Below are 130,196 nucleotides of genomic sequence, written 5' to 3'. Positions count from 1 at the left end.
ATAGGTCTTTTTGGATATTTTTGCACTTGGTGAATACTTGGATTTCATTTTCTTAATTGAATCTGTAATTTGAAGGAGTTATCAATTGATTTTAGTAATTCTTTAATTCATTATGATTTTTTCAAAAGTTTCCTTACTCACTCCATATAACTATCATGAATGGGAACAAGCAATTTATAATCAGTTGATGAGTATTGGATTTCTTAGAATGATTCTTGGATAGGATCTAGAACCAGCTACAGGTGTTGTGGAAAGAAGTAAATGGTTTGATGGAAGGGATAAATAGCTTGGCTCTCTTAGATCTACCATCTCTAATGATTTTCTATATCATATTGCATCCTACACACATCCTCGTAATGCATGGACTACATTGGAAGGAACCTTTTGTAAACATGATAGAATAAGAAAATTCAAATTGGAGATGAGCTTATAGGTCTAAGTCCATGTGATTTTGACAATAATCAACACATTTTATCTAAGTTCAATTCTATTAGATTGGAGCATTCTAATGGTGGCATTACTAAAAATGATGAGAAATTGATATTATCTATTCTTTCCAAGCTAGGTCCTAAATATTCAATCTTTGTTTCCACATTCTATTCTACTGTGGATGCTCTTGGTAGTGCATACAAAATACCTTCTCTTGATGAATTTGCAACCTAGCTCACAAGTAAAAAAGCAAACTTAGCACACATGGGTCAATTGAAGCCTTCAAAGCATCAAGAATTGGTTGCAAATGACCCCTCTCCAAAGGCTCCCAAAGGAAAGGGAAATAAACAACATAAGGATCCTAAGCAACATGAAAAAGGTGATGATTCTTCTTCACAACATAATAATGAATCCAAGTTCTCTTCAAGAGAGGAAACATCTAGAAGATAGAGAGATAAACGTGCTTATTGCAAAAAGCTAGGACATGATGAGCATAAATGTTTCGATAAGAAGATTGATGAGCTCACTCACATTCTTCAAAAGAACAATATCCAGTTGCCCTCATCACTATCTTCTCCTTCTTCTACATATTAGGTAGCTTCTACATCTACATCTACATCATCATCCAAAGGAAAAGGACAAGCACTCATTGCTTCCACACATCTTGAGCAAGGTAAATGGCTTCTTGTTTCAGGTGCATCACATCATATGACATCATCTATGCATATGTTTTCTTCTATTGAGCCTTTTACTTCTCCACCTACATTGATGGGTAATAATACATACATGAAGGTTTGTGGGAAAGGTTCTATTCCTATTGGAGAGGGTACATTTAATGATATTCTTTGTGTACCATCTTTGACCACTAATATTCTTTCCATTTACTAAATTACTCATGGGGCACAAGGTAAAATTGTTGAGTTCACTCTTGATTATGTCTATATTAGGGACATGGAGACTAGAGATGTCATAGCTATGGAAGTTATTGATCATACATCGTGCTTGTATTCTTTTGCACATTTTTTTGATAATGATTATGATATTCATGATGTACCTAACCCTTTACCAAGGGTGAATAATTGATGTGAGGAGAACATTGGACACGTGAATCATTTTGTTCTTTAGACAAGTGTTGAACTTCCTACTCCTCCACTTCCTGCTTCTTTAGACATGAGTCCTACTATTCAACATGATGATCATTATGCTTTAGATTTATAGTGTGGGATGAATTCTTAGATGCTCTTTCAGATGAGTCTCATAATGTAGATTTGGTTAATACATCTGAGGAGGTTTCTCTTCAAGATACTTCTTCACCTTCTTTGGAGATTGGATTTCCCAACTCTTCATGTTCTCTTGATTTTTCACATCTTATAGATCAGCTTGATGGTATGATAGAATCTTTGAGCTTGGAGGCACCTATTTAATCTTCAGAGATGCATACATGGAGGCCTTCTTTATCCTTCCTCAATTTTTACATGGAGTGGCTTCTTCATCATTTGATGTATTTATGTCTTCCTAAGGAGAGACATGTTTCTTGTAGGCATTGGATTATATTTTTCTTGTAGGTGCACTTCATCTTCATTGGAGCTTCTTCATTATAGGGAGATATCATGTCTCCTTATTTCTTTCTTATGGGGGGGATCATTCTTTGTATATACATGATGTATGCAATTTTTGGGGGGTCTTGAGTACTCCATCCATCCATTCATCTTGTTTTGATCTCTCTTTCTGGAGGATGGTTTTTCCCATGAGGTTTTCTCTCTTTCTCCACTTTATGAGAGATTACATTTCATGTATTGCATTGCATATTGTCCATGGGTACCTAAAATGACCTAGTAGCTGGAACCCATCTTACATTATGAGTTTAAGTCCATTACCCTAAGTTTCACTTAAGGGTGGGGGGTGGGGGGGTGTTGGTTTAATTAAATGTTCACTAATTACACTTACTTAAGCTTACCTAGGATAATGCATTTGATTATAGTTTGTGATTGAGACACTTAGGAGTTTGCACCTCAATTAAAAAGATGGTGTAAAAGAATTCCATTCTAGGTGGTCATAGTTGTTATCTCAATTCACCTTTAGTGTAATTATCATATTATCATCCTCATCATTGCACATACTTTATTGCATAATGGAGGATGATCCACCTTTGGTGGAAATGTGATTCCACCTTATTTGGGTAATAGATTATCTTCTCCTTATCATTGTGTTTTATTGCCTCTCCTATATAAGGAGGCCTATGATGTACATTTCAAATCATACATTGGATGTCAATCAAGTTCATTATCAATAATAGCATTCTTTCATCTTCATGCAATTGTCTTGCCGATAACTTGTGGAAGTTATCTTGGTCTTTCATTTGATCCTCGGGGTGTTGTAGAGTCACCTAAAAATCTAATAGTTTTCATCTCCCACCACATTTTTCAAAAAAAATCTATTCTAACCAAGAGAAAAATTATACATTCTAAAGGAGGACACTCTCGTCTAGAATGTCATATATTTTAAAGATTTTTTTGATATGATTTTTATTTTTTTCCTTCTCAAAACTAATGTCTTTCCAAGTGTTAAAATACGTGCTTGTAAATTTTTTTAATTATAATATATGATATCTAATTAAAATACTATAAACCCTATATGAAAATATTATTGACTTTGAGCTCTATAAAATGGTGTTTATATGTTTAAAAAAAAAAGTCATAAAAAATAGTAAGAGTTATTAACATGCCACTTTTCTGAAATAATTTATTTCTTTAGTAATTGGATTCAAACTAGTATAAAACATGCATTTAATCACCATTTCTAATTGGAAAAGTGTGAGGACATATATAACTTAGCTAGAATAAATTTATCTAGATCATATGTTTTAACAAAATTGATTTTTAGATAGAAAGACTCAAATTTAGTCATTCTGATAAGTCAGCCTAAAAGGTGACACAACTTTGTACTTTTACCTGAGAGGAATAACAATATAAAAAGGAGAAGTATGTTCAATAACATCCCAAAATTGTTGGGGAATGAGGAAAATGATAAGATAAAGGAGAAATTCTTGGAGGAGGAAGTGAAGAATGCAATGCTCTATATCAAAGCCTTCAAGGCTTGAAGCCTTGATGGCTTCTCACTAGCCTTCTTCAAGCACTTCTGGGAAGTGATTAGAAATGAACTAGTTTGGGCCACTAGGGACATGATTAGAATGGGGAAAATTCTAAGAAGGATCAATAAAACCTTTATTGTTCTCATGCTTAAGATCTAGACTCCCAGAATAGTAAGGGATTTTAGATTGATCAGCCTTTGCAATACCATATATAAAGTTTTCTCCAAGGTGCTAGTCAACAGGATTAAACCCTTTTTGGATATGGTTATTAGGAGCCCTTAGAAGGGGTTTTTCATGTGTTAAAAAATGCTAGACGATGTGATTACCACCCATGTAATCATTCACTCTATGTAGAGATGTGAAAAATAGGGTATGGCCCTTGAACTTGATATATCAAAGGCCTATGATAGAGTCAATTAGACCATCCTTTATGAGGTGCTAGAATAGGTAGTGTTTAGAAAGGATATTGTGAATTTCATAAAAAATATGGTGGAAACAACTTAATATGAGGTTCTTCTCAATGGGATCCCCTAGATTAACTTTGAAGCTGACAGAGGCTTGAGACAAGGTGACCCTATATCTCCTTACCTTTTCATTATGGTGGTTGAAGTGTTGGATAGGTCAGTTTGCAAGATAGTTGAGTTAGGTGACTTAAAAGGAATCCAACTAGCTACTACATTGACACTTGAGGTTATACAAAAATTTATGGATGAAACTTTCCTATTTGGCAAGTCCTCTATTGAAAAAGCTAGAGCTTGGAGGAAACTTCTCACCAATTATGAAAATTATCTAGGTCAACAAATTAACTTGGTTAAAAGTAAGGTCTATTTTTTTTAACAACCATGAGGTATTTCAGGTTAAGATCAAAATACCCTAGGATGTCATTTTGAGATCCTCTCGAATGCCTACCTTGGTCTTCCACTGACAATCAAGGATGTCTCTACCAACTATTGGAACACTATTCTAGAAAGCACGCAAAAAAAGCTCACTAGGTTGAAGGGTAAATCACTTAGCAATGTGGAGAAACTACAACTCCTAGTGGTATCTTTGTAGGGAATAGGTATCTACTTTCTTTTCATATTCAAGATTAATCAAAGTATAGTAGAAAAACTTGAAAATTTGTAAAGAAACTTCCTATGATCTGGCATAGAGGAAAGAAACAAGTGGAACCTCGTCAATTGGAAGACTATTTGTAAACCCAAAGGTAAAGGGATGGTGGGAATAAGAAGATATATCCTTTGGGGAGGAATCTTGAGGGCTAAGTACCTAGCCAACACCCACTTCATGTACAATCTCCTCAATAATGATCTCCATAGTGGCTCTAATTTCTAGAATAGAATCCTCAAGAACAAGTCCCTTTTGAGGAAAAGAGTGAGATGACTGGTGGGAAATGGTAAAAAAAAAGGATTCTAGGATGAAAACTAGCTAGGGGGGAAATAATTGATCTACAACAAATTTAGTAACCTTCAGGAATCTTTAAAAGGAATGGTTGGGGTGAAGGTGGTGGACTATATTAATGACAAAAGGAAATGGAAATGCTTATCTACTACTAAAATCCCTAATAGAGAGGATCCTCTAGTTAGAGAACTGGAGAAAATGACCAATCACCACATACTTCCCTTGTATACTCAACCTGATGAGGTGGTTTGGGATAGGAGGACTAATGGCTAGTTCTTGGTTAACTTTTCCTGCTAGCTTATATTTTAAAAAGATTAGAGCTCTATCAGATGGTGAAAGATCTTGAATAGTCATTGGCTACCAAAAGTTAATTTCTTTGGTTAACAATCAAGAACAACAAGACCCTAATTACTGACAACCTAAGAAGGATTATGTTAATCGTAAGCTTAACCCTAATCATGATGTTAATATGAACCTTAAAATCTTACTCTAATTATTATCCTAACCTTAACACTATTTGCAATGCCCAAATAAAAACACTAAACATACAAATAATCCTAAATATAACCTTAATGATATGTTATAAACTTGAAAGACATCATGTTTGTCATTGTGCTAAAAGATCAACTTGTTAATGCAAGATACAACCACATGACTGATTTAACACAGGAGGTGGTTAAACCATGTCACAAATCTCGCGAAAGATGCTAGCCCACTATAAATAAACCCCCTCCCAGTGTCGCTCACCATGGCCCACAGGATTTAAATCTATGACCACGCTTTGATACCAATTGTTACAAGATAGAGTTTTCATTACACCAAAAGATCAACCTATTAACACACTATATAACCAAATGACTTATTTAACATAAGAGGTGGTTAAACCATATCATAAATCCTGTAAGGGAAGCTAACCTACTGCCAATTACATGATATTGATGGTGTAAATCCTAACCTTGAATCTAACCTAAATCCTAACTTAAACCCTAAGCTCATTTATATATAGCCTTTGAACAATAGAATCATAATAAATATCCTAAACCTAAACATTAATCTAACTATAACTATAACCCTAGGTAAATCCTAGTCATAGAGGTAGGATAATGATAAGATCTTTATCAACCTCCAAAATTATAAGGATTTTAAACTAAGATAGGGTTCTTGAATAAATCTAAATTGAATTATCTTTTTTTTGATCTATTAAATCAAATTAGTTTGAATTTTAGTGCCTACGCCAACTTCTATATCATATAATGACCCTATGCCCATTTCAATATCCATCCTTAATCTACCCCAATTTCTACCACTAAACCTACCTCTAGTTCTAACCTTACTTTCAAACCTCACCCTAACCTTAACATTAATTACAATCATAATCTACTTTTCAAATTTTATTACAACATAGAAGAAGAGTACAAGAACATATAATTATACATTAATCCTTACAAAATTAACCCTGGTGATGATATAAGATAATACCCTAAGCATAACTCTAACCTAAATCCTAAAACCTGACACTAACCATAAACTTTCCCAAAACTTAACCTCGATCCTAAATATAATATATTGCTAGTCAAAATCTTAACCCTAACCTTGATCTTATTCCTCGACCTAATAGTAACACTATAATTATCCTTAAAAATGATATAAATAGAAATATAACCAAAACCATTACCTTAATTGTAAGCTTACACCTACTCATGATGTTAATCCCTCATGATGTTAATCCCAATCCTAATATGTTACTCTAATAATAATACTAACCTTAACCCTAAACCTAAAGTTAAAGTCAAAATTTTAATCCTACAAATAATGTTAACTCTAACCCTAGTGATTTTCATAGTATAAATCCTAACCTTAAACATAATCTAAACCCTAACCCTAACCCCATCTATTATATAGCCTTTAAACAATATAACTATAATAAATATCCTAAACCTTAATATAATTCCAACCATAATCACAACCCTAGGTAAACCCTAATCATAATCATGTTCGTAAAATTGATCATTATCATAATAATAATTGACCTAAGCTTAACCATAATAAAAACCCTAAAACTTACAAAATTCTAAACCATAACACTACTATAATATTTATTATAACCCTCTTTTGCATTTATATGAAAAACCATAAAACTAACCATTATGTAAACCTTGACTATAGCCATATACTAAATCCTAACACTTACCCTTAACCATAATCCTAAGTGTAATTATTATTCCAATACAAACCTTGACTTTCACTCTAATCTAAACATTAATCCTAAACATTTACCCTAACCAAAACTTAATCCTAACCTTAATCATACTTGTGATAGTAATCCTAACCTTAGAGGATATTTATAGGACCATGGTGGTGTCAAAAAGTGGCAACCTAAAAAATATGTAGTTATGAAATGCCTCAAAGAATTTCAAAATAATCTCAAACTTTTTTCCCACCTATTCTGATACCAAACCAAAAAAGGTAATACCTTGATAAGGCATAGTATTTCTTTGGATAGCAACTCTACATGGTCAATGCAAAAAATGTCCTAGAAATATGTTTTTGGCATGTTCTTGTGTGTTTCTAAATTCAAGCATGTATCTATTGACATTTTTTTCACTCATATTTGATGAAACAAAAAGGATTTCTTAAGAATATTCTTATCTTTTGATCAATCTAGTGTGCATCAAATTATGAGTTCAACATGTAATTACTTATTTTCTACTAGAGTTATGTATAAAGTGTTGATTGAAAAATTGATCGGAAAACAACTATAACTTTGAAATGGCATAATATTTTTTAAAATTTAAAAGATGCATCACATTATATGCTTCTTCAACCATAGGGAAAATTAAAGAAAGTTCAATTTTTGTAAAGTTTCGAATTAGTTAAGGTTAGACATGGGAGTTTTTTATTCCAAAAATATTATAGTAGAAAATTCATAATTAATTATTTATTTAGAATAAAAATACTCAAAAATATGTTTTACATCTAGGTATGGGTCTACTTCTTTTATCTAGAATATTTTAAAAAAATATTATCACTAATTTTTTATTAAGGTGGTCAAACATATGGCCACCTCTTATTTTTTCTTGTTGACCAATCAATTTTTTAATTTTTAATTTTTATTTATTTTTAGATAAGGCCTAGTAGTTAAGAAAATAAATTAAATTTCATACAAACTTTTAATGGAAATTTTATTACAAGTTTAAAATTACAAATCAAATTGACATAGCCTTGATTTTCTAAGTTTTTACTGTCACTTAAAGGCATAGTTCAGTTGACCATGATCCTCCACATACTGTAAACCATAACCTAAATGTAAATATTAAACTTAACCATAGTTTAAATCCCAATAGAAATCTAAACTATATTCCTACAATATAGCCATGCCCATTATAATCACCATAAACATGGCCATAGTCATAAACATCTTCCTAGTTGTATTCAAAACCATGGACCCAATCTAATGCAGTGTAAGGTAGGAGAATCCCCAAAGGAGATGTTCTAGCCCTGAGAAAATAACCACATAGTGGAGGAAAAAATAAAAAACATGGATATTTAGATCCAAAATAATATCAATTCTTATAATATAATCATAAGATTTACATCCAACATGCTCGACTATAAGGCTTTCTGGGTTATGGCCAATTACATAAGCAATTAAAATAGTAATTCTATAAGATCCCTCAAGATCCAACCCAAACACTAGCTAGTCCAAATCCACACTCTGGTAGAAACCTTCAAGGAAGATCTAAACTTGTTCTCGCAAACCCACCAATCGATCTCCTTGTTTTCCAAGCCATAACTACTAGCTCTTGTAAAACTTTATCCAAGATCCAAGTATAAACTGTCTCACATTTAGTGCTCTATCCACACACTCTGGAAAAATTTTCTCACTCAGCTAATCCATCTTCCGTGCTTTTCTCCAAGTTGGATCTCACACTCTCTATGACTCACTCCACTAAATGAATATGAATTAGGACTCCACATGACCCCTATATTTATACCCAACTAAGCCACAAGTTTATTTTTATTTTTTTATTTTTCTTTGATCAATGAACGACCAATGCCTTGACAAATTTTATTAAACTTTAAAAAGGAATACAATAGCAACACTTAGTTCAAACAGACACTAGTAGGAAAGAATAGAGAAGAAAACCTCTAGTCTAGCCTAGAACAGATGTCCTATATTATTACAGATTAAAAGGGGCATACAATAGTGGAAATATTAAGGATTTACAAAATATGAGGTAATGAAACCCTTATGTACATTTACATCATATCTGCCATTCATAAAATCAGTTACACTCTAGCTGATTTGAGAACTAGCATTACCCTTTCACAGATAATCTTCCTCACTGATCAAACCTATCTCTAAAATAACTTCTTAAAAGAACGCTAGTCTTCAATATAAACCAAATTAGAGAAAATCCAACATATTGGCTTTTCCAAAGTAATGATTTCCAAGCCTTAGAAATTACTCTTAATTGGTAAAAAATTTATAACTATACTAATCCTAAGTAATTGGAATGAGAACCAGAGTACTCAACCCTAACCAAAGTAGAAACACCATATTACAAAAATCATATAGACAAAATCTTAAGATCACCGAACTAATTTACATAAGTACCTTAAAGATATATATATATAAATTCAAGTAGCAAATAAACATATAGGGTGCATAAATGAAATTAGCATAAAACCAGAAACTAACACTATCGAAGCTAAATTCAAATTGACTATCATCCATAATATTAAGGGGTAGTATCGAGGATTCTCCCAAACCAAACTTCCCAATCTCCTTTTACTATGATGAAACAATAGGGGTTTCTTATTACCAAAATATGATAACTGCTAAGTAGTATATGAAGAACATAATCAACTCTTTTAAAAAGTAAATCTCAACCTTTACAAGAAGTATAGGCTCTGTAATATACTGCGAGGAATCTCTGAGAACTCATGCTTTCAAAAATGATTGAAAGTAATATATCTCCTAGGTCAAATTAAAGGAATGACTGATAGAGACAATGTCAAGAATGCATCTAATCTAATCAAAATGAATAATAGAGAGCCATCCTAGTCATAATGATTAAAGCCACACCATCATCTTGAAAATCAAATATCATTATCTATGAGTCCTATGATAACTGAATCAAATTCATGTAGAATTCTTGAAAAGATGAAGATAAATTGGTGAAGAATACCTCCAAATCACATAGAACCATTCACAATCATAGGAATTTAAAAAATAAACAAATCTAAATTAAAGGCATAGTAACATAGAAATTAAGCTAACCTTGTCATTAAAACTAAACAGCAAGTCAATTTCTGCATAATGAATCAACAACATAAGCTAAGCATAGAACATGGAAACCAATATAACAAATGCAAAAAAACCATGTCATCAAGACAAGAATCTCTAATCCATTATATATTAATATCAAGTGTACATTATATATGAAATCATTACAATACTATATACATTTAAAAACATGACATACGAAACACAGTACTATGGAAAAAAAGGGAAACACAAAGCCAAGGCTAATATTTACAAACCAAAACAATAGAGACTTAGAAACCAAAAGCTGACAACAAGACTAAAGCATTTACATAAAACCCTCCCTAAGGAAAACCATGATCACCACTAATATATCATTAGGGTTTTCAACCTAGAAGTTGGGGGGAGTTCAAAATTTGCCTTGAACCTGTTGGTCTTGTCAACATTAGGAGTGCAGAATATCAGAGCCTCTAGATTCTTGAATGAAATCCTTGGATGAATGTACGAATTGAATACTTTGAGGTAATATGTGAGCCAATCTCTATTGGCTTCTATCACAATGCTCCTCTAGTGCAAGAGAAACCTAATGGTTGCCTCCATTTTTGGCCATTGAGTGTAGAATACAAGATTCTCCCAAATAATAAGGGAAGGAAAATGATAGGCCATGTCTAAATTAGGGGAGCTAGGGGGATGCACCATGTATTTCTTAGGAAGGGGATGCCTAGCCACTACAATTCTCAACATGTCATCTAAGGGATTCAAAATTCTATTTCATTGCTCTGGAGTTACACTACCCTGAAAGGCCATTTTTTTATCTTCTTTAGCATGAAACACCAAAATATTGGTTTCCATCTCCACAGATAATGACAAAAACCAAACTTCTAATTATGACACCTCTAGAAAAGGATAGAGCTCTAGAATTATCTAGATGAGGATAAATGAATCCTAAATTATGACACTGTCATTTGACCCGAACATAGGAATAACAATAGAAAGAAGAATGAAAAACCTAGACTCTCATCATGACATGAACGAATTAAAACCTATCATTCAAGATAGACTCCAACTCCGAGATAATTAAAGGGGAACAAATATATGCCTAGAAGGAAATCAAACTAATACCTTCATAGAAAACATTATGTTCCATACTTAGCCACACACAATAATAACACTCTATAATAATGAATATAAATAAAGGGACACAATATTGAGGAAAATAAAAATAATTCCTAGATTAGCTAAACATTGGATATAACCAAATCTCTAACTAGATGTATGTTATCACCATCCATGCCTTTATTTGCAAGATGATCCACTTTATAATTGCCTTCATGATAAATATGTGAAATTAGATTATCCTCGAAAACATTGAGAAGAGCTAGGACTTCACCAAGTCTGGAATTGAGGATCTAGTTGGGAGTGGAGTGTTTCTTAATTACATTCAAATGATATGAGAACCACCCTCTATAACTATTTTTGACACCTCGACCTCAAAGCATAGTAGCAACCTGATTTTCAATCCTTCTAATTTAACCAAATTGTTAGAAGTAGGCCTAATGGTCATAGCCTTTTTTTCTATCCATTGACTCGAGTTGTTATTGATAATGTAGCCTATATGTGCTATGCCAAGATTACCTTAGAAAGCCCCATCAAAATTGAGTTTGAACCAACCCTTTAGAGGTGGGGACCAAATGCAATTGGCTCTATCTACTTTTCTTTTTTTTAAATATACAAGAGAGGGGTTAATTAAATTAGCCTTATTTTTTTTCATGATACCATCCCAGTGAGAGAAGGAACCTTCTTCTTTTGAGCACTTTCTAAGATGCGAATTAGTAACCTCCATGATGCTACCCTCAATTTTAAGGATCAACTCCTTTTCCCATAATACAATTGATGGAAAAATATTCCAAATCTACAATAAACTCCCCTACCTAGATTAGAAGGCCAACCTCTCAGGATGTCCCAAAAAGATTGAGGAAAAAACAAATGCCACTCTAACTTAGATCTAAGCCACTACCAACAGTTTTGTGAGACAGGACAATTATATAATAAATGGTCCATATCTTCAGAGTTTTGTTTGCATAAGATGCATCTAGAAGGACCTTGAATCTCAAATTTGACAAGCCTATCAACTATTAGAATCTTGTTTTGGAATGCTAACCATAGGAATAAGCCTACCTTAGGAAGGCATGCCATATCCTGGTAAAGCTTGAGTGGGATATCAACCCTGTCCCAACTTTGGGAATGTAATAAAGCTTTGTATCCATCTTTAACTCTATACTTTCCATCATTAGCTATAGCCCAGATAAGTTCATCTTTCATCTTTGATTGTTTGATAGGCCTATCAGCTAGTATCTTATTAAAAGCTTCTACTTCTTTTGGGTCTACACTCAACCCTTCCACTGATTTCCATTCACAATAATCAGTCCCATTTAGTGTAGTTTTAGTTCTATAGTTAGTAACTTTGTTCCCCCAAAGAGATGTTAATAAATCCTTTAATTTTTTTGGGAATGCATTAGATACTATAGGAGGATGGCCATCTGAGGAATCTTCCCAGAATAAGGCATAATCTCCTAAACCAACATCCCAAGTGAGAAACTTGTTAATGAGATCATGAAATTTCAGCATAAAATTCCTGCTTTTCGAACCCCTGGGAGGATTGGTCATTCTAAAGATTGAAATAGGATCCTTAGCATTAAGATATTTTTTATACAAAATTTTAGCCCATTTTTTATCTCTTTCATTGTACAGATGCCATATCAATTTTGCTCCTAAGGCTTCATTTTTCCATTCAAGATTCTTGATACCAAGACCTCCTAGTTCCTTAGGTTTGCAAATGCTTTCCCATTTTATGAGTGCTAATTTTTTGTCCTCTTCATATTCCTTCCATAAAAAATTCCTAAGTTTGGCTTTGAATTTGAGATGACTCTTAGAAAAAGGAAGGAAAGAAAGAGGATATATAGGAATGGCTGATAAAATGGAGTTGATTTTAGTTACCTTTCTTACTTTAGAGAGTCATTTATCTTTCTAACTTCCAATCCTAGTGTCCAATTTTTCCATAGTGTTGTGCCACACCTTACAAGATTTGGACGCCTTCTCCAGCACAATTCCCAAGTATTTACATGGGAATTGACCTCTTTTATACCCCATGAACTCTCAAATATTGTCTTCTATTTGTTTCTTTGTATTCATAAAGAAAATCTCAGATTTGGCCTCATTTACTTTTTTCATTGAGGTCCTCATGTACAATTTTATGATTGATTTAAAGCCCGAGGTTTTAGATACATTACTTTTTCCAGGAAGAATCGTATCATCTGCATATTGTTGATGCATGATATTAGGTAAGTTCCTAGTAATAGTAATACCCAAAATTGCCTGATTATGATAAGCATTGGTAATGCTCTCCCAAAGGCTTCAACCATAATGATGAAGAGTGAAGGTGATAAAGGATCACCTTGCCAAATTGAAAGAAACATTCGAGTGTTCCGTTGATCAAAATAGATATCTTGGGAGTAGAAATAAATTTAAAAATAAGGTTAATCCATTGATACAAGAATCCAAAACCTTTGAGAACCTTACATAAAAATCTCCAATCGACCATATCATACATTTTTTGGATGTCTAATTTTATAAACATACACAGATCTTTACTTTTTCCAACTGAATGAATCATTTCTCGAAAAGGTGATAATACCATCAAGAATAGATCTACTAGGAACAAATCTAGTTTGTTCCTTAGAGATCAGTTTTGGTAAAAATCCCTTAAGCCTATTTGCCATGATTTTGGAGAAAATTTTATAAATCGAGCCTGAAATCCCCAACACATTCAGGGTCATTTTTTTGGGAATCAAAGTAAGGTAAAATTAATGTTAGCTAACAAAGCTCCTTTATTTCTTGAAGCTTTGATGGCCTTCCATAAATTGATCCCAATTATGTCCCAGCACTTCTGAAAGAAGAAAGCTTGAAAATCATCAGGTCTCAGAGATTTATCAAGATTCATATTGAAAACAATTGACTTTACTTCTTACAAGGTTATAGGTTTATTTGAAAACTTATTATCCTCATCTAAAATTAATTTGGGTATAAATTTAAGCAACTGATCTTGTGCTACTTTATTTGACCCTTCGTAGTTGTTTAGGATTTCTTTAAAACGAGTTACGAAAGTTTTAGCAATTTCACTTGGATTCTCAACCTCAGAACACGAATGGTTTTTAATGTTGGTAATCTTATTTTTAGATTTATTAAATAAAGTGGAATTATGAAAGAATTTAGTGTTTTGATCCCCTTCATCCATCCATCTTTCCCTAGATTTCTAGCGCCAAAAAATTTCCTCCTTGGATAGAATATATTCTTGTTTAGCCAAAAGATCTTTTTCTAGAAAATAACTTTCTCTATTCATTCCATTCTTAATAATTTCTAGATTAAGGTTTCTTAATTGTTTTTCTATATCATATTTTTCTTTGAAAATATTATTAAAATGTGATCTTTTAACATTTTAAGTTTGGAAACAAAAACAAACATCTTAGAGCCTTCAGTAGAGTCTTGTGCCCACCATATTTTAATATTTTCAATAAATTTAGGGTCTAAGAACAACATTTTTTTGCATTTAAAGGGATTCCTAATAGGCTTAGAAGGTTCTAAAAGCTCTAGACACACCAAGAAATGGTCTGACTCAGTGATAGGCAAAATAAAAGATTGAAAGTTAATGTTATTTTTATCTAAATTCCCTATGATGAAAAACCTATCCAATTTTTCGGTGATATATGTAGAATCTTTCCTTCTATTATTCCAAGTAAAAGTCCCATTATTAATGGGAACATTGATCATATCATGATTTTCAATCCACACTTTAAAGATCAAGGATGATTGAGGAAGGTGCTGAATACCACCAATTTTTTTGCCAAGATCTACAATGGTATTGAAATCTCCTCCTAACAAAAAGGGTTGGTCCTTGAAGTTAGAAATAAAATGACTAATTTCATCCCAAATTTTTTTTTTATCGATATAGCTAATAGAACCATATACATTAATAAGAATAAACTACAAATTAGAGTTAAGACTTTTGATGTTGGTACTAATCCAATTGGAACTACAATGCAGAAAACTTAGTGAAACCTTCCTAGGATTCCAAAGAACTCCTACTCCCCAGATGCACCTAGAGATTCTTGAAAAATAGAATTCCAAATTCCTAACATTTTAACTAATTTTTTACACTCAGCCTTACTTAATTTAGTTTCTTGAAAAATTATAATTTTTGAATCAAAATTTTTAAGAAATTGCTTTACTAACCTTTTCTTGCTAGGGGCATTTAGTCCCCTGGCATTCCATGTAGTTATCTTCATAGGTCTTTGGGAAGGCTCTTTCCCTTCCCTATGTTAAGTAGTTGATCAATTTTTTGTTGTTCTCTATTGAGTCCTTTCACTTCCCTCAGATCCTTAAGTGATCTTCTACCTCTTTTACCCTTTACTCTGTCAAAGTTGGGAGAACTTAGATGTACCTAATTCTTCTAGATTCCAAGGTTCTCTAATAATTTTTTTGAATTCAAATGGTTGATCTTCTTCTTATCATCTATCCCCTTTTTGTCTTCATGTTCCAATTCCTTAATAATTTGGTTAATTATGCAAGGCTGAAAATCCACTTTAGTCTCGTTACTTTTCATATTTTCCAAGTTGTTCCCATTATCTATATCCTTAGGGCTCGAGCCTCTCGTCTGACTCTATTTCTTAGCATTTTCCTTTGACTCTATACACTTCAGATCTCTTCTTAGATATTCACACGAATAATTGTCAGCACCTAATTTGATGATTCTCTGTATCAATGCTACCTTCTTTTCCTCTATACAATTATCAATTTCTTCAAAATAGAATACCTGAACTAATTCATCTATTAACTAATCAAGATCTTCATCTTTTGTATTCAATTCATATAAGTCTTCCTCCATATTACCTTCTTTATTTATAAAATCATGCACCTCTCTTGATAAGGAGAATTTTGCATTATAATACTCAACCTTATTAGTATACACTACTAGAGTAAATGGAGAACTTTTGATATTTGATGGGGTTTGCTAAAATTTGGAAGACTTAGTGCAACCTTCTTTACTTGGGGTAGTTTCCAGGGGTTTTGGCATCTAAGATTGTTTCACTGTGGGTGATTCCTTTGATGGTATATAGGACCCCTTTAAGTCTAATTTTGCTCTAAATAACATAAGATTTTCTATATCCACAATATTGATATCTTGAGAAACTTCTGAATCCTTGTTTTGTTGACTGATGTGCAACAAACTAACTATATCTACATTTTTTGTAGAGTCATTTTTCATGTATTTGGATGCCATGATAGCCAAATCATTCACTGACTACTGTCCACACTGATCCCTTCCAGTTTTCTCTGAATGTTCCTAGTCCTTCACAGGCATCTCACCACTTGTCAATATTTTATTGCTATCATCTAATAGAATACCTTGTTCTCTGATGATCTTGGTAGATTCTTGTTTGTGTATCTTATCCTTTTTAGCTACAATATCCTTATTCGGAGGTGGTCCCTATTCTGTGAAGATCTTGGTATAATCTTGTTTATATTTCTTTTTCATTTTAGCTACACTATCCTTGCCATTTGAGGAATCTGACTTTGTGTCTTGTTCAACCACAATAATAGATTTGAGTCTCTTCTTGGGTTTTGAGTTTCCTTCAATTATAGCCTTTCTTCGACTTTGGAGATCTGTTTGAGTCTTGCAATGATCATACTCCATATTAGAGGGGTCCAAAATACATGCATGAACCCTTGATTTCACTCTCTATTCTTTGAACTTGTGAAGAACCTCCTTATAGCAATATCGTGAGAATGCTCGAAATAACAGAATACAAAGTGATAGCAGAACTCAGAATGAATCTACTGATCGCAGGCCACTTCGAGGGGGTAACCTCCTTTGAGCAAGCTCAATACAATAAATTCGTCCGTGCCCATCAAGGGCCTCAACCTATTCTTATATACTGGGTACGATCTAGAAAAGTAATACTACCTATGCATGTGGGATAATAAAATATACTCACGGGACGACTTACAAAGCATATGCGTCCAACAACACTACTCTAACAAAATAAACAGAAGGAACACACAGGTTCCTAACATCCCCTCTCCCTTAGAAAAAAGCTTTGTCCTCAAAGCTTAAGGTGTGGAAATTGTTGTTGAATCTGAAGAAGGGGTTCCCAGGTAGCATCCTCTGGTTGCATGCCATGCCACTAAATCAAGACCTCAGAGATGGAGCGAGAGCGAAGCTGGCGAGTGCGCTGGCCAATGATTGCCACCGGCTCCAGGATAATGGATCCTTCCGTATCCATTTCAGGGAGAGTAGTTTGTGCTCTGACAGTGGTACCCAGAACTTTCTTTAGACAAGAAACATGAAAGACTGGATGAATGCGGGAAGAAGGAGGAAGTTCCAGTTTATAAGCAACTGAACCAATCTTCTGCAGAACCTTATAAGGCCCATAAAATTTTGGGGCCAGCTTATGACGCCCTTTCAGCTTTAGGGAGGATTGTTTGTATGGCTGTAGATGAAGAAAAACCATATCCCCAACTTGAAATGAGCGCTCAGAACGGTGTTGATCTGCTTGCTGTTTCATCCGATTACGGGCCATGTGAAGATTATCCTGTAAGGTACAAAGAATCTGATCCCTGCTGCGGAGAACTATGTCAACTGCCTGGACTGGTGAGCTATTGGGAGTGTAGGGAAGGAGCACTGGAGGTTCCTGACCATAGACTGCTTCATATGGAGTCATTTTAGAGGCAGTGTGGTAAGAGGTATTGTACCACCATTCAGCTAAAGGGAGCCACTTGGCCCACTGATGTTGCTGTTCGGAAGTGAAGCAACGAAGATAAGTTTCCAAGCATTTATTGACAATTTCAGTTTGACCATCAGTTTGTGGGTGATAGCCCGAACTCATCTTCAGTTTGGTGCCAGTTTTCTGAAACAGTTCAGTCCAAAAATGACTGGTAAAAGTTGCATCACGATCAGAGACAATGGAAGAAGGGAGTCCATGAAGACGAAATATCTGGTCCATGAAGATTTGTGCAACAGAGGAGGCAGTATAGGGGTGGCTAAGGGCACAAAAATGACTATATTTCGAGAGACGATCAACCACAACCAAGATCACTGTCTTGCCACCGGATTTAGGAAGCCCTTCAATGAAATCCATAGAAATATCAGTCCAAATCCGTGTAGGGATGGGCAATGGTTCGAGCAAGCCAGGAAGGAGGGTTGTTTCACCCTTGTGGCATTGGCAAGTATCACATTCAGCCACCATCTATTGAATCGTCTGTTTCATCCCTTTCCAAAAGAAGTTTCTCCTTGCTCGCTCATAAGTTTTGAGGAAGCCTGAGTGCCCTGCTGAAGGAGAAGCATGGAGTTCATAAAAAATAGCCTGATGTAGAGCTGGGTTCTGAGGAAGCACTAGCTGACCCTTGTATTGAAGAGAAGCACCATCCCAAGAGTAATGTGGTATAGCAGAAGGATTATTGGCTAGCTGGTGAATGATTTGAGATAAAGAAGAGTCACTGTCATAGCCCTGCTGAACAGACACTAACCAATTGGGAATGGGCATAGAAATAGCGGAAAGGGAAGCTTGATTATCAAATGTGCGAGAAAGAGCATCTGCCACAATATTCTCCTTACCCTTCTTGTAGGTGATCTCATAATCATACCCCATGAGTTTGCTGACCCATTTCTGTTGTGTAGGAGAGGATACCCGTTGTTCCAGGAAGTATTTCAGACTTTGGTGATCGGTTCTGATGCAAAAATGACTCCCTAAGAGGTATGGCCGCCACTTCTGTACAGCATGCAAAATAGCCATCATTTCTTTTTCATAAGTAGAGAGGGCTAGATTCTTACCAGAGAGGGCTTTGCTAGTGAACGCAATAGGATGGTCATCTTGCAGGAGAATAGCACCCAATCCATTGCCGCAAGCATCACTCTCAATAGTGAAGGGTTTGGAAAAATCTGGCATCGCGAGAACAGGTGTACTGCACATAGCCTGTTTCAGTTGTTCAAATGCAGTCTCAGCAACAGGGGTCCAGGAGAAGGCATCCTTTTTTAACAGAGCTGTCAATGGTGCTGCAATTTTCCCGTAATCTTTGACAAACTTGCGGTAGTAGCCAGTCAACCCCAAAAAACCCCGAAGGCTCTTGAGAGTTTTAGGATGCGGCCAAGTTTTCATGGCATCTATTTTTGTAGGATCCACCCGCACTCCATGGTGTGCAACAATATGCCCGAGATACTCCACTTCCTCCTGGCCAAACACACATTTAGATAGTTTTGGACAGAGTTGATGATCAGAGAGAAGTTGCAAGACAAGCTCCAGATGATGGAGATGCTCAGCCCAAGTTTTGCTATATATGAGGATATCATCAAAGAAGACCAGAATGAATTTCCGGAGGTATGGTCGAAATATGTTATTCATCACTGCCTGAAATGTTGAAGGAGCATTCGTGAGGCCAAAGGGCATGACTAAAAATTCATAGTGACCATCATGTGTGCGGAAGGCAGTTTTAGGTATATCCTCCTCATTAACCCGAATTTGATGATACCCAGAACGAAGATCTAACTTGGAGAAAAAATGAGCCCCATGAAGTTCATCAAGAAGTTCATCAACAACTGGAATGGGAAACTTGTCCTTTATAGTGAGATGATTAAGTGCTCGGAAATCAATGCAGAGTCGCCATGACCCATCTTTTTTGCGAACAAGCAGAACTGGAGAAGAAAAGGAACTGGTACTAGGGCGAATAATACCTTGCTTCAGTAAGTCACGGACAAGTATCTCGATTTCGGTCTTCTGATGAAATGGGTAGCGGTAGGGCCTGATGTTGGGCGAAACACTGCCAGGAAGGAGCTGAATACGGTGGTCCTCTGGACAAGAAGGAGGTAATCCCACCGGTTTAGCAAATATACCAGAATACTTCTCCAAAATGTGTTGGAGATCGGCAGGAGTGCTAGAGACTGCTGATGGCTGCATCTGAATGGAATGGAGCTGAGCGATGACACCATGTGAATTCTTCTTAAGAAGTTTTTCCATACGGTGTGAACTGATGATGCTGAGAGACCCTGGTTGTAAGCCTTTCAAAGTGTGTTGGTGCCCCTCGGCTGAAAACTGCATCCAAAGTTCAGCAAAATCCCAGAGAATGGGGCCAAGAGTGCATAACCATTGGGCACCCAAAACCACATCACAGCCACCTAAGGGTAAGGCAAACATGTCAGAGTGCATGTTATAATCTCCAATAGAGAGATGCACATTGCGACATTTCCCTTTACAAGGTAAAGTGCCCCCATTGGCAATCATGACTTCAAAGCTAGAGCAGGGATGGATAAAGCAATCAGCCTGTTTGGCTATTCATGGATCAATGAAGTTATGAGTGCTACCAGAATCAATGAGTATAGTAAGAGGGATCTTCTTGAAGAAACCCTGGACCCGCATGGTTTGTGGAGTAGTGACTCCTGCCAAAGCATGGACAGATATCTCTGGTGGAGCTTCTGGTGAAGGAGGTTCAGGCTGGTGAGGCTCAACCTCATCATTCACTGTTTCCTGAGCATCTACATATTCTTCCAGTTCCGGTGGAGAATCCACATCCAAGAGATAGAGCTTTTGCTAAACACATCTATGGCCCTGAGACCATTTCTCATCACAATTATAACAAAGCCCTTTGTCTCGCCTGACTCGCATCTCTGTTTCAGACAAGTGCTTGATCGGAGTAGTTCTGGGAGCTGGTATGACTGGAGGGTTGTGAGAACCTGTATTTCTGAATGGAACAAAATTAGATCTGGAGCGTTGTAGAGCACTAATCTTGTCTTCCGCTAACTTAGCCAACCCAAGGGCTTCCATCATTGTAGTAGGTTGAAACATTTTGACTTTTGAGCGAAGTGCATCCTTCAGACCACTGACAAAACAACTACGAAAGAATTCATCAGACAAGCCCTCTGTGTGATTAGCTAATTTTTCAAACTCTGTCTGGTATTCTCTTACAGTGCCTATTTGACGCAGTTTAGTGAGTGCTCCTGTGAAATCATCAAAGGAACTAGGGCCAAAGCGCTCCAAAATGAGGGTGCACAATTCTCTCCACGTTGGGCCTACATTAGCCTTGATGTACCAACAGAACCATTGAAGAGCTTCATGTTCCAAATGAAAAGATGCAAGGGGGACTTTGTGGTTATCCAAAGTATTATGCAAGCTAAAATACTGCTCTGCCCTATAGATCCATCCAGTCGGATCAGAACCATCGAAGCGTGGAAAATCAAGCTTTGGTCCACGGAAATTGCCAGAAGAGGACCCAGTATCTCCTGAATGGTTTCGGCTCATGGCTGACTGCTGAAAGTTAAGACCCAGAATTTTGTCATCCAGATCTTGAAGTTTGGTTTTGAGGGATGCAATTTCCTCTTCCATGATTTTTGCTCCTGTACGCGTAACAACCATAAAACAAGGTTTTTTTTTTTTTTTTTTTTTTTTTTTTTGGAATGGGTAGAAGATGAGAAACAAAAACTTTTTTAGTTACGGCAAACTTGGATTTGGGTAAAACTCATATAGGAAATGGGTGTTCGACGGGTGGTGGGAGACTATCTGGGGACAAGGGAAAAAGAAAAATGAGGGTTTCAAGGGTAGGGAGGCGAAATGAGGCGAACAGTCCAAGAGGGATAAGGGAGCAAAATGAGGAATTGAATCTTGTGGCTCAGTTTGGTGGCGATTGGATGAGCGGTGAAAAAGATAGGGCAAACCCTAAAATTAGATAAATGAGGGATTTAGGGCTTTGATATGTAAAATTTGGGGTTGGGTCGCCAAGGAAGGAAGTATGCAAAATGATATTGCAGACGTTCTGCGGAAGTATGAGCAGAAACAGAAAGCAAACAAGGAAGCTACAACTAAAAAACAGAAAAAATTTTACTCTTTTTTTTTTTTTTTTTTTTTTTTTTGAACAGTCGACTTAGAAAAATTCCCTCATAGACAGAACAACTGAAAAGAGTTATTGCAATAACAAGAGATATTAGAAGTGAGAGGAACCTGAAGGCCACGACAGAAAAAAAAAAATTTGATGTAATTTCCACCCAGCGAGCCCAAGAGAGTGCTCTGATACCAGATGTGGAGAACCTCCTTATAGCAATATCGTGAGAATGCTCGAAATAACAGAATACAAAGTGATAGCAGAACTCAGAATGAATCTACTGATCGCAGGCCACTTCGAGGGGGTAACCTCCTTTGAGCAAGCTCAATACAATAAATTCGTCCGTGCCCATCAAGGGCCTCAACCTATTCTTATATACTGGGTACGATCTAGAAAAGTAATACTACCTATGCATGTGGGATAATAAAATATACTCACGGGACGACTTACAAAGCATATGCGTCCAACAACACTACTCTAACAAAATAAACAGAAGGAACACACAGGTTCCTAACAGAACTTTGGAAATAAATCTTGTAGATTAGAGGTGAGTGGAATGGTTTCGAATTTTATTTCTTTGTCCTTCTAAATTTAATAATTCCTAAAATCTCTCCTTCAAATTGATTAATATAGTAATCATATGAGGCTCTTTTGGTTACAACTTTCCTTAACCCCTGAATTAGTTGATTGTATTTTGTCTTTATGAGAAATTTAACATTATTTTCAAACTAATATGAAGTGTTTATGCCTAGTAGCTCTCCTAGACCAAACCCTAGATATTTAAGAATCTCTATGTGATTCAGCTCCAAAGGCATAGATTGAATATTAAACCAGATTGGACATAGGAAATCTAGACTATCTAACTTGAGATTAGGATGCCAATTAATAAATTTAATAGTATGCTCATTAAAGAAAAATTTGATACATTAATAAATTGGTTTTTGAAATTTTCATTGCTACATTGTAAATAAAGAACATTACTTGAGTAATAGGATATACTTTCTCGAGATCCACAATTTTCATCTAACCAATTGGCAAGGCATATCAGATCTTCCTTAGATCCACACCAAATTGCATAGGTTCCAATTTTTTTGCATTGATTCCAAGCATCTTCAATTTCATCCCCAAGAAGGGAGATTGAAGGTGCCACGTCTTTGGGAGCATTTTGTGGATTAAGTGAGCCCTTATGATTTGTGGAAGCCCTTAGAAGTGAACACTCATGACAATAGTGCAAAGGGACATATGAGTCATGTCAATCAGAACCATCATGGGAAACAATGCCATTCCTGGGAGGGGAGACCAATGAAGATGATTATGCCCTAGCAGGTTTTACGAGATGGAGAATTGACTTCCCAAAATTAAGTTAAGCATACTTCATGAGGTGGAAAACCCTAATTTTCTCCTCTAGACTATCTAAGGTGAAGAACAACTTTGGGTGATGATGGAATGGCAAATCTACAACATGGTGTGAAGAATCTTCCTGTACCAATTTGGTAGACCTTGTTTTCTGATTTGGATCTTTCTATTGATGAGAAAAATGATGTTTATGTTTGTTACTACCTTCCACTATATCTAGAATAGAGAATTTATTAGAGAGTATAACCTCGAAGTTAGATTTAGGATACTTCTGATCTCTCTACAATGTTGCTCTGTGCCTCATTTTTGACATATATTTGGAGTTTTTACCTACTTTAACCCAAGAAAGATTGGTATTCTTCTCTACATTTTTCATATGTTCAGTGGAATTTTCCATTAGAGCATTTTTTGAAGGATACCCTCAAGCCACAAGTTACATTTAATAATGCCACCTATTAGATACCCTTTTCCCTCTTTTCTCAAATTTTTATTTATTTTTAATTTATTTTTGTAATTTTTGTCACTTTGCCTCTCCTCCACAATTTTTTTTTTCTATAAATATTTTTTATTTTATCTTCTTTTGTTTTACATTTTTTGAAAAAAGATGAAAACAAAATTATTTCCCCCTTTATTTTATGACGCATGATGTTCTTGCATTAGACTCCCCAAGTAGATAGAAAGGTGTGTCCCACACTTTGATGTCAAAATAAATATCTACAACCGTATTCATCTTCACTAAAGGCTTCCACTCCAATAGAGGCAATAATACTAACATGCAAATTATCCATATCTGTATCCATCTATAAAAAAACTAGAATCTCAATCATCTAATCAACATCCTCACTCCCAGGAACAAACTAAACATAATTCTTCATCAGAAAAACCTCATTCACATTAGCAACTAATGAATCCACACCAAGAACAAAAAACCCTACATCAATAGTAATATGTAGATCCTCATCAACACATTCTAAAATCACAACACTAGCGGTCTCATTTCTTACAACAAGATGCTTAACAACATACAAGTCACCACCAATAGCAACCAAATCATCCATGATCAAGTGCTCTACAATCTCCATGTCAGACTCAACCAACTAGTCATGAAAAAAAATCTCCATCCCAACATGAACAAGGTTAGGAATATCCTCAATAATCGCCTCTAGTTTCTATACAAGTTCTATAATAAACTCCACAAACTGATCAACAAAACTGACCTCTTCCACCTCGATCTTGTAGGCCATCTTTTGTCTCAAACAAGTCTCTTAATTGCCCAGAAAACTCTCTTCTAGATCAATAAACTCTAGCTCAACAAACATCCATGGAATTCCTTCCTTACCTCATCCTTAAATTGATTAGCCAAATGAGCTTCAAACTAAAAAAACATCTCAACAAACCTCCTCTCCACCACATCATAGAGATTTGCGATCATCCTAGGGTCCAATCCTCTCAGAGCTATCTCCAAGATCTTTACAAACCCTATATCCACATGCATGTCCTCCCAAGGTCCTTATGTAAGCTATCTCAACTTTAGTGATCTGTCTACACACTAAGGAACAAATGTGATCTAATATCACTTGGCATAGTGCAAGGTAGGAGAATCCCCAAAGGAGATGTCCTAGCCCCCAGTAAATAATCACATAGTAGAAGAATTAATAAAGACATAGATAATTAGATCCAAAATAATGGAAATTCTTATAATATAATCATAAGAATTACATCCAACATCCTCAACTATAAGGCCTTCCGATTTATGACCAAATGCATAAGAAATTACAATAGTAATTTTGCAAGATCCCTCAAGATCAAACCCAACCACTAGCTAGTCTAGATCCACACTCCTATAGAAACCTCTAAGGAAGATCTAAACTTGTTCTTGCAAGCCCACCAATCAATCTCCTTGTTTCCATAGCTGCATCTACTAGCTCTTCTCAAACTTTATCCAAGATGCAAGTGTAAATTGCCTAATATTTGATGCTTTGTGCATACACTCTAGAAAAATTCACTCACTTAGGTACTCAATCTTCCATGCTCTTCTCCAAGCTAGATCCTACACTCTCTATCACTCACTTTGCTGAATAAATATGAATTAAGACTCCACAACACTCTATATTTATACCCAACTAAGCCACAAGTTGGCCTAGCAATTACAAATTAAATAAGTTACCCCTACATTAAAAAAACCCTTAAGCCACAAGTTACATTTAACAATGCCAACTATTAAATACATTTTCCCCTCTTTTCTCAATTTTTCTAATTTTTGTTACTTTCTCTCTCCTCCAAGTTTTTATTTTATTTTTATAATAAATTTTTATTTCTATTCCTTTTTTTCTCTTTTTTTGAAAACCAAACAATTTTTTTAAATTTATTTCCCCCTTTATTTTCTAATGCAAGATGCCCCTACATCACAATCATTATGTAAACCCTAAATGTGAATATAATCTTAATCCTAATATTCAAGGTCTTAACTATAATCCTAACTATAACCATTACTTGGTAACCCCATGTAAGCCCTAAAACTAACCATTATTTTAACCATATCTCTCAATCACAACCCTAAATATAATCCTAAATTTATCCCCCATTACTATCTATTTCTCTACATTCAAAATGACCACAAACATAAATATATTATTGAATCATAACCTAACCCTTACCCTAAAACCTTATTATATGAATTACCCTTACCCCTACACTAAAAATAACCATAACAAAATCCTCTTATAAACCCCAACTAAACCCTAATTGGACCAATAACCTTGAATGCTAATCCTCTAACTACAACCCTAACCATATTGCAAGTCTTAATCTTACTTGGAACTCGAACCATAACCCTAATTGCCATCCTAACCACAATCTTAATGCTAAAACCTTCACCTTAAAGTTTAAACCTATTGAAAACACTAAACCCTACATCTAATCATAATTATAAAGTGGACAAGATCACTAACCAAATATGGAAACCAAATCCTAACACTAGCCACATTGTTAAGTGTAACACTTTATCCTAAACTTGATCAAAACCCTTGCTAGAGTAATAAGATATTCTTATTAACTCTACTTTTCTTAAGCTAAACTTTAGGAATATGATAATTAATTCTTTTATTAATTATTATCATGCAATCTAGGTTTTACCTTTTAGGGTTTTACATTGTTTTTATAAGGAATGATCTCTCTTGTAAACTCATTCACTCAATATATTTGTGTTTGATTCAACTGCAATGCCTCCTTTGTGGATCTATTAATTCCAACCTCCATAGTTGCATTCATGTCTTTTGTGATAGGTTTTTCAATGTAGGTGATTCTTATGAGCTATAGGGTTGATATTTCATTGAATTCAACATGGTATCAGAGCCCCAGATCTTCATGCCCCTATTCTATTTGTGATAGGTTTGGCTTGGTTATTAGATCTATGTTTTCTCTTTCATGCCCATATGTGTTTGGGTGTTTCAGATGTGAACATTTTTTCGAAGTGCATGAAGTAGAGTTCTTTTTGGACTACATACTTTTTAAATTGCATTTACTTGGACTCATAGCTTCCATCAATGGTTGCTACTTTTTGGCCTTTTTACATCAGAGGTTTCACCATTTTGTGAGTGGTTTCACTATTCACATGGAGCATTTATCAAACATCTTAGTAGATTTATTACCATTGATTGGTAGAATTTTTGATAAATGGGAGTCATTTTTTTCTTGCATAGTAGAGAAATTCATTGTGGTTTCCCTGTTACAAGTAGATTTTCCAAATCAAGGGTGGCTTTGTGAGGCATATGATAGTTTTTGGGGCTATTATTTTTCAAAACATACAAGTGCAATTTTTTGTGGGGTTTGTTCTCTATAAAATTTGGTAACCACACACAATCAAAAATTGCTTTGGGATCTTCTTTTCCAAGATGTTTCTATCTTGGAGTTGTGGATCCCATTTGACCTTACTTTGAAACACACTTCTACACACACTATACTTTGACATGCAATCCACTATGTAGTCATCCATGCCTCTACCCTTTTTTGGGGGTTGCACACAATGGTTTCAAATTTTTTACATGGACACGTGTTACTTGGACCCTATGTCACATATGTTTTGGGCCCATTTGTGTGCTCTTGAAGATAGGGCCCCACCTAAAGGCCAGTGGAATTCTTTCCTCTTCTTGATGATTTGACTGCATTAGTAGTACTTGTTTTCCCTCCTAGCTTAGTTTGGACCTATCTTAAATTTTTTGCTCATATCTCAAGCATATAGACTTTTTTTTTATAACAAATTAGATACTGTTAGAATGTTAGTTCTGAGTTCATCATAGTGGTATAGGTAATTTTCAGTTTTGATACATTTTTATTGTTGTTTTTACTATCAAAGTTAGGGATATTATTTTACACTTCAAGAGACAATTCTTGAGCATCCAATTTCTAATTTAGGAATTATTTATATCATTTTAAATGTATTTTATAGCTCTCTCGGGTGATGCTAGTTTCTTTTCTAGATTCTACTCCAGGCACATTTTATTAATTTTTTTGCATTTTAACATTTTTCTAGATATCTTGGTTGTTTTAGGTCTAGGGTTTGATTTCATTCCTTTAGACAATTCATCATGGGTTGTACTATTTATTGTGCCAACCTTATGTCCCTTTTAGTCTATTTAGACATCATTTGTATGCATTCTTGGAAACACACTAAGATAAAGTTCCATCTTCCATCTATATTTTTGTTTCAATTAATTTTCATTTTTTTACCTTCTAATTTGAGCAGTGTCACATGAGGACACTCATGTAGATATATGCATTCTTGGGATTTATTATATCTTGTGCCTTATTGTGCATGCCCTACTTTGATTAAGTGCCATGGGGGGTTAATTTTTTTCCTTTGTTTGTCATCTTCCTTTGTCTAGTGAGTGTACCTTCTGTGACATTAGCCTCATGATGTGTTTGAGATTGATCACCTTAGTAAACACACATGTATTATCTTGTACATCTTGATCATGGTTTCTTGACATACAATTCTATTGGCCAACTTTTCCATTTTCCTATCACCTCACCCTTGCCTACATTAGGGTTTACATTGGGGGGGGGGGGGGGGGGGTTGTTCTTCTATTGGTTCTTATACTTTTTTGGTTTGATGGAGTGAGCTACTTATTTATTATTTTTTCCTATGTACTTGGTGGATATAGTGGCTAGGTACTTATGCATTTCACTAAGATGGATCATTTACCATATAGACACTTTTTTATCTTCATTCCTACTTTGGTTGTAGCCTTCCATTTTTGATTGGTTAGCTCTTCAAGTTTTGGTGTTTCATGCCATCTATATCTTTGAATTCAGTTATTTGCCTTTGTATGCATCCTTATTTGAGTAATGCCTTCTGAGAGCACTCATGTAGATTATTGTCTTCTCTACCTAGTCATGTTGTATTTCAGTGGAGGTTATTTGTATCAATAGTTACTTTTGATAGAGCTTTGAAGCTTCTACATACTTTAGTGGTGTTCTTCATAATAATCTATTTGTTAATATCTTGTAGGACATAATCAAGTTTGGAGGCTTCTTTAGTTCTTCACTAGTTATTTCAGCATTATTTTAACTTACATTTGATGGATGTGACACACAATTGGATTTATTTATGCATTTGATTTTTCAAGTTATACATAGTCTAGACATGAGATGGTTAATGTGGTGAATGCAATAAACTTATTTTGAAGGATAAATTTTTTATAGATCTTTATTCACTTGTCACCCTCTTAGTATCTTAGTTTTCTAATTAAACTTCCTACAAAACTACTAGTTGGGTTAAGCACACAAGAATTGGAGCACTAGTGAATTTTTGTTTAAGGCATTGAAATGTTACATCCCATTTTTCTAACCAAATAAATTTCTTCTCTTTTCTTTGGAGGGATGTGATTGGATAAACAATTTTATAAAAACCTATTAAAAACTGAGGGTTCTGAGATTTCTTTTTTTTATGAGTAGGTTTGATTTGACTTTCGTTGGTAGCTTGCTACATACTAACCTTGTTGACCAAAAGAGAAACACCCTATATTCCTACCATAATAGTGGGATGGAGTAGTGCTAGATTGTTGAACACTTCCCCTTTTAACATCTTGAAGGTTCTACCATGAGTTGAATTTTCTCTTTGCACTCTCACTAAAATATTTTCCTGTGCGATTTTGGAACTTCTTCTTTTCTAAAATTGTGTACCCACTTTAAAGGATGAATTTGTTTAATAACTTCTGGTGTGGGAGCACCCAAATCAAATGAAGAATCTAACAATTCCTAAGAACTTATGGAATAGGTTAGTTTTAACATCTAAGCATTTGGACCTAATTGTAATGCCTAGTTCCAAGATTGGCATAATTATAAGCCCTAGGTCAATTATGGTCAAAGATGGTAAAATGGATTAACATATTAGGATGTTTTTTTTTTCATGCTTTTGGTATTTTTTGATTCTAGTTGGATCATTTAAATCAGGTTTGAACATACTTTGTTCAAAAATTGCTCAAAAGTTGTCAAGCAGCTTTTTAAGCAAAAATTGCAAAAACATGTAAATTGATCCCCAAAGGCAAAAAATGGTTTAAATTCTGTTATGATAGTTAGGGAATCCTACATAAGCCCTTTTTGATGGGTGGTAGGTACAATCATGTACTTTTGCATTTAAATCAATAAAAATACTTAGATTTCATACCAAATTGATGTTGTAATGATGTGTACAGACTTGTATTGGTGCATTAGGGTGTCTAACCTACATTTTCAAAAAGGAGGATGAATCATATTTCCAATGAAATTGATTTGAGGTCTTGACCAATCTCCTAACTCAAGATATCTGCATTTTTGTAGAAGTTGTTTAGAAATCTTATCATACCTAGGGTTTCAATAATAATCTACCATATCTCACGATTTCACCATGGGCATTTGATGACCTATAGTGAAATTAAAGTGTAGATAATTTAATTTAATATGTATTTGGTTTCAAGCTTATATGTGCAAGTGGCTAGTAGAAATCTGATACCTTAGGCATGCAAGATACATGTGCATGCTCATAACATTGATCAACATATCCCATAACTTGTTCCAGAAATTACATTAGGTCTTGAAATCAAGTTTAGTATTTGTATAGGAGACCTAATTAGGTTAATTGCCTAGGGAAGAAATTGAGTTAAAATATAATTAGTTTTTATCTTTCCATCCTGGTGTTAGGCTATGTTTAGTAAACCCCAAAAGGGTACTTAAATATGTGATTTATTCATAGGGTTATGTGGATACTATTGAAGTTAGGTCATATTTTCATGAAAAAGTGCTACAAGCCTAATATGGTGAATTGTTGAAGCAACCATATGAAAAATGTTACATAGTTTAGTTTTAACCATCATTCCACCTTATGTTAGACCTAAATAGATTGCAAGTCCATCCCTTAGTCTCCCCTAGCCTTATTTTGCAGTTTAGGGTCTTGTGTCAAAAAGTTGTCAATATGTGCATTTTTTTGGACAATTTGGGATAAGTTGTCTAAATAAAAGGATCTTCCTTGTGATTAGGATATCATTATATAGGGGGTTTGTTTTAATAACCTAACATCCTATTTGAGCACTTTTGATCGGTGCTTAAGAATATTTTGGAAAGATAAAGGACACTTTTGTTTGGCATATCTTTAATTAAGGTGATCTAAGGACTAGTTACTCACCAAAGGAATATTCCACTAGGCTCCATTGCATTAAGTGGTATCATATCCATGCCTCTTACTAAATAAGAAGAAATAGCTACAAGGGTAAACACTTTTGAACTTGCAAAGATCATGAGAGAACAAAAGGCAACTAATGTTGCTATAGAAAAGAGGTTGAAGGAACATGAAAGCAAGCTAGATAAGTTTGAAGGGGCACAATCTAAACAAGACTAGAATACTGAGGCTAAAGACCTTGAGGAAGATGGTGAAGTGCCTATAGAAAAAATACCTATATTTAATACTCTCAAGTCCTTAGAGAAGAGAACCATGGAGGGGAAGTTGGAACTGCCAACATTTAATGACAAGATAAATGTTGATGTGGCCTTGGATTGGATTCAGGCCTTAACTAGTTTCTTTGAATGTGTAGACATTCTAGAGAAAAGAAGAGTAAACATGGAAAATTCCATGTTGAAGGGAGCAGCCCTAACTTGGTGGAACTTCATCTAGACTAAAAGGGTGAAGAAAGGAAGAAACATGATTTCTTCATGAAATTGAATGGTGGCACTAGTCAGAGAAACCTATGTACCTGAAGATTATGGGGCACAATTGCATAAGAGGAAGAAAACTTTGAAAAAAAAGGATCTAGATTTCAGTTCCTATATAAATTAGGTATTATATCAGCCTTTACTAATTCCTACGAGACCTTGGGAATCCATTTTAATGGACTTTGTAATGGGTCTACCTATAACTAAAAAAGGGTTTGACAGTGGCTTTATCATAGTGGATAGATTCATCAAGATGGTCCACTTTGTACCCTATAAAAGTACTAATGATGCATCTCAAATTATACATCTTTTCTGTAAATAACTAGTTAGAATCCATGGCATACCCCAAAACATTGTATTAGATAGATATGTAGAGTTTCAAGGGTATTTTTGGAGAAATCTTCTCAAAAAGTTGGGAACTAATATGACTTGTAGCCCTGCCTATCACCCATGAACTAATGTGCATACTAAAGTGGTGAATAGGTCACTAGGCAACCTCTTAAGATGCCTAACTAAGAAACATGCTCAAAGTTGGGATTTTCTAGTACCCCAAGAAAAATTTACCTTTAATGACTCCATGAATAGGTCTATTGGTAAAAATCCTTTCCAAGTAGTCGATGGCCTTCATCCCAAAGGTCCTTTGGATTTGGTTGAGTTACCACCTGATTTGAAGGTTAATGCACAAGGAGAGGAGCTTGTAGAACTTATCACTAAGGTGCAACATGAAGTGAAAGAAGAATTGTGGAAATCTACCATGACTTACAAGGAACGAGAAGACGAGAACTTAAAGGGAAGTCCATTTCAAAATTGGAGACAATGTATGGGCATTCATGTGGAAAGAGAGACTATCTAAGAGTAGGTATAAAAAAGTCCACATGAAGAAGGTGGGACCATGGTCCATACTCAACAAAATGGGTGAGAATTCCTATGAGATCTTTCTTCCTCTTACCTTATAGATCTCCCTAATTTTCAATTTTGCACACCTCACTTCTTATAAAGGTTTGATAGGTTCAACAAGTAAATAGGGTCAAGAGATTGAAATGGATGAAGATTATGTCACTAACCTCCCTCAAAGAAAACCAATTGAGTTGGAGGCAATATTGGATACCAAGTTATTGAAACAAACAAGGCATAACAAATCCATGCAATATCTAGTGAAATATAAAGGACTCGCTTACATTGATGCAACTTCGATGATAGAGGATCAAATCAAATAACATGATACTATTGGACTTACAATAGGAAAAGTAAACTTTTGGGGGGGGCAAGGGGTGAATCAGTATTTTAAACTTGGACCTATAAAACTTTCACCACATATCCATCACATGCATTCAATAAGTAAACTTAAATAACATGTAAAGCATATACATCTAAATCATATAACCATGTAAGCATTCACACACATAACACTAGATATAATTACCCAGGAACCCTCCAAGTGAGAAGGTAAACCTGGGGTAGGTATGACACACACAAATCTTCACTACTACAGTAATAAAGTGTATCCAATGAAAGTTACAATGTTTTGACCTTGAAATATGATCTACCTTGTGAAAGGTTTTCCCTATTAAAAGCTTACAAAGACTGTTAGGTCTCACCTTGTTAGAGGATTTCAACAACTTGCTAGAATTATTCCTTGTTAGAGAACTTTAAATTACAACTAAGTAAGCACCCTTTAAAGGATTTCATACAGCCTGTTGGAATACTTTGCTTAAGAGATTTAACCAAAATCACTTGTTATAATGTCTCAAAATAGATCCTATAGTTGGCACTTGCTTGCTTGATAACTGGTCACCTCTAAATAATTTCTTCTTGATCCTTCATGATTAGATGTCTCAATGTTGTATCCTTTTATCTATCCTTTGTTCTGCTTTAACTAATTTTGAAATTCTCTCCTTCTTCATAGCTTCTAAGTCACCTTGAATGCTTTGCATGAAAACTATTTTGTTCACTCCTTCAATTCCTTATACACACCATAAAGAGTTTAGGACTTCAACCTCCTTAAGAAGACTTTGGTGGCTTAGGGTTAGGTATGAATCTATGGCTAAGATTCATCCATTTTTCCACTTAATCCTTTCCATTTTTTGATTGGTTGCATGTAATTTAATAGGGAATCCAAATAGAGATTCATCCTTATCTCAAAATATAAAAATTTAATCTTAAGTTAGCTCAAAAATGTTTTACATAGTTATTTGTGCCATTATAAACAAATATGTCAAAACTGTGTCACTTGGCATATGAAGTCTCTAATGTTCGGTATGCACTATTATGTATACTATGACATAGCACCTACATTACTTCACATCCACTATTTACTCAGCCCCTACATCACTCAACATGGTCTATCTTCTGAGCACTTGAGTGACTCGACACTCATTGCAACTTGGCATGGTCTAATATCTACATGTTGTGCTCGACATATATAGTTTGGTATGAACTAAGAAAATGGCTTAAGTGTGTTGACACTCACTTGTCAAAACCTATCCGAGATAAAAAAATCTCCCCCTTTGACATGAGTGTGAAAAACACTTGAATATACATTATCATCCTTAATCTCTCAAGCATAACATATCCATGACTCAACTTATATACAAAACTTCAAATTTTCAAAATTTTGCAATGACTTAGATACCTCAAAATTTGATAACTCCCCTTGAGTTAATATGTCTATTTTGTATTCAAAAGTTGTGCTCCTTTCTAAGTAAAATGAGTCTTTACTAATACACTTTGACTTCAATGCATTGTATTACTGATACTCTTTCATTTGCTATGCTCTCTATTAGTTGATATTTGTCCCCTTTTGTTGCCTTCTCCTCCAAAAAAAAAATCTATCCCTCCCTTTGATCTTATTCTCTGATGTTTTATTCTCTTTGTTGCCATGCTCCCCATTCCTTATTTCTCTCCTGTAGTATTTTTCTCTCCCTCTTCTTGACACTTATGTCAAATGGGCTATATACCTATGGTGTGTTTGTTTAGAAAAGATTTATGGATGTCCATTATTATCTTTAGGGCTACATTCAATTATCACATACAACATTCAGTGACTTAATTTGGATTACAAGATTGGTAGCAAGGTGGACTAGACCATCTAAAGTAGAAATATTGCTATCTTTCTTTAGTAGAGTTTCAACATAGCCTAGCTCCTTGTTCAATATCCTCATGTGTGGGGTGAGTGTAGCTTGTATGCTTGTTAGTTTGGCTCTAATGTTAGTCTCATCTACTATTAAGATAGCTAATTGACTCTGTGTCTGAAGCAATTTCCTTAAATGCTTCTCACTCTGAGCTATATTTGATGGTAATCTTGCACATGATGTAGATATTTGTCTTTCTAGACTCAAAATGTGACTTCTAGTCTCTTGGGTGAAGAGTGTAGGATTGCATAGTTTTGTGTACAATGAGAGTATATTCTCATACACCTTCTTCACATCCACAAACTTAGTTTCCAATGAAACTTGAACAAGTGTTATATCACTAGATATTTTCTCATTTACTTTGTTTTGGAACTTCTTTCTTGACCATTCTAATAGTTTTGCATTTGTATCAAGGTCTTCATTACTGACTTTCTCCACTATATCTTTCAGTTGTTTTATTAGTGTCTTGATCTCTTTAGGAGTTGACTAAATGCATCTAGAAAGATGTCCCTAATATCTTGAAGTGCTTTCTTCTACCTATGTTCTCTCTTAAGAATTTTTTGATGCTTTTTTCTTTCTAAGGATTGTTGTAAAATGCCTGTTTGTTCCAATGTCATAGTATCATAATCATACTTTGGAATAAAAATTTCTTCATCAAGGCTTATATCTCCATAATGTATTACCTTATCAATCTTTGATGAGCTTGGGCTTGGCACTAAGATCTACAATGGAGTAGCATCTGTTCTTAGCTTCTAAAGAGTTTGTGTAGAAGGAGTGCTAAATGCTGGCCTTAAGGCTACTAGTGTTTGGATGGCCACTTGTTCCTTCACCTTTGGTTCTGTCTCTTCAATCTTTCCCTAGTCTATCACTATGACTTGGATTGCATCTTGTTCTTGTGTAGTAGGTATAGATGGATCTATGTATCTTGTTTCCTTTTGTCATCCTTAGTGGTGTCTTTTTCTTCTACTTTCTTCTCAATTGTACCAACCTTGACAATTGTATCGACCTTGGTAGATGTATCTACTATCATTTGGATCAAAGGTTTTACATTAGTAACTAAAGGGATGATGGAAGGTGGTTCTTTTGGATTCACCTTTTTCCTTGTGACATCAGTTACTACCTTTTGTAGTTCTTCTACACTAACCAAAACTGGATTACCACATAGTTTGGCTTGTAATGTAGATTGATGTAATATCTTCTTTAAATCTTTATCACTAAGAGGATTGATGTTCTAAATTGATACATTAGAGAAATTCTTGACAGTTAAAGTTTTAGTAGTCTTGGTTGTGTCACGGGGAGGACTAACACTTGATAATTGTGTGTCATGCACACTCTATTCTTCTTACTACTCAGGTTCAGTTGTTGTTGTGTCATCTTCTTTTGTTTCTATCTCTCCTCCAATTGTGTTATCTTTTTCATCATCTTCCTTATCATCATATTTTACCTTTGAAGGGTCAGTTTCTCCTTTCTTCATAGTGGTTAACCAATAAATAAGCTTCCATATTTATGTTGATTTCTTAAGAATAACTTCAATATTATTTAGGAGAATGCTAAAGGTTCTATCTTTAGGTGTGAACCTAACTACATATTTCTTTACTACCTTAGCAATTTTTCCCTTAGTCAACTTAGGAATTACTCGGGCTAGTGTTGTCTCCCTAATTTTTCTTTCCAAATTTAGACAATAATGTGATTTTTGCTCAACAATGTCATAAAGACTTCTAGGTACTAAGTTGGAAAATTCTAGTGGTGTGGTCTTGAACTTTGACATCATGGCATATAATGCCTCTTCCACTTGACTTTACTCCACTTTACCCAATTTATCAAAATCAACATGACTAAAACCTAAAACATCTATGTTGTTCTTAACATTTTCACATAGATTCTCAAGGTCTAAGAGAGGATTGTGACTCACCACCTTGAGTTGACTGTTATCATTTGATTTTGTCTTCACTTCACCAGAATCTAGTTGAGACACATACTTCCTTCTATGTCTTTTCTACTCCTATCCACCTTGCTCTATTTTCTTTTTCTTTTCCTTAGCCTTTTGTGTTGTAGCACATGAATTCGCTCTAGTTGTAGATGCAGTGGGCTTTGGTTGACTTGGTTTAACAAGTTTCTTTGTCCTTTCTACTAGTTGTTCCTTTGCCTTTCTTTTCTTTTGCTTGGTAGGAATAGGTGCTTCCTTGACTTCTTCTCCCTCAACAACTTTAGTCTCCTCCTCTTCTTTTTCTTCTCACATGCCTTGTGTTAATGCTAGAAGTTCTTGAGCTTGAGTTTGATTTTCCTTTTCGTCCTTCAATATCTTTTCCTTCTTCTTCATGGCTTAGGAAGTCTTCAAATCCATGGTAATCTTAGATTTTACCATTTCATAGTTTCCAAAAACTTTTGTAGTCTTATCTACATCTTCTACAAGTAGAGTTGTTATGGCTCCAGAGGCTTCATCTACATTTACCTCATACCCTAAAGGTCTCAACCATCTTACCCTAGTTATGGAAGCTTGCACAAATGTGTAATCAACATCAACAAGAAAACATACATCATTATAATGCTTCTCAACTAAGGAAACTGATATTCTAATTATTTTCTTCATTGACTTCTTAAAGTCTTCAAAATAACTAGTCATTAAGGATTAAAAAATTTATCCTAGTTACTCAATATTGAACCAAACTTACATTGTGGACTCTTGGTTTTCCTTATTGCTCCAAGGTTCTCCATCAGTTGTTGAAATTGAGGCTCTACTAGATCATATGTATGATCTTTCTTGACAATCTTATAACCACCATCCATAGATATACATGGTACACTATTCAATCTACTAGATTGATATAATTTATGTGATATTACCCTTATAAAAAAGTCTAACAATGGATCAGTGATTATATCGATCTAGTCATACCTCTTTTGTTCTAGACTACTCTAGTAATCTTCTTAATCATTTCCTTGGAATCACTCCTAAGTTTCTTGGGCCAATCTAGGATTGGGTAGCTAGTAACCCTATGAATTATTCTCTTAGTAATCTTGATTGGTCCACCTTCTATCCACAAGGAACCATCATGAATTCAACTCAACACAATTCTTATCCACTCTACTTTGAATACATTAGAAAAATCTATGGCTTGTGTCAAACCCTTTTTCTCAACAATATTGTATTCCTCTTTCAGAACACTATTTTCACATAATTTTTGATGTGCATCCCTTACCTCCATGTCACCAATGCTTCCTATCTTGTAATTGTAGCATTTCCTCACATCTTGTACCATTATCACATTTGGCAAGATCATTGACAATGCACTAGAAGGGTCTTGTTGATAAATGATGTAAGGAATGGCTTTACATACAAGTTGCTTAACTTCATTACTAACTAGCGAAATATTTAAGACTTATTTCCCTTTAACATTTTTTGAACTTGATGCCATTGTGTCAAGCTAGGGTTTATGAAAATTTAAACTACATAGCTTCACTCTTGATAAATACCTTATGAGATTAGATGAAATGATGATGAATCACTGCACAAATATTTTGCAATCACCTTTGAAGAATTTCCAGATTGCCTCTTGCTTTTCTCACTCTTTCTTAATTTTTAAATGATGAAAAATAAGCTAAAATCAATCATATACCCTTTGAAAACCTTGCATTTAATGTTGACTACTTACATAGCTATGTGCTTGGCATTAACCAATTTTGGGTTCACTCAACATCTATTAATATTTCCATTACTCAACAGCTACTACAAGCTTAGCATCAACTACCTAGTTTGATAGCTTGTCATCATCTAACATTCCACTCAACACATATAGGAAACTTTTCATACTTGGCAACATCATGAAAAACTTAAAGATTTGTCTTGAATTTCTAACATCTTTCATCTTTATTCATCCTAATATAGTCTTTTAAGTACTATCTCCTTTTGGAACTGATGCATGATATATTCTTTAAATATTAGTCCCACATACCTCTTGTTTTCTTAGTTTGATGAGGTGTGATCACCTACTCATTGAGTGAAGTGATCCCTTCTCCATTTGATGTGCTACAAACATCTTTCTTTTTCCATGTCGTTTTCATCTCATCTCTGATGTGTTCAACATCTTCCTTGCCTTTACCTTTATCAAATTGACAACTTGGTTTCTTTGACCTAGTTGGACAATATTTACTAATGTGATCAGTCTCCAAATAACTAAAACATGTAATTTGACTTAACCATCTTTGGTAGTTACTTCTGAAGTGTGTTCTAATACAATTCTCATGAACATGTCCATATTCTCGACGATAATGATAGCTATATCTTGTATTGTAATCCTAATTATAAGAGTTTCCATTTTTCCTTTCCATTGTTTTCCTATTTGATGACCACATGGATTTGAATCTACATTCAAAAGCTCTATTTCCATACTTTTGAAAATTGTAGCAATATCCTTCAAATCATTGTTTATGCATGGTCTTGGTTCTACATTCATGTGCCTGATGACCTTTCTTGTTGCACTTATGAAAATGAATCATGTTCTTAGGCTTGACATTCTGATTTGTAATTTTGCTACTACATACATTAGCAGTATGTCTTTTCTTACCACAATTATGAAAAGTAGGTTTGGAGTTCTTAACTTTGGTGTTTCTTTCCTATACACTTTTGGATGATTCTCCTTCTTCAATGCTTGTGTATCCCAGTCTTGGTGTATCATTCTTGGATTTAGGAGATCTCAAAAGTATTTGATGGCTTCATTTGGCTTGTTGAAACTTTCAACAAATTCTTTTTCTCTTGTTAGGTCACTTTGCAATTGTTCATTCTGTAACTTCAATGTAGTTTTCTCAATGTCCTTGATATTCAATTCATAGTTGGCATTTATCATTTGACTTAGAGTATCCAATTACATGTTGGAAATCTTGGTTAGCTCTATTGAATTCTCTTCCATTCTGTTGGCCATAATAATTTTGTCTTCTTCAATCATGGCTTTGTCTTCCATAGCTTTCTTCATTTGTTCAGTCACCTCACATAGTAGTATAGCTTGTGATTCTTTCTCTAACTTGAGACTTCTAATTTCCTCAACTCGAACTCTATTCATTTCCATTAGATCTGCAACTTTTGCATCAAATTCAATTGAGTCTCCATGTGCAAATAGCTTAGTAGTGTCTATCTCTTTGTATTGTGTGTCATTCTCTGCAATAGCAATTTCTTTCCTTCTCTTCAAGGATTTCTTTAGTTCCTCTCTTGTCTCATTCAGTTTATGTAGTATGAGATGTATTTCAATCTCTTGGTTCTCAATAGTCTTTCCTAACTTGTAGACTTGCATTTCAACACTTTTTCTCAAAGCTACAAAGCTTATCTTTTAGAGAACAAGGCTCTAATACCAAATTTTGGACTTGCAATAGGAAAGGTAAACTTCTGATGTGGGGGGGGTGGGGGGGGGGGAGTGTGGGTGGGTGGGGTGAATCAATAGTTTAAATTTGGACCCATAAAACTTTCACCACATATCCATCACATGCATTCAATAAGTAAACTAAAATAACATGTAAAGCATATACATTTAAATCATATAACCATGTAAGCATTCACACACATAACACTAGATATGACTACCCAAAAATTCTCCAAGTGAGAAGTTAAAACTATAGTACGGATGACACCCACAAATCTTTATGGTTGCAGTAATAAAGTGTATCCAATGATGGTTACAATGTTTTGACCATGAAACATGATATACCCTATGAAAGGTCTACCCTATTATAGGCTTACAAAGACTGTTAGGTCTCACCTTGTTAAAGGATTTCAACACCCTATTAGAAGTGTTCCTTTTCAAAGGATTTCAACTTACAAATAAGTAAGAACCCTATTAAAGGATTTCATATAGCCTATTAGAACTACTCTACCTAAGAGATTTAACTGAAATCACCTATTAAAATGTATCAACACAGATCCTACAGTTGGCACTTTCTTGCCTGATAACAAATCACCTCTAAACAATGTCTTCTTGATCCTTCATGATTAGATATATCAATGTTGTATCCTTTTCTCTATCCTTTGTTCTTCTCTAACTAATTCTACAATTCACTCTTTCTTCATAGCTTCTAAATCACCTTGAATGCTCTGGATGCAAACTATCTTGTTCACTCCTTCAATTCATTACACACTCAACAAAGAGTTTAGGGCTTCATCCCCCTTAAGAAGTCTTTAGTGGCTTAGGGTTAGCTATGAATCTATGGCTGAGATTCATCCATTTTTCCACGTAATCCTTCCCTTTTTATGATTAGCTGCATGAAATTGTATAGGAAATCTAAATAGAGATTTGTCCTTACCTCAAAAATATAAATTTTTTAACTTTAGTTGGCTCAAAAATGGTTTACATAGTTTTTTGTGCCATTACAAACAAATATGTCAAAACTCTGTCACTTGACATATGAAGTCTCTAATGCTCGGCATGCATTGTTCAGTATACTATGACTTGGTACCTACATTGCTTGGCATCCATTATTTACTCAGCTCTTGAATCACTTGGCATGGTCTATTTGCTCAGCACTTGAGTGACTCAGCACATAAGTGACTTGGCATGGTCTAATATTTACATGTTGTCCTTGGCATTTATTACTAGCTCAGCACAAACTAAGCAAATGGCTTAAATCTCTTGACAATCACTTGTCAAAACCAATCTATGATCAACCGACACCTCTATGGAATAGTTAACCTCAAGTAATAACTTGAATTCAAAAATTCAATGGGAGTATGGTGCAGGAGCATCCACATCAAATGAAGAATCTTAGAAGTCCTAAGAACCTACATGATAGGTCAATTTTAATATCTAAGCATTCGGACCTAATTGTAAGGCCTAGTTCCAAGATTGGCATAATTATAAGCTCTTGGTAAATTATGGTCAAAGATCTATCCATTATATTTTCTTATTATTATTTGTATTATTATTCTAAGTCAGTTGGTGACCTATATGGCTACCCATTCCTATTGTCACATTTCTTTTAATTAAGAACGCTACCCATTCTAAGTCAGTTGGTGACCTATATGGCTACCCATTCCCTTAGTGTCTTTGAATCAAGGATTGCTACTCCTCCTAATATCTTCTCCTTGAGGCCTCTTATGAAATGTTTTACTAACATAGGGCCATCCTCATTATAAACTGAGAGGGGTTTGAGTTCATAAAAATTCCTTTCATAGTCTTCTATAGTCACATTCCTTTGTTTAAGCTAATGAAATTCTTTTGCTTTACCGTCCCTCCATTCATCGGAGAGATATTTGTGTCTAAAAGTTTCTAGAAATAATTCCCAAGATACATTATCTACATTCACTTGTAACCTTTCTTCTTCCAAAAGCCTCTAGTTTAATGCATTCTTTTTTTAATGAATAACATCACACCTTTCCTTCACATTACTATTGAATGAGTGTATAGTAAATATATTACTAGGTCATAGAGCTAGGTTTATGAAACTTACTCTCTTTCATTCCCATAAAACTTAGGTATTTATAACCTAAGAAGTTCTTTCATTTGTGTGGCAACAAGTATCTGATGGTCTTCTAGATTTTTTCTCATAGGACTTCTTTCATGTTCCCCATGATTACATATGTGGGAATGATTAGCTTCTTCCCTATTAATCCTATTTTCTATTTGGTCTAATCTTTCCATATGTCCAACATCAATATCCTAAGTTGTACTACTTCATTCTCGTCCCCATGGCTTTTACTTCCTATGTTCTTATCTAACTCCCTTCACTCTCTTCATGATCTCTCATGCTCAGATCTTGGGGGTGATTTTTTTACTCTACCTCTTCCATCCCTTCATGATTTGGGAGGTATCCTAAAGTTCAAAATTTCATAGGTTAGGTTATAGATGTTCACTTTAGGGCACATTTGTCTTATATAGTAAGCCTTGGAGATCCTAGTGTAGCAATGTAGGGCTCTGATACCAAATGTAATTCCCCTAACAGGGAGCCTAAAGAAATTAAGAAAAGAACTTCCTATGTCCTATTATATTTTTTTTAACAATATGTTCCCTTATATTTCAACTTCAAGAAAACATAAACTTTTAAAGAAGCATATTATATATAGTATCAATAAATTTTAAGAGCAAGAGACCATATAATTATGAGATCATTGAACTTAGAGCAAAAAATAACATTCATTTAATTTCCACAAGATTCTTAATGTACAAAGTCCAATCTCCACCTAATGAACCCTTATACACACCAATTTACATCAATATACAATACATCTAGTACATCAAATTTTATATTTAAAGCAAGTAACAAATACATGAAAAACTTTCTTTAGCATTTTCTAAGCATCCTTCCTTGTAAGAGATCCAATGCTAATCCATGAGCGAGCCTTAAGTTTTTCCACCCAGCCATGTGATCCCTAAGGAATCAACCCCCAAGATAGGAGACAAAACCATGATCCAATAGGTCTAAGTTATTATAAACCTTATACCCCAAAAATAAAATAAATTTTAATACAAAGTCACACAAGGCATAATTCCCAAAAGATATCCACAATGCAAAGTGGAAAACCAAGAGAAAAATGAGAGTGGTGAGTTCAACCACATATAGGTGAGTGTAATCCTACCTTCCCATGTGTTGGGATCAATCTCCTAGGCATGAGGACATCCTGCCATAAATAACATCTTTCCATAAGTACTCCTACAATGTAATAGGCACAACCTAGTAATGCTAGGGAAAACATCTTGGGTAAAAGACCTAGAGTTTTGACACATCCCCTCTATGAGTACTTTAGAAATACTACTTTACTTATCTTTATAATTAATGTGTGAAAACTGAAACCATCCCATAGATGTTTATTAAGTTATCACTTGTTATACTAATTGACTTATAGATCCTACCTACACAGGGCACTGGCCTCTAGGCATAAGTGTTTACCTTATGGTTAAATCATTTGTTAGTTAGTCACTAAACACTTAATTGGTTTGATTGGTTATAGAATCTATTGAGCTTTATAGATAGAAATTAGTGTAAGTTGAGCTCCACAGAGCCTACCAAGCTTTAAAGATAGAATGTAGTATAATCCAAGATTCACAAAGTCTACTGAGCTTCATACATAGAAAGAAGTGTAAGAAAAGCTTTATAGAGTCTACCAAGCTTCATAGACAAAAGACATGTTAGCTGACTTCATAGAGTCTACTAAGCTTCATAGTATGAATCAAGCAGGAATTAGTGTTAATTAAGCTAATAGTGTCTATCAAGCTAGTCGTGTTAACCAAGTAGAAGGAAAGTAGTGTTGATTGAGTAGTGTCAATTGAGCCCTTCAATTTCTACTAAGTTCTCTAGTGTTTTTTTGATTCATCAATGCTAACTATGCTCACACTACTCCTAAGTGATTAATTGAGACCATGCATTAGTTTCAACTAAATTCCAAATCTTTCCAAGTTGAAAATATTGCTAAGTGTTAGAATATCACATGAGTAGTCTTCAAAACACGAGTTCTAGTAGCAAGCAAACTTAGTGAAGATTTTTTGAATTTTGAGTTGTAGCCAACTCTAGAAGGTAATTAATTGGATTGGTATATATACATAATATATCTTGTGTGATCCAATGAAAGTAAGGCATAACAAATATGAGTGTGAATTAGAAGAAAAAGGGTACAATTAGTATAAGGAAAAGAAAAGTCTTATCTATCATGGGAAGGTGATAAGTTTACCTCAAAGGAATCTCATTAAACAAACTAAGTTATAGATCAGATATCTACTACTAGTTCATTTTAATAGGTGCATCAGTAAAATCCTCTAGCAAGGTGAACTTAACAATCTTATACAAAATCTCCTAACTAAGTTCATACTTAATTGTATTTTATAAATCCTTTGACAAGATAGACCTAACAGTCCTTATTGCTTCTAATACGGTAGATCACCAAAAGTGATCAATTGTAAGCTTTAACATACTAACTTTATTAACAGTCTTATACAAAACCTCCTAACTGAGTGCATACTTAACTGTATTTATAAATCCTTTCACAAGGTAGACCTAACAATCCTTCTTGCTTCTAATAGTGCAAATAACTATAAGTGATCAATTTTAAGCTTTAGCATGCTAATTTTATACTATAGTACTAAATCTTGTAGTTATCATCCCCACCCCATGTTTACTTTCTATTTGGAATGTTTTTGGGTTACCAAATATTGTGTCAAGTGTTATGAATGTTTTATTTATTTGAGTCTCTCATGCATGTAATTAGATTAGATTACATTGTAAAGATTAATTGGTAAATCAAATTAAAAGTTTTATTGGTTCTTGATTCACCCAACCCCTCTCTTAGTCACCCAATCTATTCCACATTTCCAACAATTAGAATTAGAGCATTGGTTCTAAAAAAAAGTTTACCAGCTTGAGAAAATATCAAGGAAATGGAAGTGTATAGACTGGAGAAAGCTATTGAAAATGTAAAGTTGGATGTATAGTTGGCCATGGATCAATTCAAGAAAATAAAGGAGCAACTCTTTCAATATTTGCATAGAAAAAAAAAATAGTAGTACAAGCGAATGACAATATTTACATAGAAGAAATAATTGAATACATTTTCCAAGATAGAAGTTCAGATGAAGTTGATCCAATAATCAAAGATCTACTTGAGAAGAATCTCAAGTTCTACATGAAGAAGTTATAAAATTGAAAAGGAGAGAAACAAATTTAGTGCATCAAAATGTGTAAAAATATGGAACAAAAGAACATGGTAGAAGAAGAGAAAAGATTGCTAACTAAAAAGGATAGAAGAAAAGGATAATGAAATTTAGCATCTATCTCTTCAACAAGTAGATTTGATTGATCAACTCAATTGTGCAAATTAAGAGCTTATCAATTTGAGAATAGACAATGCAAGATTGAAGAATGATCTTAGCATAGAAATGAAAACTAATGGAAGGATGATGAAATATCACATGAATCAATTAATTGAGAAAAATCAATTCAAAAACAAACACAAAGAAAAATTAGGCTATACAAATGAAGGCGAATCATCCTAGCTAGAACCTGAGAAGACAAAAGACCTACTTGTAATCATTGTGGAAAAATAGGGCATACATAAAACAAGTATTGGAGCAATGGTAAATCAAAGTTTAGTGGAAAATGTTATAGCTGTAACAAACATGGACATAGAGAAAGTGAATACACAAAGAAAACCAAGCTTGAAGGAAAGTGTTTCAATTGCAATAAACAAGGGCACAAATCTTTAGAATGCAAGACCAAGAAATGGAACCAAACATACAAAAATTGTCAAAGCTATTTTTGGTTGGGATTATAATAAATGGTGCAAATGTCACTTTTGTGGTGAGTGTGGACACATTGGAGAAAATTGCATAAGAAATTTGACATCTAGCTAGAAACTATATGAATAGAGGTAAAGTTAAAGATGAAAAGAAAACAAAGACTGACAATATCAAAAGTCAAATGAGGTAGCAATTGATAAAAAAATCTCTAGTGAATGCAATTCAAATTCTTGAAAGTGTTGACACCCAAGTCAATGAGTTACATGACTTAACCATTTCAAACTAGTTAGCCATGGAGATTATTAGAACTATGATTCAAAAGTATACATCCTATACTAGTTCTAGTCAGCAAGCAAGAAGATCCAAATCAACATTTTAGAAGCATTGGGATCACCAAGTTAGATAACAGTTGAAGCAATCTCTTAAACCTTATTGAGATAGGCCAGGTTTCAAAACCTTACCAAGAAAGGTCAAGTTGTAAGACCATACCAAGAAAGGTCAAGTTTCATGACCTAACCAAGATTGGATATAGTTGGTGAGTTTGGAGTTCCAACTGAGTGTTGAATGTGTATACCGAGTTCAAAGACCTGACTGAGCATATCATTAGAAGGCTAGAGATCAAAGGCACCTGGTGAGTTGTGTTAGATACAATTGATTAATTGTGTGTTGTCTTTGATGTTACACAAATTCCATATCATCATCAGTCAGTATATGTTGAGATCACTCGAGCAATAAAGACAATTTTCTAGTGTCTACCAAACATTCTTGTGTTTGCCTAGTCCAGAAGGTAGTTTCTACCAAGCTCACTCAAGCATTAAAGGAAAATATGCAAAAGATGAGTGTTAATCAAACTCACTTGATTAATGAAGGAAAGTTGGATGGAACTAGTGCTAACTAATTTCACTTGGTTGCCAAAGGATTTTTGCGAGTTTGTAATGTTAACTGAGCTTCTGTTGGTTAACAAAGCAAATCATTTTGGAGTTAGTTTCTACCAAGTTGGGTTGGCTAATGAAGGATTTTCTTATTTTGGCATATTAAGCCTAATTGATTCATCTATTGATTCCAGCTGACTAAGGTGATGAATATTAATTATTCTAAGTTGTATTTGAGATGACTTGATGAAGTTGAAGATATAAGTATAAGGTCAAGTTGTGATTTCAAAATGTGTGTGTGGAAAGCATGAAGTTGTTATTGAAGATCTAATGATGAGAAGAGGAAGAAAATTTGAAGGATAACCAGAGTATCCTTGTGAAGAAAAAAAAACCATATTCAATAAGGAAGGATCAAGTACAAGCTAGAATAGAGATCTATAGTTAAAAAATTGGTTGCATTCAAATTAGGTCATCTCATTGTTACTCTCTAACCATTGTAGCAGTGATCTAAATCTCTTAATAGAGTTTTCTTAACAACTATTTACAAATTCTCTAACAAGGTGGAAGTTTTATTGAATTGTCTAAAGACCTCTAACAAGGCCACTCCTAATAGGGTGATTAAATCCCTCAAAAGGGTCATACCTAATAGTGTGTTTTCTAATCTTTAACAGGGTTGGATCCTAATAGGGCTCACTTCAGAAAAGTGGAAAATAGTAACTAGTTGCAATTGGTGGTTTTTTCCAAATTGGGTTTCCACATTAAATCTTAGTGTCAAATGTGTTTGAGCTATTTTATCTTATGTGTTTGTAGCTAAGTTAAAGTAGTGATAAACATCGATAACATCTAAAGTTTATATGGTAAGCATTTATCAAGTTACAAAATTTTGTATGTGTTCACCAAGTTTCAACAATATTCAATTTTCAATTTGCCTTTTTACTGACATCTAAGGGATCTAAGATTTATTATAATAGTAACTAATTCACCCCTCCCCTCTTAGTTAATGCTCTTATATTTCCAACAATTGGTATCAAATCTTTTTGTTCTTATAGAGAAAGTTTCATGGACCTAAGCTAAAGATTAGGATGTCTTACAAAAGAAAAATCCCTAAGATAAATAGAGACAATTTTGTAGCATGACAAGGACTTATGAAGTTACACCTAGCTACTATCAGTGATTCAGGTTACAAATATCTTGATGCTAAATACAACAAAAACACTAGAACATTATCTATTGAAAATATTACTGAAAAGAAGAATCATAATATCATGATGATTGATATTGCATCTTCTCTTAGTTATGCTAAATTTGATGAGGTAAAGGATTGCCAAACTACTCATGCAATGTGGACCAAATTGAAATATATCTATGGAGGAGATGACAATGTAAGAAGAACCAAAGGAGAAATCCTCAGAGGACAATTTGACAAAATGAGAAGTAGAGAAGATGAAAACATTGCAAAATATGTGGAAAGGATCAAGGCCAGTGTAAGTGCAATCAAGGCATCTGAAGGAGACATTGAAGAGAAAACTATTGTAAGAAAAGTACTTAGAACTTTTCTTCCTATTTATGCAATTAGAGTATCTTCTATTCGAGAAATGAGATATGATCCAAATAATAAAATATCTTTGGATGCTTTGGTTGGAAGATTGATAGCTTTTGAGTTAGATAACTCTGATAAGTATGTCCCTAGTTCAAAAGTTATTAAATTTTCCTTTAAAAATAAACTTTCACTCAAAGAAAAGGGTAAGAAATCAAAGTCTAGTCAATCAAGAAGTCAAGAAGAAGGAACATCAGAAGAAAGTTTAGATAGTGATGTTCAAGTTATTGAAGCACTACTTGCTAGAAAGTATTCCAAAGGCAAAGTAAAGTATAAAGGAAAAGTTCCTGTGATATACTTTTCTTGTAAAGAAGTTGTTCACATTGCTGCTAGGTGTCTAAATAAGGAAATCAAGGATGAAAAGAAAAACAATAACAAAAAGGTAAGAAGGACTCCAATAACTACAAGGACAAAGGTAAGAAATCTTGTTTTATAGCTAAAGATTCTAATAACAATAAAGATGAAATGGTATATATTGTTGTGAAAGATGAATTTGATGATGAAGGAGATAAGATGGCACTTATCTCTCATGTTAGAAAAAATGATATATGGATTATTGATAGTGGTTGCACACATCATATGATTGGTGATAAAACAAAATTTAAGCACATAGAATATTATGATGGAGGTAGCGTGAGATATGGAAACAATGAACCTTGTAACATAAAAGGAAAAGGATGTATTTCATTGACTAAAGAACTTATGTGTGACAATGCTTATTGGGTTGAAAGACTAAAGCATAATCTTCTGAGCATGGAACAATTGAATAACATTGGATTCAAGGTTGAATTCATGAATGGATAGGCCAAACTACTAGATGGAAAAGGAAATCTGGTTGGATCTAGCAAGCAAACAAAATGTAATCTATTTTATCTTGATCTTAGTGATTGTTCATGTTTTACTACTCCAGTAGAGGAAATCTAGCTATGGCACAAAACACTATGTCATGTAAACTTTGATAATTTGGTTAAGATAAGAAAACATAAAAGGCTAAGAGGCATTCCTAGTTTAAAGAAACCTGACATTGGTCTATGCAAGAATTGCCAAATTGGTAAGATGGGAAAGACTAGTTTCAAAAGAAAAAAACTACTAGTCAAAGGAAGTTTTGAAAATTCTTCATACAAATTTATGTAGACCTATTGGAATAGAAAGCTATAGTAGAGAAAAGTTTTTCATTCTTTTTGTTGATGGCTATTCTAGAATGATGAGAGTAATGTATCTAAAAGAAAAATTAGAAGCCTTTCAAAAATTCAAGTGGTATTTGCCAAGAGTAGAAAAGGAAACTGGAAAGAGGTTGAAATGCTTAAGATCAAATAGAGGTGATGAATTCATCTCCAATGAATTCAATAATTTTTGCATTGAAAGAGGAATCAAAAGACAAGTATCAACCCCTGGTACACCTCAATAGAATGGTATAGCCAAAAGAAGAAATAGATCTATCATGGATTGTGCAAGAACCTTGATGATTGAAAAGAAGGTTGAACTCAAATATTGGAAAGAAGCTATCAACACTGTCATTCATACCTCGAATAGAGTATAGTTAAGATAAGATTCAAACAAAACTCCTTATCAACTATGGTATGGCTACAAACCTAATGTAAGTCACTTGAAAGTATTTGGTAGCAAATGTTATATCTTAAAAGAATCTAGAAAAGGAAAATTTGATGTAAAAGGTGATGAAGACATATTTCTAGGATATTTCTATAGAAGTAAAGCATACAAATGTTTGAATTTGTCTACCTATAAGATTATAGAAAGTGCACATGTTAGAATAGATAAGTTTGTAGAAAAGAGTGAAGAAGAAAGCATCAAGGAACCAGAAGATTACAAAAGATTTGTTTGCTATGAACCTAATACCCTACCAAGTCTATTTGAAAGAAAGGAAGCTTCATCTCCCAAGTCCCTAGAATCCTCAATAGTTACTAATTTGTAGATAGTGCAACTCGAGCTACAGGAAGGACCTGAGTCACAATTATAGGCTACTGGGCTAGTCCAAACCAAGCCTGATGGACCTGAGTCATAGATAGAGGGACTTGAGCTTGAAATTAAAATTCAAGATAAAGATAGTGGAACTCATTCAAAGCCCAAAGAGCCTATGTTAGCAAGATATGTTAGAAGGCATCATGCACCTGATTAGATCATTGGAGACAAATCTGATGGAATGATGACAAAAAGAAAATTAAAAGGTACATGTTTACTAGCTAAATTTGAACCTAGAAATGATAAAGATGCTCTAGAAAATGAAAGCCAAATTGAAGAAATGAATAAAGAGATAGAACAGATAGAAAAGAATGAAATGTGGAGTCTTGTTCCTAGACCCAAGGATAAAAATGTAATTGGTACAAAATGGGTATTTAAAAATAAGCTAAATGAAGACATAAAAGTTTCAAGAAACAAAGCAAGATTGGTGTACAAAGGTTATTCTCAAGAAGAAGGTATTGACTATGGTGAGAATTTTTCTCCCGTGGCAAGACTAGAAGGTGTTAGAACCTTACTAGAATATGCAACACAAAGAGAATTTGAAGCATATCAAATGGATGTCAAATCTACATTTTTGAATGAAATTCTTGAGGAAGAAGTCTACATTGAACAATTAGGAGCTTTTGTAGATCCTAAGGACATACTTTGAAAGTTACACAAAGCATTATATGGTCACAAGCAAGCTCCTAGAGCTTGGTATGAAAGACTTCATAATTACTTGGTACAGACTGGCTTTCAAAGGATAAATGATAATAGTAGTTTGTATATCAAGGAAGAACCAGACAAGAAGATTGTGTTGGCAGAAATGTTTGTTGATGATACTCTATTTATAGGAAATGATGACTTGTGCAAAGCATTTTTAGAAGAAATAAGTAAAGAATTTGAGATGTCCATGTTTGGTGAGATAAAATTCTTTGTTGGATTATAGATATAGTAGAGCAAAAATGATATCTACATCACTCAATCTAAGTATATGAAGTAGATACTGAAGAAATTTGAAATGGAAGATTCAAGACCAATTGGAACCCCTATGTCTACTAGACATAAGCTCTCAAAAAATGATGATTCCAAAAAAGTAGATCAGACCACATACAAACCAGTGATTGGAAAATTGCAGTATGTAGTATACATAAGGGCTAATTTTGCTCTAGTAGTTGGAATAGTGGCAAGATTCTTAGAAAATCCTAAGGAGAATCACATGATGGAAATCAAAAGAATCATGAGATATCTAAAAGGTACTGAAGACTATGGTTTATGGTATAAACTTGGAGGAAATTTAGACTTGAAAGTATTTATAGATACTGATTAGGCAGGAAGTATTAATGATAGAAAAAAAACTAGTGGTGGAGCTTTCTATCTTGGTAAAAGACTAGTGTATTTGACAAGCAAGAAGAAAAATTATACATCTCAATCCACAACAAAGGTAGAATATGTGTCAGCAATATTTAATTGTTCTAACATTGTTTGGTTCAAAAAATTGTTGGAAGCAATGAAGATAGAGATCAAGGATCCAATAGCCATATACTATGATAACATTAGTGCAATTAACATACCAAAGAATGTAGTGATGCATACTAAAACAAAGAACATTGCAATGAAATATCACTGCTTAAGAGAATTGGTGCAAGAAAAAGAAGTTAGAATGGAATATGTTAATACAAAGGAACATAGTGTAGACATATACACCAAGCCATTACCTAAGGATGCATTTCTATATTTAAGAGGTAAGCTAAGGGTCATTCTCCTATCTGAAATTCGCTAAATAAAGTTTAGTGAATGCATCAACTAGAACATATTGAAGATCAATTAGTTGGTGCAGAATTAGCAAGGGCATATTGTAGATGAATCAATATTTAAGGTACATTGGTATTAATAGAATTTCTATCTTTGGCATGTTTTTTCAAAGAGGGAGAAATTTACTATCATATCTTCTAAATGAGGCATTGTGTGTGGATGGTAAATTGAAACATGAGCATAAGCACCTAGAAGCAAAGTGTTTGACCCACATTCTACACATGCTAAGGGATTTCTAGGTAAAATGGATTAGGTTTATCCTATGTCAAGTCCATGACATGCAATTATGGCTTGGAAAACCTATTTAGATAAATAAGAAGATGATTTATAGGAGTACTGAGTTACCTATGACTAGCAAGGCAAGAAAAACCGAAACCCCAAGTTAGGACAAACTCACGAAGAACACTCTTGCCAAGTGGGATGGAAGAGGTATGAAAATTAATGGTGTCATAGAAATGGAAATTAAGTTAGGGATTCATGTGATTTCTCACAATATCTATAGCTCCAATTAACTTAATAGTATTCCATGTTAAGCTATCAACCTAACATTTAAGGTGGTAAAAAATAATGTCTTTCAATCTTGTCAAGTTGCAGCTGAACCAACTAAGAAAGAATATGGAGAGAATCCACGCATCAAATGAAAAGAAGGTTAAGAATACCTGGACAACTAGTTGATGATTATAAAAAGGAAATATATTTCCTTGTGGGCTGTGACAAGGTACACATTCAAGTAGTCATGCCAAGAGTACCATGGGCAAAAACCTCTTGATTATAAGGTAAACATTGATGACACAAGAGATATTATTGAAGCTCTTGTAAATGATCCTATGGATCCTAAGGCATCATATCTTGGCACATATGAAGATGCATAGACAAGGGTTTCTTTGGAAATCAAGATACCTTAGATCTTGAAGAGAGGAAGAAAGAAGATTGAGAAGATCCTAAAGGAAAGAAAGAAATGTCGTTCCCCTCTTCTCCTTACAAAAGGAAAAGGAGATGAAATTGAAGAAGAAGAATAATAAGAAGAAGGTGTAGAGGAGCAGGAAGAAGATGATGAGGAAGAAATAAAAGAGGAACCTCCAAAGAAACCTACATGGTCCTCTCCGACATTCTTCACCAGAAGGCCTGCTAAATCAAGGAAGAAGCTTAGGATTCAAAATTAAGATGACAAAGAAGAAGGGAAAAAAGTAACTTTTCAACGTTTTACTCCTACCTTTGAAGAAAGGTTAAGAAGACTTATAGAAGGAGGAGGTATGTCATACTTCAAATCCCTTAAGTATGAAATTAGGAGAAAGGAAGAGAAAAAATAGATTCAAGAAGGCTTAGTAAAAAAACAATGGCTAAATGGAAGTACACTTTGAGTGAATTTAAGAGTCAAGTTTTAGATATCATACTAAAGGTAGTGGCACCTCAATGGGGCAATGTTGTAGCAGTTTACGAGGATATTAGGGAACAAACCTTGAGGAAGATTATGCTAGATCTTTTAGACAAGGAAGTGAAGGAAGCATTGACCAAGCATGAAAAAAAGCTAACTTCTAAGTTCAATGCATTCCTAATCCTATCAAAAGATACTAAATTTTTTGTGCAATCAACTACAATTGCATAGAAGAACATCTATGGATTGCATGTTGTAAATCCCATTAAAGAAGTTGTACAAGTGAATGATGTTGATGACGAAGAAGATGATAATGAGAAAGATGATTAAGAGGTTGAGGATGATCTAATAGAAAGTGGTGATATTCCTAAGATTCAAAACATTCAAGATTCTAATCTGGATATGATTTCAATAGAAGTAATGGCCTCCCTCCCTAACTCTTCGAGAAAAGCCTTAGTTTCATCTAGCTTAGAGAAGGCTACAACTAAGTCATAGAAAATTGAGCTAAATATTATTCCACTGAGTACTCAATTGACTATTGGAGCTATTATATTGAGTACAATGATGAGTGTTTAACCACCACTTCATCTACTGAGCAACAGGTTCCACTCTTTGTAGTAGCACCCCAGGTTGAGTCTCAACAAGGCATTGCAAATATTTGTTCTATTATTGCTATTTCTCCTATGAGTGATATTATTTATACTTCTATAATTTCAATAATAAGTTTAATGATAGTTGAGTTAAGCCTCAACTGAGCACAAAAGATTTGAGTACAGGAAAATAAATTTTTCCTTCTACTATTCAAAAAGAAAAGGGTAAAGAGGTAGAAGCCTCCAATGATGAGATTGATCTAAAGGAAGACATAGTTATTCCAAATTGGGATCTTTACAATATTACTCCTAATCTAATGGACACCCTTTGAGAGTTGTGAAAGAAAAGGGAAAAACAACAGAAGTTGAGAGCTGAAAAGAAGAAGAAGAATCAATTTCTTGAAGATATTAAAGGTATATTTTTTGTTGCACTTAAGTATAGACATTGATAAAAATAAACCTATTTTGGATCAACTTGTTGAAATAGTTCACAAGTTTAATAAAGAATTGAGTGGATAAGAGAAACTATTGCAGAGGCCAAAAAGAAAAATTGACAAGAAAGTCTTGGAGGAGGTGGCACAAAAGATTGCCATTGATCAAGTGGATTTTTCCACTATTCTAGTTACTTTTGGGAATTCTATAAATAATATTGTTTCTTTATTTTTGAAATTAAGAATTACATCCAAGTTTACCAAGGAAATAAAGGAATTTTTTTCTACGGAAAATAATAATATGAAGGCAATTGCACACTAGTTGTCACTTGATCCTAGCACTAGCTCTACACATTTTGTAAAAATCAGATATTTGATAGACTTGCAAGCATAATTGTTTAGGGAAGAAGATAGAATCTAGGTTAGTCTTCTAGATATTTAGAATATGATAATTCCCAAAATGGGTGTAATGCAAAAACATATTGTACATACAACAACATTAATCCATGACAATAACTTTTCAATTGTTGATCATATGGTGGAGTTATTAGCTTAAGTGTAGATAGCTTTACATACTTCCAAAGTTTTGCAAGAGAATTGGGAAAAAACCATGTCCATAATTTTGAAGGTACATAGTGATTTCCTTTCACATTTTGGTGTTACCTTGTAAATATGCATTTTTGGCAATTGCATCAAAATCAAGGGGGAAATGTATATCATAAGAAATAAAACTAAAGGGGAATTCATTATATCATATGAAAGACACACACACACACACACACACACACACACACACACACACACACACACACACACACACACACACACACACACACCCACACACACAAAAGGGAAATATATCTATAAGGAGGAAGAAGAAATATATGTACAAAAAAGCTACGAAGACAAAGTCTACTAAGTTGTCAACACAATAGAAAAAAATGAGTTGTAGACCCAAGCATATTGATTTGGGGCATTTTGAATTATATTTTTGAATATTTAGAATTTTGATATGATAAGCGTTTTTTTCACTAATGCAAAAGGGTGGCTTTTTGACCTTATGGTCAAATGATTTTTTAGTTAGTGACTAAACAGTTAATAAATTCTATTGGTTTCAAAGTCTACTAAGCTTCATGGACATAAAAAAGTTTAATTCAAGTTTCATAGAGTCTACCAAGCTTTATAGAGAGAAAGTAGTCTAAGCCAAGCTTCACAGAGTCTACTAAGCTTCATAGATAGAAAGTAGTGTAAGTTGAGCTTTACAGATTCTACCAAGCTTTTTAGATAGAAGGAAATGTAAGCTATGCTTCATAGAGTCTATCGAGCTTTACAATATAAACCAAGTGGGAACTAGTGTTAACTAAGCTATCAAGGTCTATCGAGCCAGTCATGTTAACCAAGAAAAAGGAAGATAGTGTTAACTGACTTGTAGTGTCAACCAAGCCCTTCAGTATTTACTAAGTTCTCTAGTGTTCATCGAGTCTTCAATGCTAATTGAGTTCATGCTACTCTCGAGTGATTCATGTGGACCATGTATTAGTGTCAACTATATGCTAGAGCTTGCCAATTTGATAATGTTGTCAAGTATTAGAATATCACCCAAGTGGTCTTTAGAACCCAAGTTCTAGTAATGAGATGACTTAGTGAAGATTGTTTGAATTTGGTGTTGTAGTCGACTCCAGAAAGTAATTAATTGGATTGGTATATCTGTAATATATCTTGTGTGATCCAATAAAAGTAAGTCATAACAAGTATGAGTGTGAATTAGAAGGAAAAGGATACAAGAAGTATAAGGAAAAATAAAGTCTTATCTATCATGACAAGTTGATCAGTTTACATCAAAGGAATCTCATTCAACAAAATAAGTTGTAGACTAGAGCTCCACTACTAGTTCATCCTAATAGGTGCATTAGTAAAATACTCTAACAAGGTGGACTTAAAAGTCTTATATAGAATCTCCTACCCAAGTGCATACTTAATTTTATTGTATAAATCCTTTTACAAGGTGGACCTAACAATCCTTATTTCTCCTAATAGGGTAGATCACTAGAAGTGATCAATTGTAAGCTTTAATAGGCTAAATTTATACTAGATCACTAAAGCTTGTGGGTATCATCCCCACCCTAGTTTTGTGTTCTATTTGTTAGATTAGATTGTGACGATTAATTGGTCAATTAAAATAAAAAATTTATTGGTTCCTAATTCATTCCCAACCCCCCTCCTTAGTCACCTAGTCTATTCCACATTTCCAAGAATAGGACCTTTTAGTAGCCACTTTTGGGTGTCAACACCTATGATGAGCCACTCACATAGGATTTCCTACTATACTCTAGATCCAATACATAAACCATGTATAGTTACACAAGTCATGTAGAGTTACACAAGTTAGGGAATCTTAGAGAAGTCGCATAATAGAAATAAGCCTAATTAGGATCATCCAATAGAGAAAAATAACTATAGGATATCACTTAGTGAATCCAAAACTAAGAAAATAGTAAAACTTTGTATATGTTTCTTATAACCACACATGTATTGAATGTTGACATGAATTTTTTCAATGATGACATGTATTTGTTCAATGCTAACACACATCTATTCAATATAACTATGTATTTGTTTAATACTGATGCACATTCATCAAGCAAAATTGTACATTTGTTTAATATAATTGTGCCCATGTCAAATTGAGCCGCATATATGTTTAATATAATTTCACATTTATCAAGCAAAACTATGCATATATTTAATATAAATGCACATTCATCATGAAAAAGTAATGCATCATTACTAACTAGATAGAAGGGGTAAATTATAGGGCTATGCATATGCTTATTATAACTGTGCATATGTATATCCTTCCTATGCATTTATTCTAGAGAACTCAAAAACTTACAAAAAAGGTTATGAACTGAACTGCAATACTATTTAAGATGGACAAGTGTTTTTGACTACCATTTGGGTTGAGATCCTAGACAAACCCCCACAACACTTTGGATCAACAAATTTAACTCCTAGCATTCTTGTGATATGACTTTCATACTCAAGACTCAATCATAGATAACCAAAATAATACCAACACATTCAATTTAGACACAAAAATAGATGCATGAATATCTATATAATTGCACTATCTAAGGTAGAAATTTTTTTCTTAATTTCTTATCCTAAGTTACATCATGTTCAATAAAATGGGATATCCAGGGCTACTTATTTTCCTAGTCTAGTATGAGATTAGGCCTGAGTTTGTGAATGATGAAAGCTTGACTCCCTCTAATCAAGTCTTTGCATTTTTTTCCTTCCCTAGCTTAGTTTGGATATCTTCTAGTTTTGTGGAGGCAATAATTTTTAATATTTCATTTTGACTATAGTTTTTTTTCCAATAATATTTCCTATCTTTTCTTTTGTTGGGAAGTCCCTTATTTATAGGGATCCATTTAGTTTTACAGATGGTTGCACCCATTACACTAACTCATTAAGGTTGAATCTAATAACAATTATTATTTTTAAAGTACTTTATTAAATGGACTACCTAGGCTTGTCATTTATCAAGGTATTTTAGGGAGATAATTCTAAAAAACATGGATGATTAGTTGGTTTTATAGATGTGTCTCTACTCCTTAGGTCAAGGTTTCCAATCTCAAAGGTTCTTATTTCACTCCATATTTTTTTAAATTTCAATATTTGAATCTCTAGACATCTTTTATTACTTAATGTTATTTTTTGAAAGGATCTAATTGTAATTTATAATTTGCAAGAGTCGTCAAACCTTATTAAATAAAGAAAAGAAAACTTACACTTTTACTTGAGCCTATATGTGTGTACCCATATTTACTCAAGTAATTTTTCATATAGCTACAATAAAGATAAGATGAAATCCAAAGTAAAACATTAAACATTAATGAATCAAATGTACAATTTCCCAAAATCTCAAATAAGATGATTGACTCATTTAAGGAACTCTAGGTTTTTGGTTCCTATGAACCATGGTTTTATCTCCAAATCAAGAAATATCATAGAGACTCTTGTACCTATTCCTACATACCCCTGCATTACCAACAAATATATACATAGATACATAACACTTAAATATTATATGGGGTAGTAGGGTAAGATGTTATACTCATATCCATGAAATTATATGAAACATGCTATAAAAAAATCATCTTACCCACCTTAACACAATATTTTGTACCCCAATATACACTACTACATTTGACCTTATTTTTCTACCAAAATTTTTGACCATCAACTGAAAAAGTTTAGGTTGGTCAGAATGTAGAAGGCAAAATTTTCTTCTTTAAAATCTAACCCCTGTGTTGGTCAAAATTTTGACCAACAGTGTAGGTCAAAATGGGTTGGTCAGAATTTTGACCAACACGGGGAGATGTTAAAAACAAAAGCATTTCATGTTTCTTTTTTTTCTATGTGCAGGATCATTTGTATTTTGTTCATGATTCTACCCTAGTTCTGTCCTAGCTTGCTAGCTTGTTGATACATTTGGTGAATTTGGTCGCTCATCAAAAATGGTTACAAAAAAAGAAGGAAAATGAACCACCAAATAATAGTTGAGAAAGATGAGTTTGAATCCATGGGTCTAGCCCTACATAAGCATAGAGAATTTTTTAGTAAAATGTTTGAAGTACTTGCTATGCATTGAGTTTTACATATATTGTCTAGAAAAGTTTTTAATAAAATGTTCTATATACCTTCTATGCATAGTGTTTTACAAATATTTTATGTGCTTGTATGGAGATGCGAATAGATGGAGTTTCAGTCATTGTTATGAATTTTTTGTCATTGATTTTGTATTGTTAAAAATATTGAGAGCTTGTTTGCCTTGCAAATAAAAGAATCCATTGAGAAGCTTTTGAATCTTGTGTGTGACAGGTGATTGTGTATCTAATTCTTTATTTTCTGGTTGTATCACTTTAAAGTAACATTTTTGTATCATCCTTATTAGGGTTTGTGTGAACCACTCCAAGGTTTAAAATGGTTTTCTGGATACACTATGGCAAGGCCTTTTTAGGGATTGTCTGGACTAATTGGGAAGCTCCCTTATTGGCATCTCTCTAGCCCGTTCTAATGTTTGGCTCAAAGGACATACTAGGATTTAAAAAGCCATCTCGATCTTCAAGATATTTCTCTTCATTTGAATCATTAGCAGCAGCATGAGGCTTTTTGGGCACCGTAGAATGTAAAATTCCATCCATGCTTGACATCCTTGGGGTTAAGCTATAGGTTTGGGATGTTTTAGTTTCAGATAAATTGCCCTCCTCCAAGCTTGGCATTTCAGTTTCAAGAATAAGTTTTGAGTGCATAAATTGATTACAAAGACTATGATACATTGAAGAATTAATGTCAGATATCATACCATCATTAATATCAATACCATTTATTATAGAGCTTATGAATTACAAGTTTCCTTGAGCTAAAAGGTCAAGATCTCAGGTGTACTCATTGTCCCCAACCTCATCCCTTTGAATGCAGTACATTCTTCGCTTCATCCTAAGTGGGCTCTTTATGAGCCATCCAACTTCACCATGGAAGCTTACTGGGTTTCAAGTATGGATTATTGTAAATTATATATATTTTTTAAATTCACTCCACACATTCTCATTTTGAACTTTTAATCTTTGGTTGTGTTTTCTTTGTTTTGGATTTTCCTGAAGCTAACATTCGTTAGTTCCCATTTCTTATATTCTTCCAAATTTCCTTGTTTTGCACAGAGCATTGCTTCTCCAATGCTGAAAACATACACATTGAAAACATACATCACATACATATATCAAACTATGTCCAACAATTTATAATGTTACTCTTAGGGTAGGAGTAATAAGAAAAGAAAAATTATCAATATGAAAAAAGAGTAATATAAATCTTTGTAGTACAAGTAGGTCTATCGCCATGTATGAACATTGAATATATAACCTCTAAAAGAGTGTACTGCAACTTGAGTGAACCTAATGGTGAAGATGTGTATGGAAGTTTCATCCTCTAATAATAAGGTTTCATCCACCAATTAATGTTACAATTGCAGGTGACTTAAATGTTGTTTCTTAAATCTAACTTGAAAACAAGATGGATATAACTAATATCTTAGTTCTAGCCCTCTTTTCAGAATATAAATATAACATTTAAACATGAGCAACTAGACAATGCTAAAAATAAACATTTACCTCTCAACATATTGGGAAAATATCTCATTAATTTTGGCAAAAGAGAAATTTTGATTTAATTATTAAATTGCATATGCTACAATGCTATCTAACTGAAACTTGTAAAACTAATGCAAAAACAATAAGGAAACAAAATACTAACAAGATTTTAATTCACGCATAGCTAGTTCCATATAATTAGGGGGGCACAAATGACTATCTTGCCTGACATATCTAATTTTACAATATCTTGTTGTTCACATTACTAACTCAACCGAATTCAATCCCAAATTATCTCAGCCAATTGGTTTATCCATTATTTTAGAAAGCAGATCTTTTGTGGAGTGGCAAGTGAAGTAGAAAGTGAAATATCATTCCTTGAGACACAAAATTTCACAAAGATTTTAAGGATCATTTCCACAATTACCTTTAGGGCTAAATTTGTCAAAGAATTACCTTTGGGGTCTAAATTCATCAAAGAATAAAAGGTAGGCATCATTATACTTGAATCTTCACATTATGGGTAAAATTGTGATCTCTATTTTTGAGTATAATAGTAACAATTTATGCAAAGATTCTAAAACCTTAAACTTTTAACAACAAAACCTCAATAATACCTAGAGTATATTGCGAGAATCTATAGTTTTTAAAAGGATGGTATACTAACTATAGTCTATTGCATGCTTTGTACTTTGGATAGCTGTCCTACAAAACCATAGGCAAAATAATAGTTAGGGCATGATTGGGGCTTTAAAATATATTTAGTTCATAAAATAGTCATTTTGAACGGTTGAGCATGCATGGATGTAAGTAGAAATGCATGAATGTGCTCTCAGTTTCATCTCTTCACCTTTTAATTACCTATGTTAAAAATACTTCCCTCTTTCACTAACTAGTGTGGAATTAGGGTCTGCAATAGATGAGCAGACAATTTGTTCTTTTATGGCAATGGATGCCCAGAAAAAGATATATAGATAGAAGGGTGTAGGGATGGTGATATCACATAGATTTAGGGTACATAAATACATGAATATGATTTTAAGTACACAATATTTAATATAGTTGTTAGAAAATTAGATGTGGAGAAGGTTATGTAATCCCAAAGATCTGGGGTATGCGGTCTGGTATGGAGATATTATGTGTAAATATTGTTACCACAAGAAAGTGGGTATAGTGGTAGAGTCCTCCTCCCTATACATGAGTCTTCTTGTGTCTATGGCTCCAAATTTATTACATCTTAGCATTTTGTGGGACTTAGAGGATTTGAGTTGGCCTATAAGTTTCCCTATCTAGAATTAGAATTTTTAGGGTTTTGTGCATGAACCACAACTTGTGGATTTTATAACTTTTCATAAAATTTGATGCTATACTGTGGTTTACTTAACACTATTGTTTACTCAAAAAATCTGAATTGTTTCTCTAAATTATGGATTAGATTGCTAGATTGTTGTTTGGCATTATTTTACTACTTTTTAAAAATGCATTTTCAATTCTTTTGTTGTATTGCTCTTATCGTGTTCTTTTCTTGTCTTTCATGGTTATTTTCTGTCCAAGTTTTGAGGACTTTTACTAAAATAGAGGATTTCTGTCACAATTTCTTAAGATAACAGATTTTAGTGTAAGTTATTGTATTGTTCTCTACTGGTAATGGCCTCAATTTCTCTTTGCTCACAATGATTAATAACATGTATTGTGCTTTGTAGACTTATGATATTAATAAAGATGCAAAGCATGGATGTAATAGCCTTGTAGATTAGGCTTTGGTCATTATTGAAGAAATTATTTTTTCAAATAGATATAAGTAACCATCGTAGCTCATAGTTTGAGATCACCACACATAACTTAATGTTGATATCAATATATTTTAATAGTTGGAGCAGCCTTATGTTAACTAGATATTGCATTAATAATGGTACCAAGTAGTACTAAGACTTTCTTGTATTGAAATGATAAGCTAATTATAATCCAGATTCTTAGTCAAGACAAAGGATGGATATGATCTCTAGGACTTAATATTCAGGATTGTTGATATTGTGAAAGTAGAATTGCACTGATGATCATAGTATATCTTAAGGTTGAATTGAGGGCTAGAATTAGGTTGTCTTTTATTGATTATTGACTCCTATTACATCTATTAATTGAGGCTCCCAAACAAGAACATGAAACAACCACTATGCTTCCAATCAATGCTTCAAATCTGCTAGACAAGAATTGTTGATTGGGTTTCTCAAATTTTTGACTATATTGGTGATTTTTTTACGCTGCTTAGAAGCTAGCAGATGAAGTTATGTTATTTCCATCCTCAGATGGGCCATTCTACTCTAGCAAGTGGAGAGTTATCGCTTACTAGCCTTATTTAATAATGTTCTATGCTTTGATTATGTTTACTATTGATTGTCAATCTGTGCTGATCGTATATGATTTTGATCTCGAATGATGATATGTACTGAATGCTGAATGTCTATGCTGAGTGCTCCAAAACCATCCATTTCATGTCTTAATCTATACATAATGTCTTTCTAGTTTCTTTCTACTCACACACCCATTTCATTTCATATGGTCATCTAAAAATTGTGTCACTCTAAGCTCTCAACTGTTTCCTCTTGATGGATCAATCACCCAGTACAATTCTGAAAGTTCTCTGCTCATTACAAATGGCATACCTTATTATTGATAACATTTAACTTTTAAGTCTTGCCAAAGGTTTTTTGAAAGACTATGTTTCACTCCAATTTAATGCATTGTCTCAAGGAGATATCAATCAACATCAAATAATGCATGGTAATTATGAATTACACTAGTCTATATGGGATTGATGCTTAATTAGGAAGGGCATACCTTAGTGCTGATCACATTTTATTTTTGTTGAGGTTTTATAGCAGATTGTTTGATTCACATTTAATGCATTGCCTTATGGAGATCTGAATCAAGGTGAAATTATGCATGGCAACAATGAATTACACTAGTCGATAGGGGATTGATGCATAATTCATCTCTTGTAGGCCCAATATGAGTTATAGATTTGCATGAGAATTAAAGTTGTTCCAACATTTTGAGGTGTTGGGACTCAGTATAATACATCAATTTCATCTTGAGAACAATGTTGTCCAAGTTTCAAAAATGTTCTTAATAAGGTTTCTAGGATTCTAAGATAGGTTGAGGATGAGTCTAGTAGGGATTTTAGGAAACTAGGTGAAAGACTTTAATAATGAGAAGAGGGCTTTAATGTTTAATAAGCTTATTTATGTTTTAAGTTCAAATTTTCAAACATATAATGGTCATTTAGATTTTGGAGGGAAGTATTAGTTTTAGACATGAACTTTTCAACCCAATGAAAGTTGGTTGAATTGGTTATATTGTGAAGTCTTAGATATGTAAGAGGGAGCTGTTGTTATACATATAGAAGAGGAAGTCAGGTGTACGGACCAGTCTAATACCACAAGCAATAAAACTTCAATTTCTGCAAGATTTCCTTGATCCTTTGGAGTCTTAAATCAATTTAATTTTCTTAATTAATGCATTGATAGGAGTTATTAACCATCCACATTTCTAATTTATTTTTTCCACATTGTGTTAAACTTGTTGTCACACCAGTTGCAGAACCGGTGACTTCTTTTAACTATTTACTTGCTGCAATAGAATTTAAGAATAATGGAAATCATTCCATGAGTATGGGGGCTCAATATTCATGGAATGATGAGAATTGAAATTCATTAGAAGTTACTAACCAGGCACATGCAGGATTAAACAAGATAGGAGTGATCTCAGTTAAACAATAACATGATAGTGCATTAAAAATGCATGATCGGGTATAGAAGTAGACATTCTACCCGAACAAGGGGTATATTTGATGATTGGACACATTGAACAATGTTCATGTGAAGGTGAATCCATTTTTAAATGGGATTGGAAGTGTGTGTAATTGGGGGATTGAGGAAGCCCTAGTTCAAGGTTTGGGAGTGCTAGTTTAGGGGGTTTTATGTTGCAGGGTATTGGAGAGTAATTCCTTTTGGGATTAAGTAATTGAAGAGGCAATAAGTTACTATCCAAGAGTTGGGGTTGATTGGATGTTATTTGATGATACTTCCTATTGGAGTTTGAAAATGTTACCCATTTCCAATTACCCTGATGAGAATATGACACATCTAGGGGTAGCTAACTCCCATTATCAACACATCCATTCAGACACCAGGCCAACTATAAGGAATGACCCTTCTTCTTCTTCAGGCTCTGTAAAACCTAGGCGGGTGGACCTACAGATTCTTTATATGGTACTAGTTGTCAAAGCATACACTGAATCTAATATGAAGCAGATAAAACCCTTATTTCTCCTGATAACTCATGAAATGACATCCATCTACAGTAGCTAAATGCAGATCTAGGAATCTCATGAGCTGAGTGAGGGCATTCTATTATAGCTCTTCAACATGAAAGGGGAAAAGCGTTTGATTATTGATGTTGATCTCAGCAAAACCTCAAATATGCAGTAGTATAACAGGTGATCCTATAAGTGATCAGTGCCTTATCTATTGGGCAATTCATACAAAAACCTAACACACATCCCTGAAAATCATTGATATGTGCCATACATCAGGACTTCCTGATCTATCTAACCACTTTGTGAACTAGACATCTGCATCCTTCTGAACCTCATACTTGACTTATCCCTTCATGAAATCTGCAATCCTATGATGAGGAATCAAGCATTTACATAACTCTTTGAGTCATAAGCAAAATAAATCAACATATACAACCAATAAGTTGCAACTGAGTTTCATATTCTTTGTTTACAAAACACAAAAGATCACAAACAGCATGAATGAGAGACAAGATATCAGAATGAAGATTGACTTGTTGTTGCCTTATCATTCATTTCCTTGAAACAAATTACAATAAGATGCATGAAATTTAAATGCAAAGCTACCTAATAGATAAGACTATCTGTATTCTTATTTCTACTGCTGTTCACATGAGAGAAATTGCTGAAGAAATATGTGGTATCACAGTATGGGAACATATCAAAACTAGATCCAAAATTCGGTATCTCAATAGTGACTGGTTTTTTTCCAAAAACTGGAACCCCTCAAACAATGAAAGATAGAAAGATATAGGAAAGGAAAGAATCTCGGATCTGATCTTCACATGACAACTGTCCATTTGAAAAGCAATCCTCTGTAACTGAAAAACTTCTTTCTTCCATCTCTCATTCTAATTTGATCTTGTTTCATCATTTTTGTTACTGACTTGCACAATATCTCTGTTGAAATGATGCAACATTGCTGAGTCACCACAATATCTGATTTACCCATTGAAATGCTTGGCAAAAATTGGGTTAAATTGCGTGAATGTGAGAGACGTGAACTCCAACCGCATTCTTACCAAGTTTTACTGATCCCCTAATTGGATTTTTAATTTTTTACCCGTTCCATTGAGAAAAACCCCAAAATTTACATTTTTGGCTATAACTCAAGCCAAGAGGCACCTGTGCAAGAACCAACCTCAAAATCAGAAAATTCAGCTCTTCCCGATTTTGATGGTATATTGGAGCATCTATTTTGGGCAAAATTTGACCCAGATATAGCCCTCTGAAGTTCAAGCCTCTGCTCATGTCTCTATGACAATATTTCACAAATATATGAACTTTCAAAAGTTAAAACTATATCAGAAGTTCAAAATTTTAAAATCATTTTATTTTTCCTAGCCTCTTTAATTTTGGGTCAACTCCAGGTTTGACCAATGCCACGTGTCACTTTCTGATTGGCTGTTGACTCTTGCCGGATTCCTGAGTTTTTCGACGACCTCGCTATGTCACTAGTCAGATTTTTCAAGATTTTTCAGCAAGCGACATAGCAACCTGCCGAATTTTTGACTTTTCCAGCCGCATATAAGCTGCTAACGTCATCATTTGGGAATGCATTTTCTTTCAAAATTTACTTCATTCCTTCTAGCCGACTAGGACCCACGTGCACTTGCCTTGCCTTTTCAAAATGCTTTGTCTTGTTGACACTATATGTTTGAGTGCAAAAGCATATAAAGACTAAAAATAGTTCCCACTTGCTCAATGTGGGATAATGTTCCTCAATGGTTCTTGCTCTTTGTGTTTGCTGCGATTGCTAAATGCATGAGTTTTCTTTTGCTGCATATGTGTGAATTGTTCCAGCTCCTTTGGCATGAGTTTCTTATTCTAAACATGAAGCTCCATCTTGCTGGTTGTTTTTGCTATGAATCTACAGACTTTTCATTGTAATGGTCATTTCTTATGCACATGGTCATTTAAAATGCTGCTGCTCCCTTCAAAAATGTGGATGCACCTTTAGAGAAGCCATGGGCTTGAAAAATGGGGGTTCTTTGCTTCTTTTTTTATGCACATATGGTCTTTTATTGATTGCTTGCTACAAAAATGTGAATCAAATGCTGCCTTGAGCTTTGTTTCACCAACAAATTTGTTCATTTCTCTAAAAAACATGGATGCTTCTTCCTCTGTGGATGTTTGACTCTTTTCTTGGTGATGCCTCTGTTATGGCATGAAAGCCCTCTATTTTTCTCAATGCATCTACACATTTTCTTAGTTTTCTTCTTGTGTTAAAACATTATATTGTCAAAACAAATAGCCCCTCATATTTATTTGATTCTTTTATCATTGAGAAAAAGTCCAATCTCATACATTTAGTGAACTAAGATAATGGCAATGACTACAGTGAAGCATTGTAATGATTGTATGTAAAACAATCAATTTAAAATTTCATTTTAAATCATTTCCGCACTAGTGTGAAATTTGTGTCTGAAGGCACGCTAGGTGGTCGTAAAAACTAACTCAATCAGGTAACCAGGCCATGAAAATCGGCATGAGTGTTCAATCCTACATACTCTATCACACTGCAAATTTTCAACCCATGATGGATTCCCAGTCAAAAGATTTTAATTTCCGAACATCCATACTTCAATTACTTTGCAGGCAAACAATGTTAAAAAACATAAACTGGGCTCGGGTTCGGCATTATAAACTGGGTTATTGATCACTTGGGGTTTTGAAAAATAGGATATAAGTTCTTTGCCATGAAGAGGATATAATTCCATGTTTTGGGCTCATGAAGAATCACAGGGCACATTTGGCAAATTTCTGAAAATAAGCACTTGGAAATTTTAACTGGCAAATGTGTCAAAAAGTGATTTTTGGCAAATGTACGGACATAAGAAAGTATGCAAATGGATTCATCATGACTTAAGAACTGGCATACTTCAAGAATTTCTAGGACACAACACAATGGTACCATCCATTTAGGCTAACCAATCACAGGATCAAAGTTATAACATGCCGAACAAGGGTACGGATCAATCTGGATACCTTAGCCGTAACAAAACAATGCAAACTGGGTTTTTGATCATGTTAGAAAACTGATCAAATGGATTCGACATGATCTCAAAATTGGAACATATGAAGTGTCTTACCCCTAGAACATAATGCAAAAATAATTTTTTCATTTGGGTCAACTGGGTCAAAGATATGATTGGTCGAATAGGGCTTCCCAGAATTGTGAACAACTAGTCAAATGCACAAAACAGTAAATGACTAACTTTGGTGGGTGCAAAACCTAGTCAAACGGATTTGAAATGACTTGAAAATTTAAACATAGGTTCTTTGTTATACATACTAAACATCCCCAAAGTGGCTAGTCATGACACATTCCTAGGTAAAAATATTCAGTTGCAAACTGGACCTCTGATCGCTATTTGACACTTGGGCAGAATTGCAAATTTTGACACTAGCTCAAAATGGGACTTCGCAGAATGGTTTGAAATGTTATTTTAACTTCATAGAACACATAGATGCACTAAATGAAAGGTGTTAGAAACCTTAAAAACCTCTTAGGCCTCAGACTGACAACCAGGTACAATCTCATTTAAAAGCATTTAAGGCCTTGATTTTTTCAATGGTTCTCAAAATTGACCATGCAATTTTTAGTCCCAACACTTCCTTCGAAAAAATAGTCATTTTTATGCATAGAAATAGGGTAGTAGTCAACGGTAGTTGTGCTAAGCCAAAACAAACATAAGGAAATCCATGATATGTTGTAATACACCAAATAGGGCATTAGTGAGCATCATTACGTTGTCACATATCCTGGGAAAAGCCAAAGTCATACCCATTTCAAGTATGTAGCAGGCCTAAAGGGTAGAGAATTAGACTATTGGAACAATTTGAGAGAGTGTTGTATTGGGGTATTGAAATTGTGTTGGAGCCTTATAATCCTTGTGTTCAAATGTTTTAAAGTTTATGAAGCCAAATCCTTCATTTAGGGATCCTTGAAGATAGTATTAACAAACTAGATCCTTGAAGTATTGACATGGTATCTCCTAAATGATTTCCTTTGAGTGAGGAGTACCATTGTATGGGACATGTCTCGTGTCCCTTCATTTCCCTTGCTAATCACAACTTTCCATTACAAGTCTTCTAACAATAAGATCAATTAGTATAACATTTTTTAATAATGAAGATTGCATCCCTTCATGATCATTTCTAGATGCACCTTTTCCTTGTTAGATTTGCATCCTTTCATTCAATAATTAATCAGCCTTTAGTTATTGATTATAATATTCTCCTTATTGGATGCCAATAGTAATAATCTCACTATTTAGTCTGTGTGAGCTAGTATAATAATATGGTTCATTGGTTCAATAGATCTCAAAGTTTATCATTTTTTCACTTAATCATTATCATAAAATAATTACTATTCCTCCATATTGGTATTGGTTATGAGTGTTGTATGCTTATTATTGCTTAGTCATATGTTGATTGATGTCCTCTTGATTATTTATATTTATTGATACAACTTCTCCTAATTTGTGTATCATCCTGTTACATAGTAATCATGGACCGTCATTGGATATACATATGATCATTGATCAATTATCACTTGGTTTTTGGTCTTCATAGTTGTTATCATACTTATCAACACTTGGGAACCAGAATACCCATTATAGATTCCTCATTTGCTATTCTATATCACTCCATATTGATTTAGTAATTAGTTCATTAACCAAATCACTTCTTCTCATGATGTTGATGTGCATTGACTACTCTTCAACTTCTTCCATGTATGATGCAGATTGATATCTTAGTTACTAGTGAAAATAGTTCTAAATAAAAATTTATCCATAGTTGTGATTCTTTAATATGAGTACTTTCCCTCATCTAGGAATGATTTCTCAATACTAGATATCATGCTGAGGATCCTTCGCCATTTGATCATGGATAATCTTGTGATGGTTATTGCTTTACAATTTACATGATGACTAGTTTGAAGATGTCATGCTGATTGTCCTTTTTAATGGTTTACCCATACAACATAGAGTGTCTGATTGCTTTTGCTCCAATTGTATTCCTAATTATGTATTTCATTCTATCCTCCATAATGAGATAATTGATCGATTAAATAGTTGTATATATATTATCTATTATGCATAAGTATCATAATGGAAATAATAACAACATATAAATAAATATCAGCAATAATATGTTAACTGATTACTAGATAACAAGTTAGAAAGATCAGAGTTTCATGCATTATGCATCATATTAAATACTTGAGCAATATATAAGTCTGTTGACTAGTTTCATCAACTCGGAACTAAAAGTATCTCCCTTGATTGATTGCCTTAGTTATTTTCTTTGATGTTGTGACTTAATTTGGTTAATATTTGAATGATTGATATTAGACTAATTGAATTGATGTATCAATTGATTGCTGTTCTATTTTCTTGATTCCCAATTGATGTTTGATGGATTATAGGATTATTTACTCTAATTTGATAATTGGATATATTAGTGAATGAAGAATGAATAAATGAGAATTCATGTAGTGATGAGTGATGATTGAGTGAGTGCACTTGTCCTTAACACTTTATTGGTGAAAGGGTCACTGCCATTAATGATAATTGAGTCACCACTTTTCATTTTTGCCCTTGAAAAATAATATATTATCACCCCAAATTGGTCTGACTTTTGATCCTCCTCATACACAACATACTGCTGATGGATTAAGAAGTGAAGCTTTATGCATTCAATCCTCTAGGTTCTCTAAGAGGCCTATTGTGGATCGATTTGACAAACATCATACCATTTCAAATTATACAACACAGCTAGAGCTTGCATCAAAAATTAAAAATAATGAGTTGGTTGTAGTTTGCATTATGTATAAAAATCAGAGTAGGATTCATCCTCCTATTCCTTTTGGAGATCCTTCTCTTCTGCTTGGTCACCTATGCCAACATTTCACTTTGCCTCCTCCACTAGCTGATAAGAAAAGAATAGGGCCTCGCTGTAAGTTATCACTACCATTAGCATTGAAAAACATGTACAATGAATTAGATATATTCAATGTATTCTAAGCTTAAGAAAAGAAAACATTTTGTCATCAACTTTTATCTGATCGAATTGGCACAGACTTCTAATCTTACTTGTTGGATGCTTCTTATGACATTTTTCTTACAGCATGCTCAGTTTTTTATCTACCTATTGAGGAGGTAGCAAAGCTCATGCCTGCTATTCCTTCTGCTACCCTTGTTAAGAAATTGATATATGTTACCAAAGTGGCATCTGTTGTGCCAACACAAGGCAACATTGGTTCTAATTTTGGTGGCTATCCAACATTAAAGCAAAGAGATGATTATTTTAATGTGCAGGTGTCTATGAATGTGCACTGTGGGTTAGTTTCTATTTTATACTTGGTAGTTGACAAGTGATGTTTTTCAAGCATTTGCATTAGCATGTAATGGAAAATTTTTAAATACCAGGTTTGAGACATATTACCAAAGTCATTGGAATGATAAATATGAATCTTTTTCCATTGATTATATTTTCAGTTTTGTGAAAGGATCTACACTAGGTAATGCAACTGGGTTCGACTTTGAGAAAGAAGATATTATTGATATGAATCACTGTCATGTGATTTTTTTTGCTTCAGCTATATTTTATTTGTTTCCTTAACATAAATATCATAATCTATTACTTTTTGTATTGAAATCCAATGAACTCTTTTCATAGGTGTTCTCCATGGCTTATTCTTTAGATTTGTTATGGCAGGCAACTATGATGAGATACAATAGCCTGAAAACATTAGTGAGATATCTAATTGGGAAGTTTGCCTTATGTTTATTGATGAGACAATAGAATCATTCTTAAGAAAAAAAACTACTTCAGACAATTCAAAGATGATTAGACTATGGAGAATAGTGGTGGTTCATAATCTACCTTATTCTGATGGATGTCGCACTGGAAAGGTATGATTTCATACTTTTCTCCATCTTAATATTTGATGTTGGAAACCAATTATGGCTATCTGAAGTGGAGAAACAAACTTTGGAACATAGTAGGTTTAGGAGTATGGGTATTTCATGGTTGTTAAGCAATGATTTCTACCCCTTTGATTAACCTTGAAGTGAGACTTATCCTATAAAAAAATAAATTAAAAAGGAAATTTACATTTACTCTCTAAACTATGGATTTTGAGTGTTATTTGTGCTAGGATCATTTTCATGTGGTTCAAATGTGTGTTGGTGAATTGCCATTGGATGATTCATGGAATTTTGGCTTTCTTATTGGCTTTTAAACTATTATTCAAATTGATACATACCCTTGACTCTCGAGGCTAGAAATAATACACATAAGATGTAACTATAATTAGTAAGTCCAGAATAAGAAATAAATATACATCCACTTGATAAACCATGGTTGATCAGGGTATTCTACCTGGGTACTTTTCTTTTGGTCAAACATTCATTGTTCAAAATTGAATGTTTGGTACTAATGGTGCAGGAGCACCTAGGCAGGCTAAGTGTGAAACCTAGGTATTTCATTATTTTTGGCTTGTATTGATGCTATCCAAATCACTAGTCTAATAATAGGTCCTATGTGGTCCTTAGGTGTGTTTAGGAGACTTGGCAAGACCCAAAGTGACTAGGTTGCTAGAAGTTGCCGACTATTGTCAACTAGGTGACTTAGGTCCGATAAAGGCTAAAATGGTCTAGAAAGGTTCCAATGGCTTTGAATAGTTTATTTTAATTCATTTTATTCATATTATATGTCTACTTGGCCTTTGTTCCAAATTTGGCGGTCTAACTCCATGTAGAACAAAAGTTGCTAAAATGTTGTCATGTTGTCATGACAACATTTTCTTGCAAAAAGAAACTTTTTGCATTTTTTGAGTTTGCAACATCCTAACTATTTAGAATAGTTATGGAACTGATGGAGGAACCTTTAAAAAGGTGAGGAAAACCATTTTCATGGGTTGGGCAAGTTGGTTTTGCATTTTGTACGAATTGTGCAAGTATTTTGTTGCCGATTTTATGCATTTGAAGGCATTTTTAATAGAGGATGATTTAATGGCCTGATTTTTCTGTTGAAAAAGTTCTAAAATATTTTTTTTCATATTTTTTTATTGTTGGTTTGATCATTTCAATTCATTTGTATTAGTTTAGAAAATCTTTTTGTTCTTGCCAAGTTGCTGATCTGAACAAGGTTGCACTTAGAAAATGGGATCTTAGGGCCTCTTCCCACCATTGGAAACCTCTAGTATTTTTGGATTTGGAACTAAGGTCCATGTAAATTATGTATCAAGAAGGAGGGCCCTTGAAAACAGCAGCAAGAACTTTTAAAGTGATGCCCTAGGCAAGCCAAATGCAACTTGGCTAGGGATCATAGTTGGAAAATCAAGCTATGGAGGGGATTGAGAGTTCAAATGCCTCAATCCAGCCACACAGTGATTAAGGAGAAGGTCTAACCTTGCTCTAGCCCAAAGGAGAGGTCTTGGAAAGGTGTCTAAGGTGGTTTTCTATCCCAACAGCAATAAAACCTTTGAAACCCTCATTTTAGCCAAATTTTGTACTTTGGTTGTACAAACAGTTTGAGGGCTAGAAAAAATCTTAAGGTACTCCGAAAAGGGTATCCATAAATATAATTTATTTTCAGGGTTGTTAAGAATTTTTCCAAGAAATCTTGTTGCCGGCTATTTAGGAGGGCTAATTCCTAGTAGCTTTTTTGGAGCATTTTGGTGTTTGAAGCCTTGTGGGTTGAATATGCCCATTAAATCCGAATTGTTTGGGATCTTGGATGTTAGAAGAAATCCAAAGAAACCATACATGACTAGTTAGCACCCTTGGAGGTCTAGGTGGACTTGAAGATTCATGGTGGACTAGGGAAGGCTAGTGAGCAATGACGTTACTTTGTCGGTGTGCCTCCAACTGAAGGAATATGATCTCTTGAGCAAGATCCTAGGAAGCATAGGGCATGTAGAAGCCTAATGGGTTAGGGGAATGACCTAAGGAAGCCTTGAGAAAGCTTGGGGTTTGGAAGCAAGGTTGGGGTGTTACATAAGAGTGGTATCAGAGCAAGTTAAAGATTTGGGAAAAAGTAGTGGATGTTTGAAGCTACTGAAGAATTAGTAGGAGAATCCATGATGGTGACTAATGTGGAGTCAGCCAAAGAGGTTAATGAACAAAAGGAAAGAAACTGGCTTCTTGAAGAAGCACTGGAAGAGGTGAAGCAAAAACTAGATGTAGTTGTAGAGGAAGCCAGAAAAAGGGAAGAAGAAGAAGATGAGAAGGGTAAGAAGGTAGTAAAGGAAGACATCATACATGAACCTGATCCTATCTTGCAAGAAGAATCTTTCTTGAAGGCAATCAAAGACTTAGGAGGTAAACCCTTGGAAGGAGTTCCACTTTTTAGTGGTAAGATGGATATTGATGCAGTTATGGATTGGTTAGAGGGTGTGGAGAACCACTTTGAGTGTGAGGGTATCTCAGAGGCATAGAAGGTTAAGGTGGCTAATTCAAGGCTTAGAGGCTCAGCCTTAACATGGTGGAAGTATTTACAAGATGAAAGAGTTAGCATGGGCAAGAATCCAATTGCAAATTGGAGTGCTATGGCAAGCAAAATCAAGGAGAACTTCCTACCTGAAGACTTTGAGATCAAACTCCATAAAAGAAGGTAAGGACTAAAGAAAAAAGATCTTGATGTGACCTCCTATACTGAAGAATTTTAGAGGTTGTGTTTGAGATCCAAGAAGCAAGAAGAGGAGTCACTCAAGGTGGCAAGGTATCTTGGTGGCTTGAAGTGGAACATTCAAGAGGAGTTTAGCTTATGGGCCCCTACCACTATCCAAAGATGTCATCAGCTAGCTTTGAAGGTAGAAGAAAAGACCAAGAGGAAACGAGATTCTAACTTCAAAGATAGAGGCAAAGGCAGAAATCAAAAAAATCAAAGACGAGGCTACCAAGGCAAAGGCAGAAATCAGAAAAATCAAAGAGGAGGCTACCAAGGCAAAGGTAGTGATAAAAAGAACCAAGGAGAAAGCAAACCCATGGAGCAAACTAGTGACCACTCTTCAAGAGGTGGTTATAATAGAGGGAGAGTCAATCAAGGAAGATCAAGTAGGGGTAGAGGAGGTAGGAGCAGCTCTTACTTTGCAATAATGAAGTGTTACAATTGTGGTCAACTAGGCCATCCTGCCTATAGGTGCCCGGACAAACACTCTTCCTCAAGCCAAGATAAAAGGCTAGCATATGCATAAGAAGATAATACAAGTTGCAAGGATGCTGATATAAACCATATTGAGTCTGAAAAAGGTGAGAACCTCATTTTTAGGAGGGTGTTGATCAAGCAACTAGCTGTTGATGAGCCTAGACATAGGAGGGCATTGTTTAGGATCAAGTGCAAGATCCTAGGAAAAGTATGCAAGGTGGTGGTTAATTCCGGATCAACTGATAATGTAATATCAAAGGAGGTTGTTACAAAGCTCAAACTAAAGAAGATACCTCATGAAAACCCTTACAAGGTCACATGACTTAACAAAGGGAAAAGCATCCTAGTGAATGAGCAAGCATGGGTGGACTTCTCAATTGCAAGATATAAAGATCGATTATTGTGTGATATTTGGCCAATCGATGCTTGTCATATTTTGCTAGGGAGGCCATGGAAATTTGATAGGGAGGTGGTGTATGATGGCAGGGCTAATGTGATAACATTCAAAAAAGGAGCCAAGACTTTCAAAATTTAGTCTTTGTTGGGAGGGGAAGAACCATAGTCCCAATTACCTAGTGTGCTTCTATGTGGAGAGAAAGAGTTTGTAAAATACCTTAAGCATAAGGAGAGCAAAGGATTTGCATTGATACTAAAGTCCACTAATGAAGAAAAATAAGTCAAGGAATTCTTACTGATTAAAGTCCAAACTATGCTTGAAAAGTGTAAGGATATAGTGAGTGATGGTACCCCAGCTACCCTACCTCACAGGAGGGTTATAAGTCATCAAATTGACTTTGTACCAGCTGCCTCTTTGCCTAGTAAGGCAGCCTATAAGCTCACTCTAGATCAAAACCTTGAAGTGGCAAGACAAGTCCAAGAGTTGATGGACCAAGGTCTGATCCAAAAGAGCATAAGTCCTTGTGCAATCCCAGTGGTTTTGGCATCCAAGAAAGGAGGAAAATGGAGGTTGTGTATTGACTCAAAGGCCATTAGCCACATTACAATCAATTATAGGTTTCCTATTCCAAGAATTGAAGATCATATGGATTGTTTAGGAGGTGCTATGTATTTCACTAAGTTGGACTTGAAAAGTGGGTATCACTAAATCAGAATAAAGGATGGAGATGAAGGGAAGATAACATTTAAGACTACTAATGGTCTTTATGAATGGCTTGTGATGCCATTTGGTCTTTCCAATGCCCCTAGCACATTCATGAGGCTCATGAATGAAGTGCTCAAAGACTCCATAGGTAGATTTGTGGTGGTGTACTTGGATGATATCCTCATCTATAGCAAGACCATAGAGGAACATGTCAAGCATTTAGAAGCAGTTTTAGAGAGGCTTCATGAGGAGAAGCTAGCTATCAACCTTAAGAAGTGTGACTTCTTCAAGAAAGAGTTGGTGTATCTAGGCTTTGTGGTGTCTAAAGGAACCTTAAAGATGGAGAAGGAGAAATTTTCTGCTATCCTAAGTTGGCCTACACCTACCACTACCACTGAGGTAAGAAGCTTCCATGGATTGTCCCAATTTTATAGGAAATTTATTAAAAATTTCAGTGGTATTTGTGCACCCTTACTTGATAACATAAAGGGGGGATTTAAGTCTAAGTTTAGGTCGACCTTAGAAGCTGAAAAGTCCTTTGATATGTTGAAGAAGAAAGTAGCCACTCAACCCATCCTACAATTGCCTAGCTTTGAAAAGTTGTTCACCTTAGAGTGTGATGCAAGTGGCCTAGCAGTGGGTGGGGTGTTGAGTCAAGAAGGTAGACTAGTTGCCTTCTATAGTGAGAAGCCAAATGAAGCTAAGAAGAAATACTCATCCTATGATCTAGAATTGTATGCCTTAGTCCAATGTCTTAGGAAGTGGAGACACTATTTGCTGCCTAAAGAGTTCATTATTTTTATAGATAACCAAGCCCTTAGTTATATTAATACACAAGAGAAGCTAAGTAATAGGCACTTGAAATGCATAGGGTATTTGTAAGCTTTTACCTTCACCATAAAGCATAAAAAAGGGCAATTGAATAAGGTTGCTGATGCATTAAGTAGAAGGGTTTTAATAGTCCAAGAGATTCAGCTCCATAGCATTGGAGTGGAATTTTTTTAGAATATTTACAAGAATGATGAGGACTTTGCTGAAGCCTATAAGGTATGCATGGACTTTGAAAACCACTTTCATAGTAGATTTTCAGAATACACTTTCACTTTTGGAAGACTTTATGGAAGAAGCTTGGACCTAACATGTCTTTTGGTTCAGCTTACCATCCTCAAACTGATGGTCAAACTAAGGTGGTTAATAGGACTTTAGGTAACCTTCTTAGGTGCCTAACTAAGGAGTATGGTCAGACTTGGGATGTTATTATCTCACAAGTAGAATATGCCTACAATGATAGCAAGAATATGACTACCCGAAAGAGTCCTTTTGAAATTGTTTATGGGATGGATCCAAGAGGTGTGTGTGAACTAAGGTGTCTTGGAAACATGGATCAGATTAGTGGTCAAGTTGAAGACTTTGTACAAACCATAAAGGAGATTCAAGAGCAATTCAAGAAGACTATTCAAGACAACAATCTAAAACTCAAAGCCAAGGTGGATGAAAAGAAGGAGGATGTTCAGTTTGCTGCTGGGGACTATGTGATGGTCCATTTGAACAAAGCAAGGCTTCAAAAAGGTATTCCTACTAAGCTATAGATGAAGAGGGTAGGGCCTTGCAAGATATTGGCTAAATATGGAGCAAATGCCTATAAGATAGAGCTACCAAGTAATCTAGGCATATCCCCTATATTCAATGTGCAAGCCTTAGTGGAGTTCAAAGTTACCTTACCTTAGATTAGTCCAGTTATTCAAGAAGACCTTGGACCTACAACAACACCTAAGGTAACCAAGCTTGAGGTAGAGAAGTTACTAGATTCAAGGGTAAAGAAGACTACAAGGCACAAGGTGTACATGGAACACCTCATCAAATGGAAGGAAAAACCAATTTTAGAGACTACATGGGTTTCTAAGATAGAGTTCAAGAATGTTGGATAACCTCTAGATTTGTTGCAAACTGATTCACCTTGAGTTCTTTATTGGAGGGGGGAGTATGGTGCAGGAGCACCTAGGCAGGCTAAGTGTGAAACCTAGGTATTTCCTTATTTTTGGCTTGTAGTGATGATAGCCACATCAGTAGTCTAATAATAGGTCCTCTGTGGTCCTTAGGTGTGTTTAGGAGACTTGGCAAGACCCAAAGTGACCAAGTTGCTAGAAGCTGCCGACTATTGTCAACTAGGTGAATTAGGTCCGATAAAGGCTAAAATGGTCTAGAAACATTTCAATGGATTTGAATAGTTTATTTGAAGTCATTTTATTCATAGTATATGCATACTTGGTCTTTGTTCCAAATTTGGAGGTCTAACTCCATGTAGAACAAAATTTGCTAAAATGTTGTCGTGTTGTCATGACAACATTTTCTTGCAAAAAGAAACTTTTTGCATTTTTTGAGTTTGCAACATCCTAACTATTTAGAACAGTTATGGAAGTGATGGAGGAGCCTTTAAAGAGGTGAGGACAAAAATTTTCATGGGTTGGGCAAGTTGGTTTTGCATTTTGTACTAATTGAGCAAGTATTTTGTTGCCGATTTTATGCATTTGAAGGCATTTTTAATAGAGGAGGATTGAATGGCCTGATTTTTGTGTTGGAAAAGTTCTGAAATATTTTTTTTCATATTTTTGTAGTGTTGGTTTGATCATTTCAATTCATTTGTATTAGTTTAGAAAATCTTTTTGCTCTTGCTAAGCTGCTGATCTAAACAAGGTTGCAGTTAGAAAATGGGATCTTAGGGCCTCTTCCCACCATTGGAAACTCTGGTATTTTGGGATTTGGAACTAAGGTCCATGTACATTATATATCAGGAAAGAGGGCCCTTGAAAACAACAGCAAGCACTTTTAAAGTGACGCCCTATGCAAGCCAAATGCAACTTGGCTAGGGATCACAGTCGGAAAAACAAGCTATGGAGGGGATTGAGAGTTCAAATGCCTCAATCTGGCCACACAGAGATTAAGGAGAAGGTCTAACCTTGCTCAAGTCCTATCATGCCTAACCACTACTTTTAATTTTTCTACAAATTAGGACCTTGCTGTTATAAGATTCCTTTTAGATGTTATGTTTGTATTTTTGAAGAACTTGGTTATATTAGTGTCCTTGAATAACGAGTCTAATGTTGAACATATTTTTTGTTTAAAACTATGTTATTAGCAATGAATGTGATTTGGGATTTTGTGATTTGAACTAGCATATAAATATTTTCATGTTGATTGGGTATCAAATATGTTCATTATGTTTTTAACTCATTGTAAACTGCATTCTGTGATTGAATGCTTTGGAAAGAAAGTAAATATATATTGTGTGTTTAATTTGAATGGTAATATGTTGTTTTCATTTAGAACTTATCATTTTACTTCCATATACATGATTGTAAAAGGGATTAAAAACTTTATATTGCATATAACCTTGAGATGGTTTTAATTACATAACCTATATTCATTTTGTTTTAAAGGGTTTAACAAACCGCAATTTTCTTTACATACATATATACTTGTTTTAAAAGGGTCTAACACCCTAAGTTGAGGTAGGCATAAAAATTTTCTATTATTAAAGGGGTTTAATATTTGTTAAAAGACATACAACCCTAAATGGGTATCGAATTCCATGTAAGAGGAAAATTACTCACTATTTTTGAAAGCCATGTATGGCGGTGGCATTGCAACTATCTTGTGCACGACCTTGTGTAGTATCGCAGTTGAATTGAATGCTTGTTTATGAGGATTGATGGCACTAAGGGTTTGGTTAGCCATTTCTTGTTGTAAGTCAATTTTTTTGCAGAATATGGGTCGAACACTTGGCTGCATTGCTCTATTTGATTACATCTGTGACCCTTGTTGCCGAGTTATCAACATAATAGAGGGTGTTGGTTGGAAGGGAAAATTGCATATTGGGTTTAGCTCGATGGAGTTACTCCTCAGAAGTTGTTTGTTGTTGTTGATGGGTTCTTCTACTTCACCCCATTGTGAAGTCATCTGTGAGTTATGTGTGTTGGCATTGTAGAGATTGCTTACCAGTTTTGGATTCAACTTTTGGGGCTTTAGCATCGAGTTAGATTGCAGAAAAATTTTCCATCTTCAGTATTACAAGTAGGGGCAATTTCTTACCCTACTCTCTCTCTATTTGCAATTGTAAAGTTATTTCAATTAGCATGTTGTAAATGGTTATGAGTTTTACATATTGTGTATTGACACTCAAGGATGGATATGTGTAGAGCATGGCACTGTGTGCAATGCTTAGCCCTACATATACCCATCTTTGAATGTGGAGTATGGAGATATCAATTTGGAGGTTGTTATATGTATATATTTGGGCTTTTCCCTAAACATAAATTTGTTCACCAAGTTAAACCTAGTCAAAGCCTCATGATTGCGATAGTTATTTAGTATGTGATTGTGTTTTGTGTGAGTAGTCGGCTTTGACAGGGCTGAGCTCTATGAGAAACCATATCTCAAAGCTCACTTGTTTTCTACAGCAAATGGGTAAAAGGTTCAGACTCAGTCTTGAGTTTGCCTTAAATTACCAGCTCATGACCACAGTCGAGGGCAAAGGAATTTTGTCAAATAGTTAGTATGTAACCAAAACAATGTTATTTTAACATCTACATAGCATAGCATCTTTATGGTTTTTGAATGTTTGAAAATTTCCATGTTTAATAGCTGATACACTATCTGAACATTGTAGTGTGGTTCGAATTCTTTATAACAGTTGCTTGAAGTTGTGTAAATTGAAAACATGTTATGTTGTGTCGCATCTTTTCTGATAGTATATTGGAGATTCTAAATAGTAAATATGATATCCATGGGTCAGAACTTGCAATTTGGCAAAATGGAAGTGAGTTTGTTTGAACACTAGGTATCATTGATTATGTTCTTTTTGTTTTAAAACAACAACAGAGCTTGGAAAATTTAGTTAACTGTATGCTATTGGGATTTTTTATATATGATTTAATTGGATTTGTTTTGAAGAATTTTAGATATGTCAGTCGTATTTCTTTTATGTTTTTCAGAGGAGAGTTGTATGTTTGCAAATTGGAATTCTATTATTTTAATGATGTTTTTTTTTGTCCAATATTGAAATGAAGATTGTTTTCAATGGAAAAGATAGATTTATGATACATGTGTTTGATGATATGTAATTCAAAGTGAGAATATCATATGTGCATTATATTACTATCTTGGCCAATTCAAAGGATAAGCTTAGTTTGTTATAACAATAGAGATAAGTAGTATAGTACTACGACTGGTAAATATCATTAAACTGATGTAACAATTTAGTTATATTTACGAGATCATAATATTGTAGTATTTATTTTTGTTGTTAAAATAACCTAAATTTAATTTCAATTTTGGTAGTAGAAGATGAGATTTTAAGAAATGAAGAATGTAATATCATGTGAAATTTGACTGCTATTCATTGCATGTGCATTCTTAGAATATCTATTTGATGTGTATTTTAAGGATAGCTATAATGAAAATTTATAGAGGTGGCCGAATATTGACTTATCCTATTTAGTTAATTAATTTAGTGATAATTTTAAAGATGAATTGGGTGGGTTAATTACATACAAAAGATAATTGGCCTTACCTATGACTTAAACTAGTAAGGTTAAGTACGGAGAACAAGGCAAGTCTCTATTGTGTCATTTCATGAGTACTATAGACAATCCCATTATGTGTTGTCTATGGGCTTACCATATACAGATGCAGTATCTTAGCACCATAGTGATGACACCTCAGTACATATACGGTTCATTAGCTAGTTATTCTTAGTGCAAGTTTATTTTTTCATTGTTAAGAAGATGTTACTTCTTGCATAGTAATTTTAGAATTGCACTATGTTATGTGGTTCAAATATATGCATTATGGTTTTATATATATTTATTCTGACATGTATGTAGGTGGACTACACTTTTTAACTCAGTGTATACTGAGCCCTCTTTGTGTTGTGTTGCATTTTTGTGTATGTTTCAGGTGTTCAAGTTGAATAACTAGTGTTAAGGAAGACTGTTGAAGTTACTTCTTGAAACTGAATTTGATATTTGTAAAGTCCATATGTTGGACTTAGGTGTCTTTGAATGATACTATTCTTCATTATTGTATTGAACTCATTATGTATTAACATTATTATGGAAATTTATTCAGATGATATATTCTTATATTTTGAAGTCTACGAATTGAGAATGATTCAATCATTGTACTTGTTCTTGTAATATGATGATTAAATTTTTTAAAAAAAGTTTTTATGGTTCTTTATGCTTGTTCATGGTTTCCTAGTTTTTATCATTGTTTTGTGTAGCATTACATTTGGTATCAGAGTGCGGTTAGAATAACCATGACTCTTGGGTTATAAGGCTTTTCCCATCTTTGATGTGTTATTAACAGTTAATTGTTTTTAGGTTATTATCATGCCTCCCATCACTAGAGGATCTTGAGGTTGTTCCATTCCTAATGATAACCTTGTTGGCAGAGGCAGAGGTAGGGGTAGGGGCCGTGGTAGCGGTCCTAGACACCAGAGAATTGTTGGGCATGACCAGTTTGATCAGAATGATGGGGCTAGAAACAACCAAGATAATCAGGAAAATCAAGCTATGATACTTCAACAGATACTAGAACGTCTCGATAATATCAAGACTAACAACCAGATTCCTAGTGGCAGAGAAAATGTGAGGGTACCTCTTATGCAGGGTATTGACCTTCCTATAGAGGATGATCTAGTGGCAAGAGCTCAGCTCAAGGATCTTTCCAAGGTAAAAGGGCAATTATTTTATGGTACATAATAGGGTACAGTAGAAGAGGCTTGGATGTTGAATATTGAGTGGTACTTTATCTTACATTATTACTTGAGTAATGTGAAAGTAAGATGGACGGTTATGCATTGAAGGGGATTCAGTTCCTTATGGTGGGAATAGAAGTTAGAGAAGCTTGGCATTAATATTTCTTTAGTTACTTAGGAGCTCTTTGTAGAGCATTTCAAGGAGAGGTTCATGTCATAATATTGGCGTCAGGCCCATGCAGAGGAGTTCTTTTAGATTATGCAGTCTAGCTCTACAGTAGAAGCTTATGAACGTAGGTTCTACGAGCTTAAATTTTTTTTTGGCTGGGCAGAAAATGATAAGGCCATGGTATAGTATTTCATCAGGGGACTTATGCCCAAGATCAGGGAGGAAGTGAGAACTTTCAGACTTGTGTCTATGCAGGAAGCTTCGGAGTGATCAAAGCTAATTGAGATAAAGTTTGTCTATCATGGGGCTTTATACAAAACCAGCATGGATCTACCTAACCCGAATGTCAGTAAGAATAAAAAACCTCCTCAGAATAGTTTGAAATTAGGATTTTCAATTGGGAAATTCAAGAAGAGGAAGTTTGATAAGAACTCCAAGGGTTTAGAATGGCCTAGACCATCTAACCCACCTTAGAGTGTGTAGAGTAATAATCAATCTCTTAGTCTTTCTGGTCAGAACATGGATTTCAAGAAATCTGTTGAGTGTTATCATTGTGGTCAGATAGGTCATTACCAGTCTTAGTGCCCTAATTGGGACAAGCCGAAGGTTGGACCTAAGCCAGCTAGGTCTAAAGTGACAGTTTGTAATTCTGCCAAGAACCACCATGTTTTTGCTACCCTGGATCAGAAGCTAGCCGAACATCAGAACATAGTTATTGAAGCTCGGGGTAATACTCAAGGTATGAAAGTATCTATTTTATTTGACTCTTAAGCTACAGACTCATTTATTTCTTCTGCTTTAGTTGCATATAGTGGAATTCCTATGGTTAAGGCAAGGAATAGATGGCAAGTGGAGTTAGCATCAGGTTCTAGGGTGAAAGCTGATATTGTTGCTCCTAACTGTAAGATTCAAATGAAACCTTTTACTACTTCAGCAAACCTTAGAGTTATACCTTTAGGATCGTATGACATAGTTTTGGGAATGGATTGGTTAGAATAACATCAAGCTATTATGGATTGCAAGGATAAGACAATCACTTGTTTGGATGATGTTGGATCAGCTAGGGTTATTGTTGGTATCAAGAGACCCATCTCTTTGTGGACAATTTTTGCCAAGCAATTGGCAAGGTGTGCTCAAAAAGGTTGTAGTTTGTTTGCCATATCAGTAAATGACCTAGAAGATTCCATGGTTAAAGGTTCTTCTCTTGATCATCCAGTCTTGTAGAGTTTTTCAGATATTTTTGTTGAAGAGATTCCTAGAATAGCTCCGAGAAGAGAAATTGATTTTTGGATCGATTTAGTGCCAGGAACGGAACCAATTTTCAAGACTCCATATAGAATGATAGCTCAAGAGCTGGTTGAACTTAAATTTTAGTTGGAGGAGCTTTTGGAGAAAGGTTTGATTTGTCCTAGTGTATCACCTTGGGGTGCTCTAGTAATCTTTGTCAAGAAGAAATATGGTTCCTTGAGACTTTTCATAGACTATAAACAGTTAAACAAGGTCATTGTTAAGAACAGGTATCCTTTGCCTAGAATTGATGACTTGTTTGATCAAGTCAAGGGTGCCCGAGTCTTTTCAAAAATTGATTTAAAATTTGAGTATCATCAACTTAGAATCTAGGAAGTTGATATTCATAAGACAACTTTTCGCACCAGGTATGGGCACTACGAATTCATAGTAGTACCTTTTGGGTTTAAAAATGTGCCTTCTATCTTTATGAGCCTAATGAATTGTGTGCTTAGAACTTTCCTAGACAAGTTTGTAGTCGTATTTCTAGATGATATTCTGGTGTATTCTAACACTACTCAAGAGCATGACTAGCATTTAGAGCAAGTTTTGGGATGCCTTCATAGGAACAAACTATATGCCAATCCTTTGAAGTGTGAATTCTTCAAATCGGAGATCTGTTACTTAGGTCATATCATTTCAGGGAACGAAATTTCTATAGATCCATCCAAAATTTGGGCTATTGTAGATTGGCCAGTACCTGCGAATGTGTCCGAGGTTTGAAGTTTCATGGGCTTAGCAAGCTATTATAGCAGATTTGTGTCAAATTTTTCTAGAATAGCATATCCTATCATGTCTCTTCAGAGAAAAGTGAAGAAATTTGTGTGGATAGAGGAGTGCGAGGTAGCATTTCAAAAACTTAAGGAATGTTTGACTAGTGCACTAGTTCTAGTAGTCCCTGATTTAGCTAAGGATTTTGTGGTTTGTACTGATGCATCTTTGGATGGCATAGGGGCAGTGTTGATGCAAGAAGGACATGTTATAGCTTATGAGTCTAGAAAGCTAAAGAGTCATGAGGTGAATTACCCTACTCTTGATCTTGAACTTGCAGCAATCATGCATGCTTTGACCAAGTGGCGACATTTTCTTTTGGATCAACGATTTGAGTTGTATACTAATCACTGAAGCCTTTAGAAACTTTTCACACAACCAGACCTCAATGCTAGATAGAAAAGATGGATGGAGTTCCTGTGTGAATATGACTTCAAGATTAGTTATGTGCAATGGAAGGAAAACATTGCTGCTAATGCACTTAGCAAAAGGCGACATGAATTATCTTCTTTGATGCTAATAGTGGATCTTAAGGATAAGATTTTATAGAACCTTTCCATAGATCATTGGTTTCAGGATGTTAAAGTTGTTATTGATAGTGACAGCATCTTAGAAGGGTGTTTTGAGGGATATTTAGTAAATTCTGATGGTTTACTGCTGTATAGAGGGAGTGTGTACGTTCCTCAATTGGGTGATTTGAGAAATCTAGTTTTGTTTGAGGCCCACAAAGTATCATATTCATCTCACTCAGGTGTCAAGAAAATGCATGCTGATCTTAAGCAGTATTATTATTGGCCAAGTATGAAGAGAGACATAGCAGATTTTGTGGCTCGATGCTTGGAATGTCAGCATGTTAAGGCGGAGCATCAGCACCCTGCGAGATTATTGCAGCCACATAATATTGCAGAATGGAAATGGGACACCATTTCTAAGGATTTTATTATTGGATTTCCTATTATAGCTCATAGGCATGATGCTATTATGGTGGTAGTGGACCATTTTTCTAAGGTTTCCCACTTTATTCTAGTTAGATCGTCCTATAATGCAGCAATAGTTGCCAAGATATATGTGGAGTAGATAGTTAAGTTACATGGTATTCCTAAAAAGATTATTTCTAATAGGGATCCAGTGTTTACTTCTTCTCTATGGAGATCCATGCAGTGAGAGCTAGGTACGTAGCTGAATTTCAGTTCAGCTTATCACCTAGAGACAGATAGACAAACTGAATGTGTCAACCAGATTCTAGAAGACATGCTTAGAATGTACGTAATGGATAGAAAGAAAAATGGGAGGAGTATCTACAGTTGGTAGAGTTTTCTTATAATAATGGATATCACAGTTCCATAGGTATGGCACCCTTTCAAGCATTGTATGGTAGACCTTATAGGACGACTCTCAATTGGGATAATTTAGAGGACATGACTCTTTTAGGACCTGATATGTTACAAGATTTGGAGCAGCAGGTTAAGAGGATCAGAGAGCACCTTATTACTACTCAGGATAGATAGAAGAAATATGTTGATAAGCATAGAATTGACCGTCAATTCTTGGTGGGTGATAAAGTGTTTCTCTAGGTAAGACCATGTAAGAGCCCAATTTGTTATGGAAAGGGATCCAAGTTAGCACCTCGATTCATGGGTCCATTTGAAATTTTGGAATGGGTTGGACCTATTGCCTATAAAATTGCCTTGCCATCAATTCTTTCATGCATTCATAATGTATTTCATGTTTTAGTTTGTGTATATACCTGATATTGCTCACGTGCTTGATTGGAAAAATTTGCAGATTATGGATGGTCAAATCATGTTGGAACCAGTGGAGATCACTCAAAGCAGAACAATGAGTTTAAGAGGGAGATAAATAAAGTAGGTAAAGGTCCTATGGGACCCCAATGATGAAACATCGGCTACCTCGGAGGGCACTAAAATGATGAGAGCAGCTCATCCATTCTTGTTTATTGACTTCTAGGAGAAAGTCGAATCCTAGTGGGGGAGAGTGTCATGCTTGACCACTACTTTGCATTTTTTTGCAAATTAGGACCTTGCTATTATAAGATTCCTTTTAGATGTTATGTTTTTATTTTTGAAGAACTTGGTTATATTACTGTCCTTGAATTACGAGTCTAATGTTGAATATATTTTCTATTTAGAACTATGTTATTAGCAATGAATGTGATTTGGGATTTTGGGATTTGAACTGGCATATAAATATTTTCATGTTGATTGGGTATCAAATATGTTCATTATGTTTTTAACTCATTGTAAATGACATTCTATGTTTGAATGCTTTGGAAAGAAAGTAAATATATATTGTGTGTTTAATTTGAATGGTAATATGCTATTTGCATTTAGAACTTATCATTGTACTTTCATATACATGATTGTAAAAGGAATTAAAAACTTTATATTGCATATAACCTTGAGATGGTTTTAATTATATAACCTATATTCATTTTTTTTTAAAGGGTTTAATAAACCGCACTTTGCTTTACATACATATATACTTGTTTTAAAAGGGTCTAACACCATAGGGTGAGGTTGGCATAAACATTTTCTATTATTAAAGGGGTTTAATATTTTTTAAAAGGCATACAACCCTAAATGGGTATTGAATGCCATGTAAGACAAAACTTACTCACTATTTTTGAAAGCCATGTATGGCGGTGGCATTTCAGCTATCTTGTGCACAACCCTATGTAGTATCACAGTTGAAATTGGATGCTTCTTTATGAGGATTGATGGTACTAAGGGTTTGTTTAGCCATTTCTTGTTGTGAGTCAGGTTTTTTGTAGAATATGGGTCAGAAACTTGGCTGCATTACTCTGTTTGATTACATCTATGACCCTTGTTGCTAAGGTATCGACATAATGAAGGGTGTTGGTTGGAAGGGAAACTTGCATATTGGGTTTAGCTCGATGGAGGTACTCCTTAGAAGTTTTCTGTTGTTGTTAATGGGTTCTCCTGCTTCACCCCATTGTGAAGTCATCTACGAGTTATGTGTGTTGGCATTGTAGAGATTGCTTACTAGTTTTGGATTTAGCTTTTTGGGCTTTGGAATTGAGTTAGATTGCAAAGAAATTTTCCATCTTCAGTATTACAAGTAGGGGCAATTTCTTACCCTACTCTCTCTCTATTTGCAATTGAAAAGTTATTTCAATTAGCATGTTGTAAATGGTTACGAGTTTTACATATTGTGTATTGACACTCAAGGATGGATATGTGCAGAGCATTGCACTGTCTGCAATGCTTAGCCCTGCATATACCCATCTTTGAATGTGGAGTATGGAGATATCAGTTTGGAGGTTGTTATATGTATACACTTGGGCTTTGCCCTAAACAAAAATTTGTTCACCGAGTTAAAACCAATTGGAGCCTCATGCTTAAGACAGTTATTTAGTATGTGATTGTGTTTTGTGTGAGTATTCGGCTTTGACAGGGCCGAGCTCTATGAGAAACCATATCTCAAAGCTCACTTTTTTTCCTATAGCAAATGGGTAAGAGGTTCAGACTCAGTCTTGAGTTTGCCTTAAATTACTGGCTCATGACCGCAGTCGAGGGCAGAGGCATTTTGTCAAATAGTTAGTATGTAACCAAAACAATGTTATATTAACATGTAAATAGCATAGCATCTTTATGGTTTTTGAATGTTTGAAAATTTCCATGTTTAATAGCCGATACACTGTCTGAACATTGTAGTGTGGTTCGAATTCTTTATAACAGTTGCTTGAAGTTGTGTAAACTAGAAACATGTTATGTTGTATCGCATCTTGTTTGATAGTATATTTGAGATTCTAAATAGTAAATATGATATCCATGGGTTAGAACTTGCAATTTGGCAAACTGGAAGTGAGTTTGTTTGAACACTTGGTATCATCGATTATGTTCTTTTTGTTTTAAAACAACAACAGAGCTTGGACAATTTAGTTAATTGTATGATGTTGGGATTTGTTAGATATGATTTAATTAGATTTGTTTTGAAGCATTTTAGATATGTCAGTAGTATTTATATTATGTTTTTGAGAGGAAAGTTATATATTTGTAAATTGGAATTCTATTATTTTAATGATGTTTTTTTTTGTCCAATATTGAAATGAAGATTGTTTTCAATGGAAAAGATAGATTTATGATATATGTGTTTGATGATATGTTATTCAACGTGAGAATATCATATGTGCATTATATTACTATCTTGGCCAATTCAAAGGATAAGCTTAGTTTGTTATAACAATAGAGATAAGTAGTATAGTACTATGACTGGTAAATATCGTTAAACTGATGTAACAATTTAGTTATATTTATGAGATCATAATATTGTAGTATTTATTTCTGTTGTTAAAATAACCTAAATTTACTTTCAAGTTTGGTAGTAGAAGATGAGATTTTAAGAAATGAAGAATGTAATATTATGTGAAGTCTGACTGCTATTCGTTGCATGTGCATTCTTAGAATATCTATTTGATGTGTATTTTAAGGATAGCTATAATGAACGCATATTGAGGTGGCTGAATATCAACTTATCCTATTTAGTTAATTAATTTAGTAATAATTTTAAAGATGAATTGGGTGGGTTAATTACATCGAAAAGATAATTGGCCTTACCTATGACTGAAACCAGTAAGTTTAAGTACAGAGAACAAGGCAAGTCTCTATTGCATCATTTCACGAGTACTATAGACAATCCCACTATGTGTTGCCTATAGGCTTACCATATACCAATGCAGTATCTTAGCACCATAGTGATGAGACCTCAATATATATATGGTTCGTTAACTAGTTATTCTTAGTGCGAGTTTAATTTTGTATTGTTAAGAAGATGTTACTTCTTGCATAGTAATTTTAGAATTGCACTATGTTATGTGGTTAAGATATCTACATTATGGTTTTATATATATTTATTTTGACATGTATGTAGGTGGACTACGCTTTTCAACTCAGTGTGTATTGAGCCCTCTTTGTGTTGTGTTGCATTTTTGTGTATGTTTCAGGTGTTCAATTTGAATAACTAGTGTTAAGAAAGACTGTTGAAGTTACTTCTTGAAACTGAATTTGATATTTGTAAAGTCCATATGTTGGACTTAGGCATCTTTGAATGATACTATTCTTAATTATTGTACTAAAATCATTATGTATTAACATCATTATGGAAATTTATTTAGATGATATATTCTTATATTTTGAAGTCTACGAATTGAGAATGATTCAATCATTGTAATTGTTCTTGTAATATGATGATTAAATCTCTTTAAAAAAAAGTTTTTATGGTTCTTTATGCTTGTTCATGGTTTCCTAGTTTTTATCTTTGGTTTGTGTAGCATTACAAGTCCAAAGGAGAGGTCTTGTGAAGGTGTCTAAGGTGGTTTTCTGTCCCAACAATGATAAAGCCTTTGAAACCCTCATTTTAGCCAAATTTTGTACTTTGGTTGTACAGATAGTTTGAGGGTTGGAAAATTACAAAATCTTGAGGTACTTTGAAAAGGGTATCCATAAATATAATTTTTTTGTAGGGTTGTTAAGAATTTTTCCAAGAAATCTTGTTGCCGGCTATTTAGGAGGGCTAATTCCTAGTAGCCTTTTTGGAGCATTTTGGTGTTTGAAGTCTTGTGGGTTGAATATTCCCATTAAATCAAAATTGTTTGGGATCTTGGATGTTAGAAGGAATCTGAAGAAACCATAAATGACTAGTTAGCACCCTTGGAGGTCTAGGTGGACTTGTGGGTTGATGGTGGATTGGGGAAGGCTAGTGAGCAATGATGTTACTTTGTTAGTGTGCCTCCAACTGAAGGAATAGGATCTCTTGAGCAAGATCCTAGGAAGCGCAGGGCACGTAGAAGCCCTAGTGGGTCAAGTGAATGACCTAAGGAAGCCCTGAGAAAGCTTGGGTTTTGGAAGCAAGGTTGGGGTGTTACATCAACTAAATTGTAAGAAATTGAGAAATTATTCAACTTTTAGAAAATTGATTTGTACCTTTAATCAGGTTAATTTGTTTCCAGCGTAGTACATTGTTAGTAGATTCATATGGCTCTATGCTCTTCCCGTCATGTTTTCGTTCCAAGAAATGCCCTTTGATTTTCAAGGAGCTATCTTAAAGCACAATGTGATTTTGCATAGCATTTTATTTTATAGTCATCGAATCATTTGTAAAATAAGGGCCAATACAAATTTATTAGATGATTATTATATACCCATTTTTTTGTATGGGGCCTACATTATGTAAATTAATTTTGTCTTGTTTGAAGGCCTATTTACATCCTATTTTGAAATCATAATGAAATCACTCAAAGGAAATAATTTACATGGTATCTCCTAAATGATTTCCTTTGACCAAGAAAAAATTATAATGAAACATGAAACAAATCGTACACCACAAAGAAATGGACACATGCAATAGTTTCCCTTGCCTATAAATGTTGCATCTCTCTTTTGAGTGTATACTAAATTTGGATTTTTAGCTTATAATTGTATTTGATTATTTAATATCTATTCTATAGATTTGTTAAGATTGTTGGAGGCTATTTTACCCACTTGCAAAGTGCTTGACAAGAATTTATATTCAGTCTATTCTAGAATGAGATTCATAGACAAAATCCTCATTCTTGTATGCCCACAAAAATTTTTAAACAACTTTCAAAATTACAACAATTTTCTTGGTATAGATTTTCCTTGTGTGGGAGGAGGAGTTGATTAATTGACTAACTATTTTTTCATTTTTAGATTATACACTTTGTGGATAGGGCATTTGCATGGCATAAATTGCCAGTATTTCTTGGACTAGTGTATCTAGAGATAATGAGAACATTGCACCAATGTTATAATCTGTTAAATGTGGGATCAACACCAATGGGTGTGAGATATAATCCAACAAATTATCCATATAGAACAGTAGATGGAAAGTACAACAACCCATTTGATCAAGAAGTAGGGAGTGAAGGCACTTTCCTTGGAAGAAACATCCTACCTTCTCCTTAGAAAGATGAGGTGATTATCAAAACTTCTCAATTATTATTTAAATATCATTTTACCTTATTTTATGCAAACAAAAATATTTGTGTTTTTATTTAAATCTACATAGTCTCAAATTTATTTGGTTGATAGATAGAGGCAGTATATTCCATTACAATTAGGAGTATATACTATTTCAACTGCCTTGGGCATGATTCTGACCTTATCTTTTCTTATGCTTTGATTCTTGTATTCAAGAATACTTGGACCCTTTAGAATTGTTGACACCTTCTAAGAGCTCTGGCAGCAACCCCTTGCTCCACGAATAGTAGTTCCTAGAAAGAAAAAAGACATACCCCTTTTATGCTCCCAAGTCCCCTTTTCCTTAATAGGATTGGAACCCATGACCCAACTTTGATATAATTTGTTAGAACATAGTTTGCTATAGGTAATAAAGATTGACCTTCAAAGATAGTATAAATAATAGAGATAAACACTTTTATAGGAGGTATTTAGGATTGAATTTAGTAGTTTTTTGAGTTAAATTTATTGACTCACATTTCATGAATAGTAGTTCACATGAACCTATCCTCTCTCATGAAAATGAATGGAACACTTAGAACTCATTGGATGTAGGTGATGTTTATAGAGTTGAAGCATTAGTACTTCTTGAGAGGTCACCATCCTAGCACTACTACTCCAACTCAAATGTGCTAAACTATGAAGTTTCCTCCATGGTTAAACTCACTCTACCTACAACTGCATTTGTAAAACCTTCATCAAGATTGTGCCTTATGAACCATTCATTAGAAAGCCCCTTGAGCTCATCAATTGATAAGTAGGAGATATTTACCATAGCTAGTCAAATTGTGATATTGTTATCAGAATTCAACTGTGTAGTTTTTAGAGTCAAACTCATTGGCTCATGTTACTTGAGTAGTGGTTCACACGAACCCATATCTCATGAAAATGAAAGGAACACTTAGCTCTCATTGGATCTAGGTGATGCTCACAGAGGTGAAGCATGGGGACTTCCTAGAAGCTCATCCATCATAGTCTACTCTAATTTGAACACATTGAACTATGGAATTTCAGACTACTTTCAATTGGATCCCACTCTAATATTTTTGAGCTGGATGTTTTGATTTTTTGTAACTTGAATATTAAAGATTCATTAAGATTTAAAACAAAATGTAACTCTTCCCCACTAGTTTAGTGAAAAAAAAACTTTATTTCTAGTAAACTAATTTCAATTCAATCCATTTCACCAGAAAAAATTAAAACCTATTTATTTAATTGAAAAATACTTGTCAACTTAATGCATCTCTTTTTCCTAAAAAATCATTCTTCCAACAATAGTTTTACTGTATTCTTCTTTGCTAAAAAAGAATATCTCTAAGGGGTGCACTCCAAGCCTTGTGAAATCTAATTTATCTACAACTTCCTTCAAATTTCTAGACATAAAATCTAAATGATATGTTCTTGAAGAGTAAACAGCTTATGAGGCTAGATCCCATGGTAGTTGCTATTAAGCTACTTGCAAGGAGAAGCTGGTTGTCATAGACAAATAATTTAACATGCTTGCTGCTTCATGGATTTAGTTTATGATTAATGACTGGGTTGATCATGTTGAAGACACTAAATAGGCAAGACATGGGTGGCTTAGACATCACACAAATACTTCATTTTTAAATAGTTGAAGGTTTTTTTTTTCAAGTTTAATTTTATTTCTAGTATGTGATGTTTAAAGATAACCAATGAAACAATTTTTTTTATTTTTATGTTTCATGTATTCTCAATTTATGAATGTTTCTCACATAAAGAGCTTTTTTGTAGAAAAAGTACCCCACAAGCAGTTGCACATCAATGCCCACTTAAGCCATTCAATTTTTTTGAATCTAAAGAAGTCCCTACTAGTTTTTGTGATATAAAAAAGGGATATCTTAATAGGAGAACTACCTGGTGGTAAGAAAATTTTATTCAGTTGGAAATAATTCAATTTTTGAAATAGGTATAATATTCTATCCAAAAATGAGTCAAAATGATAGATCAAAATTCAAGGATTGATTTAGACATTCTTTTTCTTTGTGATCTACAATGAGTACATTTGCAAGGATGCAAGTGAAGTATATGGGAACAATTTTGAGTAGTAGACAAAGCTGAGAACATTCAAAGATGGCAAGTTAAAATTGGGCAACCATGGCCTTCTTCTTCACTTGAATGATGGAGTTGATGTCTTCGGAGATGTGCCCAATCCATGGGCTAGGTTGTCAGTACTCCAAGCCTATTCATTAAAGAGCACAATGATATTTGTGAAATGTTTAAGGTAATTTTCTTTTTGTCATTGTATTTATAGTGGAAAGGGATCTCATTGGGATATAGTTGTTATGCCAACACTCTCCTCACTATATATAGACAAAGGGTCAAAGAACTTTAGGGATATCCTAGTGGTGGAGAGGGTGGCAAAAAGGGATCTCATTGGATATATCATTGCTACAGCTAAAAATTTATGACATTCTCATCCTTTTAAAATATTTCCACTAACTTTTATAGACAAACTAGAGTACGAGTGAACTGTGGTTTATTTCTTTAATATCTGAACAACTTAAACATCACATGGTAAGACTTGATTCTTAGACTAATAAATACTTAAAATTGACTTATTTTTGTAAGCTTAATTTTTTTCTTAATGTATAATATTTAAGAATGATAATTTATATCTTAGTTGTTGAATTAGATTTAATCATTTATAAGAACTTGTAGGACAACTACCCTCATTTGGATGATGAAGAACTATATCACCATACAAGATTAGTAAATTCAGCAATTATTACAAAGATCCACACCATTGAATGGATAGTTGAGCTACTCAAAAAAAAACACTCTCCTTGCTACCATGTGTGCAAATTGGTATGCCAACTTAATTAACAGAAAATACTGCTTGAAGCTTGAGAGATACTTTAAATAAGTAAATAAATGTCATAAAAGTATCCATCAATTATAGAGCACAAATATATAGTTAAATTTTCACTCTCACATGTTTCCAAGAAAAAATTGTTTGATTGTTATGAATGATGAAGTCTAGTGTTACTAATTCTATAGAAGTGGATTGATTCATATATGTGATGGTATGGGTGTGAGCAGGAATGGATTGCTAGGTAAAAAATTGAAGGACAAATTTGGTCATAATAGGAGTTCTCTACTAAGTGACTTCATTGGAATGCAAAAACCTTACTAATGATAAAGAAGCCATTGACATGGTATCTCCATGGTATATCCTAAATCAATAGTCTTAACAAACCAAAGAAAATAAATTAAATTTTAATGATTTACAAGTGTGGCTTACACAATCATTTGAAGCATCTTTTATGATTTGAAGTCTCTTTTACAACTAGTAGTGGATAAGTACATATTACTATTATCAATTTTATGATTATCCTATATAGGTTGATCAATCACTCTGAAAAAAAGCTAAGATATCTCTTACGAGTCTTAAATATCTTTGATTTTTTCTCCATTTCTAGTTGATTTTATTGCCTTGGATACAAGGTTGATTGGGAAATATCTAATTCTACTTTATGATTGAAAATGCATGCAGAAAATAGTGTTATGTGTATGGTACTACACTAGATTCAGTAGCTAAGGTCAAGGGACTCATAAAGTTTGATCTTCAAGTAGAACTTGAGGTGGGAAAGTTTTAGATTGAAGTTGGAGGCAATGTGCTAAGGGTTTTTGACTTTGGACCTGGAAGATTTGGTTTTGAGGCAATATTTATACCCACGGATTATGGGTTAGATCTAGAGGATGATGCTTACTTGATCTATTTTGTTCATGATGACAACACTAGGTATGGTTCTTGCTTACATTCAATTTTTTTGAGTCTTGAGTTGTCTTATATTTTTCTCTAGAGATGATAAGAAGAAACTTATATTTATGTGAAGGATATTGTCTCTCAAATACATGATGAATAGGTTGTCTAGTACATGCCACTATTTCGAGAGATATAGTCTTTAACAAAATAGCTTAGAATAATAACAATACCATAGCCAATACTAAAACCAGGATCGGGATAAATCATAGTATTTACTATTAATCACTATATTAGCAGGTGACATGTCAGGAAAAAATTGATCATGTTAGAGAAATCATCAGTTATGAGATGATCAATCAAGAGGAAATAGTTGAGAGCTTAGAGTGACACAATTTTTAGATGATCATATGAAATGAAATGGGCCTTCCCTCATTGTGTACAGATGAAGGCATGAAATGGATGGTTTTGGAGCACTCATCACAGACACTTAGCATTCAATACATATCACCATTTGAGATCAAATGGTATTGAATGTTGAGTGTCTATACTGAGTGCTCCAAAACCATCCATTTCATGCCATCATCTATACACAATGTCTTTCTAGTTTCTTTCTACTCACATGCCCATTTCATTTCATATGATCATCTAAAAATTGTGTCACTCTAAGCTCTCAACTATTTCCTCTTGATTGATCATCTCATAACTGCTGATTTCTCTTTAAAAAAATTGACCAAGCATTGGTCAAAATTTTGACCAATGCTTGAGGGTTTTCTACCAAATGTTGGTCAAAATTTTGACCAACATCTGGGTGTAAATTGCACCATGGTAACACACAATTTTTGACCAACCCATTGGTGGAAATTTTGACCAAATTTTTACCAACTAGATTTTGGTTGAAATTTTGATGGGAAAATTTACAACCAATGGGTTGGTCAAATTTGGTTGAAAGTTGGTCAAAAAATGACCTCAAATTTACTAGTGATAGAATATAACTCATATACATAATAAATCATGTCTCTAGGTTGGGTACTACATGAAGACACATTTTTTATTCATGGGTCTCGAATATTGATTGATTAATTAGAGAAAGAAGGAAGTGATTGATGAAGATAAGATTGAAGATTGTATTGAAGGTCAAAAAGATTTGTCTATGTGTAATCTAGTTACTAGAAACGAAATTTTTCTTGATCTTCTAGTATAGTAAGCTAAAATCTATTAATTTAGCTCATGAGATAAGGAAATATTTAAATTGTGTCACTCTAAGCTCTCAACTATTTCCTCTTGATTGATCATTTCATAACTGCTGATTTCTCTAAAAAAAAATTGACCAAGCATTGGTCAAAATTTTGACCAATGCTTGGTCAAAAACCCTCAAGCATTGGTCAAAATTTTGACCAACATTTGGGTGCAAATTGCACCATAGTAACACACAATTTTTTACCAACCCATTGGTGGAAATTTTGACCAAATTTTGACCAATTAGATTTTGGTTGAAATTTCGATGGAAAATTTATGACCAATGGGTTGGTTGAATTTGGTTGAAAGTTGGTCAAAAAATGACTTCAAATTTACTAGTGATAGAATATAACTCATATACATAATAAATCATGTCTCTAGGTTGGGTACTACATGAAGACAATTTTTTTATTCATGGGTCTCGAATATTGATTGATTAATTAGAGAAAGAAGGAAGTGATTGATGAAGATAAGATTGAAGATTGTATTGAAGGTCATAAAGATTTGTCTATGTGTAATCTAGTTACTAGAAAAGAAATTTTTCTTGATCTAATAGAAAATGAGTATAGTCATCTAAAATCTGTTAATTTAGCTCATGAGATATGGAAATATTTGGAATCTACATTTGAAGGTGATAAGCATACTAGAAAGTTTATATTGCAAAACTGGATATGTTTATTTCAAGAATCTAAAATGATGAAAGATGATATGTGAGAAGTTACTTTGATAGAATAGTAGAGATTGTTGTAGGAATTAGGGCTTTTCACAGAAAGAAGGATGAAGGTAACATTATATTGAAGATCTTGATAACTTTGACACCTACATATAAGAAGACAACATAGATGATTGTATAAGTTATACCTTGGACCTAAAATTTCTTAATAGAGAGTCTTCTTGTGAAATTAGAATTAGCTAAGATGGTAATGAGACAAAGTGGAGAACTAGCTATAATTGAGATTTATTTTAGTGCATTAAATGTTTGATCCACATTGACAAGAAGTGTAAGTACAAGTGGAGATTATTCTAGTAGCAGTAGGGGAAAATTAGAAGAAGGCATAAAGATTTAAAAAGGCTTTTCCTTTTGTATTCTAAGAGAACTTAAAGGTATGGAAATATTCAAATGTTTGACATGTAATGAGTATGGTCATTATTCTTCTAAATTGCCTAAGAGAGAAAGAAAGTATAAGAAGAAGTCTTATAATGAAAGGAAATGTTCATTTTCTAATGATGAGGAATTAGATCCTTGTGTGAAAATATTTTTGAGTGAAAGTGATGAAATAGGATTTTTTGCTATTAAGGAAGAAAGTCCTAAAAAAAGGAAGTTAGAGAAGAAAGATCTTTAGTATTACAAGTTGAAAAGAAGAAATTTGATTGGATTATTGATAGTGATTGTTCTCATCATATAAATATAGATATGAATAACTTTATTGAATTTAATAGCTATGATGGTGGAACAGTTAGAGTTGGGAACAAAGTAGTTTATCATATTAATGGAAAATGATCTATTAGTCTTGATTGAATGACTAACATTGATGATGTCTACTTTTTCTTATGGTTTAAACATAATATGTTGAGTGTTGGATAGTTAGTTGACAAGGGATATTGGTCAAAATTCATAGAGAAGACATACAACACCACATATAAAGATGGTATGCTGATTGGTACTAGTAATAGGACAAGAGGTAGTGTTTCTCATTTGAATTTTACCAAGATGACATGTTTAGTTTCTAAAGTTGATGACAATTGGTTATGAAATAAGAGGTTTTGTCATATCAACTTTGATAACATTGCAAAGATAAGTACTACAATTTCTATTAGAGTTTTTCTTAAAATTGTGAAGCCTACTAACATGGTATGCAAGGAATGTGTTATGAAAAATAATAAGAAAAGTTCATTTCCAAGAAAGATGTTTACTACATCTACAAAGTTGGAGATAGTACACACATATATGAGTGGTCCTACAAAGACAAGAGCATTCTATGCTAAAAGGTATTTCATGATTATTGTTGATGATTTCACTAGAATGATGTGGGTAGCATTTCTTAGAGAAAAATTTGAAGCATTTGAAAAGTTTAAGATATTCAAGAGTAGAGTTAAAAATGAATGTGGATTAAAGATTAAGTGTTTGAGATCTAATAGAGGAGGAGAGTTTAATTCAAATTATTTTAACAGTATTTGTGAAGAAAATTTCACTTAGAGACAACTTTTAGCCCCTAAGACACCTGAACAAAATGACATATTAGAGAGGAGAAAGAAATATTTAATAGAGGTAGCAAGAGTTATGATGTTTGAGAGTAATGTAGAAAATACATTCTAGAGGAAAGTAATAAATACAATAGTATATACTATGAAAAAGTACAAATTATGCAAGATATTGGTAAGATGCTCTATTAACTATTGTTTATACACGCACCATCAGTTGATTATTTTAGAATCTTTGGAAGTAAGTGTTACATTAAAAGGGACGATGACATTGGGAAGTTTGACTCAAGGAATGATGAAAGTATGATTCTTGATTGTTCGTTGAAAAATAAGACTTATAGATATTTTCATCAAAGAACTAAGACTATTATTGAGAGCACAAATGTTAGAGTGGATGAGAAGTTTAGAATTCAAGAAAAAATAGTTGATTACAATTCTGATGTAGAAACTATCCCAAGGACTAACCAAGAGAATGTTGAGTTGTTTTATGAGATTCAAATTGATTTGCATAATGAGATACAAGTTGTGGAATAGAGATAAGAATATAGGACTAAACCTAGAACATAAGTCAAAATTAAACCAATGATGCCTAATTAGAATTTGATAAAGAATTACCCTACTGAGGAGATTATTGGAAGAAAAGATAAATGAGTTTTGACAAGGAATAAGGAACATGAAAATTTGAGTTTGGTTTCCCAAATTGAACCTGAATGTGTTGTTGAAGCTAGTAAAGAGGAATTTTGGATCAAAGCCATGAGAGAAGAACTAGATCAGATTGAAAAGAATGATACATGGGAATTGGTCCCTAGACCTACGGATAAGAATATTATTGGAACTAAGTGGGTTTTTATAGATAAGATGAATGAACAAGGTGAAGTTGTAAGAAATGAAGCAAGATTGATCTATAAAGGTTACTCATAAAAAGAAGGCATTGATTATGAGGAAATATTTGCACATATTTCTAGAATAAAAGGAGTTGGAATTTTTTTGGCATATGTAGCTAACAAGAAATTCAAAGTATATCAGATATATGTCAAATCAACATTTTTGAATGGAGAACTTGAAGAAGAGGTTTACATTGAGCATCTTGAAGTTTTTCCTTTGATTGAAGAAGGAGATATGGTTTATAAGTTGAAGAAATAATTGCCTATATAGAAAGAAGTACCTAGAGCATGGTATGTGGGATTGGATCAATATTTAAAAAAATAGGGATTTTCTAAAAGCATTGTAGATAGTAATTTGTATCTAAAAGAGAATGAAAATGGCTTACTAATTGTTGAAGTGTTTGTCAATAATATAATCTTTTTAGGTGATGATAAAACAAGTGAAGAATTTGCCACAAAAATGAAGAAAGATTTTGAGATGAGCATGATTGGTGAGGGATTGCAGACTATTCAGGATAATGAAAATATTTTAATTTCATGAACCAATTATTTGAAAGATTTTTTGAAAATATTTGGTTCAAAGAGTTGCAAACTTGTTTGAACACCTATGGTAATTGGTGACAAGTTATCTAGCAACGATGAAATTCATGCTATTGAAAAAAAGAAGTATAGGTCTACTACTAGAGGATTGTAATTTTTAATGCACACTAGACCTCATATAGCTAATGTAGTTCATATTGTTGCAAGATTTCAAGCTAATTCTAAAGAATTAGATTACATAGTTCAGATACCTGAAGGTTGCACCTAATTTTGGTTTATGGTATGATAGATCAAATGACTTTATTTTATGTTCTTACACTTATGTGGATTGGGTAGGTAGTTTGGATGATTAAAAAAAAATACAAGTGTTGGAGCATTTTACTTAAGAGGAAGATTGGTTTCTTGGCTAAGCAAGAAATAATATTATATTCACAAAGTAGAATAGAAGTAGAGTATGTAGCAACAACAAATAATTGTAATCATATCATTTGAATGAAACAAATGTTGAAGGTCATTGGAATTGAGTTTATAGATCTTGTTATCATACATTGTGATAACACAAGTACACTTATTATGTTTAAGAATCTTGTTTTAGATTCAAAGACAAAGAAAATATAGATATTTTATATCACTTTTTGAGAGAAAAAGTTGCGGAGAAGGAAAAAATATTTGAGTAAGTACAATGGAGTAGATATCAAACATATTTGCAAAGATTTTCCAAATGATACTTTTGAGTACTTGTGAACTATGCTTGGGGTTATGCCCCTATCTATGATTGATTAATTAATCTAGAGATTACATTAGTATAGTGGTAGAAGAGCACTAAATTCTTTATCTAGACTAGATGTTTGATGCTTCCTTTATGGGGAAGTATCTATTCTTGAGCCGAGTCATGAAGGACTCTTGGTAACTGGTACTTAACACAGACTTTGAAAACTTGAGCTTCTGACATTTCTTATGTATTCATATTGACATAATGATGCCTTTTTCATTGATAGAAATGGGGGAGAGTAGCCCATGAAAAAAATACTTTTGGGGAGAGTAAAAAACATCTTGTGGGAGAGTAATAGATGAAATTTCTTTGTATATTGATTGAAGTCAATAGGAGACAAATATTTTGTGAGAGAGATTGATGTTGCTTTGTGAGAGAGATTTAATTGATGAAGAGGATTATAAAAGGATTGATGAATAGAATTTGAAAAGATTGTAATGAATGGGGGAGATCAAAACCTTCCTTATGCATGTTGGTTACAATTCAGCTACATTCAATGTCAACATGAATGGTGGAGCAATTATAGCAGAGACTTTTGGTATTCATGGAACTTATATGTTTTTCATCTATGTTAACATCAATGTTAAAGAAGGAGATTATTACCATGAATCTTGATGATATTCCTCTATGAAATTATCCTAGTATTGTAGGAGAGGTGATAGAGTGGTCATATGTTGCATTCACAACAATTTTTATCATTGATGTCAACATAAATATTATTCTATGAGATTTGAAGAGAAACAAATAGAGATTGAGGTTACGTAGTTCAAGGATTGAATATGAGGCTATGTGTAGTTGAGTACCAAAGTATCTTGATGATGTGGTTAATTGAGCATAGTAAAATCAAAGATAGTAGACAATTATTAAAAATTTATTGTAGAAAACATTCAAACACAGTTAATGTGTAGTAGTTGTTGATGTTTTGATTATGTCTCCTAACAGAGATATAATTTGGTTAAGAAAATTTTTACAGAGGAAGAAGACAAGATGAATATGATGTGTTTAGGTGAGAAAATTCATAGGTTACACATTTCAAGAGTTATTGGGACTAGGAGTTGACATTTTGGTTATAATTGTAAAATGATGTAATATTGTAATGTAACATGTAAATAGAATATCTTAAGATAGTCCTATATTATTAATGTAAATTGAGAAAACCCCAAGGATCACTCAATTACTTATCCTAGGACATGGTATAAAGGGAGGATAAAATCATGAATTGTAATCATCTAGTGTAGATATTTATGCAATGTGAGTATGTGCACTTATATGTAAGATCTAGTGAACCTGATATTGAATATCTTTTGAAGATAGAATTTTTTGGTGTAGTTGAGGCATATTGAGTTGATAAAAAGACTATATTTTATAAATAATTTTTTTTGGATAGTTGTTTAATTTTATTATTCTACGACATATAATACTAAGGCCAATTGGACAATAAGTTTGGTGGTCTTTCCCTTGAATCTATTTGGATAGTGTGCCCTTTTTTCTTCCACAACACATAAGAGGGTTGTTGCAACTCCTAATAGGGTTGGAATCTCCTTACATGGATTCAAAGTCTCTTAATAGGAACTAATATGTATTGAATGTACTTCATTTACTTCAAAAAGGGTCCAAAATTTTACAAGGAACATATATATTAGCACATCATTTTGTGGGTACCATGCTCATTGAGGTTTTTTCTCTAATCAAGGTTTTCCCTATTTAAAAATTCTGGTATTATTGTGTATGGTTATCTTTTTGTGGTTGTTGAATCTATTGTTTACATGTTTTGGATCATATATGGATATTGAGAGTTGTTTTTATCTAATAGCTGATTCACCCCCACCTACCACCCTTTTTAGTTATCTTGGGGGACTATAATTTCCAATAGTAATAAAGTCACCACATTTTCCTCACATCTTTCATTTTCTATTACTAAACTCAAATATAAATCCTTTATTATTAAACTAGGACGCACTCAATAAGTTTTACATTAAGCCATCTTCCTAATAAATATCTACACAAATAATATTGTTAGTGAGAAAAATAAATCCTTTACCTTTGATTACACAAGGAAAACCAATTCCAAGTCTTATTAAGCCTCGATTACATTTTTTGATTTTTATAAACTTGTTATTATATATGGTTATACAATGTATGTATCCACTATTGATGAACTAATCATTGCTATTATTTATGCTTGAAATTAAAGCATCTTGTTTAGTAGTCTCATCATTATTTGTAGAGGGATCTCCTTTTACATAACAAAAAATTATTTCCTCATCATTTTCATTACCATTAGCATTGTGATCTTCATCTTCTTCATCTTCAACTATGTAGGAAAAGCTATTACTCTTCTCTTTAAAGTTCTTGAATGTCTTAAATATAACATTCTCCTCTTCTTCTTTTTCTTTCTTGGTCTTAGGAGGACACCTATGTACAACGTGACCTATTTGTCTATAGTTCTAACTAGAAATATGATTATTTCCTTTGTATCTTCATTTTTCTTTAGGAAATATCTTAGTTATTAAAGCCTCATGTTCTTCTAAATTTTTTCTTTAGTAACCAAACAATCACAATAATCTAAATTATAAGAAGAAATTTTTCCTTCCCTAGATGAAATAATATTCAAGAAAGGTTGAAACACAATTTGAACAATATATATGTTGGCTATTATCATAGTCACTTAAGTCAAATTTAGTGACCTTACCAATCAATGAATCAATTGTAACTTGAGTTGGATCAACATATCTTAACTTTTGAATAGTAGAAAATCTAACTGTATACCTTGACGTGAGCAGGTTGAATCAATAATCACCAACCCAATAAAACTTATATTTAGAACAAACTTTACCAAATAGATTAACCTTTAAAACTTATTTAACCTATTATCAACACTATCACCAAATTAAACATTAAAGTAACATGAAACCCATGACAAAAGCATCCACACAAGTATAATACCATATAGATTTTGTTGTTGAAAAGTATAATTTGCACACTTGGGTATTTTCCCTAGTTAAAACATCATAACTAGGGTGTAAACCAAAGTATGAGAATGATGCTCACAAATTTTCCACTCTTCTAGAATACACTTTTTTAAGGAGCTTTCCCTATTAAGGGTTATAAAGACATTGTTAAATGTTAACTTGTTAATGGAATTCCCTAGAGACCTATTAAATTATTATACCCTATTAGGAGTGACCTTGTTAGAGGATTTTGAATAATATTTAGAGAATGTCATTTGGCTAGAGGATATTAGAAAGACTTGTTAGGACCACTTGATTAAGGAATTTTTCCACTGTATTTGTTAGAGAGCAACATATAAGAAATGATCTATAATTTGCACTATCTCTACTAAAGAAGATCCATTACATATATTTTTTTCATCAAAATAAAATACTCAATCCTCTATTTTAATCATGCTCAACTTTGTGTCCTCCTCTATGGTTATAACCTTTTATAAGCTATATTTTCTTGCCACCATATTTAGCCATAATATCAAGATAAAAAAAAATTTCATTTTCCTTCCTTAAGTAGAATTCATTCAATCACAAAATGTAAACCTAATTCTAAAAATTTAGACTAATATTAACATATCTAACCATCCATATTATATTTCTCTCTAACCTTGTTGACCTTCTATTCAATATTTGTCATAAGCAATTTTGACCTTGTAGAAACTTATTGAAAGAATCTTCCTAAAATGTATAACCTCATAATTTATGTCATCAACTTTTTCCTTCAATCATGCCTCAACCTTCTAGTTGTCCAATAAAAATCACACTTTTGAATAATAATCCAAACTTTATGATTGCACTATGAATATTTGCTAAGTTATCCTTGACCTTCGATAAGACATCACTTTCTTGTGTATATCTATCATTCATTTGTAAAGATAATATTGTTGGAACTATAAGAGGAGTAACTAAGAGGGGAGGGGTGAATCAATTACTAAAATAAATCCTAGATCTCTTAGACGTTAGTATAAAATAATTCTATCAAAACTTAATTGTACTGGTCCTCAGTAAACAAAGAAATGTTGTAACTTAGTAAACATTGTAATTGCTCGACAAATACTTAACATGAAAATATTAAGATGTTATCTATGATTATCATTACTTTAACTTAGTTGCAAGAACATAAAATAAAATAGCATGAACACATTTGACACTGAGATTTAACATGGAAACCCAATTTGGGAAAAACCACTAATTGCAACTGGTTACTATTTTCACTCTTCTAAAGTGAGCCCTTCTAGGAGCCAACCTTGTCAAAGGTTACAAAGCACACTATTAATTGTGACCTTGTTAGAGGATTTAATCACCCTATTAGGAGTGGCCTTGCTAGAAGTCTTTAGAAAATTCAATGGAACTACCACCTTGTTAGAGGATTGACAAATAGCTATTAAGTGAACTCTATTAAGAGATTTAGATCACTGCCACAATAATTAGAGAGCAAAAATGACATGACCTATTTTCGGATGCAACTAAATTGCTTATTAGATAGATCTCAATTCTAGATTGTATACTTGATCCTTCCTGATCAAATATATCTTTTTAGTTCCTCAAGGATATTCTTCTTATCTTTCTAATTTGCTTCCTTTTAGTATGATTGGATCTTCAAAAATCTTCAATGCATTCACACACATTTCACACATTATAACCCTAAACATGACCTTTTATTTATATATTTCATTTTGTAAAGTTGGCTCAAATACAACTTGGAATAACTAATATTCATCTTCTCAATTGGCTAGAACTAATAGATAAATCAATTAAACATCAATATTCCAAAATAATATAATCCTTTGTTAAGCAACCCTGCTCAATAGATACTAACTTAGAAATGATTTTCCTATGTTTATTCAAGTGAACTTAGTTAACACTATATACTTACATAGATCCTTTGGTAACCAAGTGAGCTCAGTTAGCACTAGTTCCATCCAACATTCCTTCATTAACCTAGTGATCTCGATTAACACTCAACTTCTACAATCTTTCCTTTAACACTCAAGTGAACTCGGTAGACACTACCTTCTGAATTAAACAAACTCTAGAACAATTGGTAGCCACAAAAAATTGTCTTCAATGCTCAAGTGAGCTCGACATGCATTGATTGATGATGATATGAAATTTTGTGTAATATCAAAGATAATACACAATTAATCAATCATTCCAAAAATCTCCCTCTTTGGAATTGATGGCAACACAACATGTCATAGCATAGTGAAATTTTGGAGCAAGAATAAATAGTTTCATTTAGATTCTCATCTATGAGAACTCCCTCTATCAATATGAACTCTATCTCTAGTTTCTCCCTATGTTAGAAAGCTTCTACCTACTAGAATGTCTGCCAAGTTAATTATTTGTGTTTGATAATTCTTTCTATAATAGTAAAATTCTCTCTCTTTTCAACAAAAAATTCTATGAGATATGACAGTCAACTTCTCCCTCTTTGACATCTAATGCCAAAGATAATACTCAATGAATGTCAATATACCTTAAGTACTTATTCATTTGCAATGTGCCCTTGTCAATTTTGCATCAGCTAATTGATCTTCAACATGCACTAGTTCATGCATCACTAAACTTCATTTAGTGAGCTCAAGATAAGGGAATGACCCCTAGCTTACCTCTTAGATACAAAAATGCATCCTTAGTTAATGGTTTGGTGAATATGTCTACAATTTTCTCTTTTGTATTTACATATTTCAATCTAACTTCTTTAGCTTCCACCAAATCTCTTAAGAAGTGCTATTTTATAGCAATGTGCTTTGTTTTGGTATGCATCATTGGATTCTTTGATATATTGATTACACTAGTGTTATCATAGTATATGGCTATTGGATCCTTGATCTCTACCTTCATACCTATCATTAGTTTTTGGAACCAAAAAATGTTAGAACAATTAATTGGTGTTGCCACATACTTTTTCTCTGCTTTAGATTGAGAGATACAATTTTATTTCTTGCTTTTCCAAGACACTAGTCTTTTACCAAGAAAGAATGCTCTACCACTAGTTCTCTTTATGTCATCAATACTTCCTGCCCAATAAGAATTTGTAAATACTTTTAAGTCTAATTTGCCTCCTATTTTGTACCATAAACCATATTCTTTAGTACCTTTCAGATATCTCATTATTCTTTTGACTTCCATCATATGATTTTCTTTAGGATTTGTTGAGAATATTGCCACCATATTGACTGCTAATGCAATACTATTGTAAGAATTGGCTTTAGGGTAGAATTCACCCAAGACCAAGGAACTCAAACACAAGCACAAAATAGACTAGAGTATGATCAAAATAACTGTATAGTATTCAATACAATGTATAAGTACACTAGGAGTGCCTGAATATAAAGGCCTCTAAGATGCATCTAGAATGCCTTGGAATCAGCATCATGATAAGTCATATAAATAGGCACATGTCCACTAGATATGGGTTATCCTCCATTAAGCACATAGGTAAGTGTGATGATGAGAGGATAAGCCTACAATGGTGTAGAATGCAAATCAATGTTGTACATAACATGTGCTAAATTAGGAGTGTGAATAACTGTGTTGTCTACATGACAACTCAATGAATGATGCAAACTCTAGTGTTGTAGAAACCATGTGCTGAAATAGAGTTGTGTACTTCTATGTTGTCAACATGACAACTTGAAAAGGTGCAAGAACTCCTAAGTGTCTCATAAAAATAAATAATAAAATAATGCACTAACCTAAAAAAACTTAAGTAAAGTGTAAATAGTAAATATCTATTTACACCAACAATTAGACCTTGTATATACTACATAGTGCAATTTTCCAATCATTGATCTATAAGCGGTTTGATCTACCTCTTTGGAATCACCATTATTGGAAAGCTTATGTCTAGTAGACATAGGGGTTCCAATTAGTCTTGAATCTTTTATTCCAAATTTCTTTAGATTTTATTTGATATATTTAGATTGAGTAATATAGATACCATCTTTCTTTTGCTAAATATGCAATTCAACAAAGAATTTTATCTCACCAAACATAGACATTTCAAATTCTTTACTCATTTCTTCCAAAAATACTTTGCACAAGTCATCATTTCCTATTAATAAAGTATCATCAACAAATATTTCTACCAACACAATATTCTTATGTGGTGCTTCATTGATGTACATGTTGTTATCATTTGTTTTTTGAAAATCAATTTGTATCAAGTAGCTATGAAGTCTTTCATACCAAGTTTAGGGAGCTTTCTTGAGACCATATAATGCCTTATGTAATTTTCAAACCATGTCCTTTTTGCTAGCATCTATAAAACCTTCATGTTGTTCAATGTAGACTTCCTCATCAAGAATTCCATTCAAAAATGTAGATTTTTGTTGGTCTCAGATTGGCTTTAACAATTGAGTGTCAACACACTTAAGCAATTTCTAAAGTTGATGTTGAGTATGATATAGATCCTAAGCTATATTATGTGTTAAGCTAGAGATTCAACATGTGTCGAGTAAACTTTAGGTGCCGAGTAAGTTTCAAGTGCAGAGTCACTATAGATGTCAAGTCACTATAGGTGCCAAGAAAAGTATAGATGTTGAGTGAGATAGAGTTACTATAGGAGCCAAGTGAGAAAAAATTCCTATATGTGTTAGGCATCAACAATTAGTAAGTGTTGAGTAATACCAGATCAGCATATGAGTTTGTGTCTTCACAAACTTAGATGTAGACCATTTTTTGGCTGACTCAAGATGAATCTTGAAGTATCTAAAGATAAGATCAAATCTTTTACATTCCCTATGTAATCAACATGAAACCAATCAAAAATATGGAGAAAACATGTAACCAATAGGAAAAGTGTAAAGAATTGAGTGGAAAAGATGGATGCATATCATTCATAGATTCATACCTAACCCTAAGTCTTCAAAGACTTTATAAGGAGGATGATACCCCATAATTTATGTGTGAGATAATGCTAGCAAAATTTAGAAGGAATTTAAGGACTTAGAGGAAGAGCAGCATCACAAAATCTAGCTGGTTAGAATAGAGCATCAAGACTTCAAGTAGAGACATATCAGATCAAGGAAGGATCAGATTAGATTGAATAGAGCAAGGATCTAGAATCTGTAATTAAAGATTGAAAGTCATCAAGTCAATACATTCTAATACTCTCTAGCCATTGTATTAGGAATGAAAATCCTATGGAGATAGGTTGGTTTAACAACAATATTGTAGAACCTTAATACGATTGTAAATCCTTTAATAGGGTAACATTCCAAGTGAGTGTTTGTAAATATTTTAGATAGGTCAATTTTAACAAGGTGTAAAGTCTTTAACAAGGCAAGCCTTTCATAGAGTAGACCATTGGAAGTGGTCAAACTTTTTAACCTTAAATAGTTACATATTGTTGTAGTGATAATTTGCGAGTGTCATCCCCACCCCAATTTTACCTTCTCATTTTGGAGGGTTTCTAGGTGACCAAAATCTTGTGTTATCTATTTTCATGCATATCTCTACTTTCATGTTTATTAGAATATGTTAGATGCATGCAAATAATCTCAGCTAAAATTTTTAAAGGTTAAAGTTTGTTACTTCTAATTCACCCCCCCCCCCCCCCCCCCCCCCCCCCAAGAAGTAAATCTTCCCACTTGTAATTTTAACAATTGGTATCAAAGCTAAGTTCTCACGAGGAGAAGCCTTACAACTTGGAGAAAAGATTTGGAAATGGAAGTCTAAAAACTTGGGAAGGTCATAGAAAACCAGGTGATTGATATACAACTTGCTCTACATACTCTGGAAGAAGCCAGGAAAGAACTCACAAAATCCTTAAAGATAAGAAGAGAGATTTTTATAGCTGAGAATGATACACAATACAAGGAGATTGACACCTCAAAAGTGTTTGCAAATGGAGATTCCAAAGAGTTTGATGCAACAATAACAAACCTAATGGAGAAGAATAGAGGCCAAGCAGAAGAGATCAGAATTCTCAAGCTTGAACAAGAATCATAAGCCATGATGCTTTGTGAAGTGACTAAATAGAAGGAAAGAATCATTGAAGATAAGGCTATGCTAGAAGAGGACAAGAGAAACCTTGTAACAAATTTTAAGAAAAGTCAATTGAGCTGGGAAGAATTTCCAACATGCAACTAGACACCCTAAGTCAGATGATGAATGCACATCATGAGATGAATGTCAAGGACATAGAGATCTCCACACTAAAGATGCAAAATGACCTTAAATGAGAGAAGAAAATTGTAGAGAGCTTCAACGAAGCTAATGAGGCCATCAAGTACTTTAAATGGCAACTAAAATCACCAAGAGCTAGTAATGATACTTCAGGACTAGGGTACACTAGCACTAAAAAAGGATAATCATCAAAGACTCCAGAAGAAATAAGTGACAAATGTAAGAACACTAAACCTACTTGTCATTTTTGTGGTAGAAAAGAACATACCTCTAATGTGTGTAGGAGCAAGAACACCCATCAACCTAAGAATATGGGTCACTATCACAAATGCAAGAAGGAAGGACATCAAGCACATGACTAGAGGACTAGAACTATCAAAACACCAAGATTTGAAGGTCATTGCTACAATTGCAAGAAGTATGGACATGGAGATTTTGAATGCAAATCAAAGCCTGTGTGGACACCTAATCAACCAGTAAGGGAAAATAATCATGGACATCACTATAATTGGGACTACAACACTATGTATAGAAGTCACCACTATTAGGAATATGGACAAATCCATAAAAACTACATAAGAACACATTTCAGTGGAAACTATAGTAGATGGTTGAGCCAAACCACATGTTTTAGTTGTTTGAAGACTAGACATATCAATAGAAATTGCCCAACAAGATCAAAGGCACCTAGCTCAAAGTTCAAAAAAGGAAAAGGAAAGGTAGATGTTGAACACATCAGAGGAAAATGAATAAGACATGGAAGAAGAAAGATGGAAGCAACACATCTAATGAAGGGATCACTTCACCTAAAAAGTCAAGTGGTCACACTTCATCCAACTAAGTAAAAGAAGGTATGTGGGATTGATATACAAAGCTTTATCATACATTAGTTCCAAAATAAGTAAGTAGTGAAGAGAATAGATCAGCATTTATAGAGATACAAAGTTAAAATTTCAAGATTTCAGAAGTGTTGCCAAGTTGCCTTCAGATGCCTAGTAAAATCCTAGTACATGTTGAGTTGATTGCCCAAATTAGTAGAAGTTTAGTGGTTAGTTGTAGCCAAGTTGGTAGTGGAAGCCAAGTGAAGGGAAATTTTAGTTGAAGTTGAGTAGGGGAAACTCTAGTGTATGCTGACAATTGAAAGATAATGGAAGACGAGTAATGCAAAAATGCTTAAGAAGCCAAGTGGACAACTATAAATGCACTAAGCATTAAATGCTATGAAATTAGGGTATATGTTTTCATTTTGAATCATTTTTCCTCATTGTGAAGAAAGAAAAAAGATGAAGATGAGCATAGAATGATTTCCAAGTAGAGAATCCAACATTTGAGTAGATTTCAATGCAGATTCAACACAATTTCATCAATTCCAAGCTATTTATACTAGTGTCAAGGATGCAATTTTAATTTTCTTCGTATTTAAACCCTAGATAGAAGAAATAGCCTCTAGTTCTAGGAAACCTCAGGAGAAAGAGTTGTTTGAAGTCTAATTAGTATCAAATGAAGTTAAGCAACTAGATTTTTGGCCTATCCTTGAAGTTGCATACAAAAATGACCCAGCCAAAGCCCTATCCTTAATTCCTCCAAAGGTAGTAATGGTAAAAGATGTTAGGAGATCTAATTACTTCAAGGTAGATACTATAGGAGATATAGAGATCAAAGAAGCTTATGATAGGTTGTGTGAAAATAGATTTTTGAAGGAAGAGTTCCAAATCATTGAAAGGAAGGGCTTAACTCATGCCCTAGAGTTACCTACTATCTTCAAAATTGAATGGATCAGGATTGTGCTGAGTAGGATTCATGATGGAAGTTTATGGTTAGAAGATGGCCCAATAAAGATATCAAAGAGGATTGTACATAGAGTAATAGGTTATCCAACCCTAGATCAGCCCAAGACCCTCAGAAGTGACTCCAAAGAAGCCATTGAGAAAAATACAGGAGCCAAATGGAACAAGAGAGGAATGACTATAGATACCATTCAAGACCCTCTTATTGATTTTGCTGTTAGAGTCATTTCTCACAAGTTTTATCAATCTAGCAGACTTAACAGTGTTCCTTGCATTGTAGTAGATGTTGGCTACAAATTAGTTAAGAAGGATCATACATATGACCTTGCAGAATTGCAACTGTAGCAAATTAATGAGAACTTAGGAGCTATAAGGAGAACTCAAGGAGCACAATATAAATTTGGTGCAATTTTGATTTGTATATTATTCTATGTACAAAATAAATTTCCATCCTTTTGGAAAAGTTAGCTAGAAAATAAGAGGTCCATTGTAGCCCAAGTAAATGAATATATTGAATAAATGGGAGCTAATTTTGAAACACTTATGACAAGCTATTTTGAAGATTTCAAGAAATCCATGAAATAGAGATTGAGGATACCTATTTCATTAGTTGAACAACATGTAAATGATGTTTTTTTTATTGTAGATATTGATTATACTTACATACAAGCAGCCATACAAAGGATCAGATGGCTTAGACCTCTTGGATATGAGATAAACATTGATGAGGCATCTGCAGCCATAACAACATTACTAGCAAAGGAAGTGGATAAGAGTGCACTGCATTTTGGAACTTATGATGTTGTAAGATCAAAGGTAGATATGGAATTGAAAACTTATTCAACATTAAAGAAAGGGACAAATTGGTGAAAAAAATCAAGGCCAAATTTTGAGAATGCACAACAGAGGTAGATGATGATGAAGATGAACAAGGACAAGGACCACTAGCATTAACCCAAGGCATGGGTGAGGATGTTGAAGAAGAAGAAGGTGTTGAGTAGGAAGCACCAAAGGTAGAGCCCAAGAAGAGGAAGGCACATAAATAGCATGCTACATAGCCAAAAGGAAAGAAGAAAACAACAAAGCCTAGCCTAGCAAATCCTACCACCAGGGAAGATACAAGGGCATCACTTAAGGTAGTGAAGGACATGAAAAGAAGAAGAAAGCCATAGAGAAGGATGGGATAACACAAAAAAGGAGAAGAAAATATGTGGCACCCCCAGAATCGGACAAAGAGAGGACAAAATCTAACAATGAGCAATTTAGAGTGGTAATTCACACCACTAAATCTGACCTTGAAAATACTTTTGATAACATTATGGATAATGCAAAATTTTTAGGGTTAAAAGACATTGATTTTAATAAGCTAAGTAGAGAGGAGTAGAACATAGTGGAAGAATCAATCTACACTATGATGGCCAAGTTCAAGACTACTCCACTTGAACTGGACAATACTATGCCTGAGGAGTTATACTCCATTTTTGAAAATAAATGACATTATTGCCTAAATACGGAGAAAGAAATAAGAGAGTCAACATTGTCTTGAGTAATGCCTAACCTAACTAAAGGTCAAATAAGCAAGGCTAGCAAGAAACATGGGAGAAAATTTGCACCCAAATATAAAGCCTTCAATATTCTACAAAATAAGATTGAGGATGTTCTAAAGAAGTCCACACAAATGTGGAAATTGATTTATGGGTTGACTATAGTGAAGGAAGGAAAAGAAGATCCCTTTAAGGAAAGAAATAATGGTGAAGAGGAAGAGGAAAATGAAGAAGAGGAAGAAGGAGGAGACATAGAAAGGTGACATGGCAACAACTGAGGAGCAACAACAAGAACAAAGTGTCCAAGACACATAATTTCCACCACCTAGTCCTCCACATGCAACACCTACATCTATAGAAACTGTAATTGTGAAGGATGTTCCTAATACTTCAAGTTAGAACTTTAATCCATTAACCGAAAAGATCTTAGCAAGATTCTTCACCAGACTACTTTGCAAGCACAATTGTGCACAAATCCAATTCTGGTGAGTGTAGAGGAACTTCAAAAGGCTATAGCTTAGATAACCAAGGAGAAGGTGAATCCACAAGAACCACCTTCACAAACTCCAATAGCTACAAGTGGTCAACCAAGAGAGCAACAAGAACAAGATGCATCTAGTAAGGTTTATACCATAGCCATAGTAACTATCAAGGAGCAAATAGGATAGAAGGATACTTCTGCTCCTTCATCACGAAGAAAAGGTGCATCTCCTCTAATCACCATAATTGATCAAGAAAAATTGAAGAGGACAAGGAAGAGGAGAGGACCCCTAAGGAGAAAGAATAAGAGGCAATACAAACATTAGTCAATTTTCCTACTATAGGGAATGCTACTAAGTAGCTAAGTATTGATGCAATACCACTACAAATATCAACACCAAGCTTGAGCTCTACCAAGGTAGCAAGGGTACTTCATTATGGAGATCCTACACTTGATGAAGAGATAGTCATACCAAGTTATGAAAACAAAATAATGAACTTAGCATAAATCAATGAAGTGAAAGAGGCACTAGAGAAGAGGAAGCAAGAAATACTCTGGAATGAGTATAGATAGAGGCAAGCATTGATAGAAATCAAAGACATCTTTCTTGATGCTTTCAACCTGCCAGTACCTAATGAATCAAAGCCCATTATGGAGCAACTGTCCAACATAGTGGACCAAGTACAAAATGAAGACCTAGAGACTAATGTTAAATTATTGGAATGGTCTAAGAAGAAATTTCAAATGAAAGTAAATGAGAAAATATCTAGTGAGATAGCACTATCATAGGTTGAATGAGCTAAAAAGGTAGAGAAGATGAATATAGTACTTGAGAACATATTCTCATTGTATGCCAAATTGTGTGACTCTTCATAATTCACACAAGAGACTAGCCAGAGGAGAGGAACCTTAAGGTATCAAGTACACAACTACCAAAGGATCCAACTCAAAGTGAGAAGCATTTTTCCACAATGCTTCACACTCAAAAGGAGTTAGCTATATTAACAATAGATGAGGCTAATATTATGGCCAAATTAATATAGATCTAGTCTACAATCGCTCCACACATAGAAGTATTGCATAAAGAGATGGCCTATGCATAATTTTTTTTGAAGAAAGATCCTAATCTTTCTACATTACAAGGCCTAGTACACCTTGTAGCAGAGATAGCCATCCAGCTCAAAGAACTAGAAATTTTCTTAGAAAATTGAGATGCTTCTCTGAAGATTATCATGGAGGTAAATAAAACCTTTTTGGCTAAATATTCAATTCATCCAAATGACCCTTTGACATAAGTGTCAAAAAGGGGGAGATGATACATTATGTAGATATGGGGAAGAAATATATTTTTGAGATGGAGATAATACATTATGTAGATATGGGGGAGAAATACATTTTTGAGATGGAGATAATAAAAGAAAACCAAAGGAGGAGATATACCTAAAGGGGAAGATAATTTTGAGTTTTGAGGAGTGATAAGGAAATATAGCCAAAAGGATACAAAAACTGCAAAGAGATGTGTGAAAGGGGGAGTAGAAACAAAGGAGGAGTACAAATAGAGTAGACAAAAACAAAAGAAAAGGAATGATAAGGTAGAAAATGAAAATAGCATGAGACAAATCCAACATAAGGAATTTTGGATACAAAGATGGCACATCAGCATAGGGGGAGTTACAAGTTTTTAAGGTATATAGTCTTCTACAAAATTTTGAACAAGTTTTTGAAGGTTTTTACATATGCCAAACAGAATGTGTATTATGCTCATAGAGATCATATTCATAATGTTTAGTTAAGTGTTTTTGACACTCATGTCAAAGGGGGAGATTGTTGGTCTCAAATTGGTTTTGACAATTGAGTGTCAACACACTTAACCAATTTCTAAAGTTGATTGCAAGTATGATATAGATGTCAAGCTATAGTATGTGTCAAACCAGAGATTCAACAAGAACCGAGTAACCTTCAAGTGCCAAGCAAGTTTCAAGTGCTAAGTCACTATAGATGCCAAGTCACTATAGGTGTTCAGCAAACTATAGATGTTGAGTGAGATAGAGTTATTATAAGAGCTGAGTGAAACAAAATTCCTATATGTGCCAAGCATCAGCAATTAGTAAGTGTTGAGTGACACATGATCAACATATGAGTTTGTGCAAATGTAAACCATTTTTGAGTTTACTCAAGATGAATCTCGAAGGATCTAAAAGACAAGATCAGATCTTTTACATTCCCTGTATAATCAACATGCAACCAATCAAAAAAATGGGGAAAGCATGCAACCAATAGGAAGAGTGTAAATAATTGAGTAAGAAAGATGAATGAATATCATTCATAGATTCATACCTAACCCTAAGTCTTTGAAGCCTTTATAAGGAGGATGATACCCCATAATTCATGTGTGAGAAAATTTATGGGAGAATTCCAGTGAAATTTAGAAGGGGTGTAAGGACTTAGAGGAAGAGAAACATCACAAAATCTAGTTGGTTAGAATAGAGAATCAGCACTTCAAGAAGAAACATATCAGATTAAGGAAGGATTTGATTAGATTGAGCAGAACAAGGATCTAGAATCAACAATTAAATATTGTAAGTCATCAAGTCAGCACATTCTAATACTCCCTAGCCATTGTATTAGAAATTAAAATTCTATGGAGATAGGTTGGTTTAATAGCCATATTATAAATCCTTAATAGGGTTTTAAATCCTTTAATAGGGTAACATTCCAAGTGGTTGTTTGTAAATTCTTTAGGCAGGTCACTTTTAATAGGGTGTAAAGCCTTTAGCAAGGCATGCCTTTCATAGTGAAGAATCTTGGAAGTGGTCAAACTCTGTAACCTTAAAAAGTTACATATTGTTTCAGTAATAATTTGTGGGTGTCATCCCCATCCTAGTTTTACCTTCTCATTTTGGAAGGTTTCTAGGTGACCAAAATCTTATATTATCTATTTTCATGCATATCTTTACTTTTATGTTTATTAGAAGATATTAGATGCATGTGAATAATCTAAGCTAAAAGTTTTAAAGGTTAAAGTTTGTTTCTTTTGATTCATCCCCACTCTCAGAAGTAAATTTTCCCACCTATAATTTTAACAGATTTTACATCCATTTGATAAAATTTAAATCCCTTGTAAGATGCATATGCTATTAAAGTTCTAACACCTTCTAATCATGTAATAGGAGAAAAAATTTCACCATAATCAATACCTTCTTCTAGAGAATAGCCTTTACACACCAACCTTGCCTTGTTTCTAGAAACTTTTCCATCTTCATTCAACTTGTTTCTAAACACTCACTTTGTGCCAATTAAATTTTTATCCTTGGGTCTAACAACAAGAGTTCAAGTTTTTTTCTTCTCTATCTATTATATTTCATCATTCATTGCTTCAATCCAACTTTTACTTTAGAAAGCATCTTTAATATTTCTAGTTTCAAAATTTTGATTTGCTTCTTGTCATTGTTCCATCTGATGCACCTCCAATGATCTAATCAAGTGCATGATGCCTTCTAAAATATCTTGCTAACACAAGTTCTTTGGATCTATAATTAGTTTCACTAATTTCATCATGAACTTCAATATAAATCTCAAGTCCCATTGTCTACGAGTCAGGCTCATCAGACTTGGTTTGCTCTAGATTGGTAGCCTTAGACTCGGGTCTTTAAGATTGTGACTTAGGTTGCACTATCTACAACTTAATAGATTTTAGGGATTTTGTGGACTCAACAGGTGAAGCTTCTTTTCTCTCAGATAGATTTGGCAAGGTATCAGGTTCATAGTAAATACATCTTATATTATCCTCAAGCTCTTTTTGGTTTTCTTCTTCACTCTTTTCTACAAACTCATCAATTCTCACATGTGCACTTTCTATGATTTTATGAGTAGACAAATTCAAACATTTGTATGCTTTACTTCTACAGGAGTATCCTAAAAATATGTCTTCATCACCTTTGACATCAAATTTGTCTTTTCTATATTCTTTCAAGATATAACATTTTCTACCAAATACTTCTAAGTAACTTACATTAGGTTTGTAGCCATTCAATAGTTCATAAGGAGTTTGATTTGAGTCTTTCTTCATCTATACTCTATTCAAGGTATAAACTATAGTGTTGATCACTTCCTTCCAATATTTGATTGCAACATTCTTTTCTATCATCAATGTTCTTGCACAATCCATGATGTATCCATTCCTTCCTTCAGCTATACCATTCTACTAAGGTGTACTAGGGGTTGATACTTGGCTTTTAATTCCTTTTTCAATGTAGAATTGATTGAATTCATCGGAGATGAATTCAACACCTTTGTCTAATCTCAAACATTTTAACTTCTTTCTAATTTTTTTTCTACTCTTTCCAAGTACCACTTGAATTTTTAAAAAGCTTTTGATTTTTCTTTTAGATACATTATAGTCATCATTCTAGAATAATCATCAACAACAAGAATGAAAAATTTTTCTCCAATGTAACTATCTATTCCAGTAGGTCCACATAAGTCTGGATGCATAGGTTCTAATACTTCTTTAGAATGATAGTTTTTTTCATTTGAAACTAGTCTTTCCCATCTTACCAATTTGAAAACTTTTTGCATAGACCCATATCAAGTTTCTTCAAACTAGGAATACCTCTTACTCTTTTATGTTTTCTAATCTTAACCAAATTATCAAAGTTTACATGACATAGTCTTTTGTGCCACAACCATCTTTCTACTACTTGAGCAGTAAAACATGAACTTTCACTTAGATCAAGATAAAATAGATTGCCTTTATTTTGCTTGCCAAATCCAACTAGATTTCCATTTCCATCTAGCATTTTGACCTTTCCATCCATGAATTTTACCTTGAATCCAATGTTATTCAATTGTGCCATACTTAGTGGATTGTGCTTTAGTCAAAGAGATACATCCTCTTCCTTTTATGTTACAAGGTTCATTGTTTCCAAATGTCACACTACCACCTTTGTAATATTCTATATGCTCAAATTTTGTTTTCTCTCCAATCATATGATGTGAGAAACCACTAACAATAAGCTAGATATTTTTTTTTCTAACATGAGAAATAAGTGTCATCTGATCTCCTTCATCATCTGATTCATCTTTTACAACAATATATACCATTTCATCTTCATTGTTATTAGAATCTTTAGCCATATAACAAAATTTCTTACCTTTGTCCTTGTAGCTCTTGAATTCCTTCTTTCCTTTGTCCTTGTTTCTTTTCTTCTCATCCTTGTTTTCTCTATTTAGACATCTAGCAGCAATGTGACCAATTTCTTCACAAGAAAAGTAGATTAGAGGAATCTTGCCTTTGTACTTTCCTCTGCCTTTGGAGTATTTCTTTGCAAGTAGGGCTTCGAAAAATTAAAGATCACTGTCACAACTTTCTTTTGATTCTTCTTCACTTCCTAATTGATTGGATTTTGATTTCTTACACTTTTTCTTGAGTGAGAGTTTCAGTTCAAATGTAGACTCAATACCTTTGGAACTAGCAATATAGTTATCATAGTTATCCAACTCAAAAAATGTCAATCTTCCAACTAGAGAATCTAAAGATATTTTATTATTTGGATCACATCTCATTTCTTGAATAGAAGATACTCTAATTTCATAAATATGAAGAAGAGTTTTAAGTACCTTGCTTATAGTTGTTTTGTCATCAATGTCTCCTTCAGATGCTTTGATTGTGCTCATACTCACCTTTATTCTTTCCACATATTTTGCAATGTTTTCATCTTCTCTCATTTTTATCTAATCAAATTGACCTTTGAGACCATTTGCTTTGGCTCTTCTTACATTGTAATCTCCTCCATAGATGTCCTTTAGTTTGGTCCACACTAGATGTGTTGTTTTGTAGTCTTTTGCTTCATCAAATGCAGTCTTTTGATTCTTCTTTTCAACAATGTCTTCAACTGATAATGTTTCAGTAGGAGCCTTGTATTCAACATCAAGATATTTACAACCTAAATCACTAATAGTTGCTAGATGTAATCTCATAATTCCTTGCCATTCTGCAAAATTATCTCTTTTTAACTTGGGAATCTCTCTTCTATAAGACATCCTAATCTTTAGCTTAGGTCCTTGAAACCTTCTTTTTAAGCACCAAAAGGTCTCATACCAATTGTTGGAAATATAAGAGGAGTAACTAAGAGGGGAGGGGTGAATCAGTTACTAAAATAAATTCTAGATCCCTTAGATGTTGGTGTTGGAATACTTTAGAATAACTTGGGGGGGGGGGGGGGGGGGGGGGGGGGGGGGGGTGGGGGCGTGAATCAGTTATCCAATGTCCAGATAAATAAATAAGAATTTTCACATCTTAGTGAACCCATAAAACATTTATCATAATGCATGCATGCTTTAGATTATGCAATCACTTAAATCTTGTAGATTCTTGTTAAATCAACTCGCAAAAATGTAAACATGAAACATAATAGATTCAACAACACACTTGACACAATGATTTATGTGGAAACCCAATTTGGGAAAAACCACCACTAACATGCTACTCTTTTTCACCATTCTAAAGTGGTGCCCTATGAAAGGCCAACCCTATTAAAGGTTATAATACACACTGGTAAATGTGACCCTATTAAAAGATTTCAATCACCATTCTAGGAGTGAGCCTTATTAGAGAACTTTAGACCATTTACTTGAAATGTCACCCAGTTAAAGGATTTACAAATGACTATTATGTCAACCTTAAGCCAAAGGATTTTACCCTAGAATGATACAAATATTAGAGAGTAATAGTAAGGCTTGATCTAATAACAACTTTCAACTCCATTTGCAAATTATAGATCTTTGTTCGAATCCTCCATTTTACTATGCCTCCACACATTTCAGCTCTAATAGCTTGTTCACCCTTCAAGTATTCATACCCTTAAGCTTCCTTACCTAACATAACAATGCATACTCTTTTCCTAGGTAACTTGATGAAGAAAAACCCTTAACTTCTTGTCTTCCTCAGGTTCTCACACATGATAATCCTTGCTTCTGACCAACCATTCCTATAAATAGGATATTTAGGTATGTTTCTACTCATTCTATATCATCTAATTTAGGGTTAGGATATAATAGGTAGGATACAATGAATCTACCCCATATTTCATATCTCTTCTAAAAACTTCTCCTTCAATTCTCTTTGAATTTGCCTCAAAATAGTTTACCTTGATTTTTGTGCCACTAGCTCATTAATCTTATCTTTCACCTAGTTCACACAATATAAGAAAACAAACTTGTCAGCTCAGATCCATTGAATTCAAGATTTTTCAAATATTGCAACCTCTCGGCATTAACTTGCATTTGATGCTTGACACATACTACATTGCTTGAAATCCTCTATAAAATCACTCGACTTAGACTAAAGTTTACTAGTGGTTAGAATCAACTAAACATTACTCAACATCTACTATTTTTCTTGGCATATACTAGAATAGACATTTACTCAGCTCAAACTGATTTTCTACTTGTCTTGCACTAACTTTGCTTGGCACCTACTATCCACTCGGTCAAGCTTGGTAGACAAAATTTGTTTTACTTGTTCTTCTATACTTGCTTACTATCACTAGCCTTTGTAACCTTAATTAGATTATAAATACATTATGTTATCACTATCTTAACTAATTCTTGTACTACTTAACATATAATAACTCAACCTTTCCTCTAGATGCTACTATTACATCTTTTGATCAAATTCTCTTCATCAATCAAATAAGTGATAGTACTTAAATTATATAAGTAGTTGTCTTACCAAAAAATAGTGGGTTTGACATCAGTGACAAAGAAATGATTGAAACATATATATCGATCATACATATCAATTTGTTCTCAACATCTAGTATAAAATAATTTTGTCAAAACTTTATTCTGTAGATGCTTGACAAATAAAGAAATGTTGTAACTCAATAAACACTATAATTTATAAACAAATACTTAACATGAAAATATTTAGATGTTAACCGTGATTATCATTAATTTAAATTAGTTGCAATCACATAAAGTAAAATATCATGAACACATTTGGCACTAAGATTTAACGTGGAAACCCAATTTGGGAAAAAACACCAATTGCAACTAATTACTATTTTGCACTCCTCTAAAGTGAGCCATGTTAGGAGCCAACCCTATTAAAGGTTACAAAACACATTATTAGGTGTGATCCTACTAGAGGATTTAATCACCCTATTAGGAGTGGATTTATTAGAGGTCTTTATACAATTCAATGGAACTACCACCTTATTAGAGAATTTATCAATAGTTGTTAAGCCAATTCTATTAAGAGATTTAGATCACTACTACAATGGTTATAGAGTAACAATGACATGACCTATTTTTAGATCTCAATTCCAGCTTGTATACTTGATCCTTCCTAATCAAACATATCTCTTATATCCTTAAGGATATTTTGCTTATCCTTCTAATTCACATCCTTTTAGTATCATTAGTTCTTCAAAAATCTTCCATGGATTCACACACATTCTAACCCTCAACTTGACCTTTTTATTTATATATTTCATTTTGTCAAGTTGGCTCAAATACAACTTGGAATAACTAATATTCATCTTCTTATTTAGCTAGAACCAACAAAAAAAAAAATTAAACTCAATATGTCAAAATAAGAAAATCATTCATTATCCAATCCTGCTCAATAGACACTAACTCGAAAACAATTTTTCTATGTTAACCAAGTGAACTTAGTTAACACTGCATACTTGCATAGATCTTTTGGTAACCAAGTGAGATCAGTTAGCATTGGTTCCATCCAAAATTCCTTGATTAACTAAATGAGCCTAGTTACCACTCAACTTATGCAATCTTTCCTTTGGCATCCAAGTGAACTGGGTAGACACTTCCTTCTAAACTAAACAAACTCTAGAATGCTCAATAGCCGTAGAAATTTTTCTACAATGCCTGAGTGAGCTCAGCATGCACTAACTAATGATGATATGATTTTTTTTTGGTAAAATCAAAGACAATACAAAATTAATCAATTGTTCCAACATATTTTACTATCTAGTTTACTAATAAAACCTAGTTGACCTATCCACTATTCAATTTACCTATTCAACTTTTCCTCTTTACATTACTTCCAACTAATCAAATCACTTGTACCTATACTCACTATAGAGTGTTATCTTAATCATGTCATCTCATCATCTCCATAAATTATTGGAAATGTTTAAGACTAAGCTAAGTTATTGAGAGGGGAGGGGTGAATCAATAACTTCTAAAACTTCAACAATTTCAACCATTTTATTAGCATTTAATCCATCATATAAATTTTGATCTAATTGAATGCACAAGAGCACTGAGACAAAAAGATTTGGTGACCTAGAAACCTTTCAAATAGAAAGTAAAACTAGAGTGGGGATGATACCCACAACTTTAGTACAACTGAATAAAGTTAGCCTGTTAAAGCTTATATTGATCACTTCTAATGATCTGACCTATTAGGAGCAATAAGGACTACTAGGTCCACCTTATGAAAGAATTTACATAAGATTGTTAGGTCTACCTTGTGAAAGGATTTTGACTGATCCACTTGTTAGGATGAAATAGTAGTAGATCTCTAATCTGCAACTTAGTTTATTGAATGAGATTGCTTTGTGTATTGATCACCTTTCTATGATAGATATGTCTTTGCTACTCCTTATTCTATTATGGCCTTTACAATTCACTCCTATTTTTCACTAATGTAATTTTCACTCACATATTCATATTTTCACACACATTACATTCTTGGATATGAAACAATACATTATATGTGTCAATCCAATTATACAAATTACAAAGTAGGCCATCATACAAGTTATCACAAATATTATAAAGTCAGCCCACATGAAGACATTCAGGTTCTAAAGACTTACTCAGTGAGGTTCTGATACTCAAAATCCACTGTCAATACTCAGCATCATCATGTATTCAATAGATGTAGAAGCTTAGTCCATACTATTCACTTCTAAGTAGCCTTGAACTTGATCTTCACTGGTGACTTAGTAGATATTGTGAAACTCATAATATAAAATGAGTCTCATCATTTACACTGTATTACTTGGTAAACATTCTCACCTTGAGCTTAGTATAAATTGAGTCTCTTGGTTAACACGGGGAAGCTTAATTAACATGGGATTCTCATCACATATACGATGAACTTGGTGAATACTACACTACTTAGTAACCATTGATAAACTTGACATCAACTAAAATGCATGGTTTACACTGCTAGTCTTTACATTAACTAAATCCTCTTGGTAACCATTGGGATGTGTCCAAAGGCCTCGGTAGCAACTATAGAACTTGGTGAACAACTAAATTACATGGAAAACACTAAGAACCACACAATGAGCTCAGTAGCTATATACAATCTAAATAATTGTGTCTCACTAATAACAAACTTGATTGATATGTCAACAATCTTCCTATTTGGCATTAGCGACAAAAACCTTTATCAGCCAAAACTGAATACCTTATATCCATCACCATGTCATACTAACTCGGTAGAGTATATTTTTTTTAGGAATTTTTCAAAATTGAGTTAGTAAGGTATATACAGTATACTATACATCTTCTTTCTATATGTATAACATGTCTTTCTATTTATTTCTTATTGAAAGTTCTCCCCCATAGCATATTTCTCCTCATAATATGTGTCTCTCTATGTGTCTTACTCCCCCATAACATATGGTTTTCTCCAATATATCTTTTCTCCCCCTTTTTGATAATAATGCCAAAGATTTATTGTATTTTATTTACATAGAACACCAAAATTAGACAAAAATTTAGAATATACCTTAAGAATGATTGCCAAAGTTTTATCCCAATTTTTCTATAGGACCTTACATGTATGAAGTACAATTTGTACTTGTGCTGACAATTCTATCATATGGTCCACAAAAGAGAAGTTAATGTCATGAATTAGAGTTTTTGAATATGCAATATGTTTTTTAAGTGCATCCATATTGGGAAGGATCATGTTTTGTATGTCAATCAATGTGGATATGATCCTTGCTTCTTCCCTTAGCAATTATACTTGCATTTCTAACAAGAAACTTATTTTCTTGAAGTGTGCAAAGCTTGAACTGGGGTCAAATTGCAGCTACTGAGCACTAGCCTTTAGATCTTCATCTATTTTGGACAATTTGTCCTTTATTTCCTTTGTAAAACTAGAAACATCACATAGCTTCCCAACAAGTGATGAAATGTTTGAATATGATGTTCCTAAATTGCCCAAAATTGTAGAGAGTTGTACTTGATGAAAGACAATCTACTAAGCAATGTGCTCTAGCACTTTATTGTCAAACTTGTTTTCAACTTTCTCCACTAGTTTATCTTGTCCATCAATTTTTTTATTGAATTTATGGACTGCTTCTACTAACTGATACAAAATAGGTTGAGAATAATCAATCTCAATTCCTATAGCCTCTACCAAAATGTTCTTAGCATCTTCAATTATCTTATACTCTTTATCTCTCTCCTCTCTTAGCTTTTGTTGTTTAGCCTTCTTTTGGAGGAGTTCACCAAATGTCTGCATTTGGTCTGGAGTAAGCTTGTAAATATCCCAATTGGGGATTACTATTTCCTCATCTAAATCAATGTCTTCCTCTATCTCCTTTCCTTTCCCCAAAAAATTTTTCTCAATTCAAACTTGTGCTCAACTATCCTTAAACTTATTACTTTTGTATCTGAAATAAAAACAATGGTAGATACTAGGGCTTGCAATAAAAACTAATACTATACTAATTGAAGGAATACTTACAGAAATACTTGAGGAACCCAAAATTGATGTGCTCAAAATTGGAGAAGTTAAAACTGAAGTACTCAACTTGATAGATGAAGGAATAATCTACAACTCAATGGATAAAGTGGAAGTAACTTCTATCAGTGATGTACTAGGATAAGTGGGAGCAAAGAGTGATTGGACATTTGAGATGTCACTAGTGGTCACAATCAAGCTTGTTGATGTTGTCTCCATGCTTAATGTTGACACTAACTTGCTTGGAGAGTGAGGAAGTGAGGCAATGATTGCTGCAACTATCCTAACTGGGTATGTCTCCTTATCATCTTGCTTTTCCTCCTTAGTAGTCTCTTGTCCTTCATCATCTTCATCTTCTTCATTGTCAAAGTGAGTTACTTCTATAACATTCTCTTCTTAATCTTTCTCCTTATCTTCTTCTTCATCATCATCATCATCTTTGACATTGACTAGAAATCACTTGGTTTATGTAACAAATATATATTCTTCCAAGTGTTTGTTGCATTCTTCACAACATGCTCAATATCCTTAATCAAAACTAGACAAGTATTAACCTTTATAGTGAATTTTTCTTCATTTTTCTTCAATGACTCTTTCACCTCAGCATATGATATCCTCTATAATAATTTCCTCAAGGTTTTCCCATATATATCCTTGACAATTTACATAACAAAATCCCATCTTGGCTTTAACTTTTCTAATAACTCACTAGGAACTTGAGAAGCAAGCTGATCTGGTGAGTATTTCCACTTACCCATTTTATTCAACACTAGATCTTCAATCTACTTTTGCTCCTCTACTATCCTAATCTCATATTTTAATGATTTAAAAAAATTTTATGCCTACTCCTTCTGATTTCTTTAATCTATCCTAGAAGATGGGTCAAGGTTTTCTAAATATGATGTCTCGTCCTTCTTTGTTAGCTCTCTTTCTTAACCTCTTGGTGAATACTACAGTAGATGGTTTTGTTGGCTTGGTGATGATAACCTTGCCTTTCTTCTTTAAAGGTTCTTCTCAGAATTTTCCTCATCCTTTGCTTTTTCACCTTGCTCATCCTCACCTTTTCCCTCAATTAACAAAAGGGGTGAACTTTATTTTAGTTTTGCAATCCTCCTTTTCCCTTTGTTGACTACTTGAGGGAGCTTTATTTTAAGTCCAATCCTAGCCTTTACTTCATCATACATTCCAAATTATGTAGCCTTAGGATCAACTAGTTCATTGATAAGAGCTTCAATGATATCCTTTGCTTCATCAATGTTGACCTCATAACGAAGAGGTTTTACCCACACAATTCTAGGCTTAACTACTTGAATATACACCTTATCACTATCCAACATGAAACATATATCATCTTTATAGTCTTGAACTAGCTTCTTGCAAATTCTGAACTTGTTGTTCATTTTCTCCTTAAATACATCAAAGTAGTTGTCCATGATACTATTGTAGTTCTCACCCATCTTGGTAATATACTTATTGATTTGATAGAGCACATGCACATCTTTTATCCATACTATAGTGCCTTTATAGGGAAAGAATTTTTGAACATAAAAGAATAGACAAGTCAACAAGGAATCAAGCTTACATGGGTTTTTTTTTATGTTCTTATGCTTTCCATGTTCTTATTGAACTATCTCAATAATAGCTTGGCAAGTCCGTATGATAAACTATTCATAATCACCTTGTAATCTAAGTACATGGCTTCACATGACATAGTATTCAGTCTACTTGAACTATATATCTTGTGTGCATTGACATGAATACCAAACTTCAATTCTACATTAGTGACACTATTGATTTTCATTCCTCTCCCATCCCATTTAGCTAGGGTTTTCTTTTCTAGGTCTACTTGACCAAGGGTTTTTTCCATTTTGGCTTTGGCTAGCATAGGGAGGCTAGTGATTCGATGAATCATCTTCTTAGTTATCAGATATGGTTGTTCTAGCCATAGTTGCCCATTGCACTTGATTGAGAATAAACCTAATCCAGTTGATTTGAAATTCTTAGGTCGTGTGAGGGATGTGTGTCAACCCTTTGGTTGACAGATGCTAATGCTTGATTTTTAGGACTCCATTCACACATAACTAACCTAGGGCATCATCCATTTCTAGTGTACCAATTTATTGGACAATGCATTTGAAATGAGTGTGAATATCATTGATAAGAAGTACCTTGGGAGGAATTTGAGATTGTGCACCACTAGGATCTAGGGTTTCAACAACTACAGGAGTGAACTTGAAATTTGGCACCTTCCACTCAACTCCACGAACCAACATGTTAGATCCTCACTTAACCTTATTGTTATTGGATGTCATTTTCACTCGGTAGGGTTTGAGAGAATTCAAAAAGTTTCACTGGAAATTTTCTCAAATCACTTTGACTACATTGAAAATTGTTCTTTGTAGTAACACTCAAAATTTTATGTTAAGAAATGATTTTGATTCCATTCCTTTTGTTGAAATTTTTCCATTAATGCTTCATATGAAAGTAGATATGTTGACAGACTATCATCGACTAATTGGCATTAAACACTTGGTGAAGTCTTTGTGACTTGGTAACCATAGGTATGTTTATTACTTCCAACCTTTCTTAGTAGAGTCTATGACCTAACCTCACTTGTAGAAAAGGTAACTCAGTAATAACTAATACTGATCTCATTCAATGATCCCTTTGTATCCTGAATATAGATTTGGATCTTTATCATCTTTCAATCTGGAACTATTTTGGATGTCTTCTTTGATAGCTTAGTTCTAGTTCTTCCTTGAGAGCTTAATTAGAAATGGTAGAGTTACCCATTTCTTGAGTGACTTGACTATCATTTCTTTGATTTGTATCCTTAGTAGATTAGTAACCCATTGTTGTCTCATCTTCTTTCAGATGTTATCATCTTTTTCCTTCTTTTCATCTTCAATTCTACCAATATACATCCAGTTCTTGGAAAAATGACCAAGTTCTATACAAATGAAACATCTTTTGGTAGAATCTCTTTTCCTCATATGATGTTTAACACAATTCATACCAATGTGTCCAAATTCTCCACAATAATGACATCTACACCAAGTGTTGTAGTCCCATCCAAATTTTGCTTTCACAATTTGCTATGCTAGATTCAATATATTGGTTTTGCATGTTGATGACTTGTGTCCATGTTTCTTGCATTTGTGACATTTTCCTTCAAATTTTGGTTTCTCTTTGCATTCATTAGCTTTATGACCATGCTGATTGCAATAGTAGCATTTTCCATTGAATTTTCTTTTTCCATTACTCCAGCACTTATTTGATGTATGACATATCTTACCATAGTGATTGCAAGTAGGTCTTTGGTTCTTTTGAGCTCCTTGCATGGATGATCCTCCTTCTTCTATATATCCAATTCTTACTTTTCCTTTTTGACTATAGAGGTTTTTCTCATTCAATTGATTCATGTCTTCTTGAGATTTCATCATTCTTTCATTGATTTTCTTTTCAGAGTTTAGATCGTTCCTTAATCTTTCATTGATTTGTCTTTCAGATTTCAGTTCACTTCTCATTCTTTTATTGATTTTACTTTTAGAATTTAGATCAATCCTCATTATTTCATTTTCAAATCTTAGGCTCATGATTTCTTCATTTTCATTGGAGAGCTAATCAATAAGGTCTATTTGCTAAAGGGATTAGTTTGATATTTCATTGTTCCTTCTATCTATCTCTTCTTTTATCTTATTTCTCTGCTCCAAGACTTCACATAACCTTATTGACTAAATTT

The 130,196-nt window shown here is 33.8% G+C and overlaps 1 pseudogene; it reads left to right on the top strand.

Annotated features, from left to right (window-relative positions):
- The first annotated feature begins 32,226 nt into the window (after nucleotides 1-32,226).
- LOC149572046 (alpha-dioxygenase PIOX-like) lies at nucleotides 32,227-95,561 on the top strand (annotated as a pseudogene).
- Nucleotides 95,562-130,196: the final 34,635 nt, after the last annotated feature.

Source organism: Cupressus sempervirens, chromosome 2, assembly GCF_028749045.1.
Source record: "Cupressus sempervirens isolate cs-2001-9-10 chromosome 2, ASM2874904v1, whole genome shotgun sequence".
Classification (NCBI taxonomy): domain Eukaryota; kingdom Viridiplantae; phylum Streptophyta; class Pinopsida; order Cupressales; family Cupressaceae; genus Cupressus; species Cupressus sempervirens.
The sequence above is the reverse complement of the archived record's forward strand: the minus strand, read 5'-3'. Positions and strand labels throughout refer to the sequence as shown.